We start from the raw sequence: 121,896 nt of genomic DNA, 5'->3' as shown, positions 1-121,896 counted from the left end.
GCATGGCCCTAGAAATACCCAGATTTCAAGGACAAAGGAGTTCCAGCAAGTTTGCATTTCAGAGGTCTCTCTCTGCAGCTGCTGCTGGTGGCAGCAAGACAACAGCAACCTGACCTCTGTGGAGATTTTGTTTGCATAATGCTAGCTGGAAAAGTGCTCACTAACCCTTTTTTTTTTGCATACAATATTCTTTGTAGCATAAGGTTTTAACTAAAATATCAAGTTCCTACACTTTAAAAAAAAGGATTCTGATAAAAATCTGCTGTAAATGTTGAGCAGTGCCACTGAGCTGTAAGTGATTTTATGATGCTAGTGTCTATTGATGCTTTCTTGTAACAGAAGGTTCCTTTTTTTTTTTACCTGGCATTAGCACAGATGAATATATTTAGTCAATTAGACTTGCCTTACAGTTAGTGGAGAGAAAGACACATTAAAGGGAGAGTAAAATTGTGTCTACAAATAGTGAAGTTCTTTAGATCTCCCGGAGAAGTGTTACAAAGGTATGGGTGCAGCATGAAGAAGAGCAGCTGCTCTTATGCCTGATACTCACAAACTTTAATAGTCTAGATGTTTTTTCAGCATTTTGTTACCCAGCACATCTTCAAGTAGGTGGCATCTCAAAGCACTGCGTAACCCTGAAAACAATTTATAATTCTTATATGCTATACAAACCCATGCTGCTGAGAAACTGGGTTTCAGTTGCAGTGAAGTTTCTGTTAATATAGGCGCTGTGCACAGGAGATTTTGGCCTCAAGGCTACCACCATCAAGTATATTCATGCAGGCACAAGCTTAGAAAATAGTTGGAGAACAGAACTACAGTGGGCAGATCTTGAAAAAAGCATTATTTATTTTAAAGTACAACCCAAAGTTGTATCCCTAAGAAATGCACAAGGTATCTTGTTTCTTCCACAAGTCTTGGCTGTGTGCATTTCAGTTCAACTTAAAAATGCATTCAGGTTTACAAATGTACAAACAGCACAGAAAGTGTATTACAGTCTTAACAGAATGCTCTTACATTCAGCCATTTTACTCTTAAGGTTTTGTGTTGTATTTTTTTTATTTTTTTTTTATTTTTCCTTTTTTTTTTTTTTTTTTTTTACATTCTTAGAACCTGTGTTAACAAAGACAGCCTTATTTTAAAAAAATACTCTGCATTTTAGCACAAAGTGCCTTTTTTTTTTCTCTTTAAATTAGAACTTGGAGGGTAATACTGGAAAAAATTTAAAAACCAAAACCGGTGCTTTCATAAAAGTATTGCATGCCAGGACCGTTTTATAGTTCAAATTGTTTCCTAAATGAAAGTGGCAGATGGTAAAATATGAAACCAGTGAAATTGTTCGAATTTACAGGCTTCAGCTGCAGTTTGGATTTGTGACCACACCCAGACTTTTTCAAGCTTATCCGCAATCTCACACTACCATATCGCAGGATAGACTTTAAAAACGAGCAAGTGGTGAAAGCATGACTGGTGGGATGAAGGGGAAGGGAAGGAAAGGGGCAGGAGAGGAAAAAAAAAGAAAAGCAACGACCAGCAACAGCCTGAAAACGATGTTTCAAAAATCCGCATTCAGAATTGTTTCATGACCTGGATGAGAGTCCTTTCCTTTTGCTTGATTCAGATTTCAGTTTTCATGAGGATAGTGTGAATTAGACCAAGGATCTGAACTTCTTCTTCCAATGGTTGGGCTCCAAATTCTCCAAGGATTGTAGGTCTGTCCCATGTCTTCAGCAGGATTGGCAACGGCGGCAGCAGTGGATGGAGGAGGAGGAGAGGAGTTCTCACTACCCATGAGATCAATACCTGACAAGGCGTTTGTTGGAGTGGTGAAGGGAAGGCCACTGTTGAGATTACTTGACCAAATGGAACTGCTGAATGGAGTGGTGGACCACAGGCCGCTTGGGTTGCCAAGGATCGACTGCAGTAAAGACAGAGCTGAGTAAGTAGCTGTCAGGTAACCTCTATTGTCACCACTTTTTAATTCTATTTATTTTTACAGCCCCCCTGAAAGAAAAGTATCTAAGGAAAAGCAAGCCCGTTGTGGAAGCCCTTCCATCTTCACTGCAACGTGCAGTTTTGAGATACCTTTACTACAGTTTGCCCAGAGGAATCACACTACTAACGATATCACCAAGTGTGTCCAGTAACTGATGGGCCGAAGAATGCAATCACACCACAGACTTTTAAGCTGTTTTCATTTGAGCTCATACATCCCCATACCATTACTAATTTAAGCACTACAGGTATTCAAGCTTAAACACACAAAGGCCAAAAAGCTTAAGCTTAATTAAACTAGTTAGAACAAGGTAGACAAACATGGTTCAAGTCTGGAAAAAAAAACAACAAAATTCATTTGGAAGGTAGCAGTGTTTATTCCTCGATCCTTTTTTGTCAGTTTGCAAAGCTGTCTCCTTGTATTCATACGTAATCATTAAAAACATCATACAGTTTGGATGACCCTACCTGTGTTCAGCCCCACTGTATCTCCCCATATTCCCAGTATTTGCTCTTTTCTCCCATCCAGATGAAGGGAGACGAGATGGAATAACTGGGCATTTGTCATGGAGTTCAGAAAGTCTGTCTTGGCTCTCAAGACAGGTCTCTCTGACAAGCGGTCATGGTGCAGACACAGCTGTGCTGCAACATGTCATAAACGCACTTGGGAGGCATGGGACATGTACAGCAAGCCTAGAGAATGCACGCAGAAATGAACAGGGCCCAGTTTCTGTGAACTGCTTCATGACAGCCCAAACAGTAGCAAGCAACAAGCAGAGGAATCTAACCAGCGCCGCTGTGGAAAGTGATACTCAGAAGCAGCCAGAGACGGCAGTGAGAAAGGTTAGCGTAACTTTCATGCTAATATTAGCACAGAACCTGCTCCATGTAGGCTTAACGCACTACATACCTCCATGCCAACAGACTTAACACACATATGCTGTAAATTCAATTTGCAAATATACAGTAAGCTTGATACATCCAAAAGGCAGTGGACTTGCTGAGTATGTGCTGTAAGGTACAGACAACCTTGTGTTTGGATTTACTGGGTGGAGAGATGGCATCCCTCCCCAAGATCTCAGCCCTCAGATAATGCACACTGAAGGTTAACCAGTACCAGTGTACTCTGCATCTGAAGACTAAAATCAGAATACTTTTAGAAAAGCAAACAAGGTAAACTCTGAAAATGTGTTTTGTTGTGTTTTTTTTTTTTAAATCTTTTCCCCTGGAATGAAGATAAATTCAACCTAACCGTACCTGAAACTAACACATTGGACGCTAACACATTAGCAAAGGGCCCTCCCAGAATTTGATATACAGAGGTGGATAGGAATTTTGAGCATCTGAAAGGGTTAAACTAGGCCAGCATCATTAGGACCCTCCAATGTCACTGAGATGTCGAGTTAAACTGGGGTCACAGCTTATAACCATTACATAACTAAATGGTTATATTTAAGCTATGCAAGCATTAGACTACTAAGCCTGCAGCAAGAAACACTCATTCAGACAGCATTTCTGACACACTAAATCCACTCTATTTCTTGCTATGGGCAAAAGAGCCCGGAACTATTCCTGTGTGTCCCAAAAGCACTTGGGAGAGTCCGGTAGAAAGGCGATTGCTCATGAAGTAGAAGCAGCAACCAGGTAAGGACTGGCAGAGAAGAATACCTTTGATTAGACAGCTACTCCTATTCAAGGCTTGTGGAGGGAGATGCAAAGCAGCCCACACACAGAAGTACACGTAAGAAAATGGAAGGAAGATGAATAAGGGGTTGTCATTAGAAAGAAACTTGGGGAGAAGTAGCACTAATGCAGCAAGGCTTGAGGGGAGAAGAGATGCAGAAGTCAAATGCTGTTTAGTACAAAAGCAAAGAGTTATGCATAAAATGGGAGAGCGAGAGGAACAAGGAAGGATAAAGTCAACTCCCTAGATTCCTTCCTAGAAAAGGGTAATACAGAAGCCACTATATATCTGCTGTTTGCAAGAAGAGATCTGGCTTTTGTGCCAGAAAGAAGAAAAGCACAGGGCCTGGTCTGGTACCTGCTCTCTTATCTAGAAACTAGCTTCAGTGGCAGGAGTAGCAAAGTCTTCCTATTCTGTCTCACCATAAGCACTAGAAAAATGACTAAAAAAATTACTGTAAATAAAAAGGCTTTGCACATTTCCATCTGTTTCCTGCTTTCTTGTTTATTAAGTCATCTTCTTGAATAATGTTTAAGATGCTATTTTTTTTTCAAAGCAGAGACTAACAATTTTTCTATACCATTTGTCTGGCTTCTGTCTCAATGCTTCCTGAAACACAAGCGGCCAAGAAATAGGTTGAGAGCTAGAGAGAGTGTTCTGGTTGTCCTTGATCCCTCCTTGCATCACTTGATGAGAAATCTGTCCTCCATGTGACCAAAAAGCAAACATTTCTGTTTTTATATAGTGTACTTAGCAATATACATAGTTTTACACAGTGATGTTATAGCCGCAGTTTTAATGACATGACAAACAAGGGATCAGCAAGTGTGCATCTGTAAGAAGCCATGTCATGTTCTTCAGATTTCCCTGCCTGCCACCCACTCCACCTGAGCTGCTACCAAGTGAAAAGTAAATACTGCATCTTATTCACTACAGAAACACTTTCAGAAGACAAGATGAAGAACAGTTTCAGCTGGCACTGAAGACAGCTATTGTGGTATAAATTTTATTCTGACTTAAAGGCAGAAGGGTGAGAGCACATTGCTACAGTCTGTGTAAAAAATTTTTTTTCCATTTTTGTCTATACAGATCTTTTGTCAAGATCTCCATCAAACTTAAAGACTTCACCTTATGCTCAGTCCTCTGGTGTTTTTCTGATGCTGAAAAACACACTTGAGTTTTTTGGTTTTGATTTTTACTTTTAGATTATTATTAGGACTTATGTTAATTTACAAGGAGGTGTCACACTGGATTCAGCAAGCAGAATCAAAACCTGAAAGTTATCACACGGCTGTTTTGCAACTGTCCATCAATTTGGAAGTGACAGAAGTGGCGTTCAGCCATAGTGTGTGCTCAGAATGTCTCCTCACAATCCTCAAGTATGTGGAAACAGAGCACCCTTTTGTAAGTGCTGTATGACCCTCTCATGACAAATTTTATGTGAACCAATTGACTCGGCTTCCTTCATTATCTGCGTGTGAGCAGACTAATCACTCTTTGTCCAACAGCCATTTCAACTTGAATACATAGAACAATGTATACATTTAACTTTCCTTTTCCTTTATAATTCAGCTGATTTTTTTTTTCACCTGTATTAAAAATCCCCTAACTGAAATTACATGGCAGGTACAGAACAAGTCGGTAATGGTAACAAAGCATTGTATTTGCACTGAATACTTACTGCAGTTGTGTGAGTCGGAGAACTTGAGCTTGTCGGCCAGGAGGGTACAGAATCTGTAGCTGAAGGATCCCAGATGGATGATGGAACATTATTGAATTCACTCCAGTTTCTTTGAACATCCTGCCCATAAGCAGATCGAGCTGAACCAAGTTTGCTAAAGACCTCTAAAATAAAATGAAATAAAACTGAGTACACGTGGCTGTTCCTCCTTTTTCAAGAACAGCAGCACATTAATATAGTTCACTATTACTTCCCATATTTTTCTAGTAGGTCCTGGTGCAGTACAAGAACAGAGATTAGAAAAGGTCACGTAGTAACAGATCTCATCTCACTTGCCCTGTATCAGACACTGGCTACAAAGTTGAATCAATATTGTAGTGGGGAAAAAAAGAGTTCCACACTTATTGTGCACAATTCAGTATCAAGCTGTGGAATTGATTTCATTCCAGATACTGTTTGCACAAAGCCAAATAGTCAGAGAATCTGGCACAAGCACAGTGATACTGAAAATCCTGCCGGTTCATCATAACAAGTGAACTGCAGTTGGAGTAAGTGACGGTGCTGAAGCAGCCTCTTGCAAGTGCAGCGCTCCCTTCCCAGGTAACTCCTGGTAGGGGACACGGCACTGCCTGTGCCCTGGCCCACCCAGACCCCAGCTCTGCTAAGAGAAGGAAAGGGCAGCACAAGCACTCGTGGTTTGCCTAGTCCTTGCACACAGAATTGATCCCAGGCATCTTACTGCAGTCCTTTGAGTCACTGGTGCCAGGTGTTTCAGATGAAGGTGCAAGCAGCCCCCCAGCATTTTTCAGCAAACACAATCAAACAGCATGCAGACACCTTAAAAAATACCATGCATTCCCAAACATGGTATGCAAATCTACGTTAAGTATGTAGAACATTTGTCCCTGACAATATAGCCTGCCTGCATTAAGGTCTCATCTTATTAGCCACTTATGGGAAGTTTACCTAAATATTTCTATATTTAAATGCAGGAACTAATTGCTGGTTTTAATATGCATCAGTTCATTATGCAGCCATATGAATGCTAGAGGAATACACAAGAGGAAAGCAAGGTGAGGGATGGACCATTACCTCATGTATATAGCAATGGCTTTATGCAAGTGTGAACTGTTCAGGAAACCACAGGCTTAGTGGCACACTTCTAAGACTTACTGTAAGGCTTTGGGGGAGGGATGGAGGGGAGGAAGACAAACAAAGAAATTGTTCTGAAACTGAGAAAACTTCAAAGCAACTATTTTCAGCACAACAAAATCTGAAAGTTTCCGCTAACACTCTCTGGGCTGAAACACAGAACGTGGCACCAAATTAGAGTGCATTTTCCTATACAGTCGTCCTTTTGGGGGTAGGCATGGAAGCATGGGCCCATACTTAGAATGGTGTCATGGAAACATCATTTCTTTACCTGTACTCCAAAATACTGGAAAAGAAAACCTCACCTCCAGTTAAGTTAAAAGAATGTCCAAATGCAGAGAATGAATTGAGAGGAGTGAAGTCAGGACTGCTGGGATTGCTGATAGGACTCCACAAACCCGAACTAAATATTAAGGAGTAATGGGAAAGAAATACACAACTCATTAAAAAAACATTACCAACAACTAACAACTGCAAATACGTATATGGACAAATGTATGTGTACACACACACACACACGTATAAAAACTATAATAGTGATAAAAAGTTGGGAAATTAGCTTATTTTCATTTTAAAAAATGATTACAGTGAAACATCATTATCCTGTGTATACATCCACTTTAGAGCAGCACACTCCTCTAGATATAATGCTCTTTAATCTGTATACTGAGCTCCAACACAAATCTGAGGACAGTTCTTTTGCTCTGTTTTTCAGAACACTTGCAGACATAGTGCAGTTTTTTGAGAAGCAGATAAAATTTAGAACTGCTCAGGAGCTGTAACAAATGCTCACACTCTAGCTTGTGGGCAAGTTTATCAAAAATACATATGGGCTAACTGGAATCAGTGATAAACATTTACAAAAACAAACCAGAAACCCACCCACAAACCTTGCTCAGAAAAGCAACTCCGTTGTGTATTAAAACTTGATTTCCAGTCTCATTCCTATTCCAGAAAGGCTAACAGACACACACTGCTCTTTACAGACATGCACAGCCAAAATATATCAGAAAAGTCACTGTGCATTGGGGAACATGACTGAGTGCAGCTATATTCTCTTTCTACATGTGACAAAAAGGCCAGTTATTGTTCTGGTCTTAGTGTTAAAATTGGGAGTGACAGACATTGCTGTACAGTGTGAAATTCCGCCTGTCAATTATTTTGAGTCACCCTGGTACATACTCCTCAATACTGAAACAGCCAAGCTGATTTCTCATTGTTTGGATGCCCAGAGAACACAAAATTATTGAGTTACTGGGAATGGGGGGGGGGGGGTGTGGAGTTCCTATCATATCCAGAATATTCTTTTCTCTACTTTTGAGTCTACGTTCTGATTTATTTTTATTTTGTAAATGAGATGCTGTGCCTGAACTTTATATATTAAAAAACCAACAGAACCAGAATAAACTCTGCTCACTACCTTTAAAATGCTATTAACTGCTTTCTAGGAGCCTAGATATTTTCAAGGGGTATAAAGGTTACCTGTCAGATCCATCACTGTCAACAACTGCGTGGGAAATGCTGATATTGCTGGAAACATCCGTCTTACTTGGTGAAACCTTTGGTAAACCACTGCCACCTGCAACAATATATCTAAACTGAGCAAAAAGTAAACCAACCAACTAAATAGAATATTCAGGAAATATTCATAGGTATTTAGTATGCCAAGCTGGTTCTAATACCTGGGCTCTTGTCATAACCAGCAGCTACAGCAGCAAAAGTGGGGTTACCATTCCTGCCTGGAAGAGAAGCTGCCTTTGCCAGCTTGTGTTTGGTACCACTAGGCTGCTTGCTTTTCATTTCGCTGAAAGGTAAAAAAAAAAAGAAAAAGAAAGAAAGAAAAAGGTTTAAGGTTTTGGACTTCAGCACTTTGATGAACAACCAATAATTTAATCTGGTAGTCATGAAAATGTAAACAACAGTTCAACAGTTTATCTAAGTTCACATTTTTCTAATCTACCAAGTTGTAACAAACCCCAGAAAAAAAATATATATAGCATGGTAAGATATGCACAGTAATATCTGCAAAAAAGCAGTTTCCATGGGAAGAGGAAATGGGTATGAGAAAAGGGAGATGAACCGTATCAAGCACATCGCTTCCTCAAGTATTGTGTGCTTGTGACATCAGGAAGAAGTACAGATCTGAACTCACTTGCTGCAGCTGCTGTTCACAATGCTGCTGTAAGTGCCTCCGCGTAGCCCAAAAGCTAAGGATGCAGGAGGAGGAGGAGGAGGAGGAGATGGAGAGGCAGGGGTAGGTGAGGGCTGTCGCTGTTTCAGGAAAGCATCTGCATTCATGGTTTGTAGAGAGAGTTTATAAAGGTTGTCCGTAGCTATAAAAAGAAGCATAAAATACCTTCCTGTAGTATTTACTTTAAAATGATGGCTACTCATACTCTGCTATTATTCTGTTCAAACTGAGGAATTATTCCAAAGGCTGTTCCCAGTTACTGAAGAGGTGGCTCCTTCCCTATATTCACCTACTATAGATCAGGTTTACTAAATACTGTGAGACTGTATATCAGTGAAAGCACCAACATGAACTGATTTGTATGGAGAAAAAGAATGAAACTTTTAACCTTTCTAAGCGAGCACCACGGAGAGAGATGACTTTATTATCACATGCAACCAAGAGGAAGGTGACTCGGTTCCCACAAGGGGACTTACCATGCAACCAAAACTTATAATAGTGCCCCACGCTAACCACTGCAATAAGGTGTTTCCAATGTTTCCTCTCAAGCAGGGATCACTTAATTAGTTTAAACTTTGGCTGCAGCAGACTCGAGCAAGCAAAACCCCACCTGCTGCAGAAAATACATTTTGTTTTCAAGAGGTAATTCTCATTTCCTCAGCAGCTTCTGAAGAATTATTCATCACTGAAGAACTGTGGAATGACCCACGTGGTTTTCAAATCTCCCAAACTGTACAGGTTGCTATTAGTATTAGGCCTACAGCAGAAAATGGGAGCACAGCTATGCAGTGAAAAAAGGCTAGGAGGATCTATAAACAGATTAAGCCTGCCTACAAATATTCATTGCAGAAGACTAATTCTATCATCCTCTAGTGACTACTTACAGCTGCCAGCTTTGTGAAGTGGCACAGAGTCCCACTCTGGTGGTGGAGAATCCTTTTCACCTTCTGAGCTGCTGGTGTTTCCTAGTTCCTGTCCAGAACCACTGGGGAGAAATTTTGCTAATACTGATGGCCTGCTCTCCATTAACTTACTGTTTGGACCTATTAAAACAATCAAAACAAAAGCAAGTCCGTGGATAATAAAGTGAGCAGCCTTTTAACACCAAACTGAGAATTATGCATTTAAAACCGGTTACAAACAAGCAGAATGAAAGTTCCAAGATATTTCTGAAAACAGACTCACACTACCTCTTGTTTTTGGGAGGTTTCTTGATTTGGACCCATTCGTCAAGAGGTGCTGTGTAGATATCTTGGATGGAAAGGTTTTGCGCTGCTTGTTTTCCAGTGGGGGAGTATAAGATAATTCCAAGGAACTAAACGAAAAGAGAGATCCATTTATTTTTTTGCTCTCTGAAGTGCTGAAAAAAATTTTTATATACATAATGTACAATACATCCTTTCTTTAAAACTATATTTATATATAAATATGTATATGCCTGCCATACAGTCAGTTTTACAGAAGACTGGTCTCCTGTGGATTTTTTACATCAAACTTATGCTCACTTCAAAGCTATTCATGAACATAGTTTTGCTGTCATCTCTTGTATTTCTCCTATATGCAGCTCCACCCTTTCATCCTTCCTAACCCCAGCTCATTTCCTTCCCACACTACTGCACATGTGTACTATGGCTCACTCATCTTGCAGGAGCAGCCTTCATCCCGGAGCTCCACGATTACAAAACCTGCTTGATTTTGCAGGGGCAACCAAGAGATGGCAATTGCTGTTTTACTACTCTCATGCCACTTGCGTGCTCCTCATAAACTATTGCCATGAATGCACAGGATGATCTATTAATCAATGACAAAACTATTCCAACCCACCAGCAAATTTATTTGGCTATATATTTTTATTTCTCCAGCTATATATGTCTCACTTACTGTAAATTTTCTAGGGATAAATTATTTTATTCATTTCTTGCAGAAGAATTCCAACTCAACTCTTACTTGGGCCTTTGAATACTGTCACATGTAATAACCTTGTGATTTAGACAACAGAGGAAAGTAGCTAACGGTAAGAAGAAAAAAATTCAAAGGGACTTCGCCTGGCAATGTTCTCAAAAATGTTTTGAAGAAAATGAATGTATACTAACTACTCAAACTAAATCTCAGTTAGTGTAGTATTAACTACAGCAACAGGGAAAACAACGCAATGCCACACCTCCATATGTGGCAAAGTTTACTTTTGTGGCACTCTAATACTGATCTGACTTTAGAATTTCAGAATAAGATTTCAAAATGAACTGGATACAGCAAGACCGAGGTTCCCAGTACTCTATAATCTGCAATCAATTATCTGTCAGTGAAGGAAAGGGACTGACAGCAGCAGCCTCTTTTAACAACATATCCAAGACACCAATTTTATTCTGATAAAAAATGAAGGGAATTGCATGGCTGTAACTCCACCAAGAGCAACTAAAGGTACTCATGCTAACACTGGCTTAAAGTGCTGCCGCTAACTAGAAGCTCCTGTAGAAATGTTTACCTTGTTTTGTGTCTGTGATACCTATTACAAAAAAACTTAACATTGCTTAACGTGATTTTCTTCTCTGGATTTAGTTCTCGTATTAACGCACCATACTCCCACCAAATAATTCATTATTTACAAGCTTCAAATATTCCCTGATATCAGGAATGAAGAGGAAGCTGCCTGAAGCTATCTGCTGCTGTCATTAGCCAGACTGGCAGCCACAACAGTTGAACACAGATTTTTATCAACCCATCTTCCCTCCAAGCATGATGTCTTCCTACTAATAAACCTGTTATGCTTACCTGGTTTTCACATCTACAGGGATTTCTTTCTTGATACTTGTTAGCAGTTTTTTACTTTTCTGTTTTACTTGCACTGTTTCATTTTCATTTTTTTCTGGTGTAACTTTTCCCTTTTGTTTTTCAGGTTCCTATAAAAGACATTATAATAACATATCAACAGTGATGAGAAGTAAATGAGAAGTCCCTCTTGCATTGCAACAAACAGTGCAAGTAGGACTGAGGAAAGATGATAGTTGAAAATAAGAGCAATTTTGAAGCACAGAAGTTATCTTTTTACTTCTTAGTAAGTGTACTTATAAAGCACACTATCCAGTTTTTCCTAGATGTTTTAATTCCTGCTTCTCCAAGCAGCAAATTAACACACACTGAACAGATCAAAGCCATGGCCTCAAAAAAGATTAGCTCTGCACTGAGACCTACATAGCATCCATTGTACACAGTCCAGACCATTTATAACAAACTGTGATTTAATCAACAAAGCAATGAATAAGTGTACCTTCACCATACAATTATTTATTTCTACCTGCACTTCTAAAACTTTCTGAATATGTGTATACAGTCAAATAGCCATCCTGAAAATCAGAAGTGATTAAACTAAACCGTAACTTTTAAAGTGAAGTAGATGGACTATTTTTTTCCCCTCCAGCTAGAATGTCCATCTTTTCTGAAGTTCAAATTTAAGACATGCCAAAACTTAGGCTTTGTTTTCTTCTCTCACCAACTACCTTTGCTTTGTTTGGTTCCATTGTATATGCTTTAGAAGAAAACATTCATGACAAACTGACCACCACACAAGTGGTTAAAGAACTTTTGTTTATTACCTAGAAGCATGTAAGGTCAGTGAATAAACTAATAGTAGAGGTATGGTTGCATTGGCAGAGGTAATTAAGTTAATACCTGTTGACAATTTACCACCAGCGAACTGACCCTTTGTAACTGATTAAATGCATTGTTTTAGTGTACGCTAAGTACTGAGTGAAGTTAGCGTCCATACCTTGGTGTTTTATTCTGCAAACAGAATAGGCTAGGAGCATGCGCAGAGACGATTACCACAATTCTGCTGACAACTGGTAGCTTTTCAAACCATAGTCACTCAGGCACTTTGTCCTGAGACTACATGATTCAAGCATGTTTACATTCCTCTTTTGTAGAGAAAGAAACTGAGAAATGAAAGCAAGGATTGTGAAAGAGGGTTTTTAACGTTCTTTCTTTGCTAGGTATTATAGTATGTGAAGGTTGGGAAAAAAAGACCCTATTCCCAAGTGCCATGCTGCTCTCTTAACAGGTGATCGATCCACCAGCTCACAGGAACCTCCTTTTACGAGCAGTGCTGTACCTCTTTGAGAAGTGGTTCTGTATCTGGGTTGGAGGTTTCGGTTGTGGTTGAAGAACTGTCATCATCTGCCAAGGAATCCTTCAGTTCATCTTCCTGTTGCTTTCCTTTCCCTCTTCTGTCCTTTTCTTCCCGTTTCTTCTGTGGCTTAGTCTTCCGCTGAAGTGTTTTCCCTTTCCCTGGGGAGATAAGGACACTTCAGATTCTCAGCAGCAGTACTCTACGATGGACTAGTTCACTTCATTTTGGTGGCTAATACACATGATTAAACATCTGAAGTTAATCTTGTGTTACGATACAGAAACATTTACAACCACTTCACACCAAATGCGAGCAATATCAAACCTGAAGAACTCTTATCACCACCGTTACATTTATGCTCCTGTGCCCTACTTCCATTGCCTCTCTGTAGAGATGGGGCACCTGGCTACATGCAGTGCTCCTCTGCTATATTTCTGGGATTCAGTTTGACAGTTTCACCACACAAGAGTAGATTTAAACAAGAACTTCAGAAGTTGGTACAAGCTTTATCATCCCAACAAATGAATAACAGAAATGCTTAGCATGCTTGTCAGTTAAAACAAAACCAAACTTTACAGTAAGACTAGAGTGGATAAGAAAGATCACTAGCAGTGTTTGCTTAGCAAAGATGTCAGGAAAAAAGAAGAAAATTGAAGATCTCACACCCAAGTGAACTTTCTTTCCTTGACATGTTTTATTCTTTCGGTGTGTACTGTTTTAAGAGCTATACCTAAGCTGACTGTAAAATAGATTGGCCTTGACACATTTAAGTGTTACTGCATCTCAAGGTAGGGAAAATAACGCATTAGGTGTTCTTGAAGCAATCCACATATAAATAAATAGTGCTACATGAACAATCAATTATGTTTTTCCTGCATTTTCTACAGGCTAACTGAAATGTAGCCTAGTATAAGTTCAAAATGTGGAGGTTTAAGAACCTTCCAAATCAAGCCAGAGGTCCTGGCTTGCAAAATAGGAGGGTATAAAGTAAGCTCCTGGGGAGTAAAGAAAGTTATCGAGAAAAACATCAGTACAGAGAAACTGTGTGCGCCTGTAGAGTCATCATCATCTTACCATCGCCTCTTGTTATTCTCATACAGGATGAGAGCATTCACAGTACTCTTATCATATCTTTCATTAGACATAATATATTCCCTTACCAATAAGATCTTTTAGATATTAAACTTCAGACTAAGCGTTTTCATTTATAAGCCATGTGGTGCTTGCCATGCTGCTTGTAGGACAGACTTAATAGTTCACTCGAAGATTCACTTAACCTGTGCTGAATAACTGGCTTCAACCCCTACTGGGATTTGTACCAGCTCACATCCAAATTCAGTTTAGTAGAAGAACAAAGGCAGCTGTCATATTTAACTTGACAGTATGTCCCTCAGGGAGAGTTTGTACCAAAACAAATTTGCCTTCGGTATTTTAGCAAATACCAGGTACATATCAAAGGGCAGTGTCTTCACATTTTCTTTTTCAGACTTAATGTTTTCAGTATCAGTAACAACAAAAACACTGTTGATAATTATTATTATTATTTTTAACATGAATGCAAATAGAAGTGTAAATACAAATAGGTCTGTACATAAATTTTATGAAGGTCAACTCCAAACTTATTGGGGGTATTCTATTTTTGCCTCAGAAGGCCTCATTATAAGATTTGCAACTTTAGTCTACATTCGGGATTGCTGAGCAGTTTAATGCTCATCATTAGCAAAAAGGAATCTGAAGTGCTGTCATAAAACAAAAATGTAACATGAAGTCGCTGTTTAACAAAAATCTAGTGTAGCCTTTGCAGCACTCTACTAGGACACAGGTATTAGGAATGTGAAACAAGACTGAAATCCTGCACAAGATATTCTGACAATTTTAGTTCAGAAGCTGCTGCTTCTGCAAATGTCTGCAACTGGCTCTAGCTATTTATCTAAAGAAAAGATCAGTATGTCTACGTAGATTCAGATAGATATGGAACTTCCCCTACAGTTTTACATTTTTGAAGAGGGCAAATGGAAACAGGCAAATTTTATTTGATGTGTTGAGCTTCTCAAAGTCTAGTTATGGTTTATAGATAATGCTGGGATTTCATATAAAGCTCACCCAAAGAGAAATCCACATGAATAAAGCTTATTTACTGATCTCAGGTGGCAAAGAAGTCCAAAAAACTACCTGAATTGCAAAAAACTCATTATATATTTTGCAATACATGACATGCTTAAATATTCAGTAAACCACCATGCTAAAACACAAATGATGAAAAAGCTCCATAATAGGAAGAAAGTAGTGAATTTATCTGAATGCATTTGTATTCAGGAGAAAGTTGGAAAAAAATAAAAATGAAAGTTGTGCCAGAAGGTGATTCCCATGTAGAGTGATAAAGAAACAAGTATTTTATCATCTTTTAGAAAGCTTTCCAAACTGATAGACAAATCAATAGAAGAATCCATCTCAAGAAATTGTATTTAAATATGGTTGGAAAATGTAATCAAAGGTCCATCAAACACTTAGGAGCAACTACTTGCTAAGACAAGTTTCCAATACGTAGACTGCTAGAAATCGCTATAGGTGCAAAAACGTTAATGTAGATATATATACCATGTTATTTGGATCAGGAATGTTTCTGAAACAAAACTCAGTTGTCCCCACATACTGTGTAGCAGCTACATTGTACAGCAGTCTTGGGAGTGCAAGAATCACTTTCTTTTCAGACTGAACTACAAATGGAAGATGCACTCCTCAAACGCTCCTAACTCTCTGGCATTCAAGTACATGGACTGGACCAGACCACCGTAAATCCCCACAGACATTGCCCCTGAAGATGTTGCATCCTCTCTACCAGCCATTTTACTTTACAGAGCTCCAATACCGCACTATTTGCTAATGTAGACACTACCTATGAAACCTACCTAAAGTCATGTAATTAGTTGGAGTACCATTTAACCTTTATGACGTGGATACCTGGCAAGCTGCTTGTAGCTCTCTTAAGAGAGCTTCTTCTTAATTCCTCCTACCACATCCCTCCGCTAAATTAAGAAACAAAACACAAAGTCGCAGCATGCTTCAGTAGGACCCCAAAACCTCTCATCGCTTCAGAGTGTCCCATTTGAAAGTCCAAATGCAACATTGCATCCTGCTCATTACTAAAAACAGTGAAGCTTTCTTCTGTTGTTGTGCGTGACCATACTTCAGGATGTACCTTCCCACCTTTCTTTTTCTTAATCTTTAATAAATTAAATAGTACCAGTACCGTTTCTGCACAACATTGCTAGGAAAAAGTGAAAAATTATTTAGAAAGAAACACATTAAGATTAAATTTGTAACAACATAGCTCTAGGACAACTAAAATGGCTAATACAAAAAGCATAGTAAGAAGTTATACTCTAACAAAGTGTTTATAGAAACATGTATTTTTAAGATATGAACGTATCTGATGTATGAAATCCAATAAATTACTTAAAGCATTAGACAACTGAAAAGATCCACAAAGAATTAAGACTTGATTCCAACCTCATACAAAGATAATGGTAACATTAATTTGCTGACCACCTGACATCAAGGATTTTCTAAAACAACTGCAAGCCTGAGCATGAAGAATTCCATTCCTGAACAATACCACAAGGGTTTATAGATCTCTCCTCCTCTTTCTTTCCTTTCCTCAACCCCCAGCTCCAAGTACAAAAGTTGGAGGTGGGAGGGATTGATGCTAACCCACAGGGGAAGGGGTTGCAACCAAAATCATTTTTTTCTTCAGAGGGTCAGATGTCTAAATATTCACATTTGCTTTCATCAAAATGTTCCAAAAATTTTGCAGGAAGATCTAGCACTGCATGGAGAACTTCACTGCTGTAAAATAGAAAGAGGAAGTGTTTCAAGGCACGGATGCATACAGAAGAGTAGGGAAGAGCTATTACCTTCAACGCTATGAAAACATGACCTTTACAGTTGATTAAATCTTGTTCTGTGGCTTACATAATGAATCATCCTGTTAAAAATGCAGAATTGTATTACCTTTGTTTTTTGCTAGTGGAGATGGTGGCTGCTCTGTAAACACATCTGGGGATGGGGTTTCTGGGTGGTCAAAGTCTTTTTCCATAGTTTCTATGAGCCCAGTGAGATCTGAGTCCTCTGAGCTGTGCCTCCTGCTGCTGGCACATTCGACATGAGGTGTGTTGAGAAGCGGTAGCTGTGGCAAAGCACTTTCAGTCTGTTGCTCTTGCTGCTGGGGCCCGGACGCTGGGGCTTGCTGGAGGGTCTGCTCTGCCAAAGCTGGTGCCTGCTGCTGTGTTGGCTGCTGGTTCTGCCTCGTGCCCTTGGCTCTTTTGCCTGTGGCATGAGTCTGAGCTGTGGCACCTGAATCCAAGGTAAAGGGGCCCGTTCTGTTCACTGTTTGCATGGAAGCTGCTTGTGCTGAAGTCCTATTAGGTATGCTTGAACTGTTTTTGGATTTGATGTTTTCAACATCAGGTGCACTTCTATTGCTGTGAAGGTGTGCTGTTGCATTGCATTGTTTATGATTTCCTGCACTGGATCGTGAAGATGAACTGCCTGCTCCATAGATCCCTCTGGACGAGCCGTGATTGGAATCCGATCCAAGTGCATTCAAGCTGAAAGAACAGCAAGTGTTTAAATGTACTCCACAATGTTTCCATTCTTCCACATGAAAAAAGAATCACTACATCCAAAAGAAACCTTTAACTACACTGTTCTTGGCAAATAATCAACAGAAATGTTGAAAACTTGTTTGACAAGTCAGTAGCTTTTACCATTTCCTGTTCACTTGCTCACTGTACATATGAACAAAAAAAAGAGTAAGATGGCATTCAAAACTAATGTTGGAGGAAAAGATGGCCTTTAAAAAATTCAGGCCCCAAAGATAGGAAATTCTGGCCTGCTATTTTTTCTGCAGTTTATACCTTCCATTTTTCTAGAGCAGAACCAGAAAATTTTACAGGGTTTGTTTTTAGAAAGAGATGAATAATCCTCTCAACCACAAAGTCCATTTTTTATAACTCATCTTCTGCCCATGGGAGACTAATAATTCATTCATCTGTTCTAAAGAGTATATTACTTTTTAACTGGCCTTATAACTAAAGAGGAAAAAATAAAGAGGAAAAAAGAAAAAGAAAAAAAGAAACGTACTTACTTTCCATCAGATGAAATTCCAACTATTCTCCTGAGATCAAGTGGCCTTCCCATATCAAAGGGTGGGCTTGAGGCCTCAAAAGACAAGCGTCTCCTAAATGGCTCCCAAATTCCTTGAGCTTCTAGATAGGCTGTTCCAATTACCAAGAGAAAGAGCACACTGCAGAGTAGAGAGGCAGTCATTTAAGTATTTCTGTGTTTTGAGTATTTTAAGGTTAATGACATTAATAACACAAGATGAAAAGTTTGTATCTTCCATAAAAAAGCTGAAAACTGCATCCAAACCAGATTTCTAACAGAAACATAAATTACAGAAGTCTAGCATAATATGCACATCAACAATACTGAGAATAAAGGTTAAAAGATGCAAATCTGATATGGTCCCCAATTATATTAATCCAAATTTTAAAAATAAGATACAATCAAACTATTAAAATGGCATACAAGTGGTCAGCAGCTCTCTCAGACTGTTGGTGTAATTCCGTTTTAAAAGCAGAGATCCTCCATAGATAATTGTGCTGCTGTTCAGAGAACTAAAATTTAGCATTATTATGTCAAGTTTTACAACAAATTGCATCTGCTGCAGTAGTGTTTAGGAGTTCTCCACTTACATAACACACTGCAGTGAACTGTATTTCTGATGATCTGATGAAGCCATAAAATCACTGCAGAGACATTCAGCACAGCGCTATGGAGCACATCGTCTAAAAGGTGGGAATTTTGGGGTGATGGTGGGGGTACGAGACACACTGTTGATTACTAAAGATTGCCTTGCCTATTACCCTAGAAGGTTTATGCAAAAATAACTTCAAATTAGCAACTTCAGTTTCTGTTCTCTTCTCAGTTCTGACTGCTGGTTTTTGTAAGCCAAACGTATGAACGAACATCAATTCACAGAAAAGGATGAGATACCTCTTGCTTAACTTTAGCTGTCTCGAGGGAATTTAGTCTAGATATCATCTTAAGTTTTAACTGTCAGCAAAAATGCAAGCAACTCTGGAGACCAACTCAGCTGGTTATAGCTGGTTATCAGTGCTTTTTTCCACCCCAGGAATTGAAAAGGATTGCAGACATATAACCTGACAGCAGATGGTAGGCAATATAAATTTCATCCAAAGTGTCAACAAGCTACAGAAAAGGTAAACAAATAAGGGAAGTTTTCAGACAAGCTTTCACAAACTCCTACGCAACAGAGCGATGCCTGCCTTGGGTGCTATACCATCAAATATACAATTATTTTTGGAATAAGAAGAATAAGGTATGACCTCATTCACTTTTAAAGTATAATCCATGGTACTATCTCAAAGTTTCACGAGACTGATACCAACAAGAGTATTACATCTCTACAGTGCCAACAAACTTGAGATGGAGCGCACAGGGGTTTGGTGGACTGGGTGAACATGGTTCCCACTCAAGCCCACACCACTCCCCTCAGTGTACCAGCGATGGGACATTCTGGATAAGAACTCTACTCCTTTTTTTGTTAGTAAACTTTGTCGTTTTCATAAACGAGTACCAGCTTTGAAATTAAAAACAAAAAAACACAGAACAAGTCTTGCTTTGTAGTCTTTTTAACTGCACTTTTTTGTCTTGCTATGGTGGTAACAGTGCTGGTCCATTTTTTTTGTTTGCTTATTTGATAATAATAATAGAAAAAGATAACTAGCCTAGCGTATTTATGTCATTTAAACTAGTGTGAGGAACACCACGCAGTGGGGAATAACATGTTCTAGACACCGTTGCTGGTAACACCTTTTTCCCCTCAAAGTTTTAGCCTGGGGCAAACATATGCATCCTTAGTAAGTTCATAAATACGACTGGGTCCTTCACACAAGGCCTATCAAGTTGGACTTAAAAACTTGGAGCCACAAGTATGGTACCAATACATGCCAAGCAGTGATTTAGGGAAGGCACCTCAGACAATATTTTATTAAAAGAGAAAGATGAACTAGACAAACTCGAGTTGTTCATTTGTAGAAATCAGGGATAACTGATAATATGGAACTACGTTAGTGGCAACAGGCAGAGCTCTATATTATGACTTCCTGAAAGTTAGAGGCTGTCTGTGCACCTGATCCTTGGAACATTATGGTCACATTATGACTCCTCTAATTTGCTGTTGAGTTTTGTACTTGCAAGAAAACAGTGAGCGAAAGGATTAGCATTCTGTATCATTTTGTTAAGTCTAATTAACAAATACAGTACGCATAAAATTACAAACTACACCTAGGAGCTGGCGAACATTGTTCACTCCGTCAAACTAAGCAGATACATAGAAGAAAAATAAGATAAAAACACTGCATTACTTTGGAAAGTGCTGAAGACTCAAAAAAGAAAAAGAAGCAAGCTTTATCTTCTGTATTTCTTTTATCAATCCCTAGACAAGGAAAGAGCTTCACCAAATATTTATATAATGCAGTACAGCAAAATGGAAAAAGCAGTATTTTAATCTGAAAGAAACAAATATTACACCCCTGATTTGCTACAAAGGCTTTGGATAATGCTTCAGATTTGCAGCACACAGGAAAATCACTTTTTCGTCACAGCAGCAATTCACCACTCACTAAAACACAAGTTTAACACTAACTAAACAGTAAAAACATTTGTTGCCACCGATTAACTTTCTATGCTACGGTTTTCTCTGGATAAAGGCAGTGGAGGACAGTGTCTCATATCGAGTAGACAAGTAGAAACGCATTGTTTATAACTTCAAATTATTTATAACTTCAGACTAAAAACTAGACAGGTAGAGGTTCAACTAGGAAAACACAATGGAACTTTCAACTCAAGTTTCAACCAGTCATAGCTAACCTACATCACTGAGGGGAAAAAAAGTGCACCAATACAATGCCCTTCGGGTTCTCAGAAATTCCATTATTAGTATCACCAGTTGCCTGTCACATACAAGTGGCAGCAAAGTTAAATTCATCCAAGGCATCTGCTAAGCTCACTGCAGTCATTGCTTCATATCTTTCTAAAGCACAGTACTCAACAAGGATGCTTCAACCTGTACACAAATATACTGCTAGCAGTGCTCTAATACCTGATTTGATTCAAGTTTGGCTGAACATGTATTCAAATGGTGGTACCTCGTGCACATATACTGATAAGAACAAACATATACACACTACCTCATTATTCCTGAGGTAAGAATGTACAGTGCCAATTCCCAGTTGGGCCTGGGTAGCGCTTCTGCACATGTTGCTAACATATGATATGGAAGGGATGCATTCAAGATAAATACGAATTCAGAGCCTCCTGCAGTGATGAATTTTAATTCACGAATTACTCTGGAAGCAGTGAAATCGGGTGTAAACCTGAAAACAAAGTAAATAATGTTAGAACTTGTCATTTGAACAGCACAAAAATTTGAGATAATATTCAGCCATTTAACAACCCCCACCCCTTCAATTACTGTCATGACTGGGATTCCATTCAAACATTTACAATAAATAACCCTAGCAGTACAAGTAATAATCATCCACACAATTAGCTTACAAACACTTATGAATACCTTTCAAATACCTCAAGATGCGTTCAAAGTTCATAAACACCTATGCTTAACACATCTGATACTAGATTACCCTGATATACCATAGGAAAATACAACTGAAATCAAGTTTTGACCAAATCTGCTAAAAAAGCTATGAATGCGGTAAAAGAAAAAAAACAAGAGCACAGTAACGGCTATAACTAGGCAATAGAACTGATCATTATGTGAGCTATAAAGTTTTTAAACATTTCACTTTTAAATCAAAATTGCATTCCTTTTCAAAACATTGCTACTTTCCTGTCTCCAACAAAGATTGTAGCAGAAATACTTGCGAAGTTTCACTGCCTGCAATATCTTGTATGTTCTCTTGCATAACAGTACTACCTTCTGAACTATTTAGACACTGTATTCTGAACAACTAGCTTTAAATCCAAGCAGTGTTAAAGAATAGTTTTTGATGCAGAGATTTTTTTATTTTTTTTTTACAATAATAAGTGGCAGAATTTAATTGTTGTCATGAAGGTACCGGACATAATATTTAAGACTGAAATGCTGTGTATTATGATGCTAACCCTTACACTAAAGGCACTTTTGTATCTACTGCAATGCACCAAAAACATACATAGATCTACAGCTCATGTGCGTTCATAACCCAAATGAAGGAAGTGTATAAAAAGCTGTATATAGCCCTTTTCCAATGCAGGATAATATCAAAAATAATTCTTTAGTCAGTCATGAAAACTTGAAGTTCTTTAAAAATCAAATAGTTGTTTGCAAGAAGAGAGAGGTTTTGTTTTATGTTTTATTAAAAAACAAAAAAATACTCAAAGCTTAAGTAAAAAAAATTTAGAATTTAACCAACACTCACTTCCTCTAAAACAGAAATAGGTACACAGAATTTCTCAGGTATGACTATTTAGATGTAAGAAGAAAAAGATACTTACAATATGACAATGTCTTTAGAGGCATTGGCACTTAGTGCAAACTCTTGACAGTTAACTACTTTAAATCCATATCCTTCACATGTATAGCCACTGATTTCCATTGTTTTCACATTAATCTGCAGCTGCCCTGTATTCTCCACTTTAAATGTTCTTCTCAATGTGAAATTTGGTTCCTTGTATTTCATTTCTGGAAACAAACAGATAAAAGTAATTAATAGTGTACTAAATGGATATCCTTGACTATGCTCATCTTCTACAACAGGGCCTATGGAATCCTTTACATAAATGACAGATTTCTGTTACCAGACTCTTGTGCATTCTAACTCTTAAGGGAAGAAAACAAAACCCCCAAATGTGATAGCGCTACCTCCTCACACAAAAAAAAGTATCTCAGCTGTAAAGTTCTGTGACATACTGCTTAGTGTAGTAGTATTCAGTGAAAAGTCTCAGCACTTGGAGTATTAGAACTTACTTTTTGTGCCTTAAAAGTAAAATCCATTGCTGAGTTACAACAGCAAAAAAAATCCCTAACTTACAACATGAAAGAGGTTATGACTAAGCTTTACTTGAATTTTTTTTTTTTACTCATCTCCCAAAAAAGCAGTAAAATTTCAGACAGTAATTAACGGGGTATCTTGTAAATACATCTGGAAACCTGCAAAGTAATACAGCAGATTTTAATACCAGATAAAAACTAAACTGCTTTTACTGGTTCCTTTAGAAATACAGGTACTCTTGGCCCTCTGCTCAGAAGCAAGCCTGGGGCATGGAGCAGAAAACCTCTGACCCCAGAGAAAAATTTGCTTGGGATTTAACTTTCATCAAGGAATCAAGGAACATCATATCCTTCCCTTTTCCCTGTTGGCCATGTGCATGCAGATTCTGAACTTTCTCAGTTTTCTTAATTTTCATGTTAAAATGAAAAGAACAAATATACCATTTTCTGTCTAAATTAAGAAGCAATTTTAATGTATTTAAAGGTTAAAAAAATCTGGTCCACTAGAACAGGGAAAAAAACATTTCCACACATACATATTTTAAGTTGCACACGTAAAATGTCATTTATTTTCTGTTCAGCACAGTAGTTCATGAAGTACTCACTTTCTGAACAGTCTTTTAATAGTGCTTCTGTGATTTTAAAGCGTAAAGAACTTCCAGGACCAGGAGGTTTGCCTGCAACCTTCAAGCTCTCAGTCGTTCCCTGTCCTTGTACCATTATGGCATCTATTACAGTCAAATTATTTCTGTGTGTAAAAAAGAAAGGGAGGATTGGAAACACTCATGAAAGGATTATGCAGTCTATTGCTTCTGCAAGCTTCTCTACAGAATACAAAGCTATACCCTAGTCCTGAAAGACAGAAATATAAGCAGTCCCACAGGTAATTCCCCACTGTAGAGGAATAAGTAGTGCGAATTGCCATATATACAGCTTTTGAAAGACTAAAGCCTAAGAAAGCACACCATAGCATACAATTAATAGAACGATGACATACTAGTTATAGTTTGTATTTCATCATCATATTAAAGTATCATATGATACAAAAGGTAAATAACTATGCAAAAAAAGCTCTTAAATGGAAAAACTGAAATTGCAACTTTACCTTGCAAATGGCACCTATAACTGGATACTCTACTTTCAAAGCAGTACAGTATGTATTTAAGGAATTGAGTCAAACTATAGCTATGGATTAGCTTGCTAATATATCTGTATTAGCAAGTACATACCGAATACAGCTTAACTACTGCAAAACATGTCAAAATTACATTTAAATTTTTCTCCAGACACATGATTCTACAATTACTCTTGTAAAAGTGATAGTTTCTTATTGACAGTAAGTATGATTATATAAGTAAATAAAGACATATCAGAAACTCAAACTCATTTCAGAAATATCTACCGTACCTGATAACAATTAACGATGAAACAGTTTTATTAAGAACTGGAGTGAATTTTACTTTGACGGACTTTCTCTCACCAGGTTTTAATAGTAGGCTTAAGACTGAATGACGAGCCAGGCCCTTTGTAAGGCCTACAGTGCTCTGTAATGGCTGGACCTTAAAAGAATGGGGAAAACAAAAGCAACACTTTTAAAAAAAAGGAATTTTTAATACATATTTAATAGAACTTTAATTTAGATAGAAAATTGTGTTGTAGACTAGTGTACTACCAAATGGAATGCACTGATTTTTGTTTTTTAAACGAAAAAACTTTTAGCACAAGAAAATCCACATTTATTAGTAAATCATCTGTTTGACAAGCAGTAGAACACAGCAAGACAGAATGGAGCTAAACTATACACATGTGGATTCATAAAACTCTAATACTGGGAGTTGAGAAGGTTTTAAATGTATAGTTTTAAATACTAAATTAACGTTAAGCCATTATGTAACGTTTTCTACCTTCAAAATGTTCCACTAGTAAAACATTTTTAAAATACTGCCTTTCCAGAGTAAAGAAAAAAAGGGGAAAAAACTTAGAATAGAAGACCTGTTGAAAAAAGTATATTTTGCCTAGTTTGCCTTTAGATGCATTGCAAGCATCAAATTGCTAATATAAAACTATTGCTAATATAAAACAAATGGAGAGGAAAGTGTCTATATATTGGATAAGAAAAGTGTTCAGGATGCGGCATACTCTATACAAAAAAATGCATATTTAAAGTTGTACACAAAATACTAAAAAAATACTTTAACGCGAAGAACAAAGCAATGGAAAACTCAGTACTTTGCTAATTTTAGAACTACCAAGCACAACACTGAATAATCCTGTATCAGTAAGAGAATTGATAAAGCAGTAGTTTTCCTGCAACTTGTGCAATTCTGTTGTAACACAAGCATATAAAGTTAAAATGTAACTGTTATATTTGAAGAAATATTTTTCCCATTTCTGTAAGAATATACAATAGAAGTACCATGTTTTTCCACACACCCCCCTCTAAAATTCAACGCATGTATGACTGAACTCTTCTTAAAACATTAAAAAAAAAATGTATCTAAAGAATGTAATGAAATACTTACACAATTTCTGAAGACCTGGAACTCTAGAGTCCTCAGATTGAAATTAGTTGGCTTACTCAAATTAAACCTGAAACACAAGTTGTTGTTTTTTTTTTTTTCTTTCCCAGATAATTGAAGATAGCAACATACTCGTACTAAGTACAGACTTTAGCACAAATCAATAGCTTATGGTAGGAGTCAAAATGCAGCTGACAGAATCACCTGACTTTCCTTATTTCCCCCCTCACCTCCTCAAGTTAAGGAAAAAAAAGTAAACATTGTTTTAACTCAGCAAAAAATATATTCTACGGGAATTCACCCTGATTCAGTTCCCAACTGGGCTAATGATACAAATTCTAGAAGTGGACAAAACTATGAACACTGTGCATTTTTTGTAAAATGCATTTTGCTGTACAGTGAAAATACCCTATGCACTCTAAGACAATACTTACCGTTCTAGCATTTTATCAACAAATGTGGATGGGTTAGAATACAGGGCTACAGGAAGGAACTGAACATACACAGGAACATCAGCTGGATTTTCTAGAAAAATTTCTTCTTCCTAATCAGAAACACAATTTTTTGTAAAGCTTACATTTGATTAAATGTAATTAGAAGGTATTAAAAATGCAGAAGCTATTAAAAAGCTATTAGAAGCTATTAAAAACATTTTAAAAAATGGTACTACCAACAAAATAACTTACTGATGAACTGTTTGTATTGGTGAGTGGGAAGCTTAATTGCCGTGGTGAACTGAGTATGGAAGGCCAGGCCATTTCTGCTGTAATTTTCAACCGGACATCTTTCTGAAGGTCTGTGTCAACTTCAAATATAGCATTCAGTCTGGAAAAATAGTTACAAAGCTTACTTTACAGGAGTAAAATGGCAAAAGCCTTGATAAAAACAACCCTGTAAAAAGCAGAGTGCTTAACAGTACCCTGAAAACAGTATTAGTTTGAGAAATAGCATATCACATTTGTACACAAACAAATAAAATTAAGTTCTGCCCGTATTTACTGCTATTAAAAACTGCAATAGAACCCCCCAAATATGCTCTAGGAGACCAAGTGAAAAATTCTAAAGATGTTCACTATTTAAATATTGTTGTCAACATCCATCCATTCTAAATTCTATTAGGACCTATTTATGGATAAAGATGAACAGAAAACACGATAGGACTTATGTACTGTATCACAAATCTTTCATTTTTCTTACATCAATATTCTCTAGACAGTGAGACATTTTATTGTTTGTGAGAAAATGCCTAGCTCTTGCTATTGCAGAAACACGTTTCGAGAATATGATTAAGATTCAGATCATTAAACAGAAATAAAAGTTTGAGAGAGATTATTTAACAGTGGTTGACTACGACAACTTGCAAAGGTATAAACAGTAGAAAGGAAAAACATCAGCCCTACTACAGTGTGTTTCTAACACAACATTCAGATATCCACTATCCAGAAGACATACTGTGCATCCATCAAACTGTACAAGCATAAAGTACAGTAAATCTGATGCATGTTAGCTGCAGTGGAAACAATGAAATATGTGCCTATATTCCCATCTAACAAATCTTAATGAAATCTGAATTAGCCACTTGGTGTGAGCTACTATTTTCACAAGTGAATGAAGTCCTTTGCTGTTAGCCAACCTGTATAACAGACTTGACCCCTGTTCCCCCACAAGCTTTCCACTATGAGCTGAAACAAGACTAGTAGTATTGAGCTCTCCTGTTAGCAAAACAGACCAAACGCTACACTTCAAACCGAGAGAAGTATTTTGGAGAGACTCTAAATACTCAAGTCAGAAACCCTCTGTATTCAGGAGCATTTTCTCCTTTGCTTGGATAGTGGGTTGATTTTAACACTCTAAAAAGCATTATACATTCACTAGAATTGCAACTTAGTCAGAATTAGTTTTTAAATAGTATATTCCTTTACTGTCTTCTTACTCTAGGTGATAAAACATTCCTGTGAGAATTCTGTTTATGTCAAATTTATTCATGAGTTATTAATATATCAGCATTATAACAAAGAAGTGATAAAGGAAGTATGTTTTTGTTACTCTATTTAGTTAGTCATTTTGTTTTTCTGCAAATATGTACACATCTTTTGAAATGATAGTCTAGATGTCATCACCACCAAAGACACTTGCTGTTACAGTAAACACCTCTTGAAGCTTAACTGCTTTACGTATTAGAATACAGATATTTAAAAAGTATATAGAAGCCTACAGAGTTTTCTAAAAATTAGATAGCAGTGATTAATGACTTTTTATTTAGCATCTCTCAAGGAGAAATACCAGACAATTTGACAATTCCCTGAAATGATCTCAGAATAGAAGCAATAGAAAACCTTATGAAATCCTAAAGGGATATTGAGGTTATTACTTTAAAACAGATTAAGCAGAGATACTACAGAAACAGTATAATCTCTTTTAGGAAAGTTTTGCAGAATAGAAACTGTCCTGCTGTTTCCATGTTTTAAAGAACTGCAGCATGCTCCAGTTAATAACAACTTCTAAGGCTGTGATTGACTTGAGGAAATCATCATTAGCAGTAGTATATTTAACTTTTTACATGTTTTCTTTAAGGTTTTGCACAGAAGGCCAAGTAACTCCTTGACCCTCTCTCACAGAGCACCACAATACACATATAAAAAATAAATCTGTATTTTATAATATCACATGTAACAGAATTATCTAGTGATTTAACATCTGAGGAAGTAACAGGCATAAAACACTTACCTATGGCTTGAGTTCTCTCTTATTTCTGTCCATGCTTTGAATAAGTTCTCGTGCAAATCCCAGTCAAAATCCCACACATCATCTTGCATTGATATGCTGTGCTGAACTTTAGATTCCGCTTTAAAAACATAACATTTTTAAACCCTTCATGTAAAATCAATGCAAGGAGGAAACAATTGTTTTTTATTTTCATTAAAAAGGTGACTGTTACTTACATTTTGATAGAAAAGGCAATCCTACATAACAGCGATCCCCACATTGTAAACCTGGATCAAAATAAATATTCGCAATCTGCAAAACAGGTAAAATCAGACCAATTAACAAACTGCACAGTAAATCTGATGACCAAAGAAAGAAGGAAGAAGATTTGACCACAGGACACTTACACTAAAAGACAGAATTTGTGAACTTGTAGAAATAAGGCAAAAAACAAACCTTTGATTTTTTTCCTGGCTCTAAGTCTTCTTTATTACTTCTTAGCCTCTTATAATAAAACCTTACATCTTCAGACAGGGAGCGAATGTGTTGTATTTTCACTTTCTGAGAGAAGGAGTTCATAACGTTCAGGCTCTGGTGAACTACCTTCCCCTAAAGAAAAGAAAGGATGAAAAAGGCCGCATGGCAAGCATCTTCCCTAGCATATATATTTATGTAGACTGGCAAAGACCACAGTAGAGCTGCAATAAACTCAGATTTTAACTGTGCTTTCTTAAAAGTGCCATTTGTAACTTTAAGGTAGGTTTCTGTGAATTGGACATCTTCCTTCACCTGCTTTCAAACACAGTTCATCTCTCTTCTTAAAAAAGTACAGCTTAAGGGTTTTGGAGAACTAGGACAACAGTTCTGCTTAATCAAATCATGCTTTGAGAGAGTGCCAGAGGAGGAAAATTTTGGTTTTCTCAGCCCCCAGAAGAGAGACAAGCTTCTTGTAATAGATCTAGGACATAGTTACTACTAGTTAGGAATTATCTTAACAGAGCAGACAAATGAAGCTGCAGATTATCAATGCTCCAGGTGAGAGGCCATTTTAAAACACAAGTATAACCCTCCCTTCCTTTCCCAATGATATTAAGACACTAGGCACTTAAACTACAACATTTAAAAGGAAAACAGTGTATGTATTTTCCCCATCACACCTTTATATCCTGAACCTTCTTCTTCCGAGGCAAACACTATTTTATCTTTTAGATAAAGAATGTAAGGTTTCATAGTATGTCATGACCAGAATCATTGCAATGCTCAAGCTCTATACTCCGTACCCTTTTTAAAGCTCACTCCAGTGTGATCTCACTTTTAAGTCACTGATTCTGTAACTGTATTTTTCCTCTTATCTCAAAACCAGCCCTGACAAGCATATGGCAAACAATACATGAAAAGTGAAAGGCTACTCAAGAGTGGTGACCGGTTTTCAATCCTACATAAAAAAAAACAAATAGAAGCAAATTTAAATGCCTAGGACTATCTTCTAATAAACAGGTTTTAATGTTCCCCTTAAATCAATATTCCAGTTGTGGTTTTGTTGGTTATTTGTTTTGTTGTTTGTTTGTTTTTTAAATAAATTTGTCAAGTGGGAAGATGAAAAGATGAACTTTGCAGGATCAAAATTTAACTGTTGTCTGAGGAAATAATCACATAGCAAAACAGTCTCAATGGTAACAACTGAAAAAGAAATGAGACAAGAATAATTCTCTAAACAGTATAGTCCTGTTATAATGAATGGGAAGTAGAAATGACAATGCCTGAACTCCATCTACAGAATCCTATGAGTAACCAACTTCCACCAATTGGGCAAGATAAAGGTTCATTAAGCAACGTAGAACAAATGGAAAGTAGTATACTGAGACCCTTACACAGCTTTAAAACATGAAACAACAGACAAGGAAAGACTTTACCACTCAGTAAATAAAAAAAGATTAAAAGATAACACATATTTAGCATACAGTTTCCCAAAGGTAATTTTGGTTCAGGGAAGAGAGTTGAGAGGTGGCTCTGTAAACTAACAATGCCCTTACAAAGCAGAAGTCAGCATAGCAAAGGTGTTTAAATCAAGTCACTGATCTTCAGAAGGCCTATATGCACCTATATTGCTGATGGAATTTTACAGAATATCAGCAATTTGACTTAGGTGCAGATACAATAAAATTATAAACAGAAACAGACAGCAGCACGGGGAGCTGGGCAACTGCAGGAGACTTACATCCTAGGTATGAATTGGTAAGTAAGTGTTACTAAAATTGTAGCACCTAGTTATTCCTGGATGTTATAACTGTCAGATTTCTCTACCAAAAGATGGAACTAGAAGAACTAATGCTATTTTAGGCTTATTTTCATAAGTAACAGAAGCATTAGAGAACAACTAGATGCAAGAGTATCATGAATTCAGTGATCACAAGTTTAGTTTGCCTTTTTTTTTTTTGGATTAATTTCAATCTGCTTTCAGTGTTCTCAAATATCAAAAGAACTAAGTGATCAACTAACAGAAGTAGTCAGGGAAGCCAACTGCTCTGAGAAGCTTGAGGCCTGAACACAGAAAAGAGTCTAGAATTTTGTCAAAGGTGACAATGCTCTCTGAATTTATACTCTCAAACAAAATGCAGAAGCTCAAAGGCTCCCTGAGTGAATCATCTTGTGATGATCTAAGATACATCTAGAAGTTACTTAGTCATTCTAGTTAGAAGAATGAAACAGAAGGTTAGAAAATTACTCCTTTATGACTCCAAATTTAACAGAATAGTTTATTGCAGCATTCAAGAGGGACAAAGATCTTGACAGGAATTAGGATATATAAACTAGGATACAGCATATAGAAATTGCTTAGTCTATGGTGAAAGGGAAATAAACCATTAAGTTATTTCTGTTTATCAAAGACTCATGGAGCAGTTGATGAATGAAGTTACAGATAGAAAAGTCAGTGCAATAAATATCCAGATAATGGTGAGGCTGTACTGTAAAATAGGACACAGATAACAGATAAAAAGTAACAAATAATCCCTGCAACTGTAAGCATGACTGTTTGACCTTGAGAGTAACAACAGACTTCAGAACAATTTGTGAAGCAGATCAAAAGAGATGGATTGGATAATGGGACAAACGTAGCGACAATTTACTGAAGTCCTGCTGCTTAGCTTGTCTTCCCCTGATGAGCCCTATTGCATTATTTTCAAAAAGTGATCATTTATCTACTGAACATGAGGTAAAGCACTCGATAAAATAGCACTGAAAAAGTACTATTTAAGAGTACACAAGTGGTAAGATCAGCAAGAGGTATTAAGGAGCTATTAGAAGAAGACGTAATGAACAGGCAGTGTTCTAAGAATGAAAAAATCAGGGTGAAATAACTCACGTTTATTAAAGTTTACTAAATACTGGTCTAGGAATATTTTTTATTAATTGCTTTGGTACCAAAAAGTAGGAAGAGAAAAGTTTATCTTACAAAGGTAAGAGGCATTTTCAGAATAGGAGGAAGAGCAGGACGGCATATAGATTGACCTACTGAACTTGAGTAGGGAAAGTAGATTGAATTCAATAATTGCAAATATAAGATTGTGAATTTAGAACCTCCCTGTTTGAAAAGACAAAGCAGGTAGAGGGGATGAAGGCCTGTATCTCGTCATGGATCCCACAACAGATTAAGACTGTACAGGACAGACAAAGAAACAAAACCATTTCCACCAATATGCGTTACCTGAGGTATCCTCACTAGGAGATAATTAAGACTTGTAAGAGTGTGGTAAAAAAACCTTACTCAGATGACAATGTACAATTGCAATCACTCATTAAGAAAAGAGACTGCTAAAGATGAAAGACTAGAATGATGAGCAGGGAAATGCACAGCCTGTAAAGTAAGATAGAAAGACAAAACACAAACCCTACCTCATGGCTTTTTAAATAAAAAAACAACTACCAACAGGAAGCCCCAGCAGAAGCACTGCTCTATACCAATGTCAAGTGCTAAAAAAGAGGGCAGGGAACTAATTAAACTAAAGTACAGGGATGACATGGGATCAGTGGTTACAAAATGACAAGAAATAATTGTGGGCTGAAAATGCAGGAATGTTTGCAGCCCTAAGTACAATCCAAGAGTAGCTTCTTAGTAGGAAGAAGGAAGGCAAGTGCCATTACTATCAAATAAAAGAAATACTAAGAACCTTAAAATATTGTAAAAATGCTCTGACCCCCAAAGAATTAAAAAAGGGTCAGAGGAAATGCATACCCTTATCCGAAACCAAGAAAAGATCGGAAAAAAATTGTCCTGACTAAATACGGTGCTGTGGCAGTGGGGTTACATACTGAAGGCAGCCCTGAAACACATGCCTCTAAGCTAAACTAAGCATGAAACAGAATGTGTTCACATAGACAAGTCATCTGAGTGGTATACAAGAGACACCTGTCAAATAGGCACCAAGCCAGACATTGCTTCAAGTATTTGTACAGTGTAGATGTGACCAGTCTGTTCAGGAAGGTGCTGTCTATAAGATGTTGATCTCAAAGTGACCTGCAAAAGACAACTCACCACTGACTGCTTACTGGAATGGGTTACAAAATACAAATTAAAGGTACAAACCTCTCAGATTCAGAATATATTCAGACTATATATACTATATAGTCACATGGTCTAAACTTTGGGCAGACCTGTGCAGTGCCAAGAGTTGGAGTAGATGATCCTTATGGGTCCCTTCCAACTCGGGATATTCTATGATTCTATAGGAGGGATGGTGTTTTGTTATTCTATCATAACACACTCCCAAGTCAAGTATTTATTTTTTTCCTAAACCTGCTCAGTAGTCACAGCAAAAACACTGGAGAACTGTCCCTTTTTTGCATTGCTGCTTTTTCAAAATATATTTAAAGTAGTTTTACTATTTCAGAAAATTGCCTGAATAGTATTTCCATCCTGCTGTCTCTAACTCCTTTTGCTACTTTTTTTTCCCGTTTTCAATCTCTCCCTATGATTTTCCATCATAGTATGTTCCTTACTCATTATAAAGTCACATGAAGCTCTGACTTCAATGAAATACCAATTGCAAAGTCAACATAACTCAATTCCCCATGCTTCTACGGTGATGCTGAATGCCCCATAAGAGAAAGGTTTTATCTGGTTAATAGCTTGGTGTGCAAGTCTGTAACCCTGAGCAAAGACACTGCCTTCAGCACTCACTCAATAACCACTATTGCAGGAGCAGGGATGAGAACAGCCTCTAGATATTTTTGCAGAGAGCTGTAGACGCTCAGAGCTTTCTTGCTTTCCTGTTCCTGTACTCCATGACATACCTTCAAAGATATCTACTTTCAGTGTGGAAACAATACAATAATGCTTCCACAGAGACCAAGGGTTTCTTGCACTAAAACTTCAGTTCATTAGCTAACTTTGCTCTCTGGCATTACACTTCAGAAATCTGGAAAGTGTCTTTATGCAATTTTATCTCTTAGTCTTCGTGCCAATACACACAGTAACCACAGTAACTTTAGAATGAAGTTGCAAAGAATCAGTTTTGGGATCGTAACAGTATTCTAAGATCTCATTCAAGTGCTCAGTAGAGGAGAAATAGGGATAATTCACGCTTGGGACATCAGGGGGAAAAAGTGACAAACAGAATCATATAAATAAAAACGAATCTCTCCAGTAATTTGACATGTAACAATTCAAGACAGAGATCTCTCTTGAAAAGATAGATAGACAAATAAAAATAAAAAATACAGTAAGAAAATATTTAATGCTGTGACCTATCTTACCGGAAAAGAAGGTGGAAGAAAAACATGTTTGGGGGAGCAAGTAAGTGAGCCTACAGCAATCACTGCCTTCACTGGTATAGTTAAAATCTGGAAAAAAAAAAGAACAAGGTAAGTTGAGGAAAAAATATGTTAATTTCAGCTTTCAAACATCTCTTCCACTTTTAAATTGCATAGAGTAGCAAAACCTGAAATTTTACAATTAATGTAGCCTAGGCTATAAACACCTTTAAAACATGGAATATTACAATCTGTCTATTAAAACAACCCTTCAAAATTCACACTTAAAAATTGAACACTCCATTTGGACAACACCCATGAGTATACAATAAATATACCTCATAATCTGTTGTGATCTGTACAGCTCCATCATGAATTCCTTCAAGTCCTTTTGCTGTTAATTTTACTCTAAACACAGCATAATAACCTGATGTTAGTATCACCTGTAAATGGCAGAAAAGAGAGTCATCCATTGTATTTCATTAAAAACAAAAAGAAATTTCACTAAGAAACACATCCAACAATCCCCGATTTCCTTGAACTGAATCAAAATCCAATTGAAACAGCTTACAGCGGTAAAAATAAAAATTCAGACAAATTTCTTGTGCTGATAAATTCCACTCTTCCCTAATGATTAGCATGATTGAGTTTACGGAGAACTTTCTGAAATTCCCCTTTCAAATACTTACCAACCTGAAAGTAACACTATTACTTGGAATATATTAATAATAATTTTAAAAAGTTTACATGCTATATCTTACTGAATAATTCTTATGTAATAATTCTTATTCTCCCTATCCCTTGCTAAAATTAAATTATAAAAAACATTACACTTTTTTATTCCCCTCCAAAAACCTAGCTTTAAGCAATATATTCAAAGGATTACTTACTGAAGACTGATCAGATGCAGTAGCATTTTGTAGTTCATGGTGGTTTGCGATTACTGTTGTTCTGTTGCCCTTTTCAGTTGTTAGGAGTTCTATGGCCAAACCATCCCCTATAATATGCCAGCTTTTTATAGCCAGCTTAAAAAGAAAAAAGGTGCTGTTTCAGTAACAAGACCAAAAGTAAAATTTTTAAAAGGCAAGCTAAAAATAAACCCATCCTTACCTCTATAGGATTGCTGTTGATAACTGCAAATAAAATGCTGGTAGCTTCTGTTGCACTCAATATGCCAAAATCTATAAATCGTTCCTCAGTTTTTGGAGGCAGTACAAAGTACTAGAAAGATTGATAAAGGTGTTTTAGCATATGTTAAATATAAAATATGCTCAAATTCTACTAAGCTCATTAACGAATTAATAAGTCAAATGCAGGAAGCAATACTGTGATAACCTCAAAAGTCTATACATCTATGTATAACTAGAGGGAACAAAATTTTTTTTTTTAAGCAGTAACAGAAGTTGTTTAAGGACAAATCTGGTGAAGTGGGTGACATTTTCCATATCTGTAAAATCTGTTAAAATTTAAAAAAAGCCATCCTCCCATAGAAGCAGAATAAAGGAAGTCCCATGAAGTCTGCCTCTAAGTAGACTGGAATAGCTAAAAAATGAAAATACTTACATCTAAAAATCCTGTGTATGCTCGGACAGGTAGGTGAAATTTAGAAGCATTGGTGATAAGTAAAATATTGTTATCTATGTGAACAGATGATGTGGAAGGCATAAAATGAAGTGTAAAAATATATCTGGATTCATTAGGTGGAATTAAGACAGGTTTGCTGAAGTTCTGGACCTAGATCAGTGAAGAATGAAGATCAAAGTTAAAATTTAACAAAGCGCAGCATGCTTAAACATTTACTACTAGGTAAAAATGCTCCACTGAAACAAGACTTACTTTAAACATTGGTTTTGCTTCTTCTGGTAACACAACATCATGTATAAGGACTGCAAAATTGAATGTGTTTGTTAAATAGATTGGTCTTTCCACGGACTCAGAAGCACTGTCGCGGATGTGGAAGAGTGTAGCAGCATGATCAAATCCTAAGTACCTATTAAAAGAAAACAGTATGAAAAAAATGAAGACTTTCCTCAAATATATATGTATTTTTTAAATACATATGGAAAATCTGGAAAAATTTCCAACGTCTCATCTAGCCTTCAGCTACTCTGAAAAACAACTCATGCAGGTCACTTTGAATCCAAGCCTTCAAACCAGTTTGTGTGTTACGGAGACTACCTCATCTATTAGTGTACTATTAGTGTAAAAACAGAAAATTTGTACCAGTAATTGCAGTTCTAAATTAGCTCCAGATATAGAAAACACAGGTACCACCTCTTTATATCCCCTCACTCCCCAAAAAGGCTGATTTTACCTTCTATACCAGCATTTAGTTTTTGAACAATGTTCAACTGTAAACTTACCCATCCAATACTTCCGCCTGATATGGAATTTCAAGTTTGGAGTAGCTCTTCTCTTTTGCTTTAACAGTTATTTTCCCAGAAGACTGTGATGCCTTTTTTGCTTTTGATGCTATAAAAGAATATAAGCCATCCATCAGGTTAGATTAGCATGGGTGAAAAAATAAAAGCAAAGGGCTAGCCCAGAGAAAGTACCACAGAAGAGGAAAATGGATCTTAATGAAGTTCCAATAAGCATCTGACATGGAGTGAGTCTTGGAAGTAAGAGATCTGAATTCATCCCCCTTATACCAGTTAGCTGACATAGCTAAGTTATTGGCCTGGTTTCGTCTGGGACAGAGTTATTTTCTTCCTATTAGTTGGTATGGTGCTGTGTTTTGGTTATAGCATGAGAATAATATTGATAACACCCTGATGTTTCAGTTACTGCAGAGCAGTGCTTACACAGAGACAAAGACTTTTCACTTTCTCGTGCTGCCCTGACAGCCAGGAGGCTGGGGGTGCACCAGGAGCTGGGAGGGGACATAGCAAGGACAGCTGGCCCAGGCTGACCAAAGGGATATCCCGTACCACATGCTCAGCAATAAAAGCTGGGGGAAATTGGCTGGGGCTCAGCAGCTCAAGGACTGGCTGGGCATTGGTCAGCAAGTAGTTAGCAATTGCACTAACCATCATTTGTTTTTTTGTGTGTGTGTATATATAAAATTGGCTTTAATCATTATTTTCCCTTCATTTTCTGTCCTAGTAAACTCAACCCATGAGCCTGCCGGTTTAAACCACAACAGTTATGTACTTTATGGAAGCCTTGTTGTTCCCATCAAATAAACAAACATGTCCAGAAGATAGTTCAGATCCTAGATGAGCCAAATTCCCCACTTACAGTATGGATATCTCTCTCTACACTAACAGAACAGAAACTTGTTATGGCTAGGCTGTGTATTTACAACTACCGGTCGAGCAGAACCTTGGACCAGGAACACAGGGATAGAAATAGAATCAGAATCCATGCAAGAACCCAGACCACACAAGTGCCAAGAACAAAACTGACAGGTCTCTTCCAGTATCACAGAACAAGCAATGTTATCCTGATGGCAACACCACCAAAAAAGTCAACGAATTCAAATACTGGTTAGTAGAAATTGCCAGCCCCTAAAGCCCCTGCATACAGTAGGACAGCTGAAAGAGCAAATATTTATAGCAGGCAGCTTCACTGAAAATAATTCACCAAGTCAATCCTTTACACATAAGTAAGCAGTTTGACTGGATTTTTTTCCACCTACCAATCCTTTTAAAATCTACCATGTGTTAGTCAGTATGTCCTCATACAACAATTTCTTCCAGCTTCAAAATCTGGACATATTACACCACCTCAGGTTGGCAGAGCTCAGCTATTTCAGAATTTAATATTTATAGGCTAAGACATATTTAACTCATCTAATAAACTGTAAGCTATTCAAACTGTGAAGTACTAATCAAAAATGATACATAAATCCTTTCTATGCATGCAAATTCTGAAATTATGTCTACCTGAAAAACACTGCAACTATACAATTCCATTTTTAAGCAATCCAGGCTGAGAGACTCACAGCACTGACTAGTATCTTAATGCAGTAACATCTGAATAGGTCAACAGCATTCTGTCGGTTGATTAAAATTTCTAATGAAAATTGAGGTACCTTTCTACAAAATGTTGGCATAATATTTACAGTCACACTACATAGGAGGGAAATAAACCAGCACTTCTTTCATAAAGATGTAAATGAAAGTCAGTATCAAGATACATATCTTTGTAGGAAAGGTAACAGTGAAAGATTTTGCCACCCTCATTCCACCATTTCATCATTCATTTGCCACCTTTTTCTTTAATATGAATTCAAGACAACAAATAAAGCTAGCTAAAGTAAGATGCTCAAGCACATGACAGAGCCCTGTTTCTGTGGACATTACAATATTTATGGGGGGGAGGGTGGAATAGTATTTTGGATTCTTCTTTAAACTTTGTGAAGCTTGAAGGGTAATCTAAGGGATATACTCTCCTTTAATTTACATTACTGTGAGGAATGTGCCTTGGTTTGTTAGGATTTCTCCAAAAAATGCATAAATAGGCATTGTAATAGGTTAATAATACTTTTTTTTAAAAGGGTGTCTTAACATAAGAATGCCGCTTATGTTAAATACAATCTGATGTCCAATTTTTTTTAACTACGCACATATAAGATTGCTTAGGAATTCCTGTTCTTCTATTAGTTAGCTATCAGTCTAAGTTACTGGCCAATCGTGATTTCAGAAACGACCCTTCAGAAATACATGGTGTTGAAGGAGATGTAAAGATGTAAAATTTTCCAGATAGGTAAATTCCATTTCCTCCTCAAAACAACAATTACCATTTTGTTAAGAGACTGGAAAACAATTCATGAAGTTTCAGGAAGTGTAAGAAGCATTTGACAAGTTCTAAGAGGAGAGAAGCAGTACTTACCATCAAAGCTAATACTTGCAACTTTGGTATATTTACTTTCAGAGGCTTTCAACGTAACTGGCTTGAAATGTACTGTTATAGCTTCATTCTGTGGTGTAGGTCTAACACTCTGCAAAAAGAATCAAAATACGAAGCATCTTTAAATTTATCATTGTTAACACAGTGTAGCCTTCAAGTATCTTTCAAAATGATACAGCTGCAAATAGTTTTTGCAGAGTTACTACAGGTCTGTCTTCTCTATAAGAAAGCAGAATTACAAGAGGCTTTAGATTTATTTTTTTTCAGGTCCTGAAAATTACTCAGTCACCATTCAGGAAAGAGGACAAAAGAGAATTCTCCTTGGGAAAACTGGGTAAAGTAACAGCATAGCCAGAAACACACAGATGAAACAGAAAAAAATATATATTTTAAAATTAAGATTTATTTTTTATTCTTAATGCCACAGGGTACAATAGCTACAGACTATTTGTTTCTGCTTCATTCATTAACAAAGCTGTTAGCTGACTTGTGTAATTACTGGTGATATATTCAGCTTGTCTCTGATCCCATGTTAAGTTTGCAAAGCTGCCACAGGAATAAAAAAATCCGTACAGCGAACAGTCCTGTAAGTCTGAGACGATGTTCACTTTATAAGAAAAATTTTACAAGATTGCCTTTTGTAACTGAGAATTACTGTTTTAAACTAAATCGAAAAGGTGAATTGGGCTGCAGCAGGATTATGGATTTTGAGTACCAATATCTGAAGAGTCTATACTGATTGCTAGCAAACTTTATCTAGATTCCATGGATAGAAACTGGGTACAAAGCACTTAAATGCTCTTATTCTTATTTTGCATAAAATTGGGATGGCTGCCATGATTCCTCCTCCCCAGCTGTCGTCTTCTGCTGTAAGAACAGCTCAGCTGCTCATGTAGCAGCTGCTAAGCTACCGCAAATTACAAGACACTGCACTAAGGAAAGTGAAATGAGTGCTGGTTTACCTTATGCTATGCTGCAGAGGTTTAGCACCTGCTTCATCAGCAGCTGAGCCCTTCTTGCTCAGAGAGGAGAAAGGCAGAAAGCTAGTGCTACATGCCAGTTACAGTTCTTCCAGTTAAACTGTTCTCAATTGTAAATTAAAGTCATAAAATTTTGCATACATAATTAACTTCTGCTACATTATATAACTAACGCATGACCCTTAGAGGAAACAAGCTGCACTGCTCCTGTAGCTAATGAATAATCTGTTAGCTCAACTAGACGATTTTGTATTTTGGATTTACAGCACTGACCTTCGTCAACCACCTGCATATGCATGGTGCAGATATTTGATACCTCTTGTCATGAGTTGACTTATAAATATCACAATTTCTTTTTAATGAAATCCATATTAAAAAACTGAGATCTTGAGGTATCTTTAAAAAAACTTAAAAGCAGACAAAATTGAAGCCACGGTCAAGTTCATAATTTTTGCATGGCTGGAAGAATAACCATTTATAGCAGCTTTTTTCATACAAATGGCTGGTTTTTGAGTTATTAAAGTTTAAAAGGATGCTGATTTCATTTGGCAAATCAAACAAAATACTCAAAAGGAGAGCCTATTGTCAGAAAAATGACCCGTTTCAGAGGTTTATTTCTTAAAGTCACAGATATAACAAACCTAGATGGATTTACTCAAAATGTCCACAGCTAATGAATTTAGTTAAGGAAGGAATTTAGCACTGTTTTGTCAAAAAAAAAAATCTTAACTTTATCAGCCACATTTCTTTCTTGCTGCTTGACTACATGCTACAAAAGAGGGTAGATTTAGATTAGGTATTAGGAAGAAATTTTTTTACTTAGACGGTGGTGGGGCAGTGGAACAGGTTGCCCAGAGAAGCTGTGGATGCCCCATCCCTGGAGGTGTTCAAGGCCAGGCTGGATGGGGCTTTGGGCAACCTGGTCTGGTGGGAGGTGTCCCTGCCCATGGCAGGGGGCTGGAACCGGGTGATCTTTAAGGTCCCTTCCAACCCAAACCATTCTGTGATTCTATGATACTATAAACAGAAATACAACATTAAGACAACTAAGGGAAAAAACAAACTTCCTTAAGAATCCTTCCAACTTTTTTCCTCAAAATTTTAACCCATTTCACATAAAGCCCAAGCAAAACCTATTTCCTGAGATGTGCTTTACGAACTATCAAATATGGATTCCTAAATAACAGATCACGAGAAAACATGCAAAAAAAGTTCCACTGAGAATCTAATACCACCAATTTTCTCAGAAAATCTCCAATCAGCAACTTCTGTGCAGAAAAATCATTTCAAATACATGTGCTTCATTAACATATGGCCCTCTCATGGAGTGCCCCAGTCGAGCTTCAAGACCCTGTTTTATGAGAATACATTCAATATAGAGCATAACAGCAGAAAATGTGGACCTTAAACGTTCTGGAGAACATGAGATGTGGGGGGAAGATTTGTGTAATTGCCAGCAGTTACTGGTGGAAATTTATAAGGTTTAAGGGCTCACGGACTATACCCATTCTAGTAAGACAAAGAAGAGTATGAGCTGAAACATGTTCATCATACTGTTTATCTGTCAGCAAGCTCCCAAACATAGTTTTGCCTCATCCACCTAGCATATTGCTCTAAAGACTGAGCAGGCCATAGAATTTTTCTTATATATAGTAAAGACAAGACCACTCTGGTACAAGAGGAAAAAAAACCTGTGGATGCAGGCAGCCCTCTAAGGGTGGTTCTGTTAGTATCAGAACAACCTCTGTGCTGTTTTATTCACTTTAACAGATAATTTTGTCAGTTTAACTCATTTAAACTGGCCTTCAGTTTAAACAGGGACACAACTTAACTGCCACAGGAAATGGAAACAGAACCATAATGCACCATCCAGAACTGCCGTGTGACAAACTACTACTAGATTTTTATCTTTGAGGTAACTTTCCCTTGATTACTTCAGAGGCATGCACTCCAACACACAGACTGAAGACATAACTCAGAAGTAAACTACTTCTCAAAAGTTGGTAAGAGCAAAAAACTACTCAAGTATTTGAATTGTGATGAAAGCAAGTACTTTCCTATAGAAGCACTTTTATTATCAGACTGATAAAACTCAGCTTCAATATGCAGCTGTCCTCGAGTTCCTGCTTTATGCATGAACATGATCAGCAGCTGGAACTTTAAAATGGGCCTTTGCTCTTAGCAATCAAATTGGCTTAAACTGCCTCAAAACACAAAACTTTTGTTCTAGAGAAGGGAAAAATTCACATGATCAACCATATAGATTTATTAGACTTTTGACAGCATGGCTTAATTGTTGCAGCGTGACAACAGTTCATACATGAAATGAGCATGATGCTCCTTATCATAGAAAACTCTAAAAAATGCAAATAAGGAACTTCTTACAAAGAGCTCTAGAACTCAAAAAAGAAAGTCAAGTGACTCACTATTATTTTCCTTAACCAAATTGTTGGAACACAGCATGACTAAGTACTTAAAGACAGAACTACAACTCTGGCAACACTACTAGCAGTGTCTCATACACAGATGACCTGAAGATATTTAGTTCCTCCAGCAGCCAGATTAAATATATGCTAAATATAGCCCTGGCCTTTTCTTCTGACATTAAGATGAAATCTGTGACAGAACTCTCTGCCTCGCTGCTTTTAAACTCTAGCTCTAAAGGGCCAGAAATCCATTTCTTAAGCCTTCCTAGAAATAAACCATTTGCCAGGTTCTTTCCAAAAATTCTTTACTCTTTCTTACATTTTTGAAACTATTTGATTGGCACAGCAATGAAAGTTCACAGTGCTTTAACTACTAGGACAGTTACACAGTTCACAAACTTCACAAAGTTGTACCTTAATGAGAACAATTGACTTGGATGTGCCATATGCAACACCAAAAATACATCATATTTGTACTTAAATGAGGTAACTTTATCATCACAAAATTAAGTTCTAAAGCCCTTCAAGATCTCCAAATTCACTGCTTTGATACACTGTAAAAGAGTAATTAATCCAGAAAAAAATCTGTCATGACCTGTAGAATGGCCTACAGCCATGGTATATGGCCTAAGACTATAGTTTAAAAAAGTGTAAATTTATTTATTTTTCTCTGGAAAAGTATGATTCGTATGATTCAGGTTTTAAGTTATCAGGTACCAGAAGTGATACTGGTGGTTTGAATATGAAGTTATTTGTGTTGCACTCACAAATTATGTTAGCCACTTCACAAAAAACATGGCAAATCTATGAACATGGGCATGATATAAGAGAGCATACATAGCTGGAAAAGCTGTTTAATGAATTTACCAGCCCTCTGATTGTAAGAATTATATAGAGATTTTTTAGAGGAAAATAAAGACAAACTTTTCAACTAGAACATATTACCACACTCCATTGGAGGGTGGTTCATAACTTACAAGGCCACAAGGGACCATATAAGATCATCTAAGACTCACTAACATAACAAAGAGTAGGACTTCCATTAATTAAATTCTCTTTGTACTACACTATGAATTTGTCTTGACTTGAAAATTATCAGCAAATAACTTAGCAAGCATTGCAATAGACTATCACTTCAGTGGAAAGCTATCCTGGTTACTAAACAGGTGTCCTGTTTCTACTGTAAATTTGTCTCACCTTAACGTCTTGTATCCTGTTTTATGTTTCTGTTAGACCTCTACCATTAAAATATCATTCCCTACAGTTATAGCTATAAGCTTCAAAAACACAGTAACGCCCTCCAAGAGCCCAGTAAGAAACCTTTGCCAATCCTTCAGTCATTCTTCTGGCTCCTTTGGTTTCCTTTCAACACTTCAACATCTTTTGAAATGCACCAGGACAAGATATATAGCTAACCATACAAATAAATCTGGAGAACAAGGAAGACAGGAGGAAAAGAAAGAAGAACTGAGAAAAATAGTGGACAAAGAAAAGTTACACAGGAAAAAGGCATGAATGAATGAGGGTGGACCACAAGAACACAGCCAAAATTCTGTAATAAAAACAGAAAGCAGAAAATCCCCAAACTGGAATTCTGAAACTGTCTGCACTTTATACGCAGCTGCAGTGATCTCACTGGAAAGGGCTCTAGAGTGTCCTCAGGACTTTTTCTTATTTCAAGCTACAAGGGAGATAGACTTAAGAAAACAAGGGCCATTTCACAGTCTGCTTCTGAAAGCTACTCTTTGCTTATGTTAAAAGATTACGTTGGACCATCACTTTATACACTCTCATGGAGTCTCAGTTAATCTCTCACATGCTGAGCTGAGTTACTACTCACAAGCAGAAAAGCTTCAATAGGCTACGATATTGTAGACACAACCTATTAAATGCTGTTGAAAGAAGGCTATGAAGCAAATTAATTTTACCATGCATACACATTATTCCTGGTCCTACTAGTAAGTTATATTTTAAGTCACATATCACCTAGCTTCTAATTCTGAACACCGTATCATGAAACTGGAAATGACCAATTTTTAGGAGAGGAAGTAAATCCAAGTAGAAAGTTTCAAATTGAAAGGAAATAAAACTTACTGTAATTGGCACATCTTTTGTTCCTGAATTTAATAAATGCAGATTTAAAATTTTTGGCAGATCTGTTAAAGAACAAAAAACATACCTGGCTATTAGGCTATATTAACATGAAAATCTTATACAAAGTAATCTGCACTAACTAGTTCCTCATAAATCCACTGTTGTTCAGTGTTTAAAAGTGAGATTAACGTGATAGTACAGCCAGTCAAAATTGCTAGGACCAAGAACCTGACACACTTAAAAACTGTATTTTTGTATAGTAGCAGGTATTACATGCTTCAGCTAACCATTCTTATTTCTACCACGTTAAGAAATGAGCTGGCTAAAAATGCTAAAATGAATGATTTTGCCAGATGCACCTATGTTCAACAGAGACTAATCTTATTTAATCTTTACATGTTAACTAAGCTGCATGGAAAAGTACTTCAGAGGCTACCTTGCAGTGGTTTCTTTTTTTTTTTTTTTTAAATGATATAAGTGGAATATTTTTCATCAGTAGTAGCAAGCCCTTTTACAGCTTCAAAAGATAGCTTTGGTTTTTACTATTTTCTGTCATACACATATAATTTTCCTGATTCCACTAAACAATATTAACTTAAGATGTAAAACATTTGCGCCAAAAAACATCAAATCATAAACAAGTTTAGTCAAGTTCATACACCTTCAGTGTTCCCTGTGTCTGAATGTTAAAACTTATGCAGATATAAAGCAATCTTTCAAGAAAAAAAGTTCAAAGTAAGCTGACAGCAGTTTTCAGACAACACCATGTGTAACTGTGTAAGACTAATGTCATTATTAGACTTATAACTGGACGTGCAGACTACTGTTTGCTTGTACTCATCTCAAGTGCACTCAAAGGTGAATACATTTGTGCACAGTTGAAACATATCCTATTTTTGAAACTGTCTCTTAAAGAAAAAACAATATCACACCACAATGAATCCTGAATAGTAAAAAGATAACCCATCTTTTTTTTTTTCCTCCTCCCTCTTTACAAATACTTTGAAGTCATGAAGTATAGTTTTACCTTGTGTTCGTAGTGTACCAAAATCTAGCATTTCTGTTGATGAATAGATTCCTGGTGCTTTAAGAAAAAAGAAGTTAACTTAAAAATTGTATTACAAGTTAATTAAGCTGAATAACTTCAAAAATGCTTTTCTACAAACCTGTTGTAACCTCTACCTCAACAGGGAGAATGATAAATTCTGTGTTGTCTGATGCATTTGTTTTTATTCTAATGAATGCTGTATGATTATCTGCTTCTCTTGATGAAAAGCTGGCTCGCATCACTCCTTTTGTTTCATAGGGAGGTATTTCCTAATAAAATATTCAAAGCACATCTGTGAGAGTGTAGTAATTACAAAAAGAGCTGCCACACCAAAAAACTACAACTTAAGTATAATTGTATTAAGAGAAAAAGCTGCAATAGCAGCAAGAGATAGGCCATGTGTCTTTAAAGTAACCATTACATTTAGTTATGAGAGTTTTTTCATTTAACATGACACTGATTAAAAATAGTTAATAAACAAGAGGACTTTCACGCCCCATTGGTTTAAGTTCTACTTATTAAAGCTCTGGCAAAAGGACAGTAGATTAACTAAATTGACAGAACCTATCAATAAGAAAAATCTAGTGATAATGTTCTTGAGAACAGTAACATCAAACATTGCTTTTACACACTTTTTTTTCCTCCAAAGCAGACACAAGGCATACACAGTTTCATACACATGTAGAAACACATGTCAAAACCATCTAGCTAAACCCAAAATAGTGTAGAATTGCAAGCAGCCAGAACTTTGTGGAGTTGAAATACTAATATTGCATGCTGTTCCCCATCACATTATGGAAGGGTTAGAAAGCTCAATTAATTTTTATTTATTTATTTATTTTTACCAATAGAAGATGAAAACCTTGATTTCAAATTTGGAGCTCCCTCCACTTCAAATGAAAATAAATATAGTAGAAAATAAGAATTTTTGATGAGTAGCCTTTGCACCAACTGATCTTTCTTCAGCTGACAGCTTTTTTCTTTTATGTTTTTGATAAAGGAAACTGGACAGGACATGATTCACATGGGTACTGATTGTCTCACATCTCTTCTGTGCTTTCTGTAGTACAAACTCATTATCAATCCATTGAGGAGGTCAAGCCATATTTTGCATGGCATAATGACTGTAGATGTATTCTTTGGAGGTGTCAAAGATCAAAGTAAGTATATCGAACTACTACTATTTGATGAGTCCCTAAACTAAAAATTATACAGGCCAGTCTAGCTCTCAAGTTGTTTTCACACTTATTCAGAGACTTAACATAATACAGCAGTTTATAAACGCTTCCAAGGGTGTGATTTGACTCTTCCACATGCGTAACCAGCGATCCAAGGTTTGTCAGATCCCTGAATTACCTTTAAACAGTTATCGCAAAAACACCCCTGCATATGTGGACTGCTTCGTCCAGTCATTGAAGCATTCAGCATCAATACAATTTGAGACAATGATGCACATCCGTATATCAAACTATCATCATCATATTTCAAATCATTTTTTCTACTTTGTGGCTTTTTCTTACTGCAATGCAGCTCTTGACATAAGCAATACAAACTTTTGTGAACCACCAATTGTTGATATGACAGCAAGGGAATTAATGCCGAATAGTATTAATCCGTCTTTCTATGCGATACACTGGTAGCTTCCACATGCATGCCAACATTGCTTTAACTGGCAACCTGACCTAGGGAAGCTGAAAAGACACTTGCTCAAGAAACAGAAGTAGAAATAAATCAGACATTTTAAAGTCTTCCGTGCTTTTGCTAGTGGTTCTAACCACCAAACTGGTATGTTTGTTACCTACTTAATGACGACTACGGAATTCAACATTCCCCTCATCACTTGTCAGTGATCTTTACAAGCAATGCCATTTGACTAAAACTTTGTCAAAATATTAGGATCTTCATTTTTTTTAAATCTAATTTTAATGTTTACTTCTAACTCCCAGCATTTGTTTGACCCTTCCACTAATTTTTAAAATGCTTGCAATCTGTATTCCTACTCACTTGTTTGTATTTTTTGCATTTAAAACTAAGATGCTGCCATTATCATAGACATTCTCCAGAAAAGTCAGGAATTAATTTTTGTGATCTTCCTTCTTGCCTTACTTGTAAATATCCTGGCTTTACTCATTACAACAGATATAACAGTCAGTAACTATAATGATACACTTGAGGAAGAGACAAGTTTTGGAGACCAGTGACTCCCAGACAAAAAACAGATGTCAAAAAAAAGAGTAACTTTAATCACAGAGGAATATAGGTTTCATCTCCAGTTGGATGTTGCCAAGTTTCTGATATACAGCACGAAGCCAAACTTCACCTTCAGGATGCTTCCAAAATTTATTTGACTTGAAGATATCAGTATGTGCTACTTCAAAACTACATTAAGCAAAGAATGCAACAAAATAGTTTTAACAGGCCAGACCAAGTGTCCATCCAACCCATTATTCTGTCTCCAGCAGCAGATATGTAGAATAGAGTAACTGCATGGCATGCATAGAAGAACATCCTCCAGAACAGAATGTCTGGCCACTTTTGATTCATGATTCAGGGATTTATTGTTGCTGGACACACTTCGTTTTATTTAATAGTCCTCAATAGATTCTTCTTCCTTAAGTTCATCCAGCTGATTTTTCAACCCATGTAAATATTCCTAGTGATTTACTGGAAGGATTTCCTCTGTTAAAAAAAACACGTTCTTTCCATATTTTGCATTTTTCCTGTGGGCTAGATCCAGCTCACAAGCCATAGGAAGGACTACATTGCCCCGTATGTTCAAGTGGGTGTAATTAATCCTCTCATTTGAAAAAAGAACAATTTAATGCAGATGGCTTCGTGTAATTCTTCCTTCAATTATTCTTCTAATTTGTGTATTACATACTATTCTTGTAATTCTTCCTCCAATTCCTATTACTGTACAATTAATAGACTCTGCTATTGTTTCAGTTTTCATGGGCTACTTTTAATGATTACGTGACAAGAAACAAAGTTGGTAAAAACAAACAAATCCTAACAGTATATCAAAATAAAACCTCCTCAAACAGCTATAATAAATGCTGCAAGACATTATTACTCACCCATAGTTTCCTTGTACCTCCTTGTTGACCTGTTGGTAGCTCTAAATGGAGATCACCTCCACTGGAATACATTTCTACCACCTAGAGTGGACAACAGGGAAATATTAACACTCAACGTTAAAGGGAGCCTGTTTTAGCGATCAGATAATTATAATGTGCAATGTTTGGCATTAGCAACTATTTGACCATTGCAGTTTCTCATAAATTCACTTTCAATGATGATAAAGCTACTGCTACACTTTATCTGTTGTCTGTAGCATTTTGCAGTCTGTAGATCATTTACTGAGCAGAAGCACAACTTCATCAGCAGATTATTCATTTACTTGTTCGGTTAGGTTCAGACATCATTTCAGACATTTAACCTGCTTAATATAAGAACACTTGCCATAGCTCCATTGTAAAGACACCTTGTGCTATAAGAAATTATAATCATAGAATGGCTTGGGTTGGAAGGAACATTAAAGATCATCTAATTCCAATCCCCTGATATAGGCAGGGATGCCACCCACTAAATCAGGTTGCTCAAAACCCCATCCAACCTGGCCTTGAGCAATTCCAGGGCTGGGGCATCCAAAGCTTCTCTGGGCAACCTGTGCCAGTACCTCACCATACTGAGTGAAAAATTTCCTCCTAACATCTGATCTAAATCTCCCGTCTTTTAGTTTATAATAGTACTATATTGTACTTTTCAGCAAAGTCTAGAGAAATTCATTTTATTGTATTTGTGTCACTGGTGAACCTTTCTGGCAGTATTTATCAGATCAAGAGAACATTCTTCTTTCGTTGATTAATGATAAAGCTCATCACTAATAAAATACTAATAAAACATGGATGACCACAACAACAACCTCCTCATATCAATGCAAAACAAGCAAAAGGGAGCTAAGAGATACGCCTGGATTGAAAACAAAATCTATTTTGTTTCATTATTTTTCTCAATTACCAGTGAAGTTTAATTCTTTGTCTTGCAGTAATTACGACCATTTTTAAAATGGGAATTTTATAGTAAAAACTCAATCCATCAAAATAAGGAGATCCATGAACATAACCTATAATTTCTAGAACCGATTTGCATTTAAACAGAGAAACATTTATATAACCTATAAAATTTCAAATATCCTCAAGTAGTTTTACAGTTCAAAGAATTTTAAGAAATACCAAAATAAACAAAATTTCAGTCTAATATTGTGAGTATAAATGAGCATTTCATGCTCTCAGGCTCACCTGCAAAGGCTCACTGTGAGGGTTATGTATATTTATTATAGGAGAAAAACTGCTATTTACAGGAACTCGTGCCCCAATAAAGGGGCGCAAACGATAGGGGTTCGGTACTCCAATGCCAAACACCTGGTTCAGAAAAAGAAAAAACAAGCTTAAGTAGCTGTATGCAATTGTCGTAGAGCCTAATATAAATGCCAACTTTAGTAATCTACCGAGTACTCTTTTAAATGAATTTAACATACTTCTAACTGAACACTTAAAATCAGCATCATGCTAACGCACTGAAATAAAGCTGGTTTCATTTACAGCAAACAAGTATTTCTCATAGCTACTACTTACTTACACTGACATATTTAGAACACAGGAAGTCAAAATACCACCTTTTTTCTGATACTCTGAAATAGATAGCAACTAAAGGTTAAAAAGATGTGAAATATCCTTTAATGATATCACTGTGGAACAAACTACCCATATGGGAAGGGTTTTTCCTGTTGTTTTCTAAATTTTGCCATGTAAGACTTATTATCTTTCAACAGTAGGATTTCTCTCACTTTTCAGACTCTTTCATCTGCATGGTTTATCTTTTTGAATTTCAAGTGAATAGATTTCTTTTTTGCCAGCTAAATGAATAAAATTGTCTTGTCATTATATCAGATGAACACAGAATAAAAGAATGAGCTAGATCACTGCAATTAACTGCTCAAATAACAAAAAAAAAGCTGTTGGAAGGATTTAAAATCCTATATAATTCCAGCAATCTGGCTTAACAGTACTGCCCTACAGATATTTGCTGTGGTATTGCATTACAACAAGCAGCTGGGAAGGAAACTTCTTCAACTAGGCTGAAAAATATTGTTGAGCAAATATCCTTGGGTGGTTAAATACACAGTAATAGATACAGTTGTGGCTGATTCACACTTTACAACTTTTTCTGAAAGAATGTTCTCCACTTCTCTTACCTGATAAGTAAATACCCCATGGTTAGAAGTGTTAATAAATAAAGTGTTCTCTACATTTCCCACTACTCTTGCGAGGAAAACTACATCGAAGGATGTATTGCCTCCTGGAAGAATTTTCTGGAAAAAAAATTAAAAAGAACAGAACTGTTTATTGAGGTCATTGCACCTTGCAGATGAACAAAAAATTTTGTGCTACAGAAGATTCCTATGTATTCTTTATTGAACACTGAAGTTAGAAAGCCTGTTACAGATTAGGAGAAAAAGCATAGAAGCATGCAATAAAATAATCAAAATAACAGTATTTTACAACTAATGTCTAGTGCAAAATTATATTTAACCGTATTTTTAAGCTGAACTGTAAATTCAGAATTCAATGTTGCACAGAAATATTTTGGACTGAGTTTAGAGAACATTGGAGAAAGGCAATTACAACTGAACTTTATGGAACCTGCTAAACCACAGGCCCTACATACAAAACTGAAACTAGATGACTATGTCTGACATTAACATGGTTAAGAGTTAACCCTACTGATACCAAGCTTTTCAACTTGCAAGTTCCTGTGACATGACTGTAGTAGTCACACCTGCATTAGAGTGACTGCTTCAGGCTAATACCACTTCACTGGACCTACAATTTTCACTAATATTTTAAGAACAGCATGTTCCTCTACATGTTCTGAGGTACAGTACACTTAATCGTCACTTCAGCAACAAGGGATGTCTGCAGTTAAACTGTCCGTGACAACATATACTTCCACCTCTGACAGAACTCCGATGAAATATTTTATTTCTTCTCTTCTAGTAGGATTTGCACATTTCCATGCTCTGTTCAAATTTGCTTGGTAACCGTTTTGAGATCAAGAACCAATGCATCTTAAACACTTTAAGGTATGCAATTATTGCAATAAGTAGCTCTGTTGAAGAAGCAGCAGTGCAAGCAGGAATCAAGTTTACTTTCAGGAAAAATAAAAAAGTCTTGGAAAAAGCAGAACAGCTTACCCTATTTTGAAAAAATGACGCATGAAAATGCGATGTTGTAGCAGATATTGATACTAATGTAATTGTTTCTTCTGAGCTAGGGTTATGTAGGTAAACTTTTTCCATTTTTGGCATTCCAACTGGCCTGTCAAAAAACAAAACATTTTAAAGAGTTAGAATTCTGGAAAACAGAACACTGGGCTTTGCCCCCTTAAGCCAGATAGGTACAAAGCAATCATGAACACCGACAATAAGACGTTGCATTAAATGCTGTGGGGTTTTTTTTGTTCTTTTTTTCCTTAAACAATATGTACATTTAGTCTTAAAGAAAGACTTAATATTTTTTCTGTTCTCTTATTGAATACAATGTTAAGTAAACCTTCACAAAAAGTATCATCCTGTAACTTGGTACCTATCCAAAAAGAAATGCTATTTTTCAGGTTTCTATTTCACAATCAGAAGAAGCAAAAATCTCTATTGCTGTGCTAGAACCTTTAAATAATCCTCTTCAAGCATTCCTTCAGTGACATCAGTATAGAAGGACTTGAGCATTTTATCTGCTTTGTAACTGAAAGACTCTCATAAGCCAGCAATTTCACAGTTAATTCATTGTTTAAAGAAAGCAATCATGCCTTAAACAAGTACTTTGATTCTACTGACAAAAAAAATGAATGAAATGAAATAGTCCAACTCCTCCAATACTGAAGAAAGCTTTCAGTGTCTCCTGAGGATCAGCTGTCTATTCCCAATTCTCACTGCAATTTCTCATGCTCTCCAGCTGAAGACAAGTTCCCAGCACCTTGTTGCAACTCTCTTGCTTGCCATAGTGCAGTTTCTGGACATTTCTCTTCCCCTTGGAGAGCTTACTGAGCATGCTCAGAAGGGGAACCCATCCTCTTCCTCTGACATTGCACTTGACTGTCTTCATAAGAGGAGCTTAACAGCCAACACCAAAACCAAAGCAGAATAGTCCCAGCCAACTACAACAGCAGGAATTGACAGAATATGATGTAGATTTTGAGCACTGTATTACTTACAAGCAACCTACATGATGAGCATATATAACCTGTGCTCTCAGCAGAGAACCAACTATGTACAGAAAACCTAGGATTGGAGTTGATTTAAGTACCATTTCTTAATGATGTGTACCTAACGTGTGAAACAGCACAAAGCCAAGAGAATCGCGTTGAATGAACTGCTAACACTGAAGTGCTAGCCTGTTCCTGTCAGAAAGGGAGTGGGAAAGTAAAACCCATTATCCCTGGAAGCATTCCAAATGCTAACAAACTCTTAAGGCCTGATCACTTTTCCTATACTGAGGAGAGGTGAATGTAACTCAGTATATTTGAGAGGCTAAAACCCACAAAAATAACTGGTAAGGAAGCAGTCACTTGACAGACACCGCAGTTCACTGAACTTCAGATTCCAAACTAAAACACCACATTATAGGTGAAAGGCAAAAGTCACTTAAGAAGGAATTCTATTGCTAGGACTACCTTTTATTTTACTATTTTGTTGACCATTCTGATTTCGTAACAAGTCTAATATTTTGTTTTCCTCAAATGTTGCTTTCCTTGTGTACTTTAAGCTTGATGTTAGCCAAACCTACAGAAATATGAAAAACTTTGCCTGTTTTTTCCTCTTATCAGGCATGGTAAAATTGAGGTAAAGCAATGTGCACCAGACACCTTTCATGAACCTACATCCAAGGCAAAAACCAGCTAAGGGATGCTCTCCAGGCTGTGGATTACCGAGCCAGAACAACCTGCACAAGTACAGTGTTACCTGGTGCCTAATTTTTGCAGAATTCCTGGAGCAGTCACAGCTAGCACATTTCATTGCAAGAAGCTGGTATAGATACACACCGTCAGGCGAACATGAATTGTCAATGCATGCAAGATTTTGCTCTTGATCTTTTGTCTCTGCAAAATGCTAGGTCCACCTACACTGATAAAAAGCAGATACATCAACCTGGATGAGAAGATGGTAATCAACAATGGTGAGGTGCCTGTTCAAATGGGTAAATAAAATAAGCCTGTGTTGATGTTTTTGACTGCTGCACCTCAACTCTTTCCAATATCTTAGTATCTGCAGTACACTGTAAGCACATCTTCGTAATGGAATTAATTTCTACTCTAAGGATCAAGAGGCAGATTGTTTTGACTAAAGGAAACCAGCTCCAGCAAGAAGTTGGGGAGACAAGTCCTTGAGCTATTGGCTCAATCTTAACTTGGAAAAATATCTAACTATTCACTATAAAGCAAACATGGATTGAGAAACTGTCCTTTTAAAAGAATAACTACCATTTTTTCTTATTGCATATAGTTTAGACACTTCTGTAAAAAAGATGGCCTAACTTACAAAAAGTGATACCAATCCATTTGTAAAAAGCAAGTGAAGGAAATTCAGCAGATGCATTCTTCTTCTTCCGTCTCCTATTTTTTTCAGTGAGACTAGAAAGAAAAATGAAGTCAACCAAGAGCTTCCCACTCAAAATTAGGAAATGCTTGGAGTTACCCCTGGAGACTGAAAGCAAATGCCTTCTGTACCCTGCTGTTAAGAAGATGCTAGCTCCTCACATGAAGGAAGCCTATGTGGTGTTCAAGAGTGGGGAATTAGCGAATCGAGCACTCTTCCTGTTTGACACAGGACTATACACATCGCTGGTTGAACGACTCATGCATGCTACTTCACTAACTGAAGTTAGAGTAACTGAAGCACAGGAGTTTGAGAATGCAAATACGTCTCATTAAATGAGAAAATCAAAAGAAAACAGAAGGGATCTATATACTAGCCTATAGACCAATTGTTTATCAGCTACCAGATTATACCGTCTTTTAAAAAATAAAGTTCTTTTCTATTACACTTGACAAAAAAATTGCACCCATGTAACATACAAAACAGCAAATGCCTCATTTTATATGAGGAATCAAACTCTGATCCCATTAGATGCATCATGATTTTTCCAAACAGTTAGCAAAACCCTGTGTTCAAAACACCACTAGTTGAGTCCTAACCAGTAATGTCACCAGCTGTGATTTGAATGAAGTTAGTAGTGTAATAAGCTGTTTGATTTGGCAGCATTTCTACATGCAAACAAAAGCAGAGGTAGATCTGGACTAAATGGCAATTTAGTGTCAGTTTCTTACATTTAACCGACTCCAACAGAAATGGAAATTTCATTTTGCAACATTAAAAAAAAATCTAACAATCTCAACCTTGAAGAATATCAAATGTGCTCTATAAATGCTTGGCTGCACATTGTAGGTACCTTATAAGCCCTTTCACCATTTATAAATATACCTGTTTGAAATAAAAGATTCTTACAACATCTAATTGATTGGGATAAATTTGGATAAACACTTCAGTTGTTAAAATTGTCTGCTATTTACTGTCAAGAGATCAAAGTTCTTGAAGAAGAGATCAATTTACTAATTTCCCGTGCTCTTTTTTAAATTTAAGTCATACAATTACAGGAAAGTCTCAAATATTTGAGCACAGCCTTGAAAGGAATTGTTTGGCAATCTCAAGCCTTCAAAGATGGAACATCCTTCCAAATACTACAGCTCATAGAAGTGAAAATGCTACTAGAGCCCCCTAAGCAAAATATTTTAAAGGAAACGCAAAACAAGATTGTTGATAAACAGAAAACTGAAAGACAGCTTTTCAGAATACTGCCCTACAACCAAGAAAACTTTGTTTGTAAAATGGGACCTTGCTCAAAGTGAGCGATGCAAGAATGCCTATCCACCACAGAAGCACACTAAAAGCATCTTTTCACATATTACCATTCATTACTCTGAAAAGCAGAGGTAACAAGACAACTTCAGCTTTAAAATAATTTAACATTTAAAACCTTTGATGGTAAGCATTTCTAGCTTATATTGTTAGTATCCTAAACTTCCCAATACCCAAATACTCCATTACCAGTAGTTCTGCCAAAAGTTAATCGCGAAGAACTTACTAACTTTACTTTTGATATTGTCAGAGTTGAATTAACCCAGATGAAAGCAATGTATCCAGATTTATCAAGATTCAAGTTTCATCACAAAGCAGGTGCAAAAACAGAGTATAAGCTACCTGGCATCAGTAGTGTTCATCTAGATGGGCCACCTGCAAGAGCTCCAATATGAAGATGCGTGCCAAACAGAGAAAGTCATATAGGTAATGACTGTCCTGCCAAAACAACCCCTGAGCAACCAGCTCCCAAAGTTATGGAAGACAACCCAGTGGTTACTCTTTTCACAATAAAAAACAGAAGGTTTTTGTGTTAAAAAAATCAAAATAAAAATCAAGAATTCCGCTTAGTCTAAGCAGTTCCCTGGAGCACTGATCTGAAAGAACTTGCCTCAGTCCCACCCCATTCCCAGAGGCCTAATGTATAACAAGAACATTTGGGATCTTCTGAAATGAACTAAAGATTTGCTTATCATAACACAGAGCACGCATTTCCTTTGATAAATTTGTGATTACCTGGACTGTCTCCAAAGGGGTAGAATATTGTATTGTTTGTTTTATATTAAAACAGCATTACAAAAACCACCCATTATAAAACAGAAGTTTAAAGCCACTGAAATCTCATCTCCAGGTGCAACACAGGATGTGTGCCTACAGCATCTATTTATCAAGTGAATACTGATTTCGATTTTCTACAATCACCAGATAAAATAGCTTTTAATAAATATCATGTGTTCACGTTGCCATGTTTTTGAAACATCCGATTAAACCCAAACAGTATTAGCAGATGAAAAATATCACAAGGACAGGTTTAATACCTTATGGCTGAAATTAAATAGTGCAACCTTATTTAGCCTAGGAATGATACTACACATTGATAGTTCTGCATTAACACAAACTTTGAACAAGCTTACTCTACTAAATGCTACCTACTGACAAAACCCTGTTTAGGTACAATTCTTACTAAGAAACTAAAGATACATTTTATGCCTTTTCTATAATCCATTATTAACACAAAAGGAAAAGACAGAAATTCAGCGTGAAAAGCCTGCCTAATTTAAAGCTATTGGCTTTTTGCCTTTAAGTCTGCATTATATGACTTCCAAGGTGCTTGGCACCTGCCGTTTATTCACACCATAAAGCTGAGTTACTCAGCATTTCTCCAAGTTGGTTCACTTTTATTTTAATGCCTAAATATAGATTTTAAAGTGAGCTTTGGGGCTCCACATCAAAACCTTTTCTAAAGCTCTTTTTGACATCTTACTGAAGTTTTAATAAATTAGAAGATGATTTCTGCATGCAGTTATGATGAAAACTATGACAGCTAATTGAATGATCATATATTTCTAGATTTAAAAAAATAAAATGAAAAATAAAATACATAAAGAACATAAATGGAAAACCTGTATGTCAGATCTTTATGTATTCTTTAACTGATAATAATTAGCAATCCCCTGGTACAGTTCTGTATTTATTGTACAGAATCGTTTATGCCTTTCCTAAGTAATTGATTTGCAATACTTTTAACAGTGTACTAGAGCTATACTATTTTGGTGCTCTCAGCTCTGACAAGAACAGCTTACATAAAAAGCCAAAATATAATGAAGAACAGCTAAAAAAAGAAAAGGAAGCATCTCTGGAAATCCACAATAAAAGCACATGCAGCTTTCTTCAGAGAAGCATGTAAACTACAGATGACCTTTAAAAGTAACATACTTCAAACTACATCAAAAGAATACTTCATTCATATCCACTGAGAATCAAAAAGCTATATAAAATATAATTTTAAATGTCAAATTCCGTAATTATATAAGCTGAAAACAATTTTAAGAGAAATTCACTTAAAAACAAATCAATAAGCAAGTCTTTACAGGAACTCAAGTTAAACTGCTGAGCAAGTTTCTGAGTCTGTACTGCACTCACCATTATAATTTAACTATAACAATGGTGTTTGTTATAGCAAAGAAGCAATAGAGCCAGGCTTACCACTATGTATCTTACTACTCAGTTTAGAACCTCGATATCCTCTTAGCTATGACCAGTTACTGACAAATAAGAAAAAACATTAAATGCTAGAGGTTCTGATACTTGGACCAAATAGCAAAGAGGGTAATAGAGTGATTTATTATGTTGTTTTTCCAATCAGAATATTACGAGTTCATGGATTATGGTATTTCTGTCAGACTGAGCATACATAACCTCTATAAAAAGAGGCGTTTCCATATAGCTTTGCTATTTAGTGACATTAAGGTGTGTTTTTTTTTTTTTTTTGATAAAGGCCATTTCTGGAAAACCACTGTCTGCAAACAATATTACAATTACAGCTTTTCCTTCTTCAGAAATTCATAAACACGCACTGTATCAATACACAGGAGCCTCCTTGCATATATCTGTAGTCACTGCACCAACCACACATTGGTATTTCCTACAAACAAGGGGTAATATAGTTTTTATTAATAATTTGTGATTTATTTGAAAATAAAACAGCCTGTCATCCAGAGGCAGTGCTGGCTGGAGATGGTGGAAATTTATGTCACAAGCAATACTGCACTAGGGCATGCCTGGGCTGTTTTCTTTCTACCTTGTTGAACTGTTAACAAAACACAGGAAATGTCATCACTTCACTTTACATTGTGCCAAAATACCAGTCAAGCACAGAAACTGCTGCACCTCTGCACACCAAGGCCGGAACTAATTTCAGCTGTTAACAAGAAAACAATGGTAGCTACCTATAACACAGTAACCAGTCACTGGTAAGAAAAAACTCCATAGCAGTTCTCATGAGAACTGATTACAAATGGGTAACTCTTAAAAAAAACTCTTAAAACAAAAACAGCCTTCCTCCTTCGTGTCTTCTATCTTTTAGAGAAGTCATGTTTGCTGTAAACCACTCAGTTCATCCACTGAGAATCAAAACAGCAACTAGGTGTGAGGTGGAACACAGGCCCAGTCACGGAGGAGCCTCAGAGCTGCGTGTTCACAACTCTGCATTACCGTTTTAATAACTGCAGATCTATTGACAAAATTTCTGACAACGTTTCTTTTTGTACTGGACCATTTCACAGCTTACAAGTTGGTCAAACACTCAAGAGTAGAGCTGAGTGTGTAAGCACTCACAAGAGCACTAGAACAAGCTGTGAGGATGAAAAGAATATTGTGCACCTTTCAAGTTGCACCTGCCACCAAAACAGCTGTAAAACGGACACACTGGAGTACCAGCTCTCTGAGGTAGGATATTTATAGGCAGAAAGGTAGCATTGCCTCAGTATGTTAGAAGTCTAAATTGAACACTGTTTCCATTCTTCAGAGCAGTTGTACAAGGACATATTCCAGCCCTGGGTACTCCCTGGAAGTGATTTCTACACAAAGACTGATGTGCAGCTACACGATGTTTAAGACCACATACACCGGCTCTCTGGAACATGCAGGTCAACTACATGTACAGATGAGGTAACAATGCAATCCATATACACAATCTTTTCCTTCAGTTTTAAATGCTCTTCAGATTTATTCTATTTGCCTAAACAAATTAATCAAAAGATGTGTGAACTTACTGTTCATGGAAATCTAGCATCGGTGGCTCGAACCGGAGAGGTCGGCAATTTCCCCGATATAGGGATACACTGCAAGAAAAATGAAAATGCTCTAAGAGTTACTGTAGATGATACATTTTTGCTCCCTTTCATCTTGAATTGCCCTGTCTTAGCAGAAGATTTATGAATACTAATAACAGCATAACTAATTCAAATGAAGAAACAGACTGACAAACTTGCCCAGTAAGAATATCATAATTTTACCAATATTACATGAATATGTCGTGCCTACAAGAAAGACTACCCAAGAGTACAATTTTTGGAAATCAATATAATAGAAACATCAGTCATCACTATATAGAGGAAAACTAAGTATAACAGTAAACTAGATAGGTTTATATCATCTGTCATAGCTATATCCAAACATCCTCCTCAGAATATATAACGAAGACATTCACATGCACATCGTAAGTTTCTCTACTTACAATCACACTAGCACATAAACCATCCTGAACCAATTTGCTGGTACTGAGGCCATATGGGAGAAATCAGCCCATGTCTCTACTGTTAAAATCTCTTCATCTCCGAAGTACAACTATTTTGCTCTAGAAACATTCCTTGGCTTTGCCTGTACTAACCTCCTGCTGGTAACTGTTTTGGAGAGTGCTAGTAGATGAAGGCTAAAACTTAAATACCACTCAAACAATCCAGCAGTAAAGACCGTAAATTATCTGGAAATATTCTCTGGTACTGCTTATTTTACCAGAACAGTCGTAGACGGAGAGCACAATCAATAAGCCACAACTTAAGTTACAACAAAGAATACAATGGCAGTTTAATTGACAGAAACATCTTCTCTTTCACAATGAAGCAACTGCAACCACACTTCTGTATCTCTGTAATTCAGTAACACTCTGTCTTGGGCTGGGTAAAATTCATATTCACACTATGAACATACAACAGGGAGACAACGTAAAATAAACAAGAAAGGCTAAAGAATGGCTCGAGATCAATGGCTGCTAAATGGCTCAAGATCAATGGCTTTGCTTTTTCTTTAGATGCTTCTTTTTCTGATAGTAGAATAACGCTTTTCTTCACATACTTGTTTTCTGACTTGGCATCAGCAATGACAAACTCCTGAAGACTGAATTGCAACCAAGCATCCTGAGTAAACAGAGCTGCTCCACAAAGGCCGCCAGGGCAACAGAACCACCCAATTCTGCCTCCACAGAGAGAAAAGCAGAGAGGTAGAAGATGCCTTGTGGTTGGGCTTATGACAGCTGAGGTCTTAAACTTGATCAATCTAAGTCCATCCAGCATGCTTCCAGGAAAACTAATTATCAGTCAAATTCAGATGTCCGTCCATAATCCAGAACCATTTCAGCAAAGAAGTTACTTAGAGGAGTAAAACTTCAAAAATGGGTATGAAATTTTCCCTGTATTCTCTAATAGCCTAGATTTGGGCAACTACAGCAACAGCATATTTTATAACAAATTCAGGAATTCTCAATGATTCACTCCAGTATTCTATAACAGAATCTTCCCGCTTCAAGTATAATACATGTGTAATAGGGAGGTCTACTTATGTTGATTGTTATACAGCTCTCCAGGTTTGGACGTTGAACCATTTTCAATGCTGCTTAGAGCTTAGCCATTAAAAATAGCCTTATTCACATGGTAAAACTAAAACACTATTGGGATAAGAGTAGGTATAAAACAGCTTTAGTCACACACATCTCAAAACAGTAAAAGTGAAGGTGCAAGACACAGTGACAGGAAGAACTGAATTCAAGTTTACAGAAAATAACAATTCTTGCTACTGCCAAGTGTTGCTATGACTTGGAGTATTCAGAGAGCACTTGGGTATACCTTTTCAGTCTAAAGCCAAACCTCACAGGAACACGTGCTCAGCAAAACAAAAGTTAAAAAGACAATTAAGTTGGAAAATTATATTAGCATTAATATTTTGAAAGGATAAAATGAGTTTAGAACAAGTCTTCAAAGTGATCAACTCACTTTTCAAAGTTTATTGTAAAATTTAAGAAAACATTTTGAGTGCACTTTTTAACTGAAAAGGTTAAAAAGGCCATGCATCTCTATTACCAACATAGTCCTAACACTAAATGGAACTACTTTTCTTCTAGAATGATTGTTAAAGCAGTTCTTTCAATAATACTCTACAATTTCTCCCAATATTAAACCTCTGAATAGTCAGCCATGCAGCACCTCTGTTGCTGTGTTTGGTTGTTTTAATGAAGAACATATTTCTTGGTAAAAGGAATTAACTTTTAAAAAGTTATCAGAAATATTTATAATATTTACAAAACTGATCGCAAAGATCTTTATTTTGAATGCATTGAAAATAGTCAAGAGTCACTTAACCTAATTGCAACAATCAGGACATACGCAACTCCTCACATACCTGAAAGGTTTAAGTATCATTTTCTTAGAATTCATAGCTATGTTATCCTGAATAACCATTTAGACAACACAGAATTTTTAAATGGCTAAATTTTGGTAATGGCAGCTACATCATAACAAATGCCAATTATAATAAAAGTAACTGTAATAAGGTTCAAATGGGAACAAACAATATAGGAATTCCCAAACTTTGTCTACTGAAAGGCCCAACACGAGTCAACTTGCAGCAGACCTACAAAATGATGATAATGTCTGCTCTGCTGGGCGCTTGCTCACTGAAGACTGGATACACCCATGGGTAGGGCAACTTTACAGCATAATGACATTTAAGTTAATTATTATGCATGCATGTAGAGCTATTGTTTGCATCCCAGACTTATACCAGAATTTAAACATTTTTCTTTCCCTACCCCTCCGAGTTGTCTAATCTTCAAAGTCAAAAGAACATGAAAAAAAGATGCAACTGAATGAGAGAGAACTACTGACATATGCCAACAAGCTCCAGCAGACAAGAATTAGCCAGAAGTCACATGAGTCTATGAAGTTTCAGGAAAGTCTAGTTCCTCATAGTGATTTAAGATGGTCCCTACACTTTTACCCTTCTGTGAGAATTTTGACTTTAAAAGTAAGACTTGAGAGTGAACTCCAATCAGTCCTGGAAACAATCATTTCCCTCACTGTACCATCCATTCTGTCACCAAAGAGAGAAAGCATTTACCTCAACTACTAAAATAACTACTTTTGTAGTAGAACATAAGCAGAAGCAGCATACTACAAGATGTGATTGAAAAAAGGTAACAAACTCCCAATAAGTTTGATCACAGATGCAGTTATAAAGATGGTTAAAATATCGATGCCTGGGAAGACTGTAGGTGAAACGGATATCCACCAGTGCCGAGATACAATATTCTACTATCTAAGGACATTCTGCAAAATTTTATTAAAATGTTTTGCTGCTTACCATAGCATGCTATGTATTCAATTTTAATCACCCCCACACATTCTGCATTTGGACAAAGTGCTTGTTAAATATAATATTTATAGAGTTCTGCAAAGCTGGGCAGTAACTGTTTTTCTGTATTCTCACTTTACCTTTCTAGCTGTTCTGGGATTTCTGGAGGAGGTCGGTGCTCTGTGGAATCTTATCTGTACCATCTTTAATTGCTACTGCGGAAAATTCAAATCTAACATTACTCTACATGTATTTTTCCCACGTTACTTTAACATTTGTTTAAAGGGTTTTATTTCCTTTCCTGTGCCATAAATCAGCAATAAAAAGAAATAAAGACAACATCATTAAACCATCAAATGACAATGACATTTCATGACTTTAGCAACATTTAGGCTCTTAGAAAGCCACTACTTTGTTATTTCTACTACCACAAAATAAAATGAAGACATCTCCAAAAATAGCTATGTGAATTTTTAAAGTAACAAACAGTCAAATTTCTGATAATGGGTACTTTTTATGCCAGAATGCCCTTGAAAGAGTCAGCCAAAAATGTTCTGCTTTTAGGTAAAATAGTAAGTAACCAATCACATTTCCCCAACCACACCCAGAATTTGTAAATATTAAAAAAATAAGGCTGAGCTGCAAATATCCAAAGATGTATTCAAATTTTTATAGTTGAAATGATTTTAGAAATATGGGTATTAAAAGCAGCCTCAGGGAGAATGTTAGCTCCCACAAAACATTTGACCCTTTAGATATTTGGCAGTAGCCACAGCTATAAGCACAGATGAATAAAAACACTAGCAAGAAAGGCTTCTCATAAACTACACCCAGCTAGTGGCTGGTTCAGTTATGCCAACATTAACCCTTTATTAGGAAAATGTACTCATAATATCAAAAGTCAAAATCCAAAGCTTTCTTCCTGAGGGGTTGTCTGGGGAAAGGGTGGGGAAACGATGGAGAGAAGCTTGAATAGATGCACTGTAGCCTGATCACAGGCAAGAACAAAACAAATTAAATGGCTAGTTCATTTCCCTCCTTCCAATTAGTGTTAAAAAGCAGATCAAAGAAATGAATAAACTGCCTAGGTGGGGAAGATCTACAAGCTGTACCAAGAAAGATTATAATCACTAATAAGGACCGTGAAGGATAAGTCATCTATAGAAGTTAAGCATGCGGAGGAGACACTCAGGAGATTTCAGCAATGCCATTTAAAAAAATCACCTAGAAAGAAAATACCTATAAAGAAAAATGCATGCAAAAGCAGTAACCGGGGGGGGGGGGGGGGGGGGGGGGGGGGGAGGTGTTGGGAATTGCATATTCACTTTGCAATATGGCATTGAAAAGTTTGCAATGCTGGTCTTTATCACACTGTGACTGAACGACAAATAGGCCAGTGATCTAAGTGGAATGGGCTGTTTGTATATTTCTTTTACAATATGAAAATTAGGAGATTTTTCAAATCTGCAAAGCCACTGTTTTTATCAGAACACACTCTAAAACACCAAAACTTCAAGCATAGAAAGCTATCTTCTTGGACGAGAAATGAAAAAAAAAGAAAACTGGAAGATCTAATCTGTGGCCTAAGCCTCTTTCTCAAAGACCACTGAGAACAGGTCTAATGAGAAGGGACCTGGGGATGTTGGTTGATGAGAAGCTCAACACGAGTCAGCAGTGTGCGCTTGCAGCCCAGAAAGCCAACCATATCCTGGGGTGCAAATAAAAAGAAGAGTGGCCAGCAGGGCAAAGGATGTAATCTCCCTCCTCTGCTCTGCTCTCATGATACCCCACCTGGGCCCTACGTTTGGCTCTGGGGCCCCCAGAGCAAGGAGGACACAAATATTAGCATGAGTCCAGAGCAGGGCCACAAGGATCAGAGGGCTGGAGCACCTCTCCTGCGAAGACAGGCTAAGGGAGTTAGGGTTGTTCAGCCTGGAGAAGAGAAGGCCCCAGGGAGACCTTATGGCAACCTTCCAATACCTAAAGGGGACCTACAGGAAAGCTTGGGAGGGACTCTTATCAGGGCATGTAGCGATAGGACATGGGGTAATGGCTTTAATCTAAAAGAGGGTAGGTTTAGATTAGATATTATAAAGAAATTCTTTACTGTCAGGGTGGTGAGACACTGGCACAGGCTGCCCAGAGAAGCCGTGGATGCCCCATCCCTGGAGGTGTTCAAGGCCAGGCTGGATGGGGCTTTGAGCAACCTGGTCTGGTGGAAGGTGTCCCTACCCACGGCAAGGGGTCTGGAACTGGATGATCTTTAAGGTATCTTCCAATCCAAACCATTCATTGATTCTATGACCACAAAGTTCTGCTGTTTCTTGGAAGACAAAAAAGTTGCACATAATCCCCAAGTCCCAGTAAAGGCAACTTCTTTTTGCCATGGAGACACAATGATTTAAACAAGATATTATTCCACTTAAACTCCATAAAGACTGACTCTACATAAGATGAAATACATTAAACACAGGTCTTAGAAGTTCCATCATTATTCCTTGATTCATGTTTTCATCCTTGCAATCTGACTGACATGCTACAGCTATACGTGCTGCAATATGTGGAAAATTTATGCTGTAGCATGAAGTGAAAACATTAAGCTGAGAGACTTCACAGATGAGAAATGAACAGAGAAGTCCTGAAGGGCAGAGAGAAGCCTCCATTGTTGGGGAAGGGGAAATAGGAAAGATGTAGGGAAGGTGCAGCAACAAGAATTTTCAAGTTTTATACAGACTTTTTTTGACTAAGCCAAACTTCTTTAATTAAAAAGTAAATGAGAAGTTTGGATAATACAAGTTTGACAAAATTTACATTACCATAACACAGAAATTGCCTCAAGCTTCAGATTAAAATATGCAGGAGCTGCCTTATTTCAATACATAATATTAACTCTTCTCTTTCACATTATCACAATAAAGATAAAGTGAATTTATATTTTAATTTCATCTGAAGACTTGCCACATCCTCATAAATTCTTCATGTTCGCTCTTTCCCCCTATTACCCTGCTTTCCAAGTTCACTTAGAAACCTAATACAAGGTAACCCAAAACTTAAAATATTTTCATGCAAAACAGAAGATTTACATCACAGGATTTATGTCAATGTCTAATCAGGAGGCAGCAGAGTCTTGCAGCAAGTGATGGAAATAGAATGAAGGCTTTTTAGGTATAAATTGAAAAAAGTCATGTTCCCCCCTTCCTTCCCCATCCCCACCCCCAAGATTTTTCAAAACTTCATGCGAAGAGATGCCCTTAAGCCCACATTTAGGCAACCTAGAACTACATACATAGCAAAATAAGAACTTTTCATTAACTCTTCTGAAATTATATAGTTTAGTCCTTCCCCTAGATTTCTTTGGAAAGAAATGGAAACAGCCTGTGAAAAAGTCTAGCTGTATTTCTTTAAATAGCTATGTTGTACATCCCATCTTGTTGAATGCTATTATATAAGAAAAATGCTTCATTATTTCCGTTCAATGCATACCATTAAATGCAATGGAGTGTTTAAGGAGTCTTCAGAAAAAAATTAGGGATGGGGGGGAAGAAGCCCCTTTTGCTTCTCTAATACTACACATGCAAAGTTCTTTGCAAGAAAAATAAGTATTGGAAGTAACATCAAAATTGTTCCTCAAAAGGACCCCCAGAACTTTTGAAACATGCAGACAAACCCAATCCTTTCTCAATAAAACTTCAGTAAAACGACACTAGTAGTCTCTACAGTAGCAGTCTCAGTTTATTGCCCCTCTTTATTACATAGAATCACTCTGTGGCATATATTATAAACTGAATTAAAGAATTCAATTTATTGATTCTTCTTTTCTTATTTCACATGCTAAGTGATTTAATTGTCCTAGTCTTCTCAATATTAAAAATACTATTACTCACACAGATACAGTGGGTATTTTCAGTGTAATAGTGGAGACTCTTATTAGCAAGAAAATTCTTATCAAGTATGAATAAATTAAGTGAATCATTTTAAATGCATAAGTGGTGTGTCCTTCCTCATACATTCAAAGGACATAAAATGAAATGTCTAAGCAAAGGCATTTTCTCTATACACAAATACTTTAAAACAGAAATATTAGAAAATGTTTTACATTTAAGAATTTCTCTGTACAATACAAATAATTGAAAGGTTACAAGATTTGTACTTGATTTTTGTTTACACAAAGACTTCACTATTCTTGCAAAAAATATTAACAATCTCTCAATAGGATGTCTGTATTAAACTGTCAAACAATCATGCTTACCTTTTCTGTTGATATGAACTGAGGCCTATAGTTGTCTCAGTCTGTAACAGAAAAAAAAATAATTGAAGAGACTGACAGTATTATACTTCCAGCAGGGGGGAAAAAAACAACTGTTACAAGTTATTAGATCAGATTTTGAAAGACAAAAGAGAAAGTTCTGATCTGGAGCAGAAAATGCAAACTGGCTTTTTTGCACTTAATTACTTGAAAAAATTAAGCCACCAGCTTCTATCCAAAGACAACTTGGCCCCAGACGAGAACTACAGGCAGTTCCAGTGGCAGGAACTGCTACAAACTATGAGATAAGCAGTAACTAAAAACATTAAAATTGAGAGAAAGAAAAGAAAAAAAGATAATGTAGGGAGCAAAAGAAAAACTTACATAGACATAATAAAAATAATACAAAGAAAAACACATAAAACAAGTAACAGCCAAGCATACTGATGTAATATAACAAGCTAAAAAACCAAAGATGTGATTAGGAAACTTGAACCTCCTTCCCAGCTAACCATCTTCTAGCCTCTCTTATTCATACAACTTTACTACCTCTCTACTGGACATTACAGCTAATTACCTGAAAAGAAGGAGGTAAGGTTTTCTAAGAAATTCCAACTAGTTTATCCTTGCCTAAGAAATCCCAGCTAGTTAAGAAGGCTATGTATGGAACGTCCTCTTTGAAACATTAAAATCACAGAATGGTTTGGATTGAAAGAGACCTTAAAGATCTAATTCCAAACCCCCTTCCCCCCAGGGACACCTCCCACCAGACCAGGTTGCTCAAAGCCCCATCCAGCCTGGCCCTCAACACTTCCAGAGATGGGGCATCCACAGCTTCTCTGGGCAACCTGTTCCAGGGCCTCACCACCCTCACAGTAAAGAATTTCTCCCTAATATCTAATCTAAACCTACCCTCTTCTAGTTTAAAGCCATTATCCTTGTCCTACCACTACACTCTGAGGCCTTCTCCTTCTTTCCTGTAGGCCACATTTAAATACTGGAAAGCTGTTATAATGTCTCTCTTCTCCAGGCTTAACAACCCTAACTCTCTCAGCTTGTCTTCATAGGAAAGGTGCTCCAGCCACCTGATCATCCTCGTGGCTCTCCTCTGGACTCACTCCAATACATCTGTGTCCTTCTTGTGCTGGGGGGCCCAGAGCTGAACGCAGCACTCCAGGTGGGGTCTCACAAGAGCAGAGGGTAGAGAATCACTTCCCTCACCCTGCTGGCCATACTTCTTTTGATGTAGTCCAGGGTACAGTGGGCTTTCTGGGCTGCAAGTGCACACTGCTGACCGGTGTTGAGCTTCTCATCAATCAACACCCTAGGTCCTTCTCCTCAGAGCTACTCTCAATCCGTTCCCCACTCAGCCTGCATTTGTGCTTGCAATTGCCCCAGCCCAGATGCAAGACCTTGCACTTGGCCCTGTTGAACTTCAGGAGGTTCACGCAGGCCTACCTCTCAAGCTCGTCAAGATCTCTCTTGATAGCATCTCTTCCCTCCAGCATGTTGAATGCACAACACAGCTTTCTGTCATTAGCAAACTTACTGAGGGTGCACTCAATCCCACTGTCCATGTCACTGACAAATATGTTAAATAGTGCCAGTCCTAATACCAACTCCTGCGGAACACAACTCGTTACTCATCTCCACCTGGACATTGAGCCATTGACCACAACTCTTTAAATGCGACCATCAACCCAATTCCCTACTTATTGAGTGGTCCATCCATCAAATCCATGTCTCTCCAATTTAGAGACAAGGATGTCACATGGAACAGTGTAAAATGCTGTGCACAAGTCCAGGTAGATGACATCAGTTACTCTTCCAAGGAAAATACCAACTTTTAAGAAATTCTGTCTTGCCATAGGATACAAAGATCAAATTCAGGATTTCTGTCCTTCTCGAAAATGCAATTTATGTCTAAGCCCAAAAATATTAATCTTCTGGGAGAAGGAAAAAAAGGTTACAGGTTTGATAACGCCTACAGTGCACACCCTGACTCACCTGACACAGTTCATACCTCTAGTAAAAGGATATCTGTTCAAGGGGAATGGGATTTTTTTTCATATTGCATTTCAGAACTGAAGTCCCTTGGCTGGGTCACTGACTTCTATTTCAGTTAGAAATTATACTTTCTGTCCTCCTCTTCGCTAAGAAAAAAAAATCCTTTAAAAAAGTACCAAAATGTGCAAGTATGAGAAGACCTACAATTAAAGAAGCTATATTTAATTTTGCTTTTTTGGAGACACTTACGAAATTACTACTAATAATAATTTACTTCACAAAAATAATGCTTGATTCACAACAAGGACCAGTTCCTTACCAGTGTCCTTGAAAGTGCATTATTCATCCTAATTAAGTAACAACTTCCTTCCAATAATCAATTTTCTTTAGAATCATAACGAAAGCACATCATTAAACTATTAGCACTTACCTAACAGTCAGATGATGGAGCCAACAGGTTCAGATCCTATGACAGGGCAATCAAAACAGTTGCTACCAACACTGTCCCATCCTTGACAACTAGCTTTGGCTCTAGCAAGAGAGCATATTTTTGACTATTTGGGAGAGGAAGTTGTCTGTTATCTACTCTTAAGCATTGTGACCGGTGGTCAATATTCCCTAATACTAGTCTTAGTCTAAGACCCCACTCAGGTCAACTTTTAGACAGAAGGCAGTGGAAACTAAATTTAACCCAAGAACATAGAGGAACAAATGGAAATATACATCATTAACAATAGCTGAACTACTGCACAGCTAGAGCTGTAGTTAACGTTTTGGAGTTAAATTCTCTGGCTGATTTTACACACAAGTTTTCCCTCCTATATTCTGTAACTACTGATCTGCAATGAAAATATTAGTCTGTACATCAAGTTTAAAGTGACAAATCACTTTGGCAGGACATTGTAAGTTTGAAACATTTTAAACATCTTCAAATTCTAAGCACGAAGTAAAAATATACTGAAGACTCATGCTTATGAAGGAAAGCTTTTTTCTTTTTTTTGCTTAAAAATGCCAGTTAAATACAACAAAATGACAAATTGATTTCAATGACTTTTTGGGGGCTTGAAATCCAGGTCAATCAAGAGCAAAGATACAGCATACCAACTTCAGCAGCTCATCAGCTTAACCACAGCATCATGGAACTAAACCAAAAATAAATCTCATGTGGCAGTTTCTATAATTATCACTCATTTTTATTACATGTCAATCTTTATAGTCTTGCAGTAAACAAAAACATACAAATGTGCTGTGTTACATGTTTTAAATTACTATTTGATATTCAAGCGAAATCATGGATTTATTGTGTTGCAGTCTGGCATGCTATGTTTCCTGTGTGACTATACCCCCTTTCCAAAAACTGTCAAACAAATACCAAGAACTATATAATGGATTGATCTGATACACTGTTTTAAAGTGAACGTTTTGTTGAGTACTGCTGGTTTATCAGGTAAAAAGAACTATAAATTAAGCTTTTAAATAAATATAGCTTATTCTTTCCTACTGCAGAGGATATACCTGTAATACAGCAGTACAAGAAAGTAATTTATAGGAAAAATTTATTACATCTTATCTGTACAGAAGTACTACAAATAACAAAACAGTACCTTGCAATGCTAAGCTTAGTACAGATCCAGAAGAAGGTTGCATGTGAACACTATTAGTATTTCAACAGATATAGTAACCTAAGTTACAGGGGACAATTGGAATAGTTTTCAGATCCAGCTGACTGCCTAACAACAAAAAATTAAGGTCAGCATGAGAAAAGCAGTAGAAAATATACAACCGAGTAGGATAATGAAGTGGGAGAGGGAAAGATCAGTACTGTGGGCTTTGAAATCCTCCCACCCCAAGAAAGTCTGCATTCAAGTCTTGAAAATGGATTAGAAAATTTGGAGGCATTGAGCACTGGTTTCAATACATCAGTTTGCATCCAGGGGCTTACACCCTCAAAAAAAGATTTCACTCACAGAATCTGTACCTCAAAGCATGCCTTCCAAACTCAGTAAGAGCTGTGGGGTGATCCTGGACAACAACTCTATGGCATACACAAAGAATCCACAAAAATGGACCTTACAGACTGAATGCTGCCTCTAAACAAGGGGGTTAACTTTAGCCAGAAAAAGAAAAACAAACAACAAAACCCAACCAACACCCAATTTTAATATCTCACCTGTTTGCTATAACTGCTATTCTTCAGTTCTTGGTAAGAGGTCACATTACCTAACACTACATTCAGTTATCTAAACATAGGCCTCCGCTGCTGCTCGCGATCAACGTCCTATGGCAACGTGCCTGGTCACAGGCTGACAGTCCAGAAGGGTGCCGGGTTTCTCCTATGCCCTGTGCCATTATCTGCCACGTCCGTGTAGACGTCCTGGATAGTCTGGGGCATCTCAAATAGCACCGGTTACCTATGTTTAGACAAATGAATTAAAGCCCTAATGTCTTGAACAAGGTTAAAAAAGGGTGAAGGGGGGTAGGGAACAAGTGGAAAAAAGCTCTTGGTCAAGACCTGAGGTTTCTGGACACCAAATGTATTCCTTTAATGTGAAATTCTCAACTACAAAACCTTTCTGTATTCCTACATCCTTCCAGGTTCCTTTTTCTGTAAAAATTCAAAATATTTTTATTTTATAGTATGGCAGGTTCCTACTCATAGCAGAGCTACATGCTGCTTGCAACTACATGCTGAGACAACTACAAAACTGATACACAGATGGCAACTTAAGTCTTCATTGCTGCATTCATCAGCTCTATGGTAAGTAGTAGGATAATTAAAATTATTGATGAGTATCTTGCTTAAGGTAATGTAAAAAAAAAAAGACTGCTGTAATCTGGGAAGTAGCTGAAAGTGGACTGAGATTGAGTCATTCCTGCCATGCACTCTCATGACCCAAACTCAGAGAAAGAAACAAAAAGCATCAGTTGACTTTAGCTGATGCAACACATGCTTATTGACAGTGGCTTTGCAGCAGTCACTGGCTCCTGGGCAGCAATTAATGATTTTTAAACTAAAGCCCGGGGATGGCAATTCTTCCTGCACAAGAAGAAACTGCCTTTTTTTTTTTTTTTTTTTAAAAGGAGCAGATGGACATCAGCCACTCATAAGCAACAGTGAAGAGCTGAGATGATGGCTATTCTTTTGTAATATCACATGCATTGGAAGGGAGCTCCAGAGGCCAGCTAGTCCAAACCCCAGCTCAGAAGAGGTAAAGTTAGTACAGGTCACTCACAGCTTTTTGCCACTGGGTTGTAAATATCCACAGACAGAATTTCTACAATTTCTTTGAGTAACCTAGTCCAGCGTGTGATCAGCCTCAGGTCTAAAAGCCTTTTTTCCCCTCACATTAGTTTGGAATCTCCCATGGTGCAACCTGTGTCCAATGCTGATCATCCTTCCACTGTGCGAAGTCTGGCTCTGTCAACTGTACGCTGCCCTTGTGGGGCAGTGCAAGGGAAATCACATCCCTTATCTGCTGGCTTCATTTTTGTTCATACAGACCAGCAGGCAGTTGGCCTTCTTTGCAACAAGGGCACACGGCTGACTTCTGTTCAGCTTGTTGTCTACCAGGACCCATCCAGTTGCGTTGCATGGTGTTACTCAGTTCCAGGTGCAAGCCCCTCTGAATGGCAGCCCTGCCTTCTTCCAGTGTATCAACTACTTTGCACAATTTTGCAGCATCCACAAACTTACTCATGGTGTTCTCTCCCCCATCATCCAGGTTGATGAAGATGACGTTAGGTTGCATTGTCGTCAGTATCAAGCTCTAAGGAACATCACACAACTGACTGCCAGCAGAACTTTGTACTGTGGAGTATACTCAGAGGTCAAGAGTCCAGCAAATTTTCCACATGCTTTTTTTGTCCACTTATGCAGCCCCTATCTTAGCAGTTGGGCTATATGAATATTAATGCAGATCATGCCAAAACCATGTTTTAAGTCAACATGGAATGTGAAAATCTGAGGTAATAAAAAACATACTTCCACTTTACACCTGAATCCAGTCACCAATACACCAGAATCAAACGGTTGCCACTTCTGTTGAGGTGATAATTCTAAATTTACCATGCCATAACAAATGAAGTACAGATTCTGCAGAAAATATTGAAATTCCTCCAGCAAGCGATAGCAATGCTGATTTCCATGCATGTAACTGAGCCCCTTAGTATTCAGCTTCCTCATGGCAAAGCTACTGCTAGTCACGTTAAGGTTCTATCTGTTTGATTTTAAGGACAGTTGTGTTTCTGACTATCAGCTTTTGTGACTAACAGTTCATCATTAGCAGTTTATCAACTTAACGAGTTTAGCAAATACGTATTAACAATATATATCACACCATTCTCTATTGCTATTTCAGCTATTCCACAATACCAGTAAAAAAAATTTCTAGGAGTCAACCTGTAAAAAAAAAAAAAGGGGGGGGGGACATTTCATACCCTCACCATGATAATCTTAAGTGTAAGTATAATGAATGAAGTATTTCATATTAGACAATTTGACTGAAAAGGAGAGTTCTACCATTTTCCTTTTTCCTTGTAGGAATATCACAAGAATTACTTTCCAAACACTTATCCTCAATGGAAGATCACTCACTATTGTGCTGGAAATATGAGATACCTATGATAAGAGATCTCATGATAAATAGATTGACCTGGGAAACAGCCTTTTATGAACTAAGAGCAAATGAAAACTTTGTTCTGAAACAAATTTTGCACTACAGTTTACTTTTCACAATACATTCCTCAAAAAGACAGTGTGTTACCTTAACACAAAACCTACAATTGTTACTTTTAACAAATTATGTCAGCACTCCTAATATTTGCAGATGTCATCAGACTCAGAGGGGCTGGAAGCATCTGTCAGGTTTGGATGAGACACTGAAGGGGGCCGCCTGAGACTGACAAGGTGAAATTCTGCTGAAGGAGAGCTCAAATGTAAAACTAGGAATAACTGACTAAGCAGTAGTTCTAAAGAAAGAATGTGTCTGGAACTCACAGCAAAATGCAAACTACATGAGCACACAAGATGCTGCTGAAAATTTACATCTCATTTGAAATTATTAAAACAAGTGTTATTATGCAGGGAAGCAACTACTCTGTCCTTTCGCAAAGCCTCAAATCATTAATGCCCTGATTAAGTGCCATGCCTTAAGTACTGGATTTCTGTTTGAGCACTAAAGAAAGTTACCCAGTGTTTTTAAAATTCTGTATAAATAAGCTATAGCTATTTTTAGCACAAAATGGTCATTATGAAGAGGGCAGGAAAAAAATCAACTCAAATATGTATTAGAGATAAAAGAAAAGCAAAAACAACTTAGGTATGAAACATAGGTACTTCGGGAAGCCGGTGAAAATTACTTCACTTGAGGTTTTAACAACAGGGGAGAGAAGCATCTGCACCAAGGGCAGTCCATCTACTCACAACACTACCCAAATAAAGTACCAGGTCATCTCCTGAGGTCCATTTCAATGAAATCTATGGCTGTAAAGTGCCAACCAATTAAACAGACTTCTGCAAATTGCCTGCAACTGAAGAAACCTCCACGTATAAATTAAGGAGAATCTTGTATTGAGCAGCAGACAATTTGCATTAATACAATTCTTATGCAATGCTCAGGATCTAAATAAATTATTTCAAGAGTTCAAAAAGTTGTTGGGTTCTTAAGGGGACCGAATTACATGAACCAAAGATGGCTGAAGGAAGTTCTCCCATTACATATAACTTATATCCATAGGCAGAAGTAACAAATTTATTCAGATATAAACCTTTACTCTAAGCATGTATGTTAGAGAATAAAGTTCTCGCTATTGCTCTGTTAAGGCTACTTGGTGGAATATTGTGTTCAACCTGAATATTGTGTGCAGTCTGGGGCCCCTCACTACAAGAAGGCCACTGAGTTGCTCAAGTGTAGGCGGGGAAAAACAGAGAAGCTGGTGAAGGGACAAGAAAACAAGACTTATCAGGAGCAGCTGAGGGAACTGGGGCTGGAGAAGAGGAAGCTGAGGGGAGACCTGATTGGTCTCTACAGCTACCTGAAAGGAAGTTGCAGTGAGAAGAGCACTGGTCTCTCTTCTCAGGTGACAAGTGATAGAACCCAAGGAAATGGTCTCAAGTTGTGCCAGGGCAGGTTTAGATTGGATATCAGGAAGAATTTCTTCACGGAGAAGGTGGTCAAACATTGGAATGGGCTGCCCAGCAAAGTGGTGGAGTTCCCATCCCTGAAGGTATTTAAGAGACATGTAGATGTGGTGCTAAGGGACGTAGTTTAGTGGTGGGACTCGGTAGATGGTTGGACTTACCGACCTTGAAGGTCTTTTCCTACCTACATGATTCTAAATGGAGAACTCTAATCCATGTACTGGTAGCCCACACTCAAAGGTGGTCTTCACTTTGCTAGTTACCCATTAGCATTAACTAATGAAATTTCCACTGCCACTTCATTTTTACTAAATTCAAGTTATTTACTTAAATATGTAAAGATTAATGCCTTTTCAATAAATAACTTTAAGTCAGCCTGGTCAAGCACAATTTTCCCCAATACATTTTGCTTGTTTTTGACAAGAGAAGTCCTAAAATGTGATTGTGTGCAGTGGTTTCATAACATGCAGCGAATGTTCGCCAATAGTACCTAGTTCAAGTAAGTACAGAAACAGTATCGAGAAGGTATACTCTTAACTGGAGAGAGGTGGCACGAATTCCTAACAAATTCTGCTGGATCCACCACTTGATTTGCCTTATTTAGAAAGCAATTCCTTCAAACAAGAAAAAGGCCTGCTTCCGCTGAAGAGATACCAAATTCTCTGAGGATAGAAAAGTAGACCAAGATTGGAGAGGGCTTAGAAATTATCATTTATTGAATATTAATTGCTTTATGCACAATTATTTTTGATATTAAAAAAAATAATCTGAAGGTCACATAACAACTAGACAATATTAAGTTACTACTACATCACTGTATTTACTCTGCAATGATGGATGACCTAGAATCAAGAGACATTTGTGAGAAATTACAGAAAGACTAAAAAAGAAACATTCAATGACATGCAGCAGAATTAAAACTTCAGGAACTGCTGTTCACAAGATATAAATCTGTTTTTACAGCAACGAATATGCTCTGGTCTTATTTTTTAATTGCACTAGGTAGTCACAAGAGGTCACCATGTTAAAATTGACAGAAAAGGAAATAAACTGTAAGCTACAGCAAACTTGCTATATCATTCTGTTTAAAAGAAACCAGCTTTAATTATGTAAGAATTTTTGGCCTAAAAGCCGTAAGTAATTAATATCATAATATCTAACATATGAACCAATTATTAAAATTTTTGTCTCTCTTGCTGTGTTTTAAATTAAATATTCAGTGATGTATTAGGAAAAGTGGCAGCCAAATGCAATCCAAAGCACTGCAAAGTTTACACACACAGTGTTTGACTGTTCCACCCTCATATTTAAACTAACTTTTCACTGTCACAATAGAGTCAGAATGATTAACAATCCATTTTACTCTTCTTTCTCATTTTTAAATCAATTATTGAGGTGGTTCACAGCACCACCATCCTAGTCCTGAGAGCTACAGCAATTAAATGTGCTAACAAATAAATAGAAATAAATTTCAAAATTTGTAAGATTAATTTTAATTAGTTAAATAAGGAGTCCTGTGGAAAAAAATCCCTAAAATGTAGACAGCTGAATTAACTACATCCTTTTCATCTCAAAAATTGGGCCAACAACTGTCAGTCATTTTTATTAAACCACTCTCGTCAAGCAAAATATATTCTAATCGAGTATGCAACAGAAAAGCAGCTAAGCCTAGTGATTTTTTTCCTATATATTTATACTGATATGTGGCATTTCCATGCAAGTTAAAAAAATATTGAGTCAAAAATGCAGTAATTGAGACCATAACCACTATTTGGAAAATTTCCACCATTCTACTCTAAGTCCAAAAATAAGCCTACGTATGCATCTAGTAGAGAATGTGTTTAGTGTATGACAAACTACTGTTTGATTAGGGACCTGATTTTGGGGTGGCTTCTTTTTGTATGGGGGGGAATGTTTTGTTTTTTTGACTGCAACATTTTCAATTGTCAGTTTAGATCATTTTGAAGGATCTTACCCTTGCAAAATATAATCTTAAAACCTGCAGTAAGTTATTTTTGACTCACATTAAAGGCCAAGCAGTAGAAGAGAAAAAAACACAACTTAGGAAAGTAGATGGGGGTAGGGGGAGCCCTCACTAACCTGAAATAATCGCATCATGAACCCAAAACTACACAGCTTTCACATTTGTAGACTCTTCTGGACTAGACAGGAGGTAGGAGCTTTAAATCAAATATTAACTAATGAAGTTACAGTCATCTGACTGACACATTTTATTGTTTAAACAATTACTGTTGCTGGTTTTTTCCCCCCCTCATCTTCTCTCCTCCCTTTCACCTACCACGGCTAAAAACATCAAGGAATTTTAACAAAACATATTCTTACCATACATACTATCCACAGGGTGTACTCATGAAATTCTAGTCAACAGAACTTCAAAACTCAGTAACTCAAAAGCATTAAGCCATGCTGCTGTCTTTCAACCCAACATTTATCACCATATCAAAGTTTTAGTACATATTCTTTTAAAGTTATGTATTTTTCAGGTAGTGTAGTGCTGCCATTCTTGTCAGCTTTCTTTTGGCATGTGACAAACCAGACAAGATAGGGTTTGCAACAGCAGTCACCTCTCTGTATTGATGTGAACTTTCTTTAAACCTGGTGGTGACTTGGTGCCAAGGTCTACATTTACATTAAGGAATCCTGTAACACTTCCCAGTTCCTCTAGCTGGACTATCCAACTGAATCGTGACTCTATATCAAGATGAACCTTAAACACAAAGAAGTAGCCAGATTTCCAGCAGGGGTGATGGGTGAGTGGGGGAATAAAAAATTGAAGGGAAACCTAACAAGCTGACCAGACAGAACTTGTGGTAAGCTCCATCAGTTTCCTGACATGAAAAGGCCAGGGAACAAGAGCCTCCGGACACACCAGTGCATACTGTTGAAAATAAACCTGGAAGGCCAAAAAGTTTTTGGACTAGCTGAAGCTCCAAGTTTATCTGTCTTCAAAAATCCACTTACCCTTGAGTTTCAAAAAACAGCTATCAAAAAGGAGATGGTGAAACATTGCTAATTCAGATCATTTACTCTGAGTACGTACCTGCAATAGGTCTCCTTCATCAAAACGTAGCATTTCTATTATGCCATCCGACTGGATGAAAGCTATGAAGAAAGACAAAAAACTAAGTTACTTAACAGAAAAAGACATCGTTATTAACAAGAATAACTTACACATCTAAAAACAGTACCTTGTTTTTTTAGATAAAATCATAGAATCATTAGGGTTGGAAAAGACCTCCAAGATCATCTGGTCCAACCATCCCCCTACCACCAATGTCACCCACTAAACCATGTCCCTAAGCACCACGTCCAACCTTTCCTTGAACACCCCCAGGGATGGTGACCCCAATACCTCCCTGGGCAATCCGTCCCAATGCCTGACTGCTCTTTCCGAGAAGAAATGTCTCCTCATTTCCAACCTGAACCTCCCCTGGTGCAACTTGAGGCCATTCCCCTCTAAATGAGGACCCAAAATAAAAATGCAGAGTTTAACAAATCAGCAAACACAAGCTTATGATATTAATTATCTGAGAGCTCCAAGATGTTCAAATTAATAAGCAACACACTTCGCAGATCAGTCTTTTAGCACAACAATGCTTAACTTCAAAGTGAACAATTTCTTCTGGGTTCCCTAAAAAGATTAGCTGTACCACGCTAATTCAGTATTTTAACTGGTATGAATGACTGGGTACCTAAACAAGTTCAATGCACCAAAGGCCATGCTGAATTCTGACACTTAGAAATAGCATTTCAGTTTCATAATCCCTACATCTAAAAGTCTTAACTGTACATCTGGAAAACCTTGTTCACACTGGTCCCTAATCCTCAAGAAAGCAACAACTCTCCCCATCTTGACAGTAACACAATAAAATTTGGAAGTTTAGAAGTGTTTGCACCAAGAACTTCCACATGACTCAAGTGAATGGAAAGCTCACGCCTCGGTCACATATAGGATAAACAAATTGAGCATTCCTCCTCCACTCACTTCCTCTAAATGCTTGGTCAAGTAATTGTTCTCAATTCCTCTGAAAAGGGAATGCACAATTCCTCTCTGTAGGGAATGCTATTTTCTTTGAAAGAAAGAAATAAAGGCACTGCCCTTCCTGTAAAATATAAAAAACTGTACAAGAATGAACATGGGTTGGAGAGGAAAGAAGTTCAAAGAGATTCCAGTTTTACCCCTCAGAAGACTATGCCCCCCCACATACAAATCACAGGTCTTTGAGACGAAATACAGTAACAACCTCAAGCCAGAAAAGTAAAAAAAATTAAATTAAAAACCCTCCATATAAATAACTCATACCCTCTTCTACCACCCTTTTTCATAATTGTCTTTAAAATTAAGTTTGATGAAGTTAATCAAACTTCACACAAACCGTGTGTGAGAACACACATCTCTCTCTGCAAGGAGGCACAACTTCAACAGGAAGAAGCTGAAGGTTTCCAGTTCACAGAAGCACACTGTGTGCTTCCAGAAGATGTTACTGCAATCACAGCCCAAAAAAAAGAGGATTTGAATCTTCATCTCCGCCTTTAAAGTCAGTGTTCTAACAACTACAATTGTAAGGTCACCAACACTGCCACTCGCCTCTGATGTTTTACAAGAAAAAGCAATATGCATTATTTTCAAATGCTACCTAACATATCAGTGTTTGCACATCCCATTTCGGGTCCCTAGCTCCCCCCATACTCTGATGCATCCTCCTAAAAAAAGGTACACTGCTCCTGAACCTTTATTTCCTATTTTCAGAAATAAAAGTTAACATCAACCAAAGATCACTGCTGCAATCTCCAAGTCTCTTTTTATGCAAAACAAAAGCAAAAAACCAACACCCCAAAACAACATGATGTATTACATATCACTTTTCAAGCCGCCACGCTTCAGAATTGTAAAGCTGAGCAAGGCCAGGCTGAGAACACAGCCCCAGCTCATGCCGAAGGGTGAAAATCATGGTAGAGGGAGAGGCAGGCTCTGGCTATGAAGGAATGCATTGCACACCAGGCATATAACAGTGGCATGAGCAGGACTAGTCATCATGTCAGCAGTAACTTACAATTTTGTGTATTTATCATTACCTTAATGATTTTCAGAACAAACAAAAATCCTTACGGTAAGAAATGGGGTATTTGTCAATCCTTTATAATGAAGAACTACACAGAACACAGGGGGGGAAAAAAACAAACACACCACAACAAAACAGCATTTTAACAGCTGTTATAATATCAAGTCCTCGAGTTCATCGAGATCTGAGCTTTTAAAACTTAAATTACTGGAGCAGATCTGTCAGTTTAAAGTTTAATCTGAAAAAACAAAGAACAAGAGGATTCTTGTAGGTGCATTGCCGGCTGAATCGACATTTAAGTCACCGTATATTTTTGTCTTTAAAACCACCCAAAAATCTATACAAGAATCACAGCACAAAAAGAAAGAGAGTAAAGCTCTGACATGTTATGTTTAGAACCAAAGTATGACCGTAGATCAGGATTTCACACGAAAGTCATGCCTATCCTCTGAGCAAAAAATCCAAGCTATGGATTAGCTGATACAGAGGGAAAATTCTCCACTTCTAACTCAGGGAGAAATCCAGAATGTACTGATGTTTTTTATTGTACTTCATTGAAAATAAGTTTAACAACAATAGTTTCATAAAACAATAAGAGCACCCCTTTCCTAATAGTGAAAAGGAATTGTACCTCTGAGGTTGGGCTTGCTGGCATTCCTTTAGTTTTCTAGCTTTCAGCTCCAGAGACAAATATGCAGAATGTGATTGCAATATCAGGTGGGAAAAATAATAATTAGAAAAGAGCTTTTTCTATTCATAATCTATCAATCAGTAAAATGTGAAATGTTACTTCTTCATACGTACATTTTTACATCAAATTACAAATCCTTAATATTTTCTCTTAATATTTTCATAAGGCTTTTTTCTCCCCATTTTTAATGATACACTGTAGGTACAAAGAGCAGACAGTAGCATTATTTCTCCCATAAGGACAGTTATAGAGGCTCACAGAATCTAGGCAAAATCTTATACTTGAGCAGCTTGAATGCAGGCAGCCCTTCCGTAAACACTTTTCTCAGCCATTCCACTGTTATTTCATCTTCGGTATACCTTATGAACAAAGCAGCAGATGTTACAGAACATTTTGAGCGGATGACACTGTTAAATAGAAGTGCCATTCATCATTGTATCATTTGAGAAATGTTTTCCTAGAGCAGGTGACAGTGCCAGGTGAAGTCAGATGCACTGCAAAGCTTGGCTGCTGGCCATTTCACAGCAGTTGCTTCTGAAGTCAGATCACGAAGCAGTTTCTGTGGTTATATCTTTTACTTTGTTTTAGACTAACTTTCAAGCTTCTGTTGGTACTTTATCAGTGATTTCATCAGAGCAAGGAAACGACAAGTAAATACCTTCACCTTCACGAGATGAAAGCTCATTTTTGTAACCGACTCCTCCGACTCTCAATTCAGGCTGAAGCAACAAGTCACCTCATTCAAATGAGGCAAAAACAATGACATTTTTAAAAACCTCCACAGGTGAGTCAAAGAATCACCCAAACCCCAGTACGAGCAGCTCTCAAACTGCCTGACATGGCCCACAACAGGGACAAAGGCTTCTTCAAAGCGAAGCACAGACACTGCCTGAGTAGCAGCACGCTTCCTTCTCAGTACGTGCCCCTTCCAGAATTAGAAGCAGCTGCTCACTACTTGGACTTGCAGTACCTGAGCTAAACGAGTTCACAAGGCAGTGGAAGCCCAAAAATAGTCTTTTCTGTCCCTTTACACAAAATATGTATGTCACCAATGGAGAATAGGCTATTACCAATGCCAAAAGACTCTGCCAGCAATTAAGTGTGAGATCATCTGGGCACGCTGTATTAGGTGAACCATTCCCCACACTACAGAGGAAGAGGACTGCTTCTACAAAGTCCTCGACAACTTCTCCTGGAAAAACTCCTTCCCAAAGTCTGTGTCCACACCACCGTGCCCCGTAATCAGCCTAATATTGTAGCCAATCTCTAATACAAAGGCAAACATACCCCACTGCTCTGGAAGAGTGAACTGCAGCAAATTAAGAACTGCTGACTGCGCCATTTCAGCCACCCCTGCCACATGCCTGGCAACTGCTACGAGAGGGGCACAACATAACATTTGGGGTAGGAAGCACTTCAGCTGTCACGGCATGATCCGCCACTGCACAAATCAGCAGCCAAGAAGCCAAATTACGCATTAGGAAAATAATTTCTTCCTGACCCTACAGGCAGCTGAAGCCCTGAAGCCTGATTAATAGTTATTAGTCAAACTTAAGTGTTATTAGCATGTTCAGGGCCCAAAGAAAAAAAAGGATGAAGATTCAAATCCATGGATTTCAAGGCCAGAAGAATCAGTCTTCTTTCTTCCTTGCCTATGCCAGAGTATTCTCTAAAAGGTATACACAGATCTCTAAACAGACAGTCTTTATCCTTTAAAGCACCCCAAGAAGCAAATTTATCGGATTCAGGAGAATCCCTTACAGTATCAGTCACTCTCACTGCTAGGACATTACATGATTGCAGGGTCAAGTTTTTCAGCTTCCAGCTTGTGTATCCTGTTTTCTTCCTTTCAGACAGTAGGTTAGTATTGACAATAGATAAAATAAGCAACAGTAAATGCTAAAAATACCGTTTCATTTTCTGTTTTCAGTTTACAGCCCTTGAAGTGTCAATTCTTTGCTTAAGTTAGCTTTCCTATGAAAAACCCATAAAAGATACTGTAAAAAAGGACTATGAACATAGGTCTTTCCACTTGCTCCAAGTGTCCCTTTTTTTACAGAGCCTTTATTAAGCCTTTTCAAACCCTTTAAAAGAAAAAAAAAAGCAGAACAAAACCCACTACCGCAGCTGTACCCCACCTCCACCCCAAACCACAGTTTTCTTTAACAGAAAAGCACTATATAGTCGTTATTACCAGTAGATTTTAAAGTGTTTACTCCTTTTCAACAATACCATAGCACCTGATGATGCATAAACACCTGAAGTAACAGAACTGGAAACATCATCTAGGCCAAAACGGATACTGAATTCACTTAATGTTCCTCAAAAATTAGGCGATATCTTTTCACGAGTTTATGTAGTTAGCAGACATGTTTGGCTCAAATACATTCATATTTTAATTGTCTCTGGTTAGAGCGTTTTGTATTTCAGCTTAAAGTAAGAAAACTTTATACAGACCTATAAAATATCAAGTAACAAAATCTTAAAATCCTACAGTTCTCCAATGTAAGATGGAACTTAGTATCAAAATCCCATTAGTCAACATCAATCTTTAGATATGCCTGAATTACATATAACAATAAATTTGCATGTAATGCGAGACCACTGAATACGCCAAGACTCTTGGTGCGTAACGATAAAAAACATTCTCCATGGTTCATAGGTTGAGGCCTACTTCTGACTGAGATCTGATTTTTAAGGTGGCTTTGCAAGATTTTCTTTCATTTAGCCACTGACAACTACTTTGGTTCAATACGAATATTTGTTCTGGCATATAAAAATACTGTTCTGAAACATTACTTAGTTCTGCAACAGCTACTCCAGACCAGCCTGTTTATTTTTACATTAAGCATCATTACCTATGCTCTTACATGCTTGTAAGAAGTATTTTCTCCCTTAACTCTTATCTAAACCAATTTTCTAACTCCTTTATAAGCTGTGTTTATAGATCCTGGTATCATCTACTCTGTGGATTCTCCCCAAGTTCTGGAAATAGTGTCCTAACTTACTAAAATAAAGCCAGGTTGATTATTTAAATCTCTCCTAGTTTACAATAAGATTTTTTTTTATTAAAAAAAAGTCGAACTTATAACCCTTAGTCTCAATGACTAAGCTCCCTTCAAGAGAGCTATAACCACAGGAGCCAATTACAGCGTGCTAAATGTCATGCACTTCTGTCTACGTAATTGTAATTACAGCATTTGTATCACTACCAGTTAAACAGCACAACTAGAACTGGACAAGTTGGTTTTGAACCTTTGACTATGAATTAACTGCTTATGCACAACCACACAATTTCAATCATCCTGAGCAGTGGAAAACTGAGCAGCATATAAAGTACAGGCAGTTGGGTATATAATGATAAACAACATTATTATGAAAGGAAGAATCACATGCTAAAAATTAAATACCACACCGATAAACAACATTAAGCTGTAACGCAAAGCAACCATTTTTATTGGCTTCAAGAATATAAAGGTCTGGGGAGCCTCAAGAAACACACTCAGTTCAGCATTCAACATGATAAAAGCTGTTTAAAAAACGAAGCCATCTCTCCAAGATGGGAGAGTCAGCGTTCCTATCGGTCTGAGCATCTGCCGACATCCTAACCGCTGACAGTTCACTGGAAACACAAAAGATCATTCTCTTATGTGCCAGTGAATTGCAGGCAACCATCTCAGAGAGACTCCCCAGTCAGCGTGCTTCCTTTCCAGCTCAATCCTCTTGCAGTTCCACAGCCAATTCATCTGCTTCTTTTCCAGTGGTCCATAAGGAAGGGAAATTGATAATTTTTCCAACAGACCTCAGGAAGAGCCATCAAAGCCAAGGCTGTAAATACATGCAAAGTAGTAGAGATAATATACAAAAATAATTTATTTTGAACTCCTTTTACATAGAAATATATTCATTCTTAGTTACCACCCCTTAATAAAGCCAGCTTGCTAATTGTTTTTGTTTCTGTTAACATATTAAGCAGCTGAAATAGCATCCCTAAGTAATGCACTTTAATCATCATATGAAACTAAGAAGCAACACATTAACCTAAGTTAAAAAAAAAGTAGACTATTCATTAAGAACACCCTTTTGTACTACCAATTATAAGCATTAATTTTTATGACTTTAGACAACACACATTCCAATAAGTGCTTATGCACAAACCTATGCTCAAGTTCATAAAAGCTAAACCAGAGACAGGAGATCACTTGCACTGCAATACCCGAGTGCATGGATCTCCATTCCACAAGAGTGGGGGAGCAAACGATTTGAATTTTATTGCACACAACAGCACAAATTTGAGTCTGTACACCCAACTAAATCTGCATGTAACGTTTTACTAACTTGTTCATGTGTCTTTTCTGATTTCAGATATAAGACAAGCTGCAGGCTAGTTTTCTTCGTACAGCCAAGCTCTTTCCTAGTAAAGCTGTCACACTGAATTCATCCACTCATCTCTTTCCCCCTTAGTTAAGACTGATGCAGATTTTTAGTAACTCAGTTATCAATTTGGTTTTAAAAGCCAGCCACAAAACAGAAAGTGGCAACATAATTCTGATTCATAATATAGGCCACAGAAAGACAATGAAGGTACAGCTTTGATAAAGGAAGAAAGTGGTTCTCTGTCCTGAAGACAGTTCACGTACTTGACTCACCACGCTTGTTTCATGTTTTAGAAGATGGTGCAACTGCTTCAGGGTTTCTTTTAAGGACAGAACAGGAGCATTTACTGTCTAGAGGTGTTGTGTAATAGAAATATTCTTGCAAGAAAGCTATAGAAACATACATAGGGAAAAAAAGCTGACTGAAGAACATATACTACACCAGTCTTATTTTTAAGAAAATGACTCTAGAAAGACAGAAAAATTGAATCACAGGGTACTCAAATACCCTTCTCAAATGCTTGTTCTGTACTCAGCCCATACTTCCATCTTACAGAAAATGTTAATTTTCATCACCTGGAGCAATTTCTTTTAATTTTTTTTTGTAATGAGTTTAAAAAGTTATCTGCCATTGACCAAAACAGTCAATTTCAGATGACAGCAGTAAATATCATAAGACCCCATTTTTTAAAAATCTGAAGTGCTACCTTAAAAGATGCTAGATGCTTTAAAATGCCTATTAAAAACATCTTCAAGTCAGTGCTTTACTTTTAAACATTTCAGTCTTTTCCCCAAAGACACTTAATTGCTGGCTCCAAAATACTCCTTAGTATGAAATAATATCCCATTCTGTTTTTTCAATGAAGAATTTCATAGATGGGCATTAGAACACTTACTTTAAATAAAGTAGTAAATCTCGCTAAAGTAGTAGTAAATAAATAAAGAAGTAAATCTCTCATCTGAAAAAAAAATAAAAATTAGATCACATTATTTTAAACTAAAGAGAACAATACTTCTGATACTCATGGAAACTTCTCCCAAATCATTAAATGGGAGAAAAGAATGTTAAATAGAAAACCAACATCTGAAAATAACTTGTTTTTCCTAGCTGTGGGCCATACAAATTGATCATGGCTTTTTTATTCTTTCAAATGATGATGATTTTAAATGTTTTATAACTTCAATATGCTAAATTAGATTATAACTCTACAAATTTGTTGTAACTGAGCTTGCACAGGCACAAAATTAATTGTAACTAGCTTCAAAACCAAGATAATCTGGCCTGCAATGAAAAAGGGGAAAAATAGCAATCCTCCAAACTGTCTGCAATCTTCATCACATTCTCTTATTTTAATTCTCAAATTTTAGACAAAAACTTTTAATTGTGGCAATAAGTTTTACCACTCGTGTAGCACTCCAAATTGATGTGGGCACACAGAATTTGGACTTACTGGAATTCTAACCTTTACAGCACATAAAAGCATTTAATACTTAGTTTACAAGAAGTGACAGACAGTTTACAGCTTCTGCAGCCTCAGGAGAACAATGCATTAACTGACAATAATTGTTTATTCCTTCCATTAACATCAGCCTTCCAAACTTGCACTCCTATGAAATTAAGCCACTGAACAGACCTACGAAGCCCACTTACTCAAAAAATGGATTGTGCCAACACAGCGTAAAGACCTGCTTAAGAGATACATCCAGGCTGATTAATGACCTTAATAAGCCTAGGTTTATTAAACAGAGATCAAGAATTGTTCTCTGTAGAAAAGAGGAAGGAGGATGGGATTTTCATACTTTCCAAAAAGCCAAAACCACAGAACAAGACAGCACCACGCAGATACCTCCTGACATCTAAATGTTTGCCACCTATGGGAATGCAAGCAGAGAAAAGCTACAGCTATGCTTTCTGATCAGTTTTCAGCTCCTGCCTCTGAATCTGGAGGTGCTACAGAGGATGCTTTGTATCACTAATCTCAACCGATATAATCACACGGGAACAGTGGCCTTATGGGCAATGCAGTTCTGCTCCCCTCTCCTAACACCTCCTCTTTTTTTTTCTTCTTCAGTTATTTATCAGGGTGCAAGTGATTGAATTTATAGAACAACCACAGAACTTGGAAGACATGAATTTACCTTTTGCTGCATAAGACTTGCAGCACGTTTAAGACCAGGTTGCAACTGGAGAGAACTATTAGGAGGGAGGAGTGCCATACCTCCACCCTCTCTGTGCTCATGTGGCAACTGTTACCCAAGTGTCCACTGGAAACAGCTATTAAGCCTGGAGGACAAGGAAAAGAGCAGCAAGATAATGCTTAATCAGCTACCATGCAAAGCCTACAAATGCAGTGATCGAAGGTCAAGAAGAGGTAGAAGCATCCTTAACATCAAACCTCTAGTGCTAATGATGTGGCACTGACAGCAGCTATTGATTGCTCAGCAAGGCATTCTGCTCACTTGCAGCGTGGAAACAGAGCCACAGGAAACAGCTGGCTGCAGTGCCCGATAAAACCAGAAAAAAATGGGCGGAGAAGAACTGCAACAAGTTCTGAAAGAAGATAATACACAGACCAAGAAGAATAAAACAAAATAGGAGAATTCCAGTCTTTGGGGGGAAAAAAATCCTGAACTGTTAATAAGAAACATCTTGGAAGCAATTACCCCTGATAAGTAAATAAACAATCTCCTCTGGTCAGACCCTTTGAGAAACTTCTATGACGATCTGGGTTGACACCTTGCATAACACAGGCCACAATTTCACCCAATATTTCCAACCCCCTAGGCTTAGCTGCATGACATCTTTTGAAGAGACATCCAATTCTACTTTGAAGACTGCAAATACCACAGAACTCCCCACATCACTAAAGTGCCCCTTAACTAAGATAACAGTTAATTATCTTCACTCAAAAATACCTCTCTTGTTTCTCCTTTGATGTGTCTAGCACCACATCTCAACCTAAATATGCTTGATTAAATGGCCCTTCAGTATTAGAAGTTTTCCCCTGACATAGGTACTTTTAAAGCACAATTAAATTATGCTTTATCATTCCAAATAAATAAATCGCACTAAATACATCTGTTTCATTTTTAGTACCTTATTCTAATGTCTCTTTCCCTTGAGAAATTCAGTTTAATCAAAGGACTCACGGTACTCATCAAGTCCTGGAACTCTGATAAAATTTTCCTCGATAACTGGAAAATTGTTTTAGTCTTTGCTCCATCTGATAATGATATTCAGTGGTACCAACTGGCAGAGTAACTCCCCCTGTGAAGATTCAATCTCTGTCAATGAAAATGACCCCCCTTTCAGCACCAGACATAACCAGGCTTCCCCCAAACCAAGGAATTTATTCAGCATTTCATTGTTTTGGAAGACACAGTTTAGCCAAAGCAATTTGGGCAGGTCATGCCCTGGTTAAGCTATGTGAAAGGCAACCCACAAGCCCTATGAAAATATAAAAGCAGCTGTATGATAATATGGAAGTTCCACACACACACCCCCTCCCTCCTGTATGACATTTAGGAACACTAACTTGGAGGGCGAGGAGAGTCTCAGTGCTTCCCCCCACCTCCGACAAAATTAAGCAGCAGGAGAGCTGGGGGCAAGGGCATCCCTGATAATGGTCGCTCCTGGCACCCCTACGCGTCTCCCTGATGGCTCCCCAGCCCGCAGTTACACATGGACGCGAACATGAGAGCAAACACATGAGGCGGCCACGGATTCCAGTAGGACCCAGCACTCCGTGTCCGCTGCCGCACAACGAGAACTGCCAGACCTGGCAGCACTCACTAACCAGACTGCTCAGGATCTCCTCAGATACACAAGCTGCACAGATCATTTGTTAAGCATTGCTTTAATGTATCTCGTATATTAACATGCCAAGCACAATCCAATTTATTGTCATATTACCAGCAGCTGGCAAAGATGGGGAACTAATGGCTACATTGTTCTTCACATGAAAGATGGGGTATAAATTTTACCATTGAAACAAGTTTTTTAAAAAAAGAAAGAATAAAAACTAGGGGACAAATAAAGACTAGTTTATACACGAACACTGCAACAAGGAATGGCCAAGAGGTCTTTTTTTCTTTTTAATTCTACGATCAATTTCCTTTAGTGATGCAGGGACATGTGGAACTTTCTGGATCCAATTACAGCTCAGCTTCTACCTAAATTATATATAAATTGCTACCACCATAGCACTGATTTTACCAGCATTCCGGATTTTCCTGTCTTAGAGATATTCCCATCAGTTGTGATAGAGTCACTATGACTTCCAACCGAGTTTTTAAGGTCATGAGGGAGATCCAACCACAGAGATAGCATATGAGGTTGGGGTGGACCTTAAGATACCATCTAGGTCAACCTCTTGTTGAAAGCATGGTCAACACTGAATTTCAACCGCGTTGCTTAGGCTTTTGTATAGGTTGGTCTTAAAAATCTTCAAGGACAGAGATTCCCCAGCCTCCCTAAGGAATCTGCTTCAGTGTCTGACCATCCTTACAGTGAAAGATGTTCTCGTTATGCCAACCCAGAACAGAGCATTGTAGTGACCCTGATCCTTGCACACTGAGGCATCAGCCATCCACGTTAGAAATGACCTGAACAAGTCCATGCCTGTGTTGCACTCTCAGGCTGGCCTTCAGGCTCGTGTTGTGCATACCTGCTGGCTGCAGGGTAACCTCAGCCAGCTCCATGTAGCAGAGGCACCTGCAGCAGCCCCCACCTGGTACAGGCAATTCTGCCACCTGGGTGGCCTCACCTCGATCTACAAGTGCAACAAGAAGATAAGTGTGTGAACCTCCTCTGTTTGACAGCAAAGTTATGAATAGAGTCACAGCACAAATTATGAATAGAGTTGTTTTCTTGTAAGGAAGTCCTATAATAGCTCAAACAACCAAAGTGGCATAACCCTTTCTACGGGCAGGGGCCACACAGTATGTTGTGTGTGAATTGGAGGCCTGTTCAATGATGCACAACTTGGGCTTCCCAGCATCTGAAGGGATATAAGATTACCTGTACTATTCTCTCTTTATAGCATTAGCTCTGATTCAATGGTATTTTACAGAGTCCACATGACATTCTTACTTGACTCATCACACACCAGCACATCCTGGCGCAAACCAAACCTTCCCTGTTTCAATTTACGACCACTGTCCCTCAGCCTCCTGCCAAGCATCTCAAGTCTGGCTCCCTTTTGTTGAGAACCACTATTTTGGTATCAATTGGCCGCCCGTGTCCCTCCAAAGCCCCATCACCCCGTGCAGCTTCCAGTCCCTCAGCCTCTCTGCATGACCATGTGTCACCTTCGTGGCCTTCCAGTGGGTCAGGGGGAACAAAAGTGGATGCAATGTTTTAGCTGTGGTCTACTAAACGCTGAGTAAAGGGGAACAACCACTTTGTTCAAGCTACTGGCTACACTCCCCTGGGATGCCAGGGTACATTGCTGACTTGTGTGTAGTGTTTACAGCTTGTACCCCCTGCAAATGGTTATTCTGCCTCAGATGAAGGACTTTCCACTCGCCCTTGCTGTTTTCCGTGATGGTCCTGTCAGCTTGTTTCTCCATCTGTTTAGGTCCCTCTGATATGCAGCCCTGCCCGTGAGCACACCGACTGCTCCCCAGACTCAGCACACTCCATCTGCAGCACAATGACAAAGGTATTAACTAAGAGAAGTCCCAGAACAGAGCCAAGAGGAACTCCTTGTAGCCATCCTCCAAGGCAAAGCAAGCATAAACCACCGCATAGAATAAGCCAAAACCAAACACTGTACAGTTTATCAAGTTGCCTGGATATTATTTTTTTTTTTACCATTATCTACAAATTCTGCCTGTAATTATTTGCAGAATATTTTGGTGCAGATCACTGGTTCATTAATTATTTTTCTGTATTGCTGGATGCTATCATTTCATATTTATTTACAAGCTTCAGATAACCAGCTTTTAAATCCACTTAACATACACATCAACATCTCAAATGGGAGACAAAAATCCCCTAGTGGAAGCAGCTACCATGAAAACCAGCCAATTTCTTTACTCAATTTCAATATCTTCTATCATCTTTAGTCTGAGTCAGAATTTTCAGCCTACAGCTTACCTATTACAAAAAGAAAGGAATTTCATAAGCCATTCAGATCAGACTACGCTGAAGCCATCCAATTTCACACTGAGAAATAAACTACCTCGAGGTGTTTCCAACACAGTATGCCTGTAAGGAAAGGAGAGAACCTTCAGCTTTTAAAAGCTAACATGCCCTTCTTTAAAACTTCCTCTCTGTCAACTTTCCTCAGCCATTTTTCTCTTCACTACCACCCTCCTCTGCAACGACCCATTCTACTTCAGGTCTGCGGATCTAGAAAGCAAGGCTGATGAACAGGGGGCATACAAGGAGGTTCAACATACATAAGTGCGTCAAATTATTTATATGAGAACCATGCTTGGCCATAACTTTGACCCCTATTCTCACTCCCGCAAATGGTGATTTAATCTGTTTACCACCATCGTTAGCTGTACTTCCTGACTCAAATGGCTTTAAAAATACAAAACCCAAGGTGTGGGCCTTCATTTTTGGTTTTTAAGTTTAAGTAACTTTTAAAAGTCTGCCTGCACTCTATTACACCAAATATGTACAGTCCAACCAAGACCTAGATGTTCAACTGAAAAAAACACTCAGATAAGCCTCACGGCATCCTTGCGAAGACAGATTGTTTTATGAAGAAAATCTAATGGATATATTGGTAAAATAACTTTAATACCCTATGCAAGTTCTAATAGAGTCAGCCAAACAGTTCTTTGAACTAACATTTTTAACTTCATACAGGACACAGACAGAAGTAACTGTTAGTTACATAGTTTCATTTCCTGTATATCTCCTCCCATTACATTTCATTCAGGTGTCCTTAAAACCAGTTCAATGACTATAAGAAAACTCAAGTTGTTCTTGGACCATTCTCTACTGCTATGCACGCCAGGCAACAGGAGGAAAGAGGTATAAAAAGGCCTCCAAGACAGTCTCAGTGAGATGGTAGATATTGTAAGTTTCCAGCTAAACTCTCAAACTAGTGTGTGTGTGTGTGTATGTATATATATATATATATATATATATTTTTTTTTTTTCCTATTCAGAAGGTGGCATCACATTGCAATCCTTCAGCTCTTTGCGACTTCCACTGCTGGAGGGAGAAAAGGCACCTGAATTTGTTCATGTAATATACCAGAGTACAAGCTACCCAAGCCAGTTTATCAGAAAATGTTAAGTTTTAAGCAGATACTGCATCACATCTTTGCTACAGTCAGTAGGTTTCTAATTATTCCATGCAGACATTTCAGAAAACAGAAATAACTTATATTTCTGCATTGCTATTTAAAATTTTACCAGCTGCCTCTGTACAAACCCGTATCTGACACAAGATTATTCTGCACTTGTATTTATATCTAGAAAGATAAATATCTACCCTTTAACTCTAATGGTCACCGATTCCTTTGGTTTCCTTGATAACTGCTTTAATTTACAAGCTTTACAGAATGGAAAAAGGAGATTTTGCAGCAGGAGTTACTGCCGCCATATCTGGCCTAAACACCCAATACAAGAAGGAAACGTGCATCCAACATCTTGGCATTTAGTCATCAAAAATGTTGAAATACCAACACTTTTTTTAAATGGAAAACAAAGAACTTTTAAAATAACTGTAGTTCAGGCTCTGATGTGGTGGCTACCTCAGATGAAGGGAACCAGTTGGTTCTGTGAGGAGCGCCCAGCGCGCTCACCTCCTGCAGCCACCGCACACGGCGGGCTGGTTGTGACCTCCGGAGGCCGCTGACCAAAAGCGGGTCCAGTTAGAGCAGGCCCACCAAGGCACTGCACAGACCAGCTCCCAGCACCACCACAAAGAGCACAGGTCTGCTTCAAAAGCTGCCTTTCAAATGGAGGGAGAGGAAGGGACCCCCTCACGGACCTGTTACAGCTGGGTGGGTTCCCGCTGTGGAGGCACCACACCGGAGAGCAGCTATGAGCAGAAGGAAGACCCATCTCCACTGCCTTTTATTCTTGCCAAACCCACAAACACAGGAACAAACCAAACTGGTTCCAGGTTGCGCTTCAGTCGCAGGACTTTTACTGCTGGTTATGCATGAACCACAGCATCCGCCATTTACTGTCAAACTCCCAGTGGATTCACCAGCGTACAGCTTGAAGGACTCTTCACACTTGTGAACTTGGTCAATCCTGCTGGGGAATCATGGTATGTTTATCTTTAAGCAGAGCTAAAGTGGCTAGGTTGTGAAATAAAGTGCTACGCAGCAAATGATCAAGCTCTACTGCAACCAGCTGCAATTTTAAAACGCACAAATGTGTCCAAATGACTCAACTCGTATTGCAATGCTGGCAATCAATCACAAAAATTACAACCGAAAGCTCTGAATTAATCAGTGCCCATAGACTTCCTCGTCAATGCCCACAGACTTCTGCAAAGTTTGGAGGGACTTCATCACGTCGGGCACTGCCCAAGTACACAATACATTTCCCTCTGCGAGTGAGGGAACCGCAGCCTGCCTCACACAAACCGTGTAACTGGACGCTGGCTAAGGGAGAAAGAGATGCAGAGGAGGAAGGAACAGCTCCTTCAAGATTACACACAAGGTCACAGAAAATACAGGGTCTCAACTTCCTGTCCGCTGCATTACAATGTTTGCTTACATTTAATTTCGCCCAAAGATCCTGCGAATGAGTTTGAGACCTTCCAATGCCAGCACATGGTTAATACTTATCATTCAGGAAGCAAAGATACAGCGCCAGCCTCACCAGCTCTCCCAAACTTAAGCTTCAAAAACACAGCGAGACAGCATGGACAGTTTTTGTTCTCACAGAGCTTTCCTCACACCATACACGATTTTAGCGCGCTACTTCAGCTACTACAATGTTTTCAGGTTGACTGAGGTCATTCTTTCTGGATCACATTTTCATTTATGTCAGGGTCAAAACATTATCATTAAGACCAATGGTAGGATGTTTCATATTAGTTCTAACAGCAGGATGCAAGAAACAAGCAGAATACATGAAGAGTTCTTTATAATGTTATTTTAAACACACAAGCTGTCTCCCACATCACCTTCCTGCATTAGTTTACTTTTGATACTCATCTGAAGTATCCCGGGTTACCATTTTAGATATAAGCAAAAAGAAAAAGCTACTTGTCCCAGTTCAGATACAATGACAAAAGCAGAAGAACCCCAGTGTCCCAGTGCACCGTGCTAACAACAAGATCACCCTTCAGCTCCTCCATCATTATATTAGTGATCATTTACACTTGGTTGCTACCTTAGTTTCTAAGATATTAGTAGAAAATGTGTCCAGCTTTAGAAAAAAATAATATTCATTATTTTCACTGATTTAGCTGGTATCAAAACTTAGACGCGTAAGTAGAAGTTTTTCCCAGATTCAGCACTAAAATATGAATTCAAAAATTACAGCTAGGGATTGAACCTAGCCTAAATATCCGTCTTGTATCCCATTTGTGAACAACTTGTAGGGTAGGTAACAGAACTATCAAGATAGTTTCAAAGGGCTTTCAGTCAGCTCTCCAAATTAAAAGCAGCAAAATTTTCAAAAGTTGCTGTTGTATAATATGAAGATTTATTTTTTTTTTAAGGAAGTTACACACTGAATAGGAACAAAGGAACAAACACAAAACAATTCCCAGGTTTTAAAGCATGCTCGTGGCAGACATTTGTCTTCAAAACATAATACTGACCCTGGGCTTATGGCATTACTATGGCTTCCTTCAACCTGAAGCACAGAAGCATATTTTGACACCCCCTCAAAAAAACAACTAAAACAAAAACCATGTGCTCATATATAAAAACTGAAAGTTGTCCTCAATCCATGTGGCAACACAGTACGTGGTAATTACACCAGAAAAGGACAAGTCTACAAAAAGCCTGAAAATCATATGTATTTGCAAAAGAAACTCTTAAGTTATATTTTCGCTCCTCCCAGATGGCAGGCAGCTCTGAGACTGAAAGCACCACTTTCTTCCTGTCATGTCATTCTTCTGCTACAGGTTCACAGATTTCTCAAGTGACAGAACCAAAACAAAAAAAATGTAACAACTTTCTTCTCAGTCTTACTCATTCCTCAGTAATACAGGGTCACTAAGGACCCAACTAGACAAAGAAACAAGAAGTCACACAGCAGTATTTAGTCTGAAACTGATGCTTATATTTTCTGGCCAGTCTACATACAGTTCTCCCTGCTCTCATGTTTTTTTCATGTACTTTCAACAAGCTCTATTTCTCTAACACAGAGAGAGCATACAGCAACATCACTTTTTCCTCACAAGTTTGATTTACAGCTTGTATACACAAAGGATTTGAGTTTTGTTTTTTTTCTGTTAGACAAATGGCAAAGCTGTTTATTTTCCATTTTTACTCCCAAACTCTTTAACTAGGATTGGGGACCAGAAGCAGTCACGTCCATCTGAAACACGCCAGCATCATTATTCTTCTTACTTGTGACAGCTCCACAAAGAACAGCTTGCTGCTCCTACTCCAGAGGCACATGAAGCAAGCATTACTCTTCTGTGCATCGGCTCTGTCCTTCCCCCAGCTTCTCCTCATACACATGCATAGTAGAAGAAAGTGTTCTCCTCCTTCATTTTGCACTCTGTTTTTGTGATATTCCGATTTATTATTCTCTCAGGTCTGTCATCCATCTGAGCACCTCCTCTTATCCTTTCCCCCCCCCCCCCCCTGCAGCATCTTCTCTGGAATTGTACTGCACCGAGTCTTCCTACAGTCATCTTCACCTGAGCACTGCAGAAATAGGATGGGAGCAAGAACACACAGCCTCAGTTCCACCTCCTCTCCACAGTTTCCTTCCTGCAGCTGTAGTGGAACACATACGTCCACGTTTGCGGGATGGAAAGGATATTCCTATTTTCTTACTTCCTGTTTTTTTTTTTTAAACAGTGTCTTACTATGTTTAACTTGACACAACCTGGTAGAAGCCAAGGTGCCGAACAACAGAGGCTGAAATGCCCTCCCCTCCCTTCCTCCGAACTACCACTTCATCTTGAGCTCCTACCTATTGTCCAAACTGGTCCTTCCTCTTCTGTGCTCAGTCACTGCCCCTTGCAGAATGGCACTTAGATTGTAGCTAAGATCAGCGGGACTGGATCTCACAAGCCATCATTTGAAAAGTCTTACTTTAAAAATCCACTGCTTCTTTTTTTGTTTCATTGTTGTCTTCTTCCCAGGGCTACACATGGGTATTGTACTCAAGAAAACACTGGAGACAACATTTTTAAATGTATGATCGACAAACGAAGGTCATCAAAGAATTGTTCTAGGGAATCCATGAAAGGTGAATTTAAAAAACGAGCAGAAATCCAGGACACCCAACAAAGACTTATTTGTAAGCTTAAACATACTACTTGGAGTCTACACACGAGGAATACATTTTAAATAACGAGCTGTATTAACACAAGGAAATGGGATCAGTACGAAATCTTCCATTTTCATGAAGGGCTTCAAGCATATCTTTTCAAACTCTGTGAACCAAAAACTGCCTTCGTTTATCCAGGAACGCCAACGAAGTCCATAGAGAAAAAGCAGCCTCTCTCCCACAAGTCAACAAAGCCATGCAAGGAAGTCCATAGAGAAAAAGCAGTGCCTCCTCCACAAACCAACAAAGCCATGCCATGGCTCTAACTGTCCCAACTTCCAGGGCATGAATCAATCCCATGATATTGGCATATGACATCTCTGATGAATCCCACATACGCTATTACATGTGAAGGAATGCCATCAAAATCAGAGTTAAAAATACGCATTACCGAAGCACCTGCATTTGAGCTATTCTAGCACCACGAGACACTACAGACTGAACCGACAGACTTACAAATTTTTGTTGCTATAAGAATACTGAGCCTTCTTCACACTGTTTTCTACAGGTTGAATTCTCTGAAAACAGTGAAATGGAGTGGCCGTGAGCCAAAATTGATGGTTTTTAAGATCGACATCATTGTATTTGTAGAAAAAGATGTTACTGAGGAATTCCTTGCATTGAGACGTCCTTTAGGAAAGGGAAGGGCTATTTATCTGTGTTTGTGCTGGTACCTGCATTGTTAGGATCCCTGTGGTCTGGTCCAGAGGCACTGCTCCGGCCTCCTCGCCAGCTCCTGCCCCATGCCCTTCCAGCTCTGCCTCCTTACCCTCCTGTTTCACCCTCTCCTTCCCCCAAGCCCTCCCGCCGGTGCGGCAGCTCGCTCGCAGAGCGAACCCTCGCCTCGGCTCGAGCACCGAGCTCAACCCATCCCACCCACCCCACGCCACATCGCACCGTGAGTCTGCACCTCGGGAGCCAGCCGCCCTGCCACGGGAAGCGCTCGGCCCGGGGCTTTATTTCGCTTCTCGCCCCTCGCTGAGCCGGGAGGGTGCCTTCCCCCCCACCCCGGCCGCCTGCTCGCCCTGGCTCGCTCCCCGCTGGAAGCCTGCCGCGGGCGAGCCAGCCTTTTTTGTCCTCCCCTCGCCGCGTTTAAAGGGCAGCTCGGGCCGCTCGCCACCACCCCTGGAAGGAAAATAAAGGAGGGGAGGCAGAGCCCCGGGGAGGGCTCCCGCAGCCCAACGGCCCCAACCGCCGCCGCCGGGGGAAGAGGAGGAGGAGGAGGAGGAGGAAGGGCAGAGGGGAGCTCACCTTCCTTCTCGGCCTGGGCCGCGTGGAGCAGCACGGCCAGGGCGAGGCGCAACGCGGCGCCCCACCACGCCGCCGCCCGGCCGCTGCTGCCGCTGTGACGAGACGGGGAGCCGGAGCCGGGCACCGCCACCACCGGGGCCGCCGCCGCCGCCTCCCGCCGCGCCGCCATCGCGCTGCCGCAGCCGGCCGCGGGTCCGCCGCCTCTCCCACGGGCCGCGGCGCGCGCGCGGAGGAGCTCGGCGAGGGGCGGGGCCTAAAGGGGGAGGGGGCGGGGCCTGGGGCGGGCACCGGGGAAGGCGGGGGGTGGGCTGGGGGACGGGCGGTGCGACGGCGGGGGGCGGGGGGAAGGAAGGAGGGAGCGGGGGCCATTTTGAGTGAGGGCAAGGCGCCCCCTTCCCTTCAGCGAGGCCGTCAGAAGACTCTTCTCATACACAGATATATATTTTCTTTTTTAACGTGACTTTATATCTCCTTTAATATCTATTGTTCACGAAAGCAATCCCATCTCTTTATTACTCTCCCTTTGAAGCCTCACGGGTCACTCTCATTATTTCCCCCTCCCCATAAACCGTGTCGAGGGCTCTCCTGCCCGTTCTCAAGATGGCGGCAATAGAGCGCCCGCGCGGAGGTGGGGGGGTGCCGGCGGAGGGCGTCTGTGCATGGCGGCCCACTACTGATCCCTCCCTGTCCCACTGCCAGCAGCCCTACGAGGATATAGGGCACTGGTGGTCCTCCCTGCAAGGAAATGGCCTCCCAGCAGCATGGCATTGGCATTAAAACCCTAGGCAATGGGGCTGTTGCACACCTTACACAGGGTGTGAGGCTCGGCGTGATGCCAGCCGTCTGTCAGGGAAAGGCAGAAGACCCCCTCCAGTCATTTTAGCAGCATGTGTGGCCTTTGCGCCTTCACAAGACATGGGAAGGAAAGCTGTGGTTGGAGGGTGTGCACATTATTACAAGTACAGGTTGCACATCCATCAGACAAGGTGGTTTTGGGAGCTTTGCACCAGTGCTGAAAGGAGCCCTGGGTGTCCGCTTTCCAAGGTCGAGAGGGATGCTGCCAAAGCCGTCTTGGACAAAGTGTCAGAGGGAAAGGGCTGTGGTACAAATGGTCTATGTTCATTGATGAACTGCCTTAGGGTTTTAGAGTAAAATGTTGCATGCACCAGTGCTCTCCAGTCATTCATTTCCCTGCAAGGTCAACATCCCATATAGGGTCTGAAGTTCTTGAACATGTGGTCGTGTTTTAGCTGCTACAACAGCATAATGGATTTGGGTAGGATAGTAGATCCAGAGTCTCAAAGGAACTGACTGATGCACAGTCTAAAAAAAAAACAGTGAGTAACATTTATTATAGCTCGTACACAATCATACTATGCGCTGTTCTTTATTGTCAGAACACCCCAAAGACACTTCAAAATTCTCTATATCATTGCTTTCTTGGACTATGGCCACAGCATCAAGTAGGTTTATTCTTGAAGGGAACATGGAAAATTAGTAACATTGGGTTGAAGCCTTCCGCAGCAACAGTGACCATTTCCAGAATACATGAGGAATCAAATTAAAGCCTCTATGTAAATATTCAAGCTGCATAATCTTTTGACCACTGCATTGAAAAAGCACGTATATGAATGAGTGACTTGGGGTCATGAGTCCCCGTTAACGTTTCGCAGAACCACCCAAACCACAGTGAATATGAAGTCAGATCAATGCTGCGAGAAGAAGCCCACATGTTGACATCTGTGGGGAATAGGTATGTACATCAAAGAGCACAAATTAAGGACTCCGAAAGACAAACAGCAGTTAGTGCTGCTTCTTTATCCCAATGGATGTTGCATGATCTTGATTTTACCTTCTTAACTAGGCTTCTACTGTACACACATCACTTTTCTGGGAAGTCAGCTTTTTTTTCTGTTTATTCTATTTTAAATCTGATGTTGCACAACTGAGCAACCAGACTTTCTCACTGTAATTCATGCTGTAGAGCATTCCACAACTAAAATGAATGGGAACTCTAATGAAACTAAGATGTAAGGATGGCAAAATCTGCCTCAGAGTAAAAATGGAAATACCAGCTGTGTTATTAAAAAAAAAAAAAAAAAAAAAGGCTATGAAGTAAAATGAGATAACAACTGTGAGTCCTACTATTATGGTATGTATGAATCTTAAACCTTACAGCATAAAAATACAGCCAGTTTTTAATTGTTCTGTACACAGAATGTCTTTCTCCAAAGATATTATTAGATGTGTAGAAAACAAATAGCTCACAGTACATATTCTCCCTTTCATCTTTGTCCAGAACTCCCACTGTTTTCAGTCAAGAGTTCTGTGCAGGAAAAAACAATACAATATGGTTCAATGTCTGTAAATGATAAAGCAAAAGGCATTCTGTTAATTTATTTCTGAATTAATCTGGGTTATATTACTTCATACATGTTTGAGGCTCTTCAAGCTGCTTGGTTTATGCATGCAGGGCATATGAATATTAACATTTGGGTATTGCAGTATTACTTGAGCCTATTGAATTGTTTTTAAAAATACACAGTTCTTCTACTGAAAAAAATAAATTATGATGGGACATAGAATATAGTTCTTATGGAAATATAATTCCACAGACGAACAGAAACTGTGTGAGTACTGAGGCACTGAAGTTCAACAACTGATTAGTCATATGAAGGAACACCCACTTCTACTGGAGAATGTCAGAAATACTTTGAAATGGGCAGTCATGACTCTGTAGTTATTCTCAGCTTTGTTAGCATAATTGTTAAAAAATAGTAAACGGAACACAAGAAGAGGTACAGTCAGTCTACCTTCAGTGTTGGCTACCTTCAATGGAAAGTTGTGTTCTTAAAGACTGCAATATTTACTGACCTATGGTAGTTTAAAATATTTCTCCTATGCATACTCAAGTGTCAGTTTCCAACTGTCATGGAAGTTACCTATATTGATAGTTGAAACTCTTTTTCTAGGTAAGGAACAACCAGAACCGCTGAAATACAGACATGCATTTTCCATCCTGACATCTTTGCAATGGAGGCAAAAACTTCTCGGAGAGTGGTGGAGCAGTCAGTTAGAAGCCATAACCTCGTCAGCTGCTGGTGTTCATTAGGGGTTATCTGTCAGACTCCTAAAGCCATAGATGGATGTTTGAACCACCTCAGAGGGTTACCTCTTCTGTGAGACACTGATCAAATCCAGGTGACATTGCACTGTTCATGGGACCCCTTTCACAGGTTTAGCAGGGAGCCAGTAACTCGCAGTAGGAATTGTAACTCTTAAACTCGCATGGAGATTTCTTCATCAATATACCCCAGGTTACCTTCACTTTGCTTTTAACAAATGTTAAAAATGGTCGATTGGTTTAAAATATACCAAGAAAAGAAAGAAATGGGGAGAGAGGAGGCTGTTGAACCACCCAGTCAATTTCCGGCCAGTGGAGACATACTTCGGGTAGGTCGTTCAGAAGTATATTTCAAATTCATTTTTAAATGATTTAACTCAAGGAATTCCTACCACTTCTGCTTTAAGATGTATTTAATACTAGATGTATTTAGCTCTTTTAACCTTTTTGTATAACACAGCTCTTCTGGATAATTCCTGCTGCTGTTCCTTAAATTGCCTCATTTGCCTTGACGTTATGATGGATTGCACAGAAACGCTGCACATACCAGCATTGAGTCTGCTAGGAAAAAGTTGTCCTTTCAGAAATGTTTCAATAAACTTGAGCTGCCCAAATGAGTTTGCATCACTTCAGCATCTTGCATCACTTGGCTATATTTTTGAGCTAGTACCAGGCACCCCGCAGCTGGGTTTACTGCTCTGGGAATCTGTGGCTTGTCTTTTACTTGCCAATACTTTGCAGCTCTGGGTACTCAGCTGGACCTGTGAGCTAAAGGCAAACCCTGAAACCAAGGGTGAGTGGCTCAGGGCTCCCCCCTGCTTCATTATCCATGGCAGATGCAAGTCATTGAAGGACTTTGTTTCCAGCATTTTATTTATGGCATTGCGAAACTGGTGCCTTGAAGAAAACAGAGGAGATATGATATACTGGAGTTTTAATATTCAAGTTTGTCTACAAGATTTATTTGCAGTGAACCCTTGTTACTTTTTTCTTCATTCCATTATTCTCTAGATAAACAGTGGTAAACTTGCTTCTTTTTTATTCTTTGTTTCAATTTAATTTTCTGTTCAATTCATCATTCATATGACCATGCACCTAATTTAGAATCCAAAATGTCACATCGTTTTTGTTAAGCTATTGAGAGAAAATACCCTTTCTTTCTTTAAGAATTTTACATTTTATGAACTAAATGTAACGATCCAGAAAAAACTTCCTCAAAGAAGGGGGTGAACAACTTCTGATTGGTCTTGGTATTTACGACAGCTACTTGCACTGTGAGACCTTCCTTTCAGCTTTGTCATGATGAAGACCATCACACTGTGTGATTTGGGCCTACCAGTTTCCTTTAATAAAATAAATTAGACAGTATTTTAAGGGCAATAGTACTAGCTGTGGTAGCTCTATGGTGAACTGTGATGTGAACTGTTGCTGTGGATATGACACTTTGGAGGGAAGGAAGAGACCTTGACAGGCTTGAGAGGTGGGCCTGTGTGAACTTCATGAAGTTCATCAAGGCCAAGTGCAAGATCCTGCACCTGGTTTGGGGCAATCCCAAGCACAAATACTGTCTGGGTGATGAGTAGATAGAAGGCAGCCCTGTGGAGAAGGAACTCAACATGAGCTGGCAATTGTGTGCTTGCAGCCCAGAAAGTCAGCCGCATCCTGGGACATGGACCTGTGGGAGGGGGTGCAGAGGAGAGCCACAGGGACAGTCAAAGAGCTGGGGCACCTCTCCTTTGAAGACAGGCTGAGAGAGTTGGGGTTGTTTAGCCTGGAGAAGAGAAGGCTCCAAGGTGACCTTCTAGCGGCCTTCCAGTACCTACAGGGGGCCTACAGGAGAGATGGGAGGGCCTTTTTTCAGGGAGTGTAGTGATAGGACAAGGGGTAATGGCTTTAAGCTAGAAGAGGGTAGATTAAAATTAGATATTAGAAAGAAATTATTTACTGTGAGGGTGGTTGGAACTGAATGATCTTTAAGGGCCCTTCCAACCCAAATCATTCTGTGATTCTATGATTCTACACATATCTTTTTGTTGCATGCAATGTGCATTAACCTTGTTCATTTGACCACTGCTTTATGTTTCCCTGGTGCTGAATCTGTGTCATTCAATTGCCATAGCACAGCCCATCTCTTATATTGTGATGTCTGCACCAAAGAGATTTGGTTGATCTGATCTGGGGTGACCCATGACATGTAAGTTTGATATACAAAAGGTGAAGGCACGCAGAGGAGCCTGGCTAGAAGTGGGTATTGCACAGCTGTACTACAGTGACATGAGCTGTCAGTGCTGAGTGACTGCACGGATCACTGCTATTTGACCTAACTTGTTATCAGTGTCCTCGTGCCCTATTCATCCCATGTGGTATTGCACTGTGGGGACATAGTGAAGCTGGGAGATGCAGCACAAAGGGTTCAGTCCTGCCACAAAGTCCAACATAGCAGACTTCAACACCAATTTAGTTCTGTGCTTAAGAGTAGTGTCAGTGAAGGGAACTGTTCCCATTTGACCATGTGTTTGTTGGATATCTTACTGGTATGCTCCCAACTTTCCAGTTTCAGTCCCCAAGGGTGCAACAACACAGCCCACTTGGGCTGCCAGCACAATTGTATTGCCTCCACAATGCTTGGCAACCTGGCAAATTTTCTTTTCTGGTGGCGTAGCTGATAGGTGTTCAGTTGTCACAGCAAGGAATGTGATATTATTCCTCCCATAAACTCCACTGATACAGCAAGGCTGGAACTTTGTAGCACACAACTCCTCTCAAGACTGGCCTGGTTCTTTGCTGACCTGCAGAGCAGAAATTGAGGGTTGCTGACATGTTATCATAGCGTGGTACCCACAGAATCATCCTAGATGGGTGCTACATGTGCTCGATTCTGTATGTTGATTTTTCTGCTGAAAGAGGAGGTATCGAGTGCAAAACCACTCTTGCGTGGTTAGAAGCAGTCTATTGATGCAAAAGAAGGAGAGAGCAAAGAGGAAGAAATAGAAAAGGAATAGGCCTGATCTGAGTGTGACCAACCAAATACCCTATTCAGCCCAAAGTTACATAGATGACATTCTTAAATTCCTAACACTTTCCTGAGTTTTGAAACTTCGTTGTAAATCTGTTTGTTTTTGTTTGCTTGTTTGTTTGTTTTTGAGTTAAATGGGATTCCACCAAAATGGTGATATACTCAGCTACATGTCTTCTCTGGTGAGCACATCCAGCAACATTGCATCTCACTACCAAAGGATATCTGTGCCTGGGTGAAAAGATATTAGCTACTCAGACTTGGCAAGTACAAGTGATTTTAATGGAAAACTGAAAAAGATCAATGTGCTTGATCATTTATCCAGTTGTCTCCATGTGGGTTCAGAAGCCCAGCTAAAGACACCTCCATCTGAAGTTCATGGAGTGGGTTTATTCAGTCCCAGACTAGCTGCCAATGCACATAGAACCCAGATATCCCTATCAGATGTCCCTAGCAGGACATTTTTGTGAGATGCTGTTGATTTCAATTCATCAGCTGAACAAAGCAATATATGAAGCATGCAGAGAGGGCATACATCAGGGGCAGCGTCACCTATGGATTCTGGTTACTATCTGGGCCCCTCATCCTCAAAGAAGGAGACAAAAGTCAGAGACATCTGTGCATGGAGATGAACTTACGGGATGAGGCAGAATGAAATTGTGATGGTAGGATTTGATTAAATGGCCTTAAAACTCGAAAGCAGGTCTGTCTGCTCGTTTCTGCCTTCTGTGCTTGTAACGTCTCTTCTCAGCTTTTTAAAATCTCTCTTCTGGACGAGCTCGAAGAGTTTGATGATTACCTCCTCTTTGCCCTTCAGACGGCTCTAGATATTTTCTCCATCTAAACTGAGTCATATGCTACATGATATGAAGACTGAGTAGGAGGATGTCTGGATTTTCCTGTCCTTTCAGGTAGCCTGTTATAATTCAAAGTGGCATTATGGGTATACGCTTTGGGTGTGCACTTCTTCTTTTTTGGTCTTCTGCTGTCTCTTTCATTTCTCTTTCTGGGTTGGATTGTATAAATGATGGTTCTTCACTGTTGGCTGACTTCCCCTTTGCTGCTGTGGGTAAAGATCTCTTTCAGTTCTGCAAGTTAAAATAGAAAAAAAAAAAAAAAAGAGAGAGAGAGAGAGAAAGAGCAAAATCTGGGGTAGGCTCTCATGGTGCAACTTCATAGCTTTGAACAGACTTTCACTGGTATTTTATTGCTATGGACTGACGGACATCACTGTAAAATGTCTCCAAGGGCATCCTCTCTCACGCTGGGGAATAAGGGCTCCCAAGGAGCAGCATGGCAATATTTATGGACGAGAGTTGGCCCCAAGGTCCATTGACTGCAGTAATGCTATCATTTGAAGCTAGCTTTGCCTTATTTGTGACCTCCCCACATTATTTTAAAATATGCTGTGCTGTCCTTTTTGTGCTGTGGGCTCTGGGGCAAAGAGCGGGGTCTGCAGAGCTGAGGGAGGGAGCTCGTGAGTGTCATCTCCTCCCCTTCACCCTTCAGAGGAGATACCAGGTCTGCCAGTGCAGACAAAAGAGCAGTGGCACCAGCTGGGCTGGACAGGAGTAACACAGCTCCTGCAAGAGGCTGCATTTATAGTGTGAGGCTGAGCTGTCTACAAGCAGGTTGTAGCAGGTGGTTTGGGAACTGGCTGCAGTTCTCACCTCTGGCTCATCCTAACTGGGTTAACGTGTGCTCCTGTCCTGCAAAATTGTATCTCTCAAATCCCAGATGTGCATAAGCTGAGAGGTGGTTGAGTGTGAAACATCCCAGTCTTTTGCCGCACATGGGAGTACAGAAAGATTCAAAAGCGCTCGCTTAGATGAGGAGCTGCAGTAGATTACAGGGACATGGAAGCTTGTCCTGAAGCTCCTGAATAAGTAGTTGATTTTCTTGAAGAATGAAATGCTGAACGTTGAATTTTCTTGAAGAATGAATTGTTTTGCATAAGAACCAGCTGCTCTTCATCCACATCCCACCAGCGGAAGAAGAGCTGTCAGCCTTGCCTGTCCAAACTATAGGTGCCTGGGCACACAACAGCACGGAGGTGCAATTTCTTTTAACAGAAAGAATGGGGGGGAGAATGGAGAGCCGTGAAAAGACAGCGTTAAAGGATCCTATACGTACCTCTAGGGTTATGTCTACCTGGATGAGTGTGGATAGTTGCTTGTCTACTCTTTTACTTTGAGCTACCAGGATGCAGGCCAGCTCTGATGAGAAAACTGAAACCACAGTGGTGTGACACTGTGCTTGCATTTACCATAACCACTCTCCGAGCAGGGTTTACGAACGCAGCCCTTAGCTTTCTGGTCAATGCAGCTACCTAATATCCAGACCAGTCTGGCTTACATCCAGCCAGCTCAGACCACAGGCAGCTGCACGTAATGCCCCGCACAGACACTTTATCCTCACTTGCATTTTTCTTTGGTTCGTTACAGTCATCAGCTATCACAGTGGCTTCTGCAGCAGTCGTGCATGGGTAAGAGCAAATTGTCAGTCCTTCTCGCAGCAGAAGAGAACTGCTCTTGCGACAACAACATTCTTGGTATATAATTTCATAGCTTTCAGATTGTTCAAGTAAAATGTGAAAATGAGAATGTACTGAAACCAAAGGGGGGAAAAAATGAAAAGCAGAACAGCTCTAAGCTATTACGTATTTAAAATCACTTTGAAATGAAATTAATCTTTTCAAAGATGAATGGGTTTCTTGTGGCTCCAAAACAAACAATAAGCAGCAAAATCCAGACTTGCTTGTGCAGAAATGATTTAGGTGGTGAATGGGGAGGAGATGCTCCTAGCGGGCTGAGCGGAATAAAGTACACTTGCAAGTTCTTGAAAAACCCATGTAGGAGGGAGTCCCACAGCAAATTTGTAAACTGATATGACTCAACATCATCCAGATAAGGTTTTCACAAGGGAACAGAAGACAAAACCTCTGATCTTGGTTGCTGTCATAGAAAACAGGGTATTAAATGGTCCTGTTAGTGTCTCAATCATAGCTTATGCAGAACGTTGTATTGCCAACATTCCTTTGCTTCGTATTGTACCAGTACCGTACTTTGACACAGCGCGATTGCATGAGTGTTTCAAGGGAACTCGATAGTTCTTCCAAGAGGAGGTCACCAGGGCCGGGCGTGTCAGAAGAAAGGCACAAGATGAAAAGCCGCCGAGGGGACTTCCTGGCCAGGGATTATGCAGCAGGCCGTCAGCCTGCTTTCGTAGGAACAGAAGTAACAGAAACATGCTGAGAGAACTGAACCGTCCAAGCAAACAATGACAGACAGATCTGGGAAGTCCAGCTTCTCCCTCAAGCAATGTCTGCTGGTGCTGGAAATATTCAGAAGGCCACGCCACGCTTAAAATGAAACAAACAAATAAATCTACAAGAAGAAAACGAACAAACCAAGATAACAAATTAGCAGCCAAAGTACATGCTTGCTGTGATAAAATGGCATTTTGACAATAAAGCTGCATGAAATGCTCCCTTGCATTCACACAGTGCCAGCCATACAAGATAGAGAACAAAGATCATTCAGTGCTGTAATCAAGAGTCTGAGCTCTACTGGTTCTGGTCTCGTCCAGAACCTGCAGCTTCCTCCTGATCCTGCCCCCAAATGTTTATTTATCATCCCTTCCGGTTTACCTGCATGTTTCTCCTAAAATATGCAGAATGCAAACCACTTCAAAATATCAGTAAGTGAAGCTTCAGTAGATTCTTGTGTGGTTCGTAACTTGTGATCCATTTAGAGTCAAGAAACAGAGATGCTAAATGGTTACACTCACAGAAAGGCAGGGAGAAGGAACACCCTGGCTTTGAACAATGTTATTTATATAGAAGACCTATACCTTCATAAATAAAGAGATGAGGAAGCATATTTTTTTAAATAATGTCCCTAATTTAAAAAAAAATAAAATTGTGCTACAGTGAAATTCTGTGAAGTTCTCAAACTTGTTACTACATTGGATCACTGATAAATAAACGTGTTGGTACACTAGTGGCTACCTCTATAGAAAGCTGTAGTAAGCTTCTGGAGCACACGTGAAAACTGAATTATTCATAGTTTAGCATGTCATTTCTTTTCATGCTTCATATCTTTGAAAACAGTGTCATTTTTAGCTCTTCAAAATACATAGGCACCAGTGTCGTTTTTGCAAAACTATGTATTTTAAAGAGGGTGTTTAAACAGTGCTGGCAACTTCATCTTCCTAAATGTTAGTGTTCTGGTTTTCATCTAAATAAAGAAAGCGGGTTTGCAGTGGAAAACCAAGTTTTTAAGCTCAAAAAATATGGTTAGAAAAAATATTTTGAAAATGAAAACATAAATGAAAAATATCTGTGTTAAAATTGGACCACGATGCCTGCTGCAATATTACTGTTACTGATGCAGTTGCTGTGGAGAGCAGAACACCAGTACAGGTATAAAGGCACAGGAATTGACTTGTAGCTATTCCAGCAGGGCAGAGCCCTATGAATCACCCTACGAATCACCCTACGAAGCACACATCAAATCCTTTTATGTAAACACCATACTGGGCTGGCACTAATTCCCCGTGCACCCTAGGAGGACTGCTGATGTGGCATTCCCCAAGTGCACATTTGCTTTGCGTAATTGTGGGCAGTCGTCCTCCGGCACAGTGTGCCTAAGTGTAAGCTTCTACATCGCCTGCTATGAGTGAGCAAAAATAGATGGGGAAAAGCAAACTCTGAACGTGGCCACATGCTCACCAGGCCACCTCCTACACCTCTCGTGGCCATGGCTCCCCCAGGAGACGGGATCCATCCTGTGCACCACAGTCCCATGCCTGGATCCAAGCCCAAGGAGAACCAGACCATGTCCTGCTGGGTCTGCATCATCATGCAGGGGCTCCAGAGCCACGTCTCTGGCATCACCTGAGGCTTCCCAGCAGCCTTCTGATCCAGTACACAGTGCTGAGGGCACGTCTGTGTTCACAGCAGTGTTTAATTTGCTGAATCAGGACTCCGTGAACTGATTCAGACCTAGGTTTTGGTGACTAATGCCAGGCACTCCCTTCCTCCTAGGCAGCAGTAGCTACTCAGTGCTCCCAAGCCCTGTTCAGCCAGACAGCTACAGGGCTAGAGACCAGCTGTGCTTTCCACCATGTGAACAGGTGGTGACGGATAAGGCCTTACTTATCCCCAGGTGGTTGGTTTTTATTCATGCAAACGTGTCAATTAATAGCCTGAGCTTTTTTTTTTTTGGCCTTTTTTTTTTTTTAAATCTGTGTAGTTATACGATTGTAAAATATAATCCTTGCACACCCCGTAGTTTACAGAACTGCTCTTCTCAAAGAGAGAGCCTGGGTGGGGTACTGTGAAACTCCTGTTGTTGCTCTTCTCAGACAGCTGGGATCAGATGTAGAATAAAGCAAATATCTTGGGAATACTTTTAGCACTGAAAACTGTATGATAGGCACAGTTTTATCTATGTAAAGCTGTCTTCTGCCAGGTTGTTTTATCATTCACACGTAGAAGCGTAAGATTTACGGGAACGCTGAATAGAAGCTGTGGCCCAACTTCCCTTTGCCTCTCCTCATCCATCAACCATAAAAACCATAACAAAATATAAATGCAGCAATTTCACACTCAGATAACCATACAGCATCACCTCCATGTGCTCTCTGCACTCCTGGTGCAACTTTCCCCTATTTTGTTCAGCAGGAATTGGAAAGCACTAGCAATTTGGTCATTGCTGTGATCTCCGTGGTTCCAGGAAGCCCACTGGTCCTCACGGGCTTCAACATGGGACTGCCTGCTCAACTCTGGGGGATACCCCAAATTCTTTATTCTAGGTCTCTTTATTGGTGAGATCAAAATACTTGTTCTGCCGACCAGGCTTATCCATTACATGCAATTTGTGTCTTGAGAGTTTCGATGCGGAAGCCGATGATACCCCCGTGATTCAAACCTTCTAAACCAATCTTCTGAAAAAGCTTCAGAGTTCCTTTGGCTTGGGCCGGATCTTCTTCCTGTGGGTTTTCTTGGGTATCTTCAGTTTTCATATCTTGAGCTAGATAATTTATCATCCGCTGAAATATCTTTGGCATATGCATGAATATGAAAGGTGCTGTGTAGAATTTGCGGTGGTTTTGTGCTCTGCCTTAATTTGTCAATGTCACCGTAATTGGATGACCCAGAATCCAGATCAAAACCAATAAGACATTTTGCTCTTGACTGCAGGAAAGTGGGCCACTATTTGGAATTACATTTCTTGTAGTTATTGCAAAGCTTTGACTCAGTTGGGGAAGTCATTGATTTTTTGTTTTGTTTTGTTTTTCCTTAATAGTTGCTCTATGGGTAGTTCAGGATTATGCAGATGCGGTCAGGCCACTTTCTATCACCCAATGTAATCCCTCGCAGTTAGGGATTATGACAAGAAAAAAATGTAAGGGCACATTGTGTTGTGTCACCTTATGATATACCTGTTTGTGTTGCTAGAATCCTTGCAAATTTAAGGAAAATGGTTTGTATTAGAGCTTTAGCTTCTATTCTTTGTCTTCTATGAATGCTTCCCTCAATTGTATACCAAGTGGGATGTTTCACTCTTCTTTTCCATGACACACTGTGAAACATTTGGCTATTGTCATTATGGTCTGGTATGTCAATTATGTTTTTTTGTTCTCACTTAGAGTCCAAGTTCTGATGCTGTGTGAGGCAGCATACTGACTAGGAGAAAACCTGACTGCACAGCTGTAGTTTCAAATCCTCCAACAGGTTCGCTTAGGAGCAGTATTGCACAATGACCTAGTTTAGAGCTATCATGGGGAGAAATTCATCTTTGCCACTCCATCCTCATTCAAGAAGCACCTGAAACCTGGAGAACTCCATGGACCTATATCTCTTCCTTCCATCTTTCAGTGGGGGGCTTCATCACTGTTTCTGAGCACATTTAATCTGTCAGGTACCCCACAATCCCATCAGGGCCCTCACACAAATGTGAGTCCCACTATGGTAGCAGTAGGAAAACCAATCACACAACATAATCCACTGAGTTTCCATAGGTTTAATGGAAGATGAATCTGAATTTCCAGATTTAATGGAAGATGAATTTGTGTTTGTGTCTGCATCAGGCAATCATTGATAGTTCCATGTTATTCTGGCAGTATGTTTTCTTCCCCTTTGGCTTGTGAGGATTTTCCATGGATCACATTTTCACCAAATCACAGCCCAACAGCACTCTGCCTTTTCAGCTGTTGACCTCTGCGGAGCACAGCAGGTGCCTGGACAGCTCATCACGTGTTCTTCCTGTCGTTGCTGGTTGTGTGTTGACATCTCTGCAGCTCCTGGTTTCTTGGATGAGGCTTCCCTCTATTTGGGCAAGTTCCCCTCCTGTGGCCTTTGTCTCCACCTCATCTGCAAGCACCATCTGGCCTGGGATCCCCTCAACAAACAACTTCTTTCATCTGACCCATGGGATGCCTATGAACACATTGCGCTTAGGCCTCCTACAAAGCTTTAGTCACTTCACTAGAAATGTTTCCTTGAAATGTTGCATCTGGTCTAAATGACTCACCCTGAGGCTGGGAATTCACAGCTGATACTTTCAAAAATCCACCCTAAATTTCTTCCTCTGTGTTTATATCTCATTCCATAGCCTGTCCATTGCATTACCACCAGTTACATTTGCTTCCTCAGCTAACAAACTACAATTTGCTTTGTTAAACTCTTTTCAAAGTTATTGGTAATACAAGAGTTTCTGATGGCTTCCTCCCCAGCACGTGGTCCCTGGGTATTACTCATTCTGAATTCGAGAGTAAGTTCTGCTTCACTTGAACCATTTTCTGACCCAGGACATATAGGGAAACCCCCAGTAAAAGCTTCCTCAATGCAAATAACCATCTGCCTAGAGGTTGCCCCATTGCTGCTCTTGGATGTGCTGTTTATTTGGCATTTCCATGTCCACTTTTTTCCTTCCTGAAGTTCAAGAAAATGTCTATAAATGTCTGCTTTGCAATGTGCACTGCCTGTATGTGAAAATTCATGGCAAAGGCTTTGGCTTTACCATCCAGAAGCATCCAGATGCTGTCCTGTTTCCCTTTACCTGCAGTGAGCAACAGCTCAGTGACTGGAAAGTCCTCCTACTCAAGGGCAACACATTTCTTGGAAAAAATTCTGCTTCTATTCCGAGCCCACTGCCGCAGTTACAAAGTAGAAAAAGGCTGGTGGGAAAGGCACTGGCTTCCTTTACTACCACTTGCTCAGAGGCAGCAATTATAATGTAAAACTGCATAGTGTGTTATGGATAAAACACAGCACTGTCTTTTGGAGCAGGTGCTCTTGGGACTAATCATTCTAAAGCATTCATTGCCTTGCCTATCTGCAGGGGGCTGTGGGCTGCAACCTAGAGGCAGCTAGGGAAAATTGTCAGAAAGGTAATGGTAGAGATAAAGCCATGCAGTTTTTATTCGAGGAAGACCTAATTCAAGTCGAAGCACTGATGAGAGACTCACATGACTCTCCTGAGCCTGAATCTGTCTTTGGGCTGGGACCTAGACCCGAAGTGTTCTGCTTTGAGGTGACCAGGCTTGTTGCTAAAATACTCTCCTTGTTGCAAACAGCAACCAAGGCAGTTTGCCAAACCATCTTGTCCTCACTGTCAGCATGAAAGAACATTGACTCATAGCTCTGCCAATCTGGTTTATGGTTGCCGTGTGGTCAGAGATCAGGAGGGTAATGTAAGGCACCGATCCAGGTGGGTTACCAATCCCTTTGCAACAAAACGTTTGCTCAGAGTAGACATTCATAGGCAGACAAACATCAGAATTGTACATCATGGCTTTTTTTCCCCCCTCTTTTTTGACTTTTAAATGGAAAAGAAAAGCCTAGAATAGTTTCTTACTATGGCGGCACAATCTCATTGAACTTTATAAGCTCTGTACCATAGAATGACTTTCATACGGCACAACAGCTGACACATAAAGATAAACAGCATTATTTTATCATTTCTGTGACTCACCTGACATCAGTCCACGTTTAGTCATACTTCAAGGAGCATATCGATGGGTAGGGAAATTTGTTTTAGTTATCAAGCAAATGAATATTTTAGTTAATTTTATTTATGGTGTATATCTACCACTGTAATAAAATAAAATTGAGAGCAAAAGTCTTTTCTGAGGCCCATGGCTCGCAGCCTCAGATTTGTAGGCAGCAGAGAGCTTTTTTATTCATTTATGTCTGCCTTTTTCTTTCCCCCTGAAGGGGAAATTGCTTAGTAAGCAGGGCCTTCTGGACTCACGAATAGAAATGCTAGATGTGTGGATGAGACCCCTCTATCTGTGCTTGGCTCCTTGCTGAGGGAAAGCTGGCTTGCTTCACATTTTTCTCATGAAGGGTGACTTTTTCCATCATTCCAAGCATGAGAATTATCGATCCCCCGTTGCCAAAGATATCTGAGATCTGCCCAGCCATCTGCCATTCCTCTGGGACCGCGGTGCTGTGCCTCCCTTCCCTGCAGCACGGATCCAGGGTTTACCTCTCGCAGAAGGAGGGAGATGAGGGTACCTTGGCAGCCTTCAGCCCTGACGCCTTCACACCTGGCACTCTGCTAACCCAGCATACCATAAACTTTTTCTTATCAGTAAAATTCTGTGATGAAAGAGAAACCTGGGAGGTGATATAAAGAGGAAAATGACCCACTATAAATGCACTTTTCTAAGGTGATCAACAGATCAGTCATTGTTCCTCTTACTCATTCAGCCAGCTACTAGACACTTCTGCAAGGAGTACTATATAAAACTAATATGCTGCAAAATACTTCATTCTGCTGAAAAACTGTTTTTGTGTTTTTCAGTTGTTCTGTTCCATTCCTATGAAGGCAGGAATGAAAAATAAAACCACTATATTTTAACAGTATTAAAAGAAATTGCTTAAACACAGCTATTTGAAATGGAGGAAAGGATACTAGCTACAACAGGGAGAACTTTTTTCTGGCTGCTCCACTGAGAAGTCCCTGCTAATACCCAAATTTATTAGCATTGCTGAGACACATCATCAACTGCAGCATCAGTCCTTTCCTAGGTACGAGTTGAAAAACAAAGCTGTATTTTCTGCTTGTCTTCCTCTGATGATTTTCCGTATCTCCATTTTCCCACTACTTTTTGTGCTCAACTGCTGAACAGCTTTTGGGCACAAACTTCTTTTCACTAAGCAGATACAGATGAAGTTTTCACAGTGCCTGCATTCTCTAATTGGGAAAACCTCAAGACAAATAGGGGAGGCTACCAGATCCCTTCCTGTCATTTGTAATAATTTTCAAAGAATACAGAGAATGGTGTAGACATGTCAAATTTTCAGTAATCTCAGAAAAAGACATGGAGAGATCCTAATGTAAATACCAAGTAGTGTATGTTATCTATCTTGGGAGGACATCTTGCCAATCAAACTAAAAATATGCCCTTTAGTAGAAAACTGCCTGAAGCTCTAATTAGCTGCTTTTTTTTTGCCTTTTTTTTTTTTTTTTTAACTTCAGGCAGAGCATTGTACTTATCAAAGCATAAGGTAACCCTGAATGTAAGATGACCTCTTGTTGTCTGATTTAGAAGGAAAAAAAATCAAATGTTGCGTGCTGAAAATTCCCTGAATTATCACTGCAAGCCAGAATGATCCTGTGTCTCACCAGCCACTTCTAATGCCCCACAGAGAGGAGAGAATGAATGTGGACTGCTGCCTGTGAGAGCTGGGCTTTGCTCCTGCATGTGGCAGTCACTGGTTCCATGTGAAGTCAAGAAAAATCCAATTGGTTTGAAAGAACCAATAAAAGTTACATTTCTTGAAGTCTTGAAGAGTATTTCCAGGAAAATTTCTAGAGAGAAGTGTATAGAAATGACAGTAAAGACTTCTTCAGTAAAGAGCGTGTGGTTTTGCGCCTATGATACATGGATAATGACATGAACGCTACATGCAGGCAATTATGTAGTTTATGGGATTCTACAACATAACCCATACAGGGGTGGAAACAATTATATCAGTAATTAAAGGCATGCCTTATGTCTAGATCCTAGGATCAACAACTGTGGGAAACCACAGCAGGTTCAGTATTGTGTTTGGTAACCAGGTAGTAAAAGAAGGAACCATGAGCTACAGATATTCCTCGCCAGCAGCAGTGCCCTCAACTGGCATTTCAGGACGCGAATGTGAGCGGTGCTACCCTAAGTGATCCTTTTGAAGCATTTTATAAAGTCACAAAAAGTAATTACGTTTTTGTCCAGCTTTATGCAGAGAATAAGGTACCTGGAGTCATCTGTGCCTTTCTGCTATGCAGCCAGCCGGATGCCATGCAGAAGAGCTGAGCTGCCTGCTGTTTCTGAGCGCTGCTTTGCTCTCTGTGCCACTTCCAGTTGCAATGGTGAGACTGAATTTGTGGCATAACAGCTCAGATGGGAATTGTACGCATTGATTCCAGAGGTAGGCCAAAAGATCTCAACATGGTACATCCATCCCAAACACTACGTGGGCTGAACACTGGAGCCTCCTGTGAAAATTACTTCATTTACTTCAGTTGATTTATGATTTAGGCCTCCATTTCTTTGGGGATCAGATTAACATTGTAAAAAGTCTGAGGACCTAAGTTTCCAAGAAGTCTTATCTCTTGCTCCTTCCCCCTACCACTGATTTTCTTCCAAATCTGGAAGAAAAAAACAGCATTCATTAAAGGTTTATAGATTTATTTAGCTGGAAAAAGCATTTACTGTACGTAATAACATGTTTGAACAGAAAGACTACTCAGTTTTTAAACACCTTGAAGTTCTTGTGTCAGATCCAAACTTCCCAGAAACTGCTCAAGACATCCTTCAGACCTGTGGTTCTGAGAAGCGTGTGGTTGCCTGGATTTTAGCTGTAGCACTACAACTTTGAGCTTACAAGAAGTTTTTTGGGGGTGATTCACAAACATTTCACTTCACTCAGCCATAAGCCATCCTATAAAAACAGGACAGATGATAAGAAATTGTTTTATTTAGACCCGCATGCTGATGTTGTGTATAAAGTGCTCAGGGCTGTATTAAAACATGGCCTTACTCCAGAGGAGAAAAGTCATGGCTCAAGGATGTATCACACACCCGTGAGGACTACACGGATGACTTACCGCTTACAGATGCTGCAGAGGAATACATTCAGGAAGGCCAGAGCTGTAGATCACTGTCTGGGATCTCTTCAGCCTTGTAACCCCTTCTTTCTGGGTTTGGGTAACAGAGAGGACAGCTGTCGTGGGTGGTTTTGCACTGTGACTAAAACTGCTGGCTTTCCAGCAGGATGATTAACCTTCCCTTCCATTTACTAGTGCAGTCCTGAATCATTACACGGTGGAACAGCAGAGCTAAACACCCTGCCTCAGGAGCATAGGTATGAGTGGAGAAAGTGCCACTCATCTCCCCAGCATCATGGTCTCGCCTCTGAGAAGGCAGGGAGAGCCCTCATCTGCAGTCAGGGGCCTGGTACACGGAAAGAGCATGAAAAGGAACTGGAGTTCACTGTCGGCTTTGAACCTAGCAGAGAAATTATCTATAGAAAAGAGTGTCCCAGGCTGCAGCACATCTTCTGCTTCATTCTCCATGCTGGAGAGGCTGCAGGAAGGTTTTATGGCCACACAGTTGTACCAGAGACATGGTTCTCTGCTGCTTGGAGATTGACCTGGGACAACTCCTACAAAACACACCATTTGCTGTATGGCAACAAACCACCAGCTAGGGATCAAACCTTAACCTGTAATTGCACCATATTTTTTTTTTGTTTTGGTCAAATAGTTGGTAGTCAGTTATTACTCTGAAAGATCAGTAATACTCATATGATGACAGTTGCCTAATGACACAGAAATGCCAAGTTTCTTACTAGCTGCTCTGTTGCACTAACAAAAAATGTACCTCAAAATATAAAAGTCCAAAGTGGGAAATGATGTAGACATCGCTAACTCGTGCTCTGGGCTTGCTTCAGTCACTACCAGTGCTCACAGGTTCTTTATGAGTTACAAGTTTTTGCTTGAATCCCAGCTTGAATCATGCGATTTTTGAGATTTTTCACTCTTGCCCTTCTCTCAGAGGACTAGGTTGGCAGCCATCATGGAAGTATTTGGAGCTGTAGTCTTGCTGAGGTCTGAAAAAAAGAGAAAGCAAACAAACCCACCTTACGTGTGTATATACATACACTTGCGTACACCCATGGGTATGTGTGTACATGGTATGTATGGGTGCGTCCACGTCTATCTGTCTGAACGGAGGGAGGGAAAGAAGGAGAGAGGGAAGGAGAAGGAGAAAGAGAGACGTAAATGTAATTTCTAATAACATAATTTCTAACCCCATGATCTTTGTGAAGGCAGGGATTTCACTTTCTGGAAGGCAGTCGCTGGCAATGCCAGCCCACTAAAACAGAACATAATGAAAGCCTGGAGGTGCATGGCCGGTTTGGAGAAGTCTCGGCATGCTGCCACAGGACGTCCTTTCTCAGATGGTGCGCGTAGGGCCGGATCTCGCAGGCGCTTGCTGCCCTTGGGCAGCTTTTCATCTGGAGGTGGAGGTTATAGGAAATCACAAGCTACCGGCACAAGAAGAGCACAGGAGCTCCGTCTCTTCCAGCGAGAGATCCCAACACCCTGGTATGGTGAAGGTTTTGCCTGCACTCAGTTTTCTCACTCGTGGAAGCCAGGTTTGCATCATGCTATGTGAGGTCAGAAGCTAAGGATCCAAAAATTTTATTCTTCCTCATGAGTAAGCTCTAGCATGATCTAGGATGACTCATCAAGTTACAGAGTTGTAAGGCCAAGCCATTTATGAAAACATGCTTTTAAATACTGGCTGAGTTTTCCGAGGAGGAAATTTTGTACTGAAAAGCATGAAAAATTGCATCCAGTAAGTGTTGAGTGTTTAAATATATTGTTGGTCAAGATTTGTAACTCCACATGCTATAGACTTCCTTCCTTATTTATTTTTTCTATATGCCAAAATAAATTTTAAAGAACAAAAGAAAGCCAGCAAATACTCTTACCACCCAATATATTCAGACTTTTTAAATTAACTTGTCAGGCTTGGTTTTTACCTTGCTCCTTCTGTGGCTATGATAAATTATATCTTCCAGATCTGATTATTCATTAAATGTCTGCTGTGAATTTCATGCTCCCTAATGCCTAAAATGCAGTGCATGTTTAATGGAACTAAGAATTAAAGCATGTTTCTTAATTTTATTTAATTTATGTCTTAAAAACACAGAATTTAAATGCCAAGGACGCTACAGAACACATCAATTAACAGTACTGAGCTAATTAACTTTTATAATAATTTTTTTTGATTGCAGTACGTAAATTTTCAGACCTGAAAGAAATGAATGGACAGTTTACTAATGATATTAGCTTAGGTTTGTTTTGATTTCAGTGGTGGGAACATTTCTATTCCACTTCTGAAATAAATAATGAGCGACTGTACACATTGCATTCATCAGAAATTTCCAATGATGACGTTAAACATTATTTTGGAGTATTGTTTCCCACTGCTTCTTCAGTGGCATAATATGGTCTTTGGAAGCTCGTTGCAGGACTCTGAAGACATGAACATCTCACTGCTGTGCTATGGGGATTTTGCTCTCCTGCCTTAGGGTAGCAGGATCAGAGTTTGGGTTCTTGGTAGCTGATGCTCAGAAACCTAAGCCCAACACATGCATGTCTATGGGGAGATTCCCCAGATTCCTATGGATTCTGCATTAGAGCTGTGTTGCACAAACTGCTGTCTGTACATTATTTTCAGGTGCCTGTTTTGCCACAGAAAGCTATTTTATCCTTTCTATTGCAAAGATGACATATTGCACTTTTTTTTTTTTTTGGTTTTAAATGAACTATTGTCTCTGAATGGATGACTTTATTTTCTCTATTCAAGGCTATAAGAGAACCTAAAGCACAACCTTGTGCAAAATTTGCATGAGAAATTATTTGTAACATGCAGACAGCCAGCGCTCAACCATACTTATCAGAAATCCCCTCCCCTTTCAACACAGCAAAAATGTAAAAATAGGTCTCAGTGTTCAGAGCCTGATGTTATCGCTGCTGTCTTCATCAGCTGCAGTCTTGGCATTTATGACAGCTGAGCAGTTTGCACAGCACAAGTCTTTACAGGCTGAGAATACATTGAGAGAAATGCAATATTTGTGAAAACGCCATTAGACTAATAAGCAAGAAGGAAGACATGGTGTGAAAAACAAGTTTAATGACCAATGCAAGCATCCCAGACTCATCCCGATAAATCATTTCTACTGTCTTAACTGAGATGGTAAATAAGCCCTGGATGGACAATTTGCCAAAGGTAGCATCTCCTTCACAAGCAACCTCAAAATCCAAATGAAGCATTTTTCCGAAAGACATTTTCTGCTTCTGCTACAGCTACCACAGGCTGTGTTAAGAAGACCTTGCTGACTCTTTCTGAAATGAAAATCAATAAATCTTTCTAGGCAGACACTTGTCAGGAAGATTAAGATTTAATTTCAGTAGGCTACATTTCTTGCAGCCCTTTCATCAATGATTTCTGTGATGATACTTTTTCTCCCCTTTTCCCCCCTTACAGCTCTGTAGCACTTTTCTCCGTGGCATCCTTTTCTGCATGGAAGAAGCCTCCTGAAGTAATCTCATCCTCCCGTAAAGCATTTTCCAGTTCCTCTTTTGCACTGATGCTTGCCAGAGAAGAGCTGCTCCTTCACAGCTCAAGGAAGGCACTTGTAAAACAGGAGTTACATTAAAAGGGTAAGAAATTGTAATTGCTTTCTGCATGTTTGACAGTCCTCCCCTCTCCAAAGCCACTGTCGTGCTTGTTTTCAGATTCTAATCTACAAAGGGTACTTCAGGTAGGACATGGAGCACTAACAACCTGCGGGAGCCACCGCAATGTAAGCGTTAATTAAACATGTAACAATACCAATGCGCATGCCCAGGTTACATAACCCTCCCATCTCCTGCAGCCTTGCTGCTGCTTGGCTTTCTTCTCCACTTGGCAAAAAATAGCTGGGAAATTCCTTGTCCTGCTCTGCGAAGCTAGCCCATGTAGCTGCCGGTAGTCACATGAATAAAATATTGGATAGCTGGATTCCAATTTTACAGTCTGAGATGGAAAGCCTGGTCGTAGCTCTAGCAGGCAACAAACCCTGTCTGGCAATAAAATAATCCTTAAATGCTAGATCTCCATCAGCATCGGATTGAAGGGGCTCCAGCTAAGGCACTGGCTGGCATTCACCACCTCCAGCATGAATTTTGCCACTGAATTTATGAGGAAAGGAACTGCAGGTAGGGGTGGTTTCAATTGAGAGAAATCAGGTAAAAAATCGGCAGTTTCTGCAACTCCTGGCATGGCTACACAAGCCCCTCACATCTATGTGTTTTCCTGTGCTCGTGGGAAAGGCAATGGGCAATGCCCTAATTCGATGCAAATTAAAGGGATTTCCTAGCAAAGGATGGTAATTTGCACAGCACTGCAGGTATGTGAAAGTGCTGAATGGTAACCTGGGAGCAGTGAGAGAGGAAGACCTCCGCTGAGGCAGAGCTATAATCACCTCGCGCTTTCAGTAATTGTGAAGAGCCGGCTCTCTTAAGTAACATGATTTTTTATAAAATCTATTAAATTCCTACCTCTTGGCCATTCTCTCCAGCCATTTATACCAGCCCTTGTTATCTCCTGCCATCAGGAGCAAGCCTCAGAAATGAATGCAGTTCCTACAGCCCTGCTTTCATGAAACTGATTGTGGTATAGAGAAACCCTCTATAATGTATGAAAAGGAGTGAACTTCTCTTAACAATGTAATGAAATGGGCTGTGGACCCAGCTTTCCCTCCAAAATCTAAACCAAGAATCATCTTCCACACACAATACCTTGCCTCAGAGCAGACTCTCACGTACCTTATAGTTGATATTCCATGCCATTAGGGTGCTCACAGCTATCCCCGTTTCCTTTTTCCAATGTTTTTCAGCAGACTGATCAACTAGGCAAGTTCTCAGGAATAGAAATATGCCTTTATTTATTTGTAATAATTATTTAGCTTCTTCACTCTCAAACATTAAACTCTTATAAAGCTTCCTTTTGTCACTACTGTGGGTGTAATAGAGCGTGCATCAAAAATATACATATATATCAACAGTGGAAGCACCAAATAGTGCACAAGAAAATTGTAGTTAGCTTAAAATTACATTAACATCTTAATGACATCTGGAAAGTTCCTCAGAAATATGCTAAATGAACCCATCACCGTGCTTCATAAAGTTTTGCCTGCAAAGTGTATTTATGGAGGCTTAGTATCAGCATTAATTGCCAGGGCTGGTCATTTTTATGTTAGTTTTACTGAGTACATGGAGATGAGAGAGAACGATGACATAAGAAAACCATTAACATTCTCAATGGGAAAGGAAATAATAAAAAATCAGGTATGTTGTTTTCACTCTCCTTCAGAAATGCTACAAACAAAAGAGAACATGAAGGTCTATACCCCCGTAATTAATAAGCATTTAATTATAAATGCATAATTTGATGAATAGTTTTCAAAAAATCTGCCACTGATTTGGGAATGAATAAATAAAAACAAGAATACTCTCTGGTGCCCTTGTCTAGCACATTCCATCTTACTGTGCTTTGCAAATATTAACTGGAGAGTAAATCTGACATCAGCCTGAGATGAATGTAAGCGTGTTTCATTCCCATTAGCGAGAGGGAAGCAAAAACAAAGAGGGGTTGGGTGATCTGCATAGAAATGTCCCGATACACATTCCTTTCCTTCCTATGTGAAGTCAACAACAATGAGCTGAAAAATAATGTCTGAATTGCACCTGCACGTACATCACGTGTTTGTCAGCACACTATTTTTTTCTGAACGTTAGCACCAGCCAAGCCATACAACAGGCCATGCATATAATGTTATTTTTATATATGCAAAAGTGCAAAGTAATAACCTCTTTTTTTTTTGATATTATATTTTAAACTACAATGTGCTTATATATTTACCAAACATATCTGTGAGAAAGGAAAACATGCAATGAAAAAGATCAAAGTTACTCAATTTGATCTGAGTAATCAAATCAAATAAAAATTACAATCAAAATCAAGTCAAACCAAAATTGTTTAAATGCTATAATACCTATGGCTGTCACAACAAAGGATA

At 38.9% G+C, this 121,896-nt stretch overlaps 1 protein-coding gene across 1 annotated transcript; it reads right to left on the bottom strand.

The window, feature by feature from the left end:
- Window positions 1-839: 839 nt before the first annotated feature.
- On the bottom strand, window positions 840-97,815 carry TMEM131 (transmembrane protein 131). The gene is made up of 41 exons (XM_035558061.2): window positions 97,621-97,815; window positions 77,837-77,898; window positions 66,633-66,673; window positions 59,032-59,100; window positions 51,542-51,665; window positions 50,543-50,659; window positions 49,587-49,709; window positions 48,363-48,443; window positions 45,404-45,554; window positions 45,265-45,321; window positions 44,238-44,299; window positions 38,720-38,828; window positions 36,247-36,355; window positions 35,720-35,873; window positions 35,447-35,617; window positions 34,994-35,104; window positions 34,774-34,908; window positions 34,222-34,326; window positions 33,887-33,973; window positions 28,589-28,741; window positions 28,369-28,444; window positions 28,154-28,271; window positions 26,113-26,251; window positions 25,861-25,970; window positions 25,430-25,496; window positions 24,315-24,466; window positions 23,513-23,655; window positions 22,412-22,598; window positions 21,106-21,291; window positions 17,976-18,134; window positions 16,841-17,436; window positions 12,812-12,987; window positions 11,476-11,603; window positions 9,894-10,018; window positions 9,588-9,746; window positions 8,665-8,845; window positions 8,195-8,316; window positions 7,995-8,091; window positions 6,818-6,915; window positions 5,361-5,524; window positions 840-1,918 (listed from the first exon to the last, which is right to left on the bottom strand). Exons 1-41 carry the CDS (start codon window positions 97,787-97,789, stop codon window positions 1,625-1,627), a joined length of 5,667 nt encoding a protein of 1,888 aa, XP_035413954.1. The 5' UTR covers window positions 97,790-97,815; the 3' UTR covers window positions 840-1,624.
- Between the last annotated feature and the right edge of the window lie 24,081 nt (window positions 97,816-121,896).

The sequence above is a fragment of the Cygnus atratus genome, chromosome 1, assembly GCF_013377495.2.
Source record: "Cygnus atratus isolate AKBS03 ecotype Queensland, Australia chromosome 1, CAtr_DNAZoo_HiC_assembly, whole genome shotgun sequence".
NCBI classification, from domain to species: Eukaryota; Metazoa; Chordata; class Aves; order Anseriformes; family Anatidae; genus Cygnus; species Cygnus atratus.
Note: the sequence above shows the minus strand (reverse complement) of the source record. Positions and strands in the feature narration are given on the sequence as shown.

Coding starts and splice junctions, on each gene's coding strand:
- TMEM131 (XM_035558061.2), bottom strand. CDS start 97,789: ATGGCGGCGCGGCGGGAGGCGGCGGCGGCGGCCCCGGTGGTGGCGGTG. Junction 51,666..59,031: donor ATGCTAGATTTCCATGAACA/GTAAGTTCACAC, acceptor GTTTTTTGACAG/GCCAGTTGGAATGCCAAAAA. Junction 35,105..35,446: donor CATACACAGGATTTTTAGAT/GTAAGTATTTTC, acceptor CAATCTTTCTAG/TACTTTGTACTGCCTCCAAA.